A 110,344-nucleotide genomic window follows, 5' to 3' on the forward strand; every position below is an offset into this window, starting at 1 on the left:
TTTCCTAAAACTTTACAAAATGCTAATTAATCACAACTATGATGTATAGGCTAGCAAAGAAAAGGGGTTACACTTGAAGTGATAACTAAAGTCCATAAGATCATGAAAGATAAAGATGGGGTGACATTCTAGATTATTACAAAGTACACACCTTAAAAACCTGAAAAGAGGTAGGTTTTCAATAGGAAAAGGGGTATGTTATTTATACTACATAATTAATTTGGACTGAAAATATTATTATGTATTTAGGCCAGGGAATTCTTAACCTGAGATATATGGGATTTCACGGAATGGGTGAATACCTGAAGTAATGTGCAAAATTTTTGTTTTTGTTTTTAAAGAATCCACAGCTTTCCTCAGATGCTCAAAGTCTAGATCCTTAAAAAGGAAATAATTAGCATTTGGCAAATATAATTGTTGTACTTCCTCAGATCTTTCCTGATTCACTCGTGGTAAATTTGGTGTCCCTCCTACAGAGCATACCTCTACTGTGCCTCAGTAGCTGTCATGTGATTATTTACCTGCCTGTGTTCATTAAAGGCTGAGCTCTTCCAAAGTGAAAACCTTATGCATTTCTATAGCCTTATCTCTTAGCACAATACCTGATATATACCAGCTTCTGAACAATGTGTATTCAATCAATAAACAAACAGAAACAAAGATAGCTAATTGACAACTGAAGAATACATTGTAAAATATCTGAAAAGAACTGAACACCATTCTCCCCAAAGAATAAATGGTAAGCAAAATGACTTTCAAAATGTTACCATGCACCATAGCAAGTTTCTTGGGATATTTTAGAAAATGGATATTAAACAAATAGCTTCTTCAGATCAATCTGAAGCAGAGAAAGACCCCCAAGGAACACCAGGAAGTCAGAGTAGTGAGGGTTGGCCAGATCTGTTGGCTTTGTTCACTTAATTGGGAAAATTACCAAAAGTTACACAATGTCTCCAAGCCACTATAAAATGTAGCATTTATACATAATCCCTTTTCGTTCACAGGTCACTAAGTGTGCAATTGGGGGCACAGTATGGGAATGGTTTCAGCAAATGAGGTAGAACTGCTGACACTCCTCCTGGGCTGGAATCTGGTCTTCTTACTCATGGTATTCGATTAGTGTTTGTGGAATGAAATTAATAATATTACTTTAGCTGTTGGATTGATAGGGAAATATTTAAATATCTTATACTAATCCTTTAACAAATGAGGCTGCTGCAATAATTAAAATTTAGTGTTTCATAACCTGTTTTAAAAAACACAAAATTTTAACATCACTAAAAGACTTTTACGTGGATTTAATTTCACTTAGTACAAATAGTTCTATAAATGTTATTTAATTTTATATCAACATATTAACAGATTTATCCTAGTATAAACAGTGTTTATCTCCATTGTAGCCTTTTACAAGTTCACTGAAAGACCATTAGATGACTTGGAATGTGGGGCTCCACCAATCTGGGTTCCCAACCTGGAATCAATGTCCTTAGAGAACGGTGATCTTTTATTAATATTTTTGCACTGTCAAGCAACTATGGGTAATCTCCCAAATAAAATCTCAATTGATATTAGAAAACATTAAGAATTCTACCGTTTTGTACTGTGTTACTCTTATGAAGGATTAGGGAATCTACTGAGTTGATGTCATGGAAATAGTTCCATTTCTTCAAGGTGTTCCACTTTCTTTGTAATCTGATCTTATCAAGGAAGTCAGAAGCAACAGTCAGTGGAAATCAGTGAAGTTATATATGGAGAGCTATCTTCCAGCTGCCCACACTATTAATTACTTACGTATGGCAAGATAAACATGCTGTCTTCCCCATACTGCAGTTTTGTTTATTCAAGTAGGGCTAGAAATAGAGACAGTATTATTAAAATGATTTTTTAAATGTGAAATGTTCTACATAAAAAAAGTATTTCCAGGCCCTGAAACAACCATTGAATTTAATTTGGTATTAGTAAGTCCCAGGAATGTTCTTTATATTTTTACTAACTAGACATAGAATTGTTTGACGTTTCTAAACTTTATATCAGATTGTACATAACAAGATCATTTCTCTGTAGTCTCTGTTACTCAAAGGCGTGCCTCCTATCTCTATCACTAATTGGCTATGTACCTTCACATTAGGTATTTAACCTGTCTGGGTTGTGGTTTCCTTTAATAACATGAACAACATGATAATTCAAATGATATGAATAACAGGATAATTTCTAAAGTTCCTTTTTGCCATTTACAATTCCTATATGAAAATACAGAAATGGATCTGTAAGTATACATTTATATATTATGCTAATATGTTTAGCGGTATACTAAAATGAATTTTAAAGGCAGAAACATGCAAAGCTGAACATACAGTAATTTGGTACCAATAAATGCTACTTACATTTATATATAACCTTTCTTTCATGTAGGTGAGAACATTTTCACACCTATTCTTTACATTTATGAAAACAATGTTCTTGTTTTCAATGAATTAAGAATTGGCAGAATATGTACTAGTTAAGAGCTTGAGCTCTAGATTCAGATAAATCCAAATTCAAACCTTGACAGTGTTTACTGGCCGCATGAAATCTGGTCAAATAACTTGACCTCTCTAACATATATATATTCCTCTTCTTTAAAATACAGATTATTTAGTACCTATGTCAGAGGATTGTAATGGTGGGATAGTTTATTGCCATTTTAATCGACACTGCCAGAAAATAATTTACTTCCTCAAACCTGCAAATCCACAAAATTAATATTGGAACAAAGCCAGCCAATCTAATTCTATTAAACATACAAACCAAAAAAAAAAAAAGAAAAACCACACACACACACACACAAAAAGCCCCACCTTTCTACTAAGTTAAAGATATATCTGGTTTATATAACAAAATAATAACATTGTTAATATGTTTGATACTAGAAATCTATGACAGTCAAAAAAATGTCAGTATTAAAGTGACTAAAAGTTCCATTTGTTTTTATACCTGGCAGTTTCTTATTAGCAAAGTTTGAATATCACTTGCCTAATGAAATCTAATTTCAATTAGTGGCTTTTTAAAAGAAAAAAGATATTAATTGAATATCCCTTGCATAGCATTGTCTTAAAATGACATTTTTTTCCTTTTAAGAATAGGGGCTATGGTAGTATATATCAAAGATTAACATTTCTCTTTATATATGCTTTATATAAGCAAACATATAAGCAAATAATCTTTTCAAGATTAGAATATATCAAAATAATTTTTGTGTGCAGACATTACTGTTAATCAGAAATTCCCAGATTGCATTTATTTTGTTTTGCAGGGTTGTTTGTTCAATTACGTGTACTTTGTATCATTTTAAACTGTCATTTGTTTCTTCCCCCTGATAATGCTAGGAAACATTCCAATATATTATGTATTGTTGACAATAATTCCAAAATAGTCATTCTAAATTAAAAAGAAAAGGATATGATAAAGCACATACTGGTCATCTACTCATAGAAAAGGTATTATAATGTTTTCCTACATTCTACATAGAATAAAAATAGTAGGTAAAGATCCTACCCTTACTAATCATCACAACCAGGTTTTATTTTCAGCTTCCAATGTAAAAGACCATCATGTCTTAGATTAGATCTGGAAGGCAGCTTTATTTAAAAGAGGAAAAAAAAACTAAGCTTCTTAGCATATGAAGAAATATTAATCTCCATACTTCCTTCCTCACAGTAGTATTTCTGTCATTTTTGATGCTTCTGTGCTGCTCCCTCCCAGAAATAACCTGCATCTCCACCTTTCTAACCAATTATCTGTCCAAATCTGCCTCAGATGTCACTCTCCTATGGTGCCTTTTTTGATACCTAACTTGCTCCCAACAAAGCTAATTGCTCCTCTCTCTATGCTATCTTTCTACATCCTTCTTTGCACTTAAGATACTGTTGTAACTTTTTTTTTTTGGTCTGTACACATTTTTGTTTACCTTTTATTAGTTTTTTAAAAAAGATGTTTATTAAAATATAGTTATCATACAATTATATTAGTTTCAGATGTACATCATAGCTATTCAACAGTACCCACCTGGCACTATACAGTTATTACCACATTATTGATTATATTCCTTATGCTAAAAAAGTGATCATGGTAAGTACAGCAACCATCTGACACTGTACCACGCTATCACTATATTATTGACTTTTTCTATGCTGTATATTACATCGCCAAGATTTGTTTTATATCTGGAACTTTGAACCTCTTACTCTTCTTTATCTTTCCCCCCTTTTTAATTTTGCAATTAGAGTTGACACTCAGTATTATTTTATATTAGTTTCAGGTGTACAGCATAGTGGTTAGACATTTATATAATTTAGGAATTGATCCCCCTGACTAGGACTCACTTGTCACTATATATAGTTATTACCGTATTATTATATTCCCTATACTTTACATCCCCGAGACTGTTTTGTAACTACCAATTTGTACTTCTTAATCCCTTCACCTTTTTTTACCCTGCCCAAACCCCCTCCCATCTATCAACCCAATAGATCTAGTACCCATCTGATAGCATACATAGTTATTACAATATTATTGATTATATTCCTTATCTTACACCCTACATCCCCATGACTACTGTGTAACAACAATTTCGTATTTCTTAATCCCTTCCCCTTTTCACTTACCCCAACCCTCCTCCAATCTGGCAACCATCAAAATGTTCTCTGTATCATATCTATGAATTTGTTTCTGTTTTGTTCTTTGGATTCCACTTGTAAATGAAATCATGACATTTGTCTTTCGCTGTCTGACTTACTACACTAAGCATAATACGCTCTAGGTCCATCCATGGCAAGATTTCATTCTTTTTTATGGCTGAGTAATATTCTGTTGCATATATGTACCACCTCTTCTTTATTCATCCGTTCAGAGACACCCAGGTTGCCTTCATATTTTGGCTGTTGTAAATAATATTGCAATAAACATGGATGAGCATGTCCCCTTAAAGCAGCATTTTGGGTTTGTTCAGATAAATATCCAGAAGTGCGATTACTGGCTCCTTCTTTGCCTCTTGTTACAGTCTTTGTTTTAAAGTCTATTTTGTGTGGTCTAAGTATTGCTACTGCAGCTTCTTATTTGTTTCCATTTTCATGATATCGTAAAATATAAAGATAAAAATATATTTTTCCATCCCTTTCAGTCTGTTTATATCTTTCGATCTGAAATGAGTCTCTTGTAAGCAGCATATGTAAGGGTCTAGTTTTCTTATCCATTCAGCTCCCCTTCTTTTGACTGGAGCATTTACTCCATTTCCATTGAAAGTAATTGTTGATAGGTATGTCGGTATTGCCATTTTTTATTCATATATATACATGTGTGTACACACACACACACACACACACACACACACACACACATTTTTCGTTTTAAATAAGTCCCTGTAACATTTCTTGAAATACTGGTTTGATGGTGATGAACTCCTTTAGCTTTTCCTTGTCTGGGAAGCTCTTTATCTGTCCTTTGACTTTAAATAATAGCCTTGCTGGGTAGAGTAATCTTGGTTGTAGATCCTTGCTTTTCATCACGTTGAATACTTTGTGCCAGTCCCTTCTGGCCTGCAAAGTTCCTGTTGAGAAATCATCTGATAGTCTTATGGGAGCCCCCTTGTAGGTAACTAACTGCTTTTCTCTTGCTGGTTGTAAGATTCTCTGTGTCTTGGTGTGTACCTGTTTTGATTCATCTTGTTTGGGACTCACTGCGCTTTCTGGGCTTGTGTTCTATTTTCTTTGCCAGGTTAGGGAAGTTTTCTGTCGTCATTTCTTCAAATAGTTTTTCAATTCCTTGCTCTCTCTCTTCTCCTGCTACCCCTATAATGTGAATGTTGGTACATTTGAGGTTGTCCCAGAGGCCCCTTAACTCTCAATTTTGGGGGTTCTTTTTTCTTTTTGCTGTTTTGGTTGGGTGTTTTCTGTTACCTTATCTTCTAACTCACTGACTTGATCCTCTGCTTCATCTAATCTACTGTTGATTCCCTGTATTTTTCATTTCTGTTATTATATTCTTTATTTCTGACTGGTTCTTAATTATGTTTTCTATCTCCATTTTTGTTTCCTGTCTCTTTGTTGAAGTTCTCCCTGAGATCACTGAGCATCCTTATTATGACCAGTGTTTGGAACTCTGCATCTAGTAGATTACTTGTCTCCATTTTGTTTAGTTCTTTTCCTGGACCTTTGTTCTGTTGTTTTATTTGGGACATGTTTGTCTCCCCATTTTGGCTGACTCCCTGTGTTTGTCTCTATGTATTAGGCAGCGCTTCTATGTCTCCTGGTTTTAGTAGAGTGGCCTTATGTAGTAGGTGTGCTGTGGGGCTCAGTGGCACAATCTTCCTGGTCACTTGAGCTGTGCACTCCAGGTGTGTCCCTTGTGTGGGTTGTGTGCCCTCCTCTTGTAGTTGAACCTTGGTTGCTATTTGCACATCAGTGGGAGGGATTGACCCTCGGGCTAACTGGTTTTGAGGACTGGCTTTGAACAGTGGAGTTGTGGTGCAGGGGCTGACCCTACAGAGCAGGATCTGCCTCAGCAAGGCTCTGGTGCCTGCTCAATCTGCCCCCTGGGTGTGTCATCCTTGGAGGTAGCGGGGTGATGCTCCAGCTCATTTTGAAGCTGGCTGCTGGGGGCACCAGCCCCATGCCATCTGGGAGGGGACCTGCTGCAGGTCAAGCTCAGTCACAGCCCGTGCCCCACCTGGGGCCATCCAGCAGGAGCCACAAAGAAACCTGCAGAAGGCTGCCACCCATGCCATGCTTGGAAGTGCCTCGAGAGGCCAAGCTGCAATCCAAGGCTGGCTGTCACTAGTGCCAAGCTTAGGGCTACTCAGCCAAAGGTACAGGACATACTCAAGCCAGATGCTGCTTGTCTGGGTTCCGTGAACCTTTAGAGAGACCCTAGAAAAGTCTGCAGCATGAGCCAAGGCAGGTGGTTTGTATGAAAAGCCACTGGAAGTGATTGGGTGTGTCCAAAAGTTGAGTGGGATGGGGTCTCAAATCACCAGGGCATGGTGAAGAATTGCGTTGTTAGCCAGCTTGATGGAGACTCAGATATGGCGGCAGCCTGCATCTGCACGCTTGGAAGGGGAGGGCTCATCAAAGAAACAGTGGTCTCCACCAGCTCCTCTGTCAAGGAAAAAGCTGCCCCTCCAGCCCATCCTGATGCCAGATAACTCAGTTCCCCCTCGTATGTCCTTGCTGCATCTCCAGATGCTGCCCCAACGCTGGAGCTCAGAGCGAGTGATTCTGTCAGTAGGTAAGTCCATGCGCAGGCCCTTTAAGAGGAGTACCTGGGACTCCAGCTGCCGTGTCACTCAGTGCCAAGCTCTGCTGGTTTTATTGCCAGAATTGGGACTTCTCTCCGCAGCACTGGAACACTGGGCTGGGGAGGGGATGGGACCCCTTGCTCCCCTGAGGGGACCTCAGCAGCCGAGAAATCCCTCCCAATTTTTAATGGTCACAATTGGGTGTGAGCCCAGCTGTTCCACATCTCTGCCCCTTCTACCATCTCGAGGTGGCTTCTTCTGCACGTCTTTAGTTGTAGGGCTTCTGTTCAGCAAGATTTCAGGCGATTCTCAATGATGGTTATTTTGTAGTTTAGTTGTAATTGATGTGGTCCTGAGAAGCCTCTCTTGTAACTAATTTTTATTTTTTCCAAGTCAAGTTGTTGTCCTTTCAGTCTTAGTTGTGGAGGGCGCAGCTCAGCTCCAGTTCCAGTTGCTGTTGCTAGTTGCAGGGGGTGCAGCCCACCATCCCTTGCGGGATTCGAGTTGAACCGGCAACCATGTAGTTGAAAGCCCACTGGCCCATGTGGGAATCGAACCGGCAGCCTTTGGAGTTAGGAGCACGGAGCTCCAACAGCCTGAGCCACTGGGCTGGCCCTCTTGTAACTAATTTTTAAATCAGTGTCTCCCATGTGAGAGTGTGATCTTTTTGAAGGTAGTATCCATGTCTTATACATTTTTGTGTTTGTTTTTTTTCTGTTTCCTCCACCCGAGGAGATACTGGTACATGGTAGAAGTTCAGCCTTTTTCCTTGAACTGACTTATTCAGCGATTAGGTATACTTTGAGCCTAATATTAAAATTAGGTTTATTGTTAAACAATAAGGAAAGGAATTTCTTTCAACTTTTATGAGGTAAGAGCAAGTATCAGCATGTTTATGAACTGCATTGCTATGGCATAAATGACCCTGTACTGGTTAGCAGGTTCTGAACACAATGCACTGTCTGGTTCCTAACTTTTCCCAGTGCTAGGAAAGCAGCTCCATTCATTTCTCCAAAGGAGTCTCAGGATAAATAAATCCATGTAAAGCCCTGTCTCTGGTGTAACTAAAATGGAAGAAAATGGACCATTGAAAAAGACTCCTACTTTTGAAGAAAAGGCAGCGGCAGATGGAAGGTAGGAGAGTAATGTTTTAAGAAGACTGAGTCTGCTAGGCTTCTATTGGCGTCTATGTTCTTCCTGTTTGAGTTACACAAGAAGAGAAGTTTGGCAGAGATCAATCAGATAATTGTTCTCCAAGAGACTTGGTCACTAGTGTTAGTTACATCCATCCCAAGGGAGAATGCCTAAACCAGGAATGTATCCTGCCTTGGAACCAGGGCTGAGAATGCTACTTCCTTCTTTGTCCTTTGTCTAATAGGCCTCTTGACCTTTAACCATCTAATGTATGCATACTACATTTGAGAAGCCCAGGTTGGATGAGTTAAGAAAGATAAATAACTCATTCAGGGACCATCCAGAACAGAAATATCTCTGTCCTCTGAGAATTAGAAGATTTTCAGAACCTACAGATATGATGCAATTTACACCAGTGTGCACTAAATGAGAAAAACAGAGACTTTGGGTGTGAATTTTCTGATTACCTTTATTCCCTTTTGGGGCATTAAAATACATGCCCCAAATGATGAACTGGAGCTCTAGCTCTTGGTCTATGTAAGAATGAGGACCATATTATAGGGAAAGAAGGAGCCTATGTCCCCAAGGAGTGTGGAACAAAACCACTATATCAGCCCTGGACTGCCTCTGGACTGCCACACACACAAAAGAACTAAATTCCCACCTGCTTTACTCCACTGTTGATGTGGCTCTCAATTCCAGCCAAGAATAGCTCTTTTTCCTAGACCTCTGTGATAGGAATCTAATGTGAGATATATTGCATTAAAGTCTAATGATGAGACCAAACTGATTCCCCATATATTACTAAGAAGCTGAAGTGCTCTGCTTGAAGAATACCAATCCACTAAGATGGAAATCACATTTTAAGAGACATTTACTTCAAATGTGTGGATTGTTTGTATCTAATACTGACTGAAAAGTTTTGTCTAAAGAATGTATTCTTATCTACATACAAGGATAAGTGTGGTAGAGATTCCTGGTTACCATAAATCTGTATGAAGTTTCTAAAGGATTCTGACATATCTTTAATATGAAGTACTTCAGTTAAAATATTTCAACATTCTTAATAAATTGGCAATATCTACACGTTTTAATGTTCTGAGTATCTAGAAAGTCTTATTATAGTTAGGCATCACTTATTTTACCAAAATCAAACTGTATTTCTAATTTTTTTCTGTATTAAAATTTATTAGGTTTTTAAAAACAGCCAACTTTAAAAATGTTAAGTTTCTCCATCAGAAATAAATTTCTGGACAATTACTGTATTTTTAATATATGCTTTTATAGTATTTCAAAAGCAAATCTTAATTTAAAACAGTACCTTTAAAAAGAAATGAAAAACTCAATTTAATTTCAAGAGTTTGCATAAGGTAGAGAATGCAGGTCACATTTTATATTTTATAAACACAAACTGCTATATAATAAATACAAAATAAAGAAAAATGACAGTGATAACTATTATCAAGGTGATCTGCATTGATGTAATCTGAGGAATATACCAGTCACATTTATAGAAATAATCTCTGTAGTCAAATTCAGCATTCATTTTCATGCCCCAACATGGGAAGTGGTAGGTGAGTATCTATAGGAATACAATTTATTGTCTGCTCCTCCACTCAGAAGTAACTGCATAAAGGGAGAGGAAAAAAAAACAAAAAACACACACAAATAACAGTAAATACAGTTATTTCAGACAATAGCTAAACCTAAGTAAATAATGGTGATTCTGTTACAGAAAGAATTATGGATAAGCAGTCAACTTGCATTGTGAGTTAATGCTTAAATGGACGGATCACATCAATTTTCACTACTATATTACAATATAGTATATTAAAACTTAAAAAGTGGTTATTTGAATTTGGTTAAGGTGTAACATGCTATTGTACCGTCTATGAAGTATTTGCTAAGAAATGTAATAACATTAAAAAGTTTGAAAGGTAATATAGTTTTGCCTATTTAAGAAAATTAAGTTTTTGAAAGATAGTACATTAGTTATTTGTGGGTAAATGGCTATTACAAATCATTCAAGTAGTCCTAGGACCTATATTTGAAAAGAGTTCTTAGGCATTAAAAGCTTATATATATATATATATATAAACATAATTAAATTGTAATTCTTTAAACATTTTATAATCTAGATTTTTTATATAAGATTTTTCTAAATGGGAACTACTTTGATCCAATTAGTCTAAAGGAGCAACTTTATGGACTTAAAACATTTCATTAAAATACTTCTGAGAAAAAAGCTGCTTCAAAGTTTTCAAATTTTACTATTCCTAATATTAAAGGACAATTTGTTTTGAGATGTGAGATTTTATGAATATTAAGGGAAATTTAGAATATAAAATTATAAATATCAGGTATATTGAAACTATTAACTCTGCAAACACAAATACCAGATTTATTCTAATAATATATTTTCCTCTTCACCAGATAACTAATAAATCCTTACCCCTGTGTCTGTCCAGTCCACACTCAGAACTTTGTCTTCATGAGCAGCCAAATCATAGAGAGGAGCCTTACAACTGAAAGATGAAAATATTAACATGTTATATGCATTTCATAGTATTAAAACAAACATGAATAATCACTTACACTTTTCTGCAAACTTTAGTTTACCATCCTTGCCCCAATAACCACTTAATATTAAAATTCTGAATATTTACTTAACCACCTCTTCTGTATTCCTTATATCATTAGTAGGCAACAGAGATTTACCACAGCAAATATATTCGGGAAAAATGCTATTTATTTAGAAAACTTTGTAATTAGGCCCATTTTCACACTTTCATGACTACTTTATTTTTACCTCCAAATCATGGCTTTATATACCCTTTATCAATCTATATGCTGATAATTCCCAAGTTTATATGTTTAGCTTAAACTCCTCCCGTGAGTTTGTCATGTACATCCAGTTAGCTGATACCTGGATGTGTTATGGGCACTACAAATTTAAAACAACCAAAACAAAACCCTTGATTTGCTCTCATAAGCATCTTTTTTCTATTTCCCATCACAGTAATTGCTCAGGCAGAAAATATGGGTATTATCCTAGAATTCTATCTCCATATTTATGAGCCAATCCTGCCAAAGATCTCTCTTCAAAATATACCTAAAATTCAACCACTTATCGCTAATGTTACCCCCATAGTCCAAATCACTGTTCTTTTTCTCTTGAATTACAATAAAGGCCTCTCTGCTTTCATTCTTGTTAGCCTGCTCAAAAACTTCCAAAGCCTTCCTCATCACACTTAGAATGAAACCCAAATTCCTTATCAGCCTTACAAGGTCTTGCTCAGTAAAACCACTAACCTGCCCCATGGCCCACCCCTTTCTCTTCCTTGCTTACTCCACTGAATCAACATTGGCTTTCCTGCTATTTTGTCAATATGCCAAGATTTTCCCCATTGTATCCGCTTTCCCTCTGCTATGATCTGTGCATGGGTCTTCACATTGTTCAATTAACTACTAGAATATATCACTTTCAAAGAGAGGCCTTCCCCAAAGAAGTGTCCCTTTACTCTGCTTTACTCTCATCACAGCACTTACTGTTATCAGAAACTATATGCTAATTGTTATACAAAGGATCCAATGAAAATGTATGTACCTTCTAGATATTAATAAATCATGTAGTATAAGGATATTAGAAAACAGATTTAAGGTAAACAACAAATTTGGTTAATGCCACTCGTAAAAATATGTAAATAAATTGTGTATGCATTTTATTGGGGGCACTCTGCATATAGTATCATAGCACTAGCCCATGAGTAAGAAAGAAACCTTTATTATCCAGTTATCTTTAAAAATATGTATTTTTATTTAACTTTCTATTAACATATAACTTATAATTTGATCACAGTTCCATTTATTCAGAGACTACTGGCCTTCTACTTCTGTAGTTATATTTACATTAAGGTTAGGATAATTTTTCTAAACTATTTTTCCGTTTTATATAACAAGGTCAAAAAGATGGATTTTATAAACTTGTGACTTTTTTCTTTTTTTGGCAAATGATAAACTATCACAATTCAGTTCTTTCAGATTGTAAAAAGCAACATTATTAATATGAAAATTTCTTTGATCCTCACTTTTCTTTTTGATAATCAATATTTATTATTTCAGTATTCATTTCGTTTTCTCTGTATACAACAGGCAATTGACGTATTTCTAAATAGGATTTACCTCCTTGTATCCCACAGCTTGACAATGTTATCCAAAGAACCTGAAATCAGCTGCTGCTCGTGGGTAGGAGACCACTTTACTGCAGTGACCCAGCCTGTATGTGAGGTTAAGGACAGCGACACCAGAGAACCATCTGAAAAAAAGCAAAAAAGATAACAATTATTGAATTTTAGAAAAGGGAAGCTGGCAGAACAAATTAAAAAAAAAACTGTAGAAAATTATCTTTTTATACATAAGTCTAGTGAGAAGAAATTGATGTTATTTACACATATTTTTCCTCCAGTGGTTTACACACTCACCTTTAGTTCGGGGATCCCACAGTCTGATGTGCCTATCTGTGCTTCCAGATGCTAATCGTTTACAAAGCGGAGAATAGGATATACAGTTAAACACTTTATTTCCTGTCTGGAAAAAAACACAAAAAATAGAGGGAAGGACAGTAAACCATGGTGGGCTACAAGGAATCATCTCTAGACGTATATCATTTAAAAGCTCAAAGTTAATCAGAGAACCACTGACTTTGTAAGTCTTACCAAAGTTGACTTAAGACTGCCAGACTCAACATCCCATACTCTGATTGTGTGGTCCCAAGATGCACTGCAGATTTCTTCAGCATCTGACCAGAGAACTGAGGAAATTGCTTCCTTGTGGCCAGAGAGGGTCACTATGGGAGTCTAGAAATGAGACATCCAAAAGGGAAAGCATTTTCAGTTTAGAGTAATTGAAAGAGTAACAGTAATTATTACTTCTGAAGCTCATATGCTACATAGTTTGTCAGGTACTTTGGCTTTCATATCCTGCCTTATTTCTTCTTTACATCAAGACAGATATTTCTGTTTCTGTTTTTTAGATGAAGATAGTGAAGCTGAGAAAGATTACTTGCCCAAGGTCAAAGTTTATAACCCACAGATTTAAGTTTGAACCCAAATATTTCTCCAAAGTTTGTAGTTCTTCCACTATAGTCTGCTGCTTCCTCATCTGTTCTACTTTTCATTTTGAGGAGTATTGATATTACATTAACTCAATTCTTTCAGTTGCCAAATATGTTATATGTAGAAGTTAGTAGATAAAGCTCTGGGATCAGGTCTAGTTTTGAGTAAAGGGATTGCCATTTTCTACATGACTCTTACAGGTAAATTACTTTCAATAGGTCCACTGTATGTCCTTAGCATCCAACCTTTTAAATAATGTCTGTGGCTCATTTAATACTCCAAAATCTCTACTGTCTCTCTCAAATTAAAATCCCCAAACTAGGTATAGTGCCTGTCTTAAATATAAGGAACATGTGAGAAATGGAAATAATTCTGAAATGAGGTAATTTACTTTTGTAACTGTTACAGTTAGCCTCCTTAAATATTATTACCTCATCTACAATATGAAAGGGTTATACTATAATAGATAAGAGATCAGCAAAGTTTTTTGGTAAAGGTTCAGAAAGTAAATATTTTAGCTTTTCCAAGCCACATATAGTCTCTGTTGCATTATCTTCTTTGTTTTGAAAACCTTTTTAAAATGTAAAAATCATTCTTAGCATTCGGCAGCACAAAATAGGCCATAGCCAAACTGGCTATTGGGTTCTAGTTTGCCAACTCCTGGACCAAATGATTCCTAAGGGCTCTCCTTCCAGCTTTAAAATTTTCCTGAAAGAAGTAAAGGAATCTCATATAGAAGCCTATCCACAATTTATTATAGCAGTTTTATTAATGACTGTAAAACTGGAAATAACCCAAATATCCTTCAACTGATGAGTGATTAAATCAATTGTTGTATATCTATACAATAGAATACTACTCAACTTTAAAGGAATAAACCATTATAACCAATAACCTAAATGAATCTCTTCCACCATCCCTCAAAAAAACTGGGGGGAGGGTGAACCTCAAATACATTTTGCTGTGTGAAAAAAAAGCCAGATGCAAAAGTCTACATACTGTCTGATTCTACTTAGATGATATTCTGGAAAAAGAAAAATTATATGAATGAAGAACCGATCAGTGGTTGCAGGGGATAGAAGTAGAAGGGAAGGGATGACTATCAATGGGCAACACAAGTTTTAGGTGGTGACGAAGTGTTCTGTATCTTGATTATGTAGTAGTTATATTCTATGCATTTATCAAAATTCAAGCGATATACACCAAAAAGAGTGAATTTCCTACATGTAAATTTTTTAAAAAAGGTAGTAAAGTTACTGTTACTTTCGCATTGTTACTACAAACTCCAGTAGAGCAATACTGTTGAGAAAAAAGTGATTTTGAGAGAAAACCTTACTGCGTATTAATGTATGAGACAAATAACAAATTAACTGATTGGCAGCATTCCTCATATGAATACAAATCAAGTACTAGATAGAAATCCAGAAAGAGAATATTTTTGATATTTGTCTTTTATCATTTTGGTCTTAAAAATCCAACCTTTTCTATTATTTCTAATTGCAGCACAATTTTCACTTCAAATGGCACTTCAAAGGTTTCTAAAATAACCTATGGGAAAGTGAATATATTATGATTTCTCTCAAATAAAATCAACAATGGATGCAAGCTTATAAAAGTATATACCTAAAAACAGAAGTTATCAGCAAGGCACTCAGTGGGAGAAAATGCTTATAATAACATATATCCAGCAAAGATTTTGAAACCAGAATACATAAAGAATTCTTACAAATCAATGAGAAAAAGATAGGCAACTTTTGAAAAATGGGCTAAAAACATGAATAGGCACTTCATAATTTAGATATCAAAGGGCTGGGATTTAAATTCCACTGCACATAACCAGAAGTCTATAAATGATATACTTTGTAAAAGTAAGTAAATGTAAACATACATTATGTGGGAAAATAAAATCAGTTATGGTGTTAAACAATTGACCATATCAAGTACTGGTAAGCATGTGAAGTAACTCTCTCATGCTCTGTCAGGGGGAGTATAAACTGATACAACTATCTGGGAAAACTTTTTGGCAGTATCTAACATTCAAAAACCTGAACTTGTGCATGCCCTGTGACCCAGCAATTCTACACATGCAGAAATGACTGCATGTGTAGGTGCATCAAAAAACAAGTGTAAGAACTTACTTAGCAACTTTATTTATGGTGGTCAAAACTGGGAACAACTTAAATGTCCATCAAAAGAACAGATAAATTCTGGTATATTCATACAATGGAATACTATATATTAATGAGAAGAACCCTTACATGCAGCAGCATGAAAGGAATCTCATAGATACTACAAAGGTGAACCTAATCTAGGATGAGTAAGTCACAACTTACTTTGGAGGCTACTGATTGCATCTAGGAGGTTGGTAATTCTCAATGTTTTGATTTGGATAGTGATTACTTAGGTGTTTATAACACTACCGTGTTTCCCCGAAAGTACGACCTAGCCGGACCATCAGCTCTAATGCGTCTTTTGGAGCAAAAATTAATATGAGACCCGGTCTTATTTTACTATATAACATAAGACCTGGTCTTGGATATGATATAATACCGGGTATAATATAATATAATATAATATAATATAATATAATATAATATAATATAATACCAGGTCTTATATTAATTTTTGCTCCAAAAGACACATTAGACCTGATGGTCCAGCTAGGTCTTATTTTTGGGCAAACACGATAAAAATTCATTGAGCAGTACAATTATCTACATGTATGCCAAACTTCAATTAAAAGAAAGGTTAAAGAAAAGCTACTTTCTGTGTAAAACATTTTTATAATTCAGGAAATCTTCTCAGATATATTCTTTAAAGGCTGATCAGGGACATGCATCAATAAATTACCACTGGCACAATATCCAATTAGGAAGGTATTTACAACTTTAATTTGTCCTACCAGACTAAGTGATAAGGAAGCTGAGCTGCTGCCAGATCATTTCTCTTGTAATTCAGCAGTCCATGTTTAAATGTGTTAAGAAATTATAAATCACCACTTTCAGTTAGAACCAGTAAATGCTATTGTTTATTTTATTTTACATGAGTTTGATGAATCATTTATGATCACACTTTATCCTCATTTTCAATAATTGTTGTTAAGGTATCTTATTATTGGTAATTACAAGAAATAGTGTGCAAATGTGTGCTTGATTTATTGCACATTCATTACAGTTGTAGAAAATAAATGAAAAATGTTTTCTTGAACCTAACTCAGTATTGCCCTTATCATTAAGTATATGAATACAGGTCAGATCATATTATGACAAGTATCTTCCTAACTTAACAGAACAAGAATATAGCTGAAATTTTTCAGTTTGCTTTAATTAGATCTAGTAGCTAAATGATGGAATCAAAATCCCAATTAAACTCTTGATTTCTAGTTGTAGATATAAGTAGCATCCCTAGTGAGAATTCCATCCTCAATGTATGAAACAATATTATTAAACAGTCATGAGATGCTTCATTTTAGTGTAAGCTTTAACAACTGAAACATCTTACTTCAAAATACACTAGATCAAATATAACAGCTAAATAATCAACCCAGCAATCTGTAATCCTGATTCAATGCCACTATGTTCAATGTCTCAGATAAATGTAGCATAGTACAGCAGTATTTATAATAAAAATTTACAAATTTGCTGAAAGAAAACCTAATTATGGTTGAAGCAACAAGTCAAGACAAAAGGAAATTTAAATAGGAAAGGCTGTATTAAATCGCCGTGTATTTGTCAATACAGACCTAAGCCAAGTATAGTCAGTTCTCACAAATACTTACCCGTGTTAGTCCCAGTTGCTCTGTTTTCTGTTTCTTTCTTGGTCGATTTGTAGATTCCTCCATTTCCTCTTCTTCATCTGTAGGGACTGGATCAGATAATTAGATTTGATATTTTTAAAACTTATGGTAAATATTAATTGCAGATAGTCTCAAATTCGTACATTTCTGGGTCTATACTTTCTTTGTATTATCTCAACTGGCTAGGGAACATCTAGATATTCCTCCTTATTTTGGTTAACAGAAAATTATACATAAAAACAACACGTGGCTACCAATCTTCCGAAAGAAGAAAGCAAAAAGTAAAGTACATTAAAATCCTAGACTCTCACCAGTTTGACATCTTGCTATGTCTTTAAGATCACCATTATGAATATTCATTACTTTACCATAGCTATGAAAAATTGCCTCATAGATTGTAGTTCAACCAGATTGTATTTATATTATGAAGAAGGAAATGTCACACGTTAAAAGGACATATATTCCAGCCATGTTTATTCTTTTCTAATCACAAATTAGAAGTGTTTCATGGATAGTTAACTTTTGTTTGATTTTTTAAAAAAATATCTTTGTTACACATCTTTTGGCCAAGTAGTAAACCCAGATGGAAAATCAATGTTTTGTAACTATTTTATGAATGTTAAAAGTTTTTCCCAAACTAGACTATAAATGCCTTAAATCATACACATTTCTCATTTACCCAGAACTATCAAAAATTAAAACATTCCACAAAGGGAAAAATGTATAAACTAACCACCTTCTGTCTCAAAACTGTTTTAAGCATTTTTGGAAAAATCAACTAAAATGGATTATATATTTCCTGCCATCTTATGTATAATTACTTAAAACTCTTAAGCTTTTCCTGATCCCCCCAACTCTACTTTGTGAACGTGTTTAGGGTATTATACTGTAATACAGCAATTATCTCAGAAGTAACAGGTACTCTGATATGTTTACCTGTGCAATAAATAATTCTATATTATTTTTACAACTTAAATATCCGTGGGATTTTTTCCTCTTTTCTTCGTTCAGTGTCTTCTTACTACTATCAATGCACCTTCCTCTAGAAATCCTGCCTCCTCCTTCCTCCTCCTATAATTGTTCCTTCTAATCTATATTTTCAAAGTAAGAAGAATGGTAAAATTGCATTAAAAGTTTGTTTGTTTTAAAGTAAGCCAGCTTAACTAAGAAATTTCTCTAACAGTTTAAAGTGTATCCAAATTACTCAGAAGGTATTTTTGTTCATTTCCAGGTTCCTGAATAAGGGAACTCCGAGAACGAAGGCAGTTGTCCCATTGCACCATACATGTTGTTGACATAGCAGTTCAGTGACATTGTCCAATAAATAAGCGGACAGTAGGATAGAATTACATTTTGAAACACAAAAAAATATACTAATTTTTCTCTATACTATGCTCCTTTGTGTCCTAAAAAGCCCTCGTCCATTTTAATGGCAAAATATGGGTTAAAAGCATTCTTTCACTGAAATTCTTGAAATATCATTAATAAGTCAAAGTAAAAGAAATATGTGATTTACCTGTAGACCAGATCTTTAGCATCTTATCCCAGGAGCCACTGCAAAACTAAACAGATATATATGAAGGAAAAAAGAGTGCATACTATAATCCATCATATTATTTGCCTTGTTTTTTTCTATTTAATAACTTAAAACCTTAACTTTGCTCTGAAATTTTTACTACTATGGTACCATCTGCCTGTCTTCCTAGTCTTCTGAAAGTTGTACCCTCAATCTCATGGCAACTGAAGGAGCTGCCATTTTCACGTGGCCCTGTGCCCTGGCCATAGTTGCTTAAATCAGGGTGGACAACTGACCTACACTGTGCCAATAGGCCTCATTCTCCTTCAGGACCTTTTTTTGAACACTTGTGTTCCAGAGGGTTGAAGTTACTTTTTCCAGGGACAGATGGTACAGGATGTAAAACCTTAGAATATTGAAGGCCAGGTTTTATTGCCATGTGGAGAGCCAGTTTAAGGTAAGTGAGAATAAAGTCAACTAGGGTAGACAAGAAACGGAGAATGTGTGCTAGCCACATTCAAGCCTCCACTCCCCGGTTCCTAAGACCCAAATGCCTCATTACCCTGCTCATCATGTGGTTGTTTGCTCCTCACTTGGATCTCACAAACTTTAAACTGAAAAAAGTACAAGTCTTGTCTTATAGCCAAGACAGGGTACAGTTAATTCACTTAAGTTTGGACTCGGCAACAAGTCAACCTTTATGGCTTAATAATCATAAATCTTTAACTCTGAATGCATCACATGTCTTCTGTTATGTTAACTGGTGAAGAAATGATGAAGAAACACTCTTAAATCCAGAATCCGCCATTGTGGTTTAGGGACTTTTCAAATGGTAAGAGTTTATAATTTCTCAGAAGTTAATAGAGTTGCCCTCAGGTTTGTTTCCTTTTAACTTGTACCATTTTGTCATGATAAAGAGTACATCAGCAATAATAGTAAAACAGCCTATATTAACACTAACCTTAGTGTAAGCTAAGGCTTATTAGATGATCAACTAGACTTTTTTTTTCAACTAGACATTTTCAATTGATGACAGCACCATGAGTAGCTGAAAGATTAAAAATGTCAATCACTGTTATTTAAGAAGGTTACAGAAAGAAATTGCTGGATTACCTGATTTCTTAAAATTTCTGCAATTAATATGAAAGTTCTAAACCAGAGATACCAAGACTAAGGAAGTGAATCTCTGTCTTTTATTGTATGAGTATTTACTTTTTGATTTGAAATCACATTCTTTGGTCACCAATTCTTATAAAAGTAGGCAAATCACAATGAACATAATTAGAAAAAAATTTTTTGCATATAAGTTCAAAGTCTAATTCAACACAGTAGTAACTTACTTTAGTTCCTGTGCTATCAACAGCTATAGAATCCACACTTCCAGCATGACCTCTGCAGCAGTGTAGGGCTTTTACTTTGTTTCTCTCTACATTCCACTCCCATAACAGTATAGTCTGATCCATAGAGGCACTCAGTAGTAGGCAAGACAAATTATCTGAGGAAAGAAGAATAAGAAACAAATCAGTTCAAAAAACTTAAATACATTGTATTCTGAAACTGAAGAATTGAATTTGTTGTTGTTGAGAAAAATGTAAAAACATAAAAAAACAACTCATATAGCCAGCTTGGAAAGAAAGCTAACTTAAGGTATAAAGGGAAGATTCTTTAAAAATACTCTAAAACATAAGTTTAACATACTCAATGTTAACTTGAAAATGTATTATAATTTTAGTAAGGATTCACTTCTATTAACTTATGAATTTTTTTATATATTCGTAATCCTTTTCCTCTTGAACACTATATTTTTACAAGACCTCAAAATAACTGAGGCACGAGACATTTCCTACCCTGTCCACGTTCTGCCCTCAGACTGAAAATGGCTTATTTCCAGTTCTCTGTCCAGGATGATTCCTCTCAGTTTCAGCAGTCCTTACCTTTTTTCACCCAGGCCACATCTTTTACAACATCTGTATGTCCCACAATTGTCATTATTGACTTCCCTTCCAAGGACCAGATCCGAGAAGTCTTATCATAAGAACCAGTCAAGATCCTGAGGGGAAAAAAATCCAATGAAATACAAAAAGCAGCTTTTCCAAACTGAAATCAATTATGACAAAGTAAACCTTGAGGATTATACTTTTAAACTCTTCTTTAATATGAAGATTAAGATTTCAAAACACACTAGAGTAGATCAGAAGATGTTACATTTGGCTTTGCCTGACCTGCTAAAAATAAAAAATTACTGATGGACCCAATATTTCATTTTTATTATTGTTATAAACACTACAAGTCTTAGGAAAGCTAAGCAAATTGCTTGTAAAGCCTAACAGTCCTTTGTATTTAACCAATGAAAAACGATAAATAGAAAAAAACAGAAAAATCATTTACAGTAATATAAAAATAAAACCAGTAAAAGTAAAAGCAACTTTGTGTAATAACTTCAGGGAAACATTCTTTGGAAGTAAGCTCCCACTATATACCACTCCTGAAATATTTTTCTACAAGGCCAGTGAGCATTTGCTCAGAGCCATCCATATCTTGATTCTAGTCTGCCCTTTTTAGCCCTAAAATAGCATGATCTGCATATTCATGATAGTAGGCTAGGAGATCTATAGATGGCTATAAAAAGATTTTTTCCCCTCTATGAAACAAATTATATCCTTGGTCTTAAAAGCAACATACACAAATCAAACACCCTGACACTTGACTTGTTCAGAATACAAATGTCACTACATCTTGACACAGAAAACTGATTAATAGATATGTTTCTTCTCGACTACACTGAATGTAAAAATCTTTGGCATGGTCACTGATACAGATATCACAAATTACTTTTACAAAGAACAGAGAAATCAGAGAAGAATATTCTCACAGTGCACTTAAAAAGATTGATGGAGGTGGCATGAGAAAACAGATACAAGAACATCTGTCTGGCAATACCATTCTTCTGCCCCTTTGATTGAACTGATCCAGTCATCGTGGAATAAGCATTGCTCTGGCTGAGGTGCGGTGTACTTCTCCACGTATTCTAGTTCCACAACCTCTTCCTAGTTACAGAGAGAAACCAGAAATCAATCAGGTGGTGTAGTTTTAAAATGGTAACTTATGAAGATAAAGGACCCGTTTAATGTATCTCCTTCATGTACGTCCCCTTCATAACCCAGAAAATTTGGAGCCACACAAAAGGTGAAAAACTTTATCTGATCTACACAGAGTAACAGTAAGAAATATTAATGACTTTGGAAAACTTATACTAAAAGTGGGAATAAAAGAATATAAGAAACTTTGAATTATAAAATCATAAAGGCATATTGTTAAATGAGTATAGAGCTTTTGTTTGGGATGATGAAAAAATTACGGAAGTGGATAGTAGTGATGATTGCATAAGAGTCAGAATGTAGTTAATGCCACTGAATTGTACACTTAAAAATGGTTAAAATGACACATTTTATGTATATTTTACCATAGTCCTAAAAATTGCACCCAAAATTATAAAAGCAATTATAAATTATATTTTAAGTTATAAGAGAGATATTAAGGAAAGTTTCAAAAGTAGAAGGGGGGAAATCATTATAAATCACAATAACCTAACCCATAATTTTTTATTATGTGCATAATCATTTTGTACACCTTTATTAATAGGAAATATATATTTGCTTTTCCCTTTCTTGACAATTCTTCCACAAATATGAAGGTATCTTTCTGTATTCATTCATCTGCATTTGTTGAATAATACATATTCAGAAGAGGGGATTTCAAAATTGAACATACAGAAACTGAAATTCAAATTTTTAGGAAAAAATAAAAGTATCTTGGTTGCTGATTTAGATTTAGGCTGATTTTAAATGCAGTTTACCTACATTATCTGATAATACCTTCCGTAAAATACAGCAGGTAAGCATTTGAACTTACTGATGAGATGTTTTCCAGTTCCATGTGTTTGACCAAGGGCATTCGCAGAAACTGGCCCTTGATAAGGAAATCAAACTCCACATGTTTGTGGAACCCTAAAAAAAACCACATAATACGATCATTACTCTTAGGCCCTGAAGTGGTATTGGCAGAGGTATGAGACCCCAAAACCAAAGGTACTTACTATCCCCCAGTGTGGCCTCTGAGTTTCTCCAGAATCCATGGCGTAATCAGGCCATGTATTCCAGTATACTATGTGATTTTTAAGAACATAAATACTTTGTTCTGTTGGTATGTTTTTGTTAGTTGTTGGTAATTAATTTTTTTAAAAACCTTTTTTTTTTATGAAAAATTTCAAACATATACATAAGAAGAAATAATATAATGAATCCCCATTCCCATCACACACTGACAATTACCAACTCACGGACAATCATCTATACTCCTCCCTCTACTCCCCCACTAGTTTATTTTAAAGCAAACCTCAAATATGGTTATCATTTTGTAAATGCTTTAGTGTATATCTCTAAATATAAGGACTTAAAAAAAAGTCACATGTTAAAATATTTAATATTTGTTTGAATATCAAAAGCCAATGTTCATATTTCCTTAATTCATAAAATATTTTTAGTGACCTTTTTAGAATCAGCATCCAAAGTCCACACCTTATATTTGATTAATGTTTTATTTAATCTTTTTATTTAATCTTTTACAGTTCCTTTCTTTCCCTTGCCATTCACTTATTTGTTGAAGAAACTGAGTATCTGTCTCTTAATATTTCTTACATGCTCAGTTTGTTTGACTACATTTCCACGTGTCCTTTAATATGTTCCTCTACCACCTATATACCCTGTACACAAGACAGACCTAAACACTTGGTGTTTGCTTTTTGGCGGGAAGTGCAAGAATACTTACAATATTGTATATTTCCTATTGTATCACACCAGGAAGCATGTTATCTCATTGTGTCTCTTTATGCTATTAAGCTCCACCTCTGGGCTCAGATGATGTCAATCTGATCCCATCCATCATGTTCTCTATCAGCCTTTTACCTTATTAATGGTTTTAACAGCTATTGATAATCACTACTTAAACCTGTTATTTCTTTTGGAGTTACAATATGCTACAAATTCTTCATTCTTTCTGCATTTATTAGATATAATCCTCCTGAAAGAATTCCCTCATTGACTATTTGGATTGTTACTTTTAAAAAATCTGAATAATTTGCATCTTCAACTCAAGAGCAATGACTCAGTTATTCAGTTTATACAAAAAGATAAACCAATGTTCATCTACAAGTTTAGAAAATATGCAACTATTTGGGTGACAACAAAAACCATATACTAGTATTGCAAAAGTTCTAATTGCAAAAATAATTCGTATTCTAGTTCCAAAACTTTTTCAATAGGTAGAATATATGACATTTTTGAAATTTAGAAAAGTAACTATGCATCAGAATCTCTATACATCCACGATGGAAGTAAAGACAAAGACCAGTAAGAAATGCTATGTGAATAGCTCTGAATCAAGAACTACAGCTTGCTACCGTGTTTCCCTAAAAATAAGACCTAGCCAGACAATCAGCTCTAATGTGTCTTTTGAAGCAAAAATTAATATAAGACCCAGTCTTATTTTGCTATAATATAAGACCGGGTATTATATAAGACCCGGTCTTATATTAATTTTTGCTCCAAAAGACGCATTAGAGCTGATTGTCTGGCTAGGTCTTATTTTCGGGGAAACACACAGTAGCAATGGAAAGATTGCAGACCCTGTGCCACCGAAAACAGTTGTTCAAAAACATCATCTTATATTTAACAAAAAGTTATGGGATTATTTGAAGATGAAGGAGAAAATATAGGCATTAGTTTATAACTTTCACCTCCCCATTCCTCCAACTAAGGTCGAATCGAAAAAGCTTTGAAATATTAGAAACATTTGCTTAAAAATATGCTTGCCTCTAAATGTGTCTCCATTGACAAATTTTGTTTTTAAAGATCACACTTTGTTATTTTTAAATTTTTCATGTTTAAATCTATTTTATTTATGGTTTTACTTTTTAAAACATATTATATAAAATTTCAAATATATGCAAAAGTAGAGAATAAGCCTTTTAATAAACGTTCATATACCTGTCACCCAACTCCAATGATCAATTTATGGCTAATCTTGGTTAACCACTATTTTTGCATACATTGTTCTTATTAATTTTATGGGCTAATAATTTATATTCACACCTAGCACGTGTTTAACATTTAAATCTTTGTAAATGTCTTACTTGAAACTCTTGCATGTTAACAAATGTTTGTTTTATCCATTAATTTTATGAATTCTAAAAACGTAAAAAAATACCAGTATTAATATTGACATTTGTTATTACACAACATAAATACTCAAATACTGATACTGCCACTTGCTTCGTAGAAATATAGCAAGTGGGGCCCAGCATCAAGATGCTTGTTCTATGCCTACCCAACTCAGCCCTCTTTAGCACAATCACAATGTCTTGATTACCTCTATATCATAACTATTATACTAAAATCTTTATTTATAAATCTCAACCACCTTATCTCCATATTGTCTTAAAAACAGATTAAACTGAAATATTTTCTGACAACTTTTATTTCAAAGCCTTTTTCAAAGTATCATATAGCAGGGAAACCCTTATGATTAATAAAGCTTCCCATTATAAAATGCATTATAAAATAAGGCCAAAAAAAGAAACAAAATTAAAAGGTGATTTATTTTAGTGTAGTTAGTGGTATCGTTCCCTCTCCTAACTTTTCAGAACATATATACCCACCATTTTTGGCCTCCAGCAATTTATTGATGATGTTACTAAGGTCAGCAATTTCAGAGGCTGCAGGGATTGAGAAGGGAACATCATCTACCGCATATCTATAAAAAGGAAATGAAATGTCAATATCAAGTCTACAGATATTTTAACGAATGTGAATTTATTCATTCAACAAACATTTACTAAGTACTATCTAATACATGCCAGACATTTTGCTACATGGGGTTGACAAAAATGAATTAAGACGTGGTCTCTGTTCTCAAAAAAAGGTGAAAGTCTGGTAATCAAATAAAATGAAACTATATAAAAACAATGTCATAATATATAAATTGGGAAAGCAAAGAAGCCGTAAGTCATTTCAACCACAGAAAAGGATGAGAGAGCAGGGTCTGAAAGGATGCACAAAGAAGATCGTTCTTAAGCTACATGTAGAAATGTGAGTTTTTGCCAGGTGAAAGGGGCAGACAGGAAGAAGGGGTGCAGGAAAGCAGGGAGAGCAGCAAAACAGTAGCTAAGAGTTACTAAACTGCCTATTCCAGAAAGTGTGATTTTGCTCTAAATAGTGACCAAAGAAAAGATAGATAATAAATGTTGGGAAAATGTGGAGAAATTAAACCCTTATTCATTGCTGGTGGGAAATGTAAAATGGTGAGGTTGCTTTGGAAACACCTGGCAGTTCCTTGAAAAGTTAAACATGGAATTACCATTTGAACTGCACTCCTAAGTATATATCCAAGAGAAATGAAAATATATACACACAAAAACTTTTACATAAATGTTCACATCACCACTATTCATAATAGCCAAAAGGTTGAAACAACCTAAATGTCCATCAACTTGGATGGATGACCCCTGAAGCCAATCACAAAAGACCACATGTTATATAATCCCCCTTATATGAAATGTCCAGAACAGACAAATCTACAGAGACAGGAAGTAGATTAGTGTTTGCTTAGGGCTAATCTCATCAATTAGGGCTTAGGGCTTAGGGCTGAGGAATTGGAAGGACTGAAGGTAACAGTTAAAGGGTAATGAAACATGTTCTAAAATTGACTTGTAGTGATGGTTGCATAATTCTGCAAATATACTCAAAACCACGTTACATATTAAATTCTATTGTATGTGAATTACATCTCAAAGTTGTTACCAAAAACAAAAAATTCCCATAAGGCCTGAATTAAGGCTGTATTTGTGAGGAATAGAAAAGTTTCAAAAGGTGTTAAGGCAGAATCTACAGGGCTCATCAAGTCATGCTACAATAAGTCTCTGTGCCACAGTGGTGGTGGGGTTTCAATCTTGTCAAAATGTAGATCTTGTCTAAATAAACAGGTCTGGGGTGGAGTCTGAGATTCTGCTTTTCCTAAGAAACTCCTAAGTTATGCTGATGTTGAGTAGTAAGGCAATAATTATATATTTATCATGCCAAAAAAGCAGTTATTTAGATTCTCTAAAAGGTAAGAAAACCTAGAAATTAAATCTTTTCATGCTTCCTATCCCTTACCATTTTAGTCAGTAAAATGGGGTGGGGGAAGGTAGCAAAATTCACATGTACACAAATAAATATATTTGTAAATTATATACATATGTGTGAATAAAACTATTTTACCCCTTCATTTAATTGACCAGAATATATTTTTGGAGAATCTAAATATATATACACACACATATACGTGACATTATGTTATCTCTGGGGTTAAAATGCAGTGTTCTATTATTTCTTAAGACTTCATGTGAATCAACAATAATCTCAACAAAAATTTCAACTAGGAAAAATACAGTGGCCATGTTATTGCATCACCACATTTCTTGAGATGTATGTAGACTAAGTATATATACTCATATGCATTGATAACACAATTTATGTGCACTGTAAGCAACAACACAAGAGGAGTGAATATGACTTACCAGGTCAACTCATAAAGCTACAAATATACCACAAGACATAATTAGATTTCAAATGAATGCTACAGACCTGGAGACTATTGGTAAAAATGTTTACGTATGTACATATATACATACACACATATATACACACATACATATACATCTATATAAATACACAAATCTGTTAACAACTGATCTCACTCTTATCAAAAATCAGTTCTACCAAACCCCTCTTTAGAGCTCCCCTTTCTAGCCTAGTTTAGGAAAGCATCGTCTATCACCTACTTAAAAAAACCCAAAAGCTATTTTCAGAAATTGTGAAACACCACAAGCAGGCAGTCTGTAACGATTTTGTCCTTTGCTCATTGTTAAATTACATTAAGTGCTTCATTCAGGAAACAAACCTAAAGCCCTGGAGGCCCCTCTACACTCACAATTCAAATTATACTGAGCCTGAGAAGCTAGGCAGAAAGGAGGTGATATCGGAGGTCGGTCCCTAAGAAATCCTGAAGGTACCACTTCCACGTGAGCGGAAAACACGCTCAAACAAGGAGTCCAGCAGAAAAAAGAAAAGAAAAAAAAAGTGTGTGTGTGTGGGGGGGGAGGGGAACGTGAAAGTGAATACGGCAAAGACAACGAGGGATCCAGAAGGTCACACCGAAGGGGCCCTTGGAAAGGTTCCCAGGTAGGGGAGAGAAGGGGAGGGCGCGTACTTACTTCTTGTTGTCAGTGAAGAAGCGTGTCTGGAGCTGAGCCATGGCGGAGAGCACACGCAAGACTTGCCTACAGAAACGTACGGGGTAATGGTCAGACAACGGGTGCTCTGGTCCCTTAGGACTACAAAAAGAAGCAGCTCAAAATTAGACTGCACAGGAAAGCAGAACTGCAGTCCAAGACTTGGATTCCGCTTTCCCTCCTCAGGCCTCCTCACCAGAGAGAGACCACGAGGCTGTCCTTCTACCGAGACCCAGCCCACAAACATTAACTACCTATTCATAGATTTAGGAATCATCGATTAGGAAAGCATAATCTTAAAGACAGCATGTCCCTTTAATCGTTTTGGATTTCTTTTAATATACTTAGGCCTGTAAACGAGCATGAAGACACAGAAAGGCCCAATTCAAATCTATTCTCTTTTTGTTAATTCAAGATGCTGTCTTTAGACCTGATACTTCAAACACAGCTCCTAGACACTACAACCCCCAGAAAGCGCTTCTCAGACGCTGTGACCACTGGGAATTGTAGTCTTTTGCCACGCCGCCCTCAGGATATCTTCCTTTCATTAACCTTCTCGATTCCAGCCCTATATCTATCATATTTTCTGTCTTTACTAAAGCCGTTCCGGGATTATTTTCTCACGCATAGTCCCAATCAGAACTTCACTCTACCGAGATTTTTCGTGGCCTCTCGCTTCTAGCTTCACGTTGGAAATCCTGATAAGAAGGAATATATATAAATAAAAAAAAGGAAACCTACAACGGTGGCCGATAGTGGTCTTATCGCATGGTAACGTGCTGCGCGCTCTCAGTGGGGGTGCGCCTGCGCATTGTGCTCGTCTCCATGGCGGGGCCTCGGAGCCAAGACGAGGTTGAGTAGACTCGTTTTGAATTTTCTCCCCTCTGCTCCAGCACTTTGTGGACTACCCTCCTCGCCCTGTAGGGCTCTCAGCGGCGGCGGGACTGGGGGAGTCGGAGGTTTGGCAGAGCTGTCTGCGCTGACGGACCGGACGCTACTTCCCAACCCTCCCCTCCCTTTCTTTCTCCTGACTTCTCCCGTCACCTCCTGACCCGCCGGGTCCCGGAGCAACCGCCGGCCCCAGCTCCCGGTCGTAGTCAGTCCCTCGTGGCGCCTTTAGCGCCCTGCCTCGGGTCCTTTTCAGGATCCTGCTTGGCGAGGCCTACTACCCCTCTCCCGGGACTGGGCTCGCGGGCCCAGGGGAGGCAGCTGAAGAAGGTGGAGGTTAGGTGGCTTGAGGAGGGTTGCTGATCCGGAGGACGCGCCTCACGTCGCGGAGAAGGGTCGCGGAGAAGGATCCCGGGACCCTTTGCGCGAGTCCTTCGCGCTGCCCCGCGCCTCGCTTTTTAGGTTTTTTTCCCCCTCTCTTTATGAGCCCCTTTATATCTTTACGGTTAGAAGGGGGAAAGGCGTCCTCCCACACTTTCTCGCTGTTTTTTTTTTTTTTTTTTTAAATTCTTTTGGTCTTGAAATTACCCGAAGGCCTATGTCTTATTCACAATGCCCGAGAATTATTCTAATTGAATTTAGTTGTTTTTCTGAGGGAGGATGGATGGAGAGATACTATACAGTTCTCAAAGTCACTTATTAAGGCGTTCGACAGAAAATCTCCAAGAGGGGGTCTTCAAGAGACAACAGTTTAGAATCAGGCAGAACAGGATTGCAATTTTGTGGGCAGAGCGGTATGTGTGCAGGTGAAGACAACTAAAGCTTTCCTTTTTTATTTTTTACAAGTTGCTTAAAGATGGACCTCAGTTAAGTAGACACCCGATATTTTCATTCAACCATAGAACATGAGACATGATTAAACAATTGTAAACAAAAAACAATATTTTATTAGAGAACAATAACAAGGAAACCAGGTCTGTTTTGAGTTTGCTCACTTTGTTAAAATGCTGGCCCTGGAACCCAAATTCCTGGGTTCGAATGCTGCCTCAGCTCCTTATTAACCTTTCTGCCACACTTTGGTCATCTGTGAGAATTAAATGCGACATAGTAAATATTAATTACCATCATTGTCATTTAGATGTAAGTTAAACTAAGTTTGCCAATGTGTACAAATAAGGAAGAATAGCCTCATGGTTAGAGAAATAAAATTAGAAAACCTCTGTGCTGAAGCTCTAGGAAGGGACTGGGCTGGCAAATAAAATCGGTTATTTAACCATATGATTCATTGTAATGGTGAGAATTGCATTCGTTAAATAAATTAGACTTACCTGAAGCTTGAAGCAGTTTCTTAGTTGAAGTCTTCCTATGTATCCATATTTTATAAACTTAGTAGAAGGGGAAAGAAATTTGATAGTTTTAAACATTCTCCTTTAATCATAAGTGATTTTTGTTACAACAGGAAAATTGCCTCACTTAAATTTCATTGAACCTGAAATACTCAATTAAGTTCTTTTTGAGATAATATTTTATTATTGATCATATCTCATTGGTTAAAATATCTTTTAAAAATATAGTTAATCAGTAGATTAATACATTTTAAACTATCATTTATTTGAAATTTATGAAAATTAATACAGTACCTGGTAAGAGTCAATATAGGTTAATCTTAATTTAAATTGGAAAATATTAAGATACAGAACCTGAATGCTTAAGAAGATAAAACTTCAATTGGCAATGCAGAAATACTGAAATCACTAAAATACATTTTTCATTTGCCTGAGACCTTTTGCTAAGGGAAAATGAGTTAAGTGTTCCAAAATAACTAAACACCTAGGATGATGGCTTTGGTGTTTTTTCAGCAGTGACATATATTTGGTTTGTCTCCATGCCATACCTAGGATAGTTAGTGCTTTTATTTTGAATGTTTTGCTTAAGTTTGCTTAGAATATTAACTACAAGTTTTGGGTTCTTAATAATTTCCTGCATGGCTCATTTACTATGGTCTTCATGCAGACACACTATTATCTGGAGAACCACAGCTTGGAAAATACATTTCTCTTTATCATAGCGTTCCCCCCCCCCCCCCCATATATGATGGCATGATGTGGTATGGTATAAAAACTGCATGGGTTTTGGAATCCTAATTGTTGCTGGTTTTTTTGTTTTTCTGCTTAGTTTTGAATCTGAGCTCTAATGATCTTGACAGCTTTGGTTTTCTTATCTATAAGTGGAGATAATGTCTACCTCAGAGTCACTGAGGATTACAGGAAATAATTTGTAAAGTTCTCAAAGAGAAGAGGGAAAAAGAGGTGTATATAAACAATGTAAGAATTGGGTAGAAACCAAGATTACAGGAAAATTTATAGAGAGGACAAACCTTAGATAAACGAGACATTGTGAACACTAGTCTTAAATTTTTTTCACTGAAAAGTGAAAAGTTAAAAAAAACTATTGTTTATATTTGCGCACATTGAACATTTGAGGTTCATTTAACAGCTATAACATTCAAAACCCATCTTTAAAAAAATAAATTATTGTATAAAATATTTGTGAACTAGGAGTCTTGATTTAATTTTGACATCACTGATTTATATTAATTTTATATACATCATAAAAGGTACATTGTCATTTACTTACCCTAAAAGATGAGAGGAATTTTATTTTCTAAAGTACTTTTGAGCAATATTTTTTAATGTAGTTAATATCTGACACTGATATGATGTTGAATAGATTTCAAGATCTTTCAAATCTTGAGACACTAACCTAAGTACATAGAATTGAGAAACTCTAAAACTCAAGTGGCTTCATCCTTTAGTTGTCGTGTTTGGGGATTTATTCTCAGACTGTTGGTTTTAATGGATAAATTTTACTACATAAAATTCTGTAAGAATATGATTTCACTTATATCTGGAACCTGAGCTCTAATGATCTGAGAACCACAGCTTGGAAAATATATTTGAGAACAAAATAAATGAATTAAAACAGAAGCAGACTCGGGGGTACAGAGAACAAACTGATGGTTGCCAGAGGGGAGAGGGGGCTGGGGAGCTGGGTGGAAAAGATAAAGGGATTAAGAAATACAAATTGGTAATGAGAAAATAGTCAAGGGATGTAAAGTACAGCATAGAGAATATAGTCAATAATGTTGCAACAACTATGTATAGTGACAGGAAGAGTACTAGACTAATGGGATCACTGCATAAATTATAAATGTCTAATCACTATGCTGTACATCTGAAGCATAAAATAATATTGAATGTCAACTAATTGAAAAAAATTGAAAAACAAAAGTCTAAGAGAAAACAGTAATGAGATGTTAAGACAGATTTTTAGGAATTGCAGTTGACGATTGCCTCTAAAATTTAGAACAAATAGAAATGCTATTGAACAAAATCAAAACAGCAGTAGCCCAAATGTAGCCCATAGAGATGAGTGACTACAACCTGAATAGTCTCTTCCTCTCTGCCATGTATTCAATATGTATAAACAATAAAAAGCCATTTTTTTCCTGTAAATAAAAACATTGAACTTCTAATTTAACACTTTCTTCCTAATCTTTGCCTTTTGATATAAGGTAAAATCCACTTTTTAAATGTAATATGAAACGTTCTGGAAAGCAATTTGCCAGCAAAATTTAATGACTGTGTTGTGAAGTCCAATCATTAACTGTCTAGACTACATATTTAATACTTTCTCCTTTTTTTCTGTTTTCTTCATCCAATCCCAATACTACTTGCTTAAGAAATAAGCTTGTCAAATCAATTCCAGGATTTTATAAGGGGTGGCGGGGGGGGGGGGGCTTTTTTCTAAAGCTTCCATTGACTCCAAAGGGTGCCCTATTAGTAAATATTTTTATTGTGGAGAAAAATGTAATATGCTGCAGAGATCTTTGTTTCAGTAGTAGTTCTAGAATGTGAGAGTTGAACAAAACCTTAGTCCAAATGTCTAATTTTAGATAAGGAAACAGCTTAAGTCATCTTTCACTGGACAAAGGCAGTTAACCTGTAAAGTCAGTCCTAGTCTTACGTCCTTTTAATTGAGTCAAATGACTGTTCTATACCAGGCTGTTGATGGCTATTTTTTAATAAAACCTGCATAACAAAATGAAGTATTTTTCTTTATTTGTAGGAAGTTAAAATATACAGTGAATACCTTCTCATTACAGAAAAAAATGCTGCTATGAAGACACAGCTTTCACATAAATGAAGCTACAGCTATCATGATTTAGTGCCCCCAAAGGGAAGAACTTCAGTGGACAAGAGAGGGCATTTTGGGGGGTAATAAAATGCTTGAGGACTGGAATTTAATCTTGAACAACTGCCTGAAGGTAATTTTATTTTTAACTAATTGAAAGTAACAGCTCTAAAAGTTAACTATTGTCCATTACAAATTAAGGAAAAAGTCAGATTACACTTTGTATATAGGTAGTTTGTTGTATTTATGGCTACCTGTTAGAAAAGAACATTTTATACCTAGTTATTCAATATCTTCATTCTTAAAAACTTTACTTTGATAGAGTAGTAAAAGGGTAATGCAAATTGATAGAATTAGGAAAAGAGGGAGTAATACTTTCCACTGCATTCAAATTACTTTTTAAAAGGGTGTCTGTAACTTAAAAATGTACTTTTAATCTCCAACTCAGCAATGGGTTAGGTCAACAGAGATTGAAACCCATTTTGCATATGGAAACTACTTTTAAGTAGGTAGTATTTTCCCAGTGTACTCACAAAAAGCTTGTTTAACCCATAGTATAGTTGTACATACTGAAAGGAAATTTTTGTTTTGAGTTCCCAAAAGACATTAGGAAAATAAGTTATCTTTATTCCATTGGCAAAATCCCAGTCTGGGCAAAGTTCTGAAGTAGTTGGTTTGTGTTCGGCAATATTCCTCGTGTAATATCGTCCCCACCCCTTCACTAGTGCGCTTTCCTAGGGCTTTCATCCTGCCCGCCTTGTTCACGGCAGCGTCTGGCTCGTTTAGGCTGCTGATCCCTTTTAAGTGCTGTGAGCCTAAAATGTACTTGCTTTCTCACCTCTAAATTAAACTTTTCAGAGTAGCTGTTTTTAATTTATCTTAAAGGAAGAAAGCTATCCTTATATAAATTAATACAAATGTGTTAAGGACTGATATGCTCTCCAGTTATTGTTTTTTCTTTTTGAGAGAAAGTGCTTATTAACTGCAATGAAAATTTCATTGATGAAATTTCAGATAGGGTAAGAGAAAGTAAAATGAAAAAAAAATTAGGTCATTAGGGATAATTTGTAAGGAGATCTGGGCACCTTAGGAAGCTAGGCTAAATTTTTAGAATTCTTTCCTCTAAGCTATTTGCAGTTTTTACCTCTCCTTGTCAAGGTCCACTTTTGACTTTTTATAGAATGTTTTCTCAGTGGGCAACGCCTGCATAGTAGTTCAAGCTCTAGATTTCTCCTGAGGTCAGAGATCTTTAGATTGCAGGAGGACTTTGGTGTGTTAGGGACCGCCTCTAATTACGTTTCAACCAGAAAAAGTTAACAAAAATGAACAAAGAAACATCTTTTAGCATCTTTAATTTGTTAATCTGTTAAAAAAAAAAAAGATTTAAAGCTATGACTAATGAAAAAAGGAGGCAGCTTTGTTACCTTGAAAGAGTTCCTATTATAATAAAGAGTGAGCTTTGGGATCAGTAGATGTAAGTTTGAGTCCTTGCTCAGCTACTTAGGGTATTTGTAATCTTGGTAAGCTTGTTTAATGCCTGAGTCTTTTTTTAAATATGTAAACTGGAGAAAGTAACGGAATTACAGGGTTGTTGAAAGAATTAAGTAAAATAATAATGTAAAACACTTTTAGTGTAATACTTTACTATGGTAAGTGCTCAATAAATAACCTTATAACCTTGAGCCTCAGTTTCCTTTTCTGTAAAATGATGTTCATAGGTCCTACATCACAGAATAGTAGAGAGATTGTTAATTCTAGCTAATAATTATTAAGTATAAAAACATTCAATAAACATTAAATTATTTTATACCTATGACAAATTCATAACATTATTCTATCATAATAGCACTTATATTTAAAAAATCAAAATAAAGAGCTCTTGAAAATATATCTTAATGTCATTGTGTTTAGACAGTATTTCAGTATATTTATTTAAAAAAATTAAACTGTATTCTTGCAGCAATTATTTCAGTTTTATTAAGCCCCTCAATGGGACCTTATTTTCAGTTAAATCTAACTTGGTAAAAATTTTCTTTTTGAATAGAGTTATTTTTCTGCTCAGTGCACATTAGAAGTCAGTAAACAATAGTTAAGTGAAGTTTTTAAATCACTGTGATAATCAACTATTAGTAACATAAAATCTTAGAACTGGATAGGATCTTAGCGATCCCTCTCACTGATTCCTCATTTTAAAAAACTAGAAATTGAACTTCAGAGAAATAAACAGTTTGAATTTTTTCATCAAATCTGGACTGACCCCATGTTCTTTCTCTGTTTATGAGATGTGTGAATTTTTTTAAAATTATAATTTATTGGGGTGACAATTGTTAATAAAGATACATAAATTTCAGGTATACAATTCTGTAATACATCCTCTATAAATCACATTGTTGTTCACCACCCAGAGTCAGTTCTCCTTCCATCACCATATATTTGATCCCCTTTACCCTCGTCTACCACCTCCCTCCCCCTTTCCCTCTGGTAACCACTAAACTCGTCTGTGTCAATGAGTTTTTGTTTCTCATTTGCTTGTCTTGTTCTTTTGTTGTTTTTGGTTTATATACCACATATCAGTGAAATCATATGGTTCTCTGCTTTTTCTGTCTGACTTATTTCACTTAGCATTATAATCTCAAGATCCATCCATGTTGTCACAAATGGTCCTATTTCATCTTTTCTTACCGCCGAATAGTATTCCAGAGACGTGAATTTTTAAACTAAGCAGTAATATTGAAATAGAACCTATTAGTCATCTAAAAGTGTAAACATTTTTATAATTTTTCAATGAGAGTATAGAATAGTATATTTAGAAGCTTCATATTAGCCCAGATATTTTGATTAAGTCAGTATTTAACAAAATTTTACCCTTAAAAACCAAAGGGTTTATTTAGATAGGTGAAATTATTTATTTATTTATTTAGAAAGGTGAAATTTTGACCTTAGTTTGCATAATTATAGGTAGTAAAAAAATTTATTGAGCACTGACAGCACTAGGAACTTTGTCAAGCCCTTTACATACTTTATTTAATCTTTATAATAACCCTATGAGGTAGACGCAATATTAATCCCAATTTTCAGATGACAAAGCTAACGCTCAGAGTAGTGGTTAACTTGACAAGTAAGTACAAAGCTGAAATTCAAACCCATAACATATGACTATAGAATAGTCTCTTCAACTATTTTACACTGTTTTACTAACAAAGCTCTCTGTTTTTATTTTAAAAGTTAATGAAACAATAATATATTTTCCTGTGCACCCTAACTTCAACATTGTCCAGAGTATGGGAACTTGACCAAGAATTTCAAGTTAATTTTGGAGTTCATATTACTATGATTTGTTATTGGCTTTAGTTTGCAGTTACTCTGAATGCTTTTTTCTTTATCTAAAATACTTTTTTTTTTTAAAGTTTTAGATTTACAGGAAAATTGAGCAGGTCATACAAAGATTTCCATATTCCTTCCCTCACCTCTCACCCCTTCCCTAGCATAGCAGTGTTTTTTGTTATTAACATCTTGCATTAGTGTGGTACATTTCTTAAAACCAATATTGATACATTATTGTGAACAAAAGTCTATAGTTTACGTTAAGGTTCACTCTTTGTGTTATACAGTTTTATGGATTTTTGACAAATGTATAATGTCATGTATCCACCATCACAGTATTATATAAAATTGTTTCATCACCATAAAATCTCCTGTGCTTCACCTATTCATCCCTCTATAACCCCCACATCCCCAATCTCTGTCAATGACTGGTCTCCTTGCTATGTTTATAGGTTTGCCTTTTGAAGAATGTCATATACTTGGAATCATAAAATATGTAGCCTTTTCAGACTGGCTGCTTTGACCTAACACTATGCAGTTGGAACATAATGTGGATTCAATTCTAAAGCCAGAAAAAAAAGATTTTATTTTCTGTAAGGGTTTCTGTCTAGCCAGTTGATTTCCACCCCCTAGTTTATCTTTTTTTTTCTCTTTTTACCTTTTGACTCTCATTCACCTATTTCTCCCATTCCTCTTCTCCACTTCCGACCTGTGGCAACTACCAGTTTGTTCTCTGTGTCTATGAGCTTTTTGTTTGGTTTTAGATTCCACATATGAGCTAGATCATATGGTATTTGTCTTTCTCTGACTTATTTCACTTATCATATCCATTACCTATTGACATCTGTATATATCTTTGGAAAAATGACTGTTGGGATCTTCTGCCCATTTTTTAATTGGATTATTTTCTTTCTGTTTTGTTTTTTGGTTTGTTTTTTGACTATTGAGTTACATGAGTTTTTTATATTTTGGGTATTAGCCCTTATCAGATATATGATTTATAAATATCTTCTCCCATTCAGTAGGTTGCCTTTTCATTTTGTTGATGGTTCCCTTTGCTGTGCAAAAACTTTTTAGTTTGGTGTGGTCCCAATTGTTTATTTTTGCTTTCGTTGCTTGCTTTTAGTGTAAGAATTAAAAAAATCAGCACCAAGACTCTAACAAGGAGCTTACCTCCTGTGTTGTATTCTAGGAGTTTTACGGTTTCACGTCTCATGTTCAAGTCTTTAATCCATTTTAAGTTAATTTCTGTGTATAGTGTAAGATAGTGGTCAAATTTCATTCTTTCACATGTAGCTATCCTGTTTTCCCAGTACTATTTATTGAAGAGACTGTCCTTTCCCAATTGTATATTCTTGGCTTCTTTATCATAAATTAATTGACCATATATGCTTGGGTTTATGTCTGGGTGCTCTATTGTGTTCCACTGATCTTCGTTTCTGTTTTTATGGCAATACCATACTGGTTTAATTACTATCACTTTGTAATACAGTTTGAAATCAAGGAGTGTGATACCTCCAGCTTTGTTTTTTCTCAGGATTATTTTAGGTATTCAGGATCTTTTGTAGTTCCATACAACTTTCAGGATTATTCATTCTATTTCTGTGAAAAATGCCATTGGAATTTTGATAGGGATTGCATTGAATCTGTAGATTACTTTGGATAGTATGGACATTTTAACAATATTGATTCTATCAATCTGTAAGCACTAAATAGCTTTCCATTTATTGTGTGTTCTTCAGTTTCTTTCATTAATGTCTTGTAGTTTTCAACATACAGGTCTTTCACCTCCCTGGTTAAATTTATTTCTGGGTATTTTATTCTTTATAATGCAATTGAAAGTGGAATAGTTTCCTTAATTTTTCTTTCTGTTAGTTCATTATTAATGTATAGAAATGCAACAGATTTTTGTGTATTGATTTTGTATCCTGCAGCTTTACTGAATTCGTTCATTCTAGCATTTTTTTCATTTCTCCAATCTAGAATGTGTAGTTTTCAGTGCATAATCTTGCAAATCTTTTATCAAATTTATCCCTAAAGTATTCATATTTTTTGCCATTGTGCTATTTTAGGCAGTTGGTATCACACTTTGTTCATGCAAAATTCTAGCCTAAGCTTGGCCATGTTGGGTGTACTTAAAGTTAATGGCATCTTAGATTTGATGAGATGCAGTATTTTTTTATACATTGGTGGATTTTGTTTCCTGACCTTTTATTTAGGATTTTAGCATTTATGTTTATAATTTTTTAAAAATAGATTTTATTTTTTTATTCAGATATGGTTAGGCCAACAAATCAGGAGATGATTGCCATTGAAAAAATTATTTATTACAGTTTTCAAGAGGAGAAATGCATGTCACACAGGGCCACACAAGAGAAAATTGAGGTCAGTAGCAGACACAGAGAGACTGAGAATATCAAATCCTGGGTGTCATAACATCATATCATTTTATCTATAATATCATTCACACACCAAAAAACACACCAGAAATTTCTTAATATCAAACATCTAGTCCATATTCACATTTTCCTGAGTGTCCTACACACATTTCCATGATTGTCCTACACATACGTATTTTTTTCTTTTTGGTACTGTTTCACTGTTTTAAAAAAATTGAGTTGAACTTTATATAACTTAAAATTAATTATCTTTAAATGAATAAGTCAGTGGTGTTTTGTACATTCACAATGTTGTGCATGTACCACCTCTATCTAATTCAAAAATATTTTCATCTCCCCCAAATAAAACCTTGTACCCAATTGGCAGTTATTCCCTCTTCTTCCATTCCCCAAGCCCTTGGCTTTTACCAGTCTGCTTTCTGTCTGTATGGATTTACCCATTCTGGATATTTTATATAAATGGGACCATATAACATGTAATCATTTCCGTTTGGCTTCTATCAGTTAGCTTAATGCTTTCAAGGTTCATTTATGTGGTAGCATGTATCGGTATTTCATTCCTTTTTTGTAGCTGAATACTATTCCTTATGTGAGGATGCCACATTTTGTTTATCCATTCATAAGCTCGTGAACATTAGGGTTGTTTCCACTTGAGCTATTGTGAATAGTGCTGTTATGAACATTCATGTACAAGTTCATGTTTGAATACCTGTTTTCATTTGTTTTGGGTATATACCTGGAGTGGAATTGCTGTCATATGGTAATTCTATGTTAAACTTCTTAAAGAACTGCCAGCCTGATTTTCACAGCATCTCCACCATTTTATATACCCATCAGCAATGCACGAGGATTCTAATTTCTCCACATCCCCACAAACCATTGTTGTTGTTATTAATTTTTTTAAATCTAGCCTTCCTAGTGGATATGAACTGGTATCTCGTTGTTTTGAATTGCATTTTCCTAATGACTACTGACCTCAAGCAACTTTTTATGTGTTTATTGGCCATTTGTATGTCTTTGGAGAAATGTCTGTTCAACTCCTTTGCCCATTTTTTTAATTGGCTTGTCTTGTTATTGAGTTGTAGTTCTTTATACTTTCTAGACCCTTATCAGATATTTGATTTGCAAATATTTTTTCCCATTTGTGGGTTGTCTTTTCACTGTTATGGTGGTATCCTATGCATAAAAGATTTTTATTTTGATAATATCTAGTTTGTCGTTTTTTTTTTTTTTTCCTTGTGCTTGTCCTTTTGGTGTCATATCTAAAGAATCTTTGCCAAATCCAAGATCGTGAAGATTTATCCTTATGTTTTGTTCTAAGAATTTTATAGTTTAAGCTCTTACATTTAAGTCTTTGATCCATTTTTGGTTATTTTTTGTATATAGTGATGTAGAGGTCCACGTTCATTCTTTTGTATGTGAATAGTCAGTTGTCTCAGCACTATTTGTTGCAGGGACTATTCATTCCCCATTGAAAGCTTCAGCACACTTGTTGAAAATTATTTGACCATAGATATATGAGTTTATTTCTGGACTCTCAATTCTAGTTCATTGATCTACATATCTCTCCTTATGTCAATACAATATATATTTTTTAATTTTATTGGGGAATATTGGGGAACAGTGCATTTCTCCAGGGCCCATCCAAGTCGTTTCCAGTCGCCATTTTCAATCCTTAGTTGCAGGGGGCGCAGCCCACCATCCCATGTGGGAATTGAACTGGAAACCTTGTTATTGAGAGCTCACACTCTAACGAACTGAGCCATCCAGCCACCCCGAGTACAACATTCTTTTGAGTACTATAGTTTTGTAGTAAGTTTTGAAATTGGGAAGAAAGAGTCCATCAACATCATTCTTGTTTTTCAGGATTGTTTTGTCCATTCAGGTCCCTTGCAATTAATTCCGTGTGAATTTTAGGATTGGCTTTTCTATGAGTGAAAAAAAGGCCATTGGGATTTTTATAGGAATTGCATTGAATCTGTAGATTGCTTTGGGTAGTATTTCCATTTTAACAATTTTCATGTCTCCCAGTTACATGGGCACTGTATGTCTTCATATTTATTTAGGTCTTCTATAATTTTTTTCCAGCAATATTTTGTCATTTCAGTGTAAAGCTCTTGTACCGCCTTGGTTAAATTTTTTAGTAAGTATTATATTCTTGTTGATGCTATGCATATTGTAAATGGATTATTGATTTCATTCTTGGAATGTTCATTGCTGGTATATAGAAATATAACTAATATTGGCATGTTTATCTTGTATCCTGCAACTTTGTTGAATTTGTTTAATAGTTTTTAAACTATTTTTGTGGATTCTTCAGAATTTTCTACATGTAAGACTATGTCACCTGTGAATGGAGATAGTTGTACAATTGTTCTTAGTATTGTCTCATTATCCTTTAAATTTCTGTAAGGTTGGTGATAATGTCCACACTTTTATTTCTGATTTTAGTTATTTGCATCTTCTTTGTTTTTTTATTGTCAGTCTAGCTAAAAGTTAGTCAATATTGTTAGTCTTCAAAGAACCAACTTTTAGATTTGTTGATACTCTATTGTTTTTCTATTCCTGATTTTACTTATCTCCTCTAATCTTTATTATTTCCTTCCTTCTGCTAGATTTCAGTTTAGTTTGCTCTTCTTTTTCTATTCCTTAAGATATAAAATCAGTTTATTGTTTTGAGATTTTTTTTAAATAAAGGCATTATTGCTTTGAAATTCCCGCTTAGCACTGCTTTTCCTGAATCCCATAAGTTTTACTATATTGTGTTTATCTATCATCATCCTCTCTTGAGTTACATGTATTTTATTTAGTTCTACAGTATTTTTTCTATCTTTAAAACACAGTTACATGTATTTAAAATAAATACAAAATAGTTTAGTGGTTACCAGAGGGTAAGGGGGGAAGAGGGTAAACGGGGTCAAATATATGGATGGAAGGATAACTGACTTTGGGTGGTGAACACACAACGTGATATACAGATGATGTATTACAGGATTGTACACCTGAAACCTATGTAACTATACTAACAATTGTCATCCCAGTAAACTTTAATTTAAAAAAATACACATACACAAAATTGTTATAATGTTATTGTTTATGCAGGCAATGTTTAATTAGATTTTTCATAGAAATATTAATTTGCTTACCATTTTCCAAGCATCTCAGGAATTCCGTCTGGTATCAGTTTTGTTTTCTATATTTTTGGAAATTTCTTCCACGTAGGATCTGTTCATTGTAAACTTTGAGTTTTTAAAAAATCTTAAAGTGTCTTTCTCTCATGTTCTTTTGTGAAAAAATACAGAGGGTGCCAAAAAAATGTATACACATTTTAAGAAAAGAAAACTGTATTAAAATTGTAATACTCAATATATACCGAAAACAAAAGATGAATACAAGTCACATTTGACTTCTGCAATTACAAGAGGTGCTCAAAGTGGTTACCATCAGTGTCCAGACACTTCTGATTACGGCGAACTACTGCTTGAGCAACTTTGACCAAAGTGTCCATTTGTATATATTTGTTTGGCACCCCTGGTAGTTTTGAGCATATACAATTATATCTTGATAGTTATTTTCTTTTTTATTATTCCTATTATTTCTGCTGCCATTGTTGCTATAGAATAGTCTGCTGTATATCTAACGTCAATACTGTGTAACTGATCCTCTTATCTCTGGCTGCAGTTTGGATTTTCCTTTCTCTTTATAATTTTGTACTTTTACTACATTGGGTTTGGATTTCTTTTGATTTATCTTGGTATGTTTTGTACTTACTCCTTTATCTGTGGATCAGGTCTTCTGTTTTGAAAAATTATCAGCCATTTTCTCTTCAAATATTGTCTCTTATCCATTTTATATCTTTCTGAAACTCCAATTATAGATATGCGATAATTATAGATATGCTATAAACTTTTTCATTCTATTTTTCTAGTTTTAAGGCTCTTCATATTTTTTATTTTCTGTTTTTCCTATGATGCACTCTGGGTAATTTTTAAAATCTGCTTTCCAATTGGGTAATTCCTTCTTTTCCATCTAATCTTCTATTTAATTTATCCATTGACTTTTTAATTTCAGCAATTATATTTTTCATTTCTTACAGTTCTGTTTGGTTCTTTTTGAAGTTAAACTTTTTTTTTTTTTAATTGGGGAAAGGGAACAGGACTTTATTGGGGAACAGTGTGTACTTTCCAGGACTTTTTTCCAAGTCAAATTGTTATCCTTTCAATCTTAGTTGTGGAGGGTGCCATTCAGCTTCAAGTTGTTGTCCTTTCAGTCTTAATTGTGGAGGGCGCAGCTCAGCTCCAGGTCCAGTTGCCGTTGCTAGTTGCAGGGGGCACAGTCCACCATCCCTGTGGGAGTACCTTTTGGTTGAGAGGACACGCTCCAACCAACTGAGCCATCCGGGAGCTCAGCGGCAGCTCAGCTCAAGGTACCATGTTCAATTTTAGTTGCAGGGGTCGCTGCCCACCATCCCTTGCGGAAGTGGAGGAATTGAACTGGCAACCTTGTGGTTGAGAGCCCACTGGCCCATGTGGGAATTGAACCGGCAGCCTTCAGCGTTAGGAACATGAAGCTCTAACCGCCTGAGCCACCGGGCTGGCCCCCTCAAGTTAAACTTTTGATAGTCTGTTTTTGCCTGCTTATTCCTGTGATTCATTCTTTTGTTTCTTTAAACATTGAGTAATTATTTTACATTAAGTATTATATGGGTCCAATGTTTGAAATCTTTAGGGGGGTTCTAAATCTGCTGACTTTCTCTTACGGTAGTTTATTTCCTTTGTGTTTTTCGCACTCTTTGATTGTAAAGTTATATTTAATTTATCTTAATGTGAATTTTTCTTACTAGAAGTCAGGCTACACTATTGGTTTAAGACCTTTCAAGTTCCTAGTCTTATCTTGGGAGTTTTAAATTCTCTTTCCTACCAGCTGGTTGTCCAAGCCCCACTTTCCCAGCCACAAAACGTGTGTTAGCACTTGCCTTCGGGGAAATTTTCCTCTTTGCATGTGCTCATCACTTAGGATTTAATTTACAGCTTTTGGTTTTCTCTTTTCTGGTAGGAGGGGAGGGAGTGTGGAGAGTGGCCTCTGATTTTTACTTCTAGACACAAAATAAGATTCTGTTTTATATCAACTTTATATTTTTTGTTTTCTAGAAGAAAGCCTTCTATGGTACCTAATCTGCCACGTTGTCATTAGTGGATCTTTCTTTTTAATTACTTTATTTATTTTTTTAATTAAAATTTATTGGGGTGACAATTGTTAGTAAAGTTACATAGGTTTCAGGTGTACAATTCTGTAATGCATCATCTGTATATCATATTGTGTGTTCAACACCCAGAGTCAGTTCTCCTTCTATCACCATATATTTGATCCCTTTTACCCTCATCTACCACCCCCATCCTCCCCTTGTAACCACTAAACTATTATCTGTGTCTATGAGTTTTTGTTTCATCACTTGTTTGTCTTGTGCCTTTGTTGTTTTCAGTTTTATATATCACATATCAGTGAAATCATATGTCTGTCAACTTTTTCTGTCTTATTTCATTTTACATAATAATCTCAAGATCCATCCATGTTGTCACAAATGGCACTATTTCATTTTTTCTTATGGCAGAATTGTATTCTGTTGTGTATGTATACCACATCATCTATCCAATCATCTATCGAAGGACACTTTGGTTGTTTCCATGTCTTGGCCACCGTAAGTAAAGCAGTGGACTATGGAGAAAAAGGAACCCTCATACACTGTTGATGGGAATACAGATTGGTGCAGCCGCTATGGAAGGCAGTGTGGAGGTCCTCAAAAAGTTAAGAATAGAATTACCATATGACCCAGCAATCCCTTTTGATTTTTTAAACCCATTTTAAAAATTCATAAGTAATATATGTATAGTGTAAAAAATTCAAAACAGAACAGAAGGTTGTAAAGTAAAATTGCTCATTTACAGCCCAAGAAGTAACTATAGGTTTTTAGAATTTTTGTAATAAGTTAGATTAGAATACAAGTGATAGCTTAAAATCTTAAGGGAGAAGCAATTTTAAGACATTTTATAGTTATGTATTAAAAATAAGTGATTTTATAGCCTATCATAATTTGTATTTCAGTATAAGTAGTTATAATATTTTGGAAATACGAAGTGGCAAACCTTGTAGATTTTATGAAATGGTTAATTTTATAATTGTATGTTTGGATGCTATCATAGAAAAATAAGTTTTCAATGTATTCAAATATATGTACTACTAAATAAGTCTAAAGTACAAGGTATAAATTTAAAGTAGGGTTTTAGGTGATGGAGTTATTGTGTATGCTGGTGGTTACGTGGACACGAGTTAAAAACCATGAACCTGTACACACACACACACACACACACACACACACACACACACACACAAGTTCAGTTTAAAACATTAATTTAAAAAATAAAATTTTAAAGATTTTAAAAAAAGAATTTATGCTGTCTTTTGAAAAATAAAATTAAATGGGTGAATTCTTAAAAAGAATCTATGAAGTTTATTTTACATTATAGTTTTTTAATGGTATTCTTCACCAGTTTCATTTTGACCCTACTCCATAAAATGTTGTTCCTTTTAGATAATACAGACTCCCATAGTCTGTACTAGGCCAGCGTTTGTGAACCTTAGCAGCATTGACATCTTTGTTGTGGAGGCTGTCCTATACATTGTAAGATGTTTAGCAGTACCTCTAGCTTCTCCCATTAGATACCAGTAGCACTCCCCCCGCCCCCCGCCACCCTGTGTGACACCCTAAATGGCTCAAACATTTTGGAATACATACCGCTTCATTTTCAAAGCTTGTCAAGCCAATATTAAGTGGAATGATTGTATGTTATGGTAAGAGTTCTGTATACATAATCTCCATTTATACCAAGAGATCTTTTCTAAAATTATTTAATGCTGCAATAGGGCACACCCAACTCATAAAATTGAAAAGCTTTATTTGCATTAAATCTTTGTAAAATGAGAATTTTAGAAGTATTTGAAAGAGTATAACAGTACTTGTCATAAATAGCTATCTTAATAAACCAGTACATGAGTGTAATTAAGGACAGAAAAATGAAACCACGTAACACTGATCTTTGCTCTGCCTTGAATGCATTCTGGTGCCTTAGCAAGTGATTTAACAAAAACGTTTATTTTCTTATTTGTAAAATGGAAATGATTTAAGTTTTATAGGGTAACAGGGTAGGGGAGATGAGACATTTGTTTTAGACAAACATTCTGTAAAAATGTTAAGTGCTTTAGTTGATCACACATTTAACTCTTTCAGTTATTAAATAATAGAAGAAAATGGAATGGAATATGATGTCATCATGGAACAGTCTAATGATTCAATAATAGTCAATCATAATGATTCCGAAGACTCGAAAACAGATTCTCAGGTAATTTGAGGTAGGGATTCAACTGGGAACTTTTTCCCATTCTAGGGGAAAACAGCATGCCATTTCACAATGTCTATGCTCAAGGAATAGTGTTATATTTAATCAAGGATTTTAGCATTTTATTATCTGCAAGTCTGTGACATTTTATATATTCATAAAAATTTATACACAACAAAAAAATCTGTATGTTGAATTATATTTCGTTATTTCAGGTTGCATATCCGTGGATTATTTTATTTCAACTTTATTTAAAATAAAATATAATAAAAATCAATTTCATTTAAGAACTACTTTTTGTCTATATTAGTCTGTGTGAATTAACTGTTGCTAAATGTAAAGTGAATAATTAATTCAAAATGAATGTCTTTCCATTTTTATTATAAACATTCTACTTTTTAAAAAATTATTATATTTTACAAACACTGAAGTAATTTCTTTCTTTTTTTTTTTTTGGCAAAGCATCCAACCTGTATGGACTCCAGGGATCCTTCCTTTGGACAAAATGGTTCTGGTAGAGTTTTACCCATCACTACTGATGAAGCAGATAATTCACTCACATCACAGAATATACCAGGGCCCCTGACCCAAGCACAGACTCTTTCTGCAGAGGAATTCCACCTCATGGACCAAAATGGGCAGCCTGTTCAATATGAACTTCAGTCATTGGGGGATTCTAACGCACAAATGGTGAGTATATTTTATAAACAACCAGTTTTTGTGTTATTTGTAAATACATACACAGTGGTACCTCGATTTTCTACCGTAATCTGTTCTGGAAGACAGTTCAAGTTCTGAAATGTTCAAAAACCGAGGCACGGTTTCCCCATAGAAAGTAATGCAAAATGGATTAATCCGTTCCAGACCTTGAAAACCAACCCCTAAAACTGCAAATTTAGCATGAGTTTTACTATCTAATGGTACCATAGATCCATAAAATTTACGGTGTTTGTAAACTGAAATGTCCATCAATGGAGACGTTCGAAAACCGAGGTACCACCATATTTGTATTACTCTTACTAGATGACCTTAATTGCTTGACACTATTGACTTAGCATTGCTTTAAAAAATACTGTTTCCATGACATTCATTTTTTTTCCATTTTATACAAGAAGTTTATTCAAATAACAAGACGCTTGACTTGAAGGGAAAACTAGGATTTCTTTCTTTTTTTTTTAAACAATCATTAACTTTTTTCAACTTGCAATGTTATTTTTTTTAAAATAAATTTTATTGGGGACTATTGGGGAACAGTGTGTTTCTCCAGAGCCCATCAGCTCCAAGTCAAGTCCAGTCGCCGTTTTCAATCTTTAGTTGCAGGGGACACAGCCCACCATCCCATGCGGGAAGTGAACCTACATCTTTGTTGTTGAGAGCTCGCGCTCTAACCAACTGAGCCATCTGGCTGCACATCCGGAAGCTCAGTGGCAGCTTGTTGTCTTCAATCTAGTTGTTGAGGGCGCAGCTCACTGGCCCATGTGGGAATCTGACGGCAACCCTGTTCAGAGCTCGCGCTCCAACCGAGCCATCCAGCCGCCTTAGGATTTATTTCTTTTAGAGTAATTTATCTCTACTTAAAAACAGATTGCCCTACATGTAACAGCTGTGTATAATAAAGTTATAAAGTTGTCCTTGGTTTTACAGTGATAAATGAAAAACAAAATTCTTCAAACAAAGGTTTACAAGGATTTTTATGTGTTTTTTTTTTTGTTAAACAGTGAGAGCAAAATAACTTACTGGAATATAAAGATAAGAGCTGAATGAGCATGCCACTGATCGAGAAGGGGGATATTTTCACAGAAGCAGTATTTTTTCCCATCCCATCTTCATTTGATGTCAATCAAAACATCCCATTGGCCATATAGTTAAAAAAAATGCAAGCATCTGTGCATATACATTAGTTATTTTATATGCAGTAAAGGAATAGGGAAGGGGAAAATGAAAGAATAAACTATATTGTAGTAGTCAGGGTGTGGTGGAACCAAATTGTGGTTTTCTAATTGAGAATGTCTTCTTGGTCTGGAGGAACTGAGTTCTAGAATAAAGTAGCAGATATCCTTTTTAGTAGACACCTCCTGTCTGCTGCTGGAACACAAATTGTATCTTCATCCTCCATTTCCAACTGTGCAGGTGTGTGTGTGTGTGTGTGTTCCATTGATTGTATAACCTTCAAATTGGAATCTGAGCTGTTTCATTGACAAACGCTGTCATTCACAATAGGCTTTCATTAGTTTACTAAGAGGTGTATGCCTGTTAATCTTAAACTGCACCACAGAGCCATCCTGCCCTCCACCTTCAAGTTAATATGATCGTTGTTCTCAGTCTTGACTCTTTCCTTGGCTTTTTCTCTGCCATGGCGCTCACCGGAGTCTCCTCAGCTTCCGCTTCACAAGAGGTACCGGGTCCACACTGAATGAGCACACAAGTAGCACAAGGAGCGGCAGAAGCTCCATGACATGCATTTTTAAGTTATGTAAGAACTTTAGAAGATTTCCTTTCAGGGCTACAAACAGCACTTCAAACCAGCCATTATGTCTAGGCACACTGGTGCTTTGAGATCAGTTGGAAATGTAACATAATCTGTAACTAGTGCTAAAGTGCCTGAGTTAACATATACTTTACATTTACTTTTTTTATATACATTTCACTGAACTCAAGGTTATTGCTTTATTAACACCTCAGCCACTAATTTACATGTCACATGCTAGTGTGCTTTCTTGAAGAAAAAGCAGTGGAAGTACCAATGGTATATTGGAAATTAGACACACCTTTGCTGATCTTTGTAGGCAGATACATATATGTGTCATGTGAATCACAATGCACAAGGATGAAAATACTGCTTTAAACTGTGCCAAAAGTATGACCAAATTTGTAGTTTGAGTAGAAGAAAGGAAAGAAGGTTTTGAAGTAAACAAAGAAAATTACTGAGAAAAACCCATTGCTCTCTGATTAATAAGAACATACTTATATTAGTAATATTATGAAGACTAATGTATCTTTTGTAATATTATGTATCTAATGTAATATTATGTATCTAATGTAATATTATGAAGAATAATGTACCTGTATTTTCCAAATTTTCTACAATGAGTATTTATTAATTTCATTATAAAAATTATTTTTAAAGTCATATCTTCCATTATAAACTATACCACAAGTAAGCAACCATTTTACCAAAAATTAATCCTTGTTTGTGTTTCTACTCTAGAGCATTCTAGAGTTAATCCCTGACCTGTTAGTCCTTTATAATCCTGCTAAATTCTGGGGTTGAGAGTAACTTGGTTGAGAGGTGGCTAAATGTAGACAAGTCCTTTTTGTGTATGTTCAGGCTCATCAAATTTCTGGACCTACTTAAGGACTGAAATGCAAAGTAAGGGTAAGCTTCTGTCACCATACTGCATCACCAGCCGAAGTTAATATGTAACAAATAATCTAGATGTGAACCTACTACATTTTAGTATTTCATGTCCAAAGTGAAATACTTCTGTAATATCTCCTGTTATTTGACATTTATTCTGCTTTCTCTCAGAATATTTAGAAAGTCTGTGTGTTATGATAGAAATATCAAGGAGTCTAAATGTATAAAGGGTTAGCATTTTATACACAGTACCTTTTCTAAAAATCATGTTAAAGTTGTTTGTTTGACTTTTAAAAATATTGAGTTCTCTTTGTAATTGTATTAAACTTCTATACAAAGTGAGTATACAGGTGATTTTACATTTTTGGAGTAAGAGATAATACAGAGAGTTATTTAAAGGTATGAAATAGGAAACATGTGACATGTAACATGGAAATAAATGTAAGAAACAGAGTGTAAGAAAGTATTTTCTTCAAAGAACCAAAGAACAGAAAGTGGTGATATTCTGGGAAACTTAGTGGAACTTTTTGTTTTTTTTTGTTTAATACATTGTAATTTTTACAGGAGTTTTAAGTTCACAGTAGAATTTTGTAGAAGATACAGAGATTTCCCATATTCCCTGTTTTCCCCCAACTCAGATGTGTAATCTCACCTTTATTAATATCTCCCACCAAAGTGGAACTTTACCACTTACCAGTTGTGAGACTTTGGAAAAATTTTTTATGTGTCTCAGCATTTTTTTTCATCTCTAAAATGAGGGAAATAATAGTATCAACCATAGAGATAGGCATGTCTTTAATAATTTAATAATTCTGTTAAATTATTGTAGGCTTATGTTTTTAATTTCTTTTTTCATGTTTCTAAGATGATTGTTGCCAGCCCATCAGAAAATGGACAGGTGCTTCGTGTAATTCCATCTACCCAGACAGGAATGGCACAAGTGATTATACCTCAGGGACAGCTTGTGGATGTGAATAGTCCTCTAGGTGAGTAATAATGGGGTATAGGGGATTTTAGGATGTTGTAAAGAACAAATTATATTTAGGAAAATCACCTCATGAAAGTCGATGCTAAAATTGATCTCTTTGGGTAAGATTGTAAACTGAAGAATTAGAAAAAGTTTCGTAGCCCAAATAAATTTCAAGTTCATTTTTCAACTCCTGTCTAGGTTAGCTGTCTATTTCATTTTGGAATTCTGTGAAGCTGGTTGACTCTTGCTTCCTCCCAAATGACCAGTGAGCATAAAATAAATTCTTCTTAATTATTATAACAGTAATAATAGCAGCAACAATAACACGATAGTGCTAATAACTACTGGAGGAGAGTTTACATTTGTATTTTTATCAATATTTTTGTTAGCCATGTGACTTACTTTTTCTTAATGATTCTTTTCATCCTCTTTGCTCTTTTCCTCTTTTCTTTGTTCAGATTCAGAAAGAGACTCATAATCCCCATTTCTTCTTATTTTATTTTTTATTTACCTGTTTAATAATATCTCTATTAGCTTGCTTCCTTTTTCTTCCCTTGCGTTTTCATCTATTTGAATCTCTTTTCTAACATCATAGCTATACTGTTTTGTCATTCATTCATAGTTAATGATTTAGAATAGATATTTTTACTTTAGCGTTATAATTCTGTCTTTGTTAATAGTTATTAAAACTTAAGGAAAAAACATAGCTTGCACAAAACATTATAAACATGGTACAGAAACAAAAAATAGTCAGTTTTACATTTTCCTATTATACTGTGAAACTCTTAATAAACAATTACTTCTACCACTCTTACATCCTAACTGTTCAATGTAAGTTCCAAAAACTTAATTGCAGAATTCCAGTGGTCAGTATTATACTTGGAAAGTAAAAAAGATTATCAGAGAAATTCTCAATAAAGCATTGTAAGTTTTGTTATGTTTAGCTTCAGAGCATATTTTCCCTTTCCTATTTCAAATACATGAATTCTAGTTAGTTACATTCTCTTGGTCTTATTCAAGATACTGATGTTGCATTGTTCTTGTTATTGTTGTTAAGATGCCTCTGAGGAAAAACCCAGCGACAGAAACTTGCCAACTGTAAGAGTGGATGCTCTAGCAGACAATAACAGCAGTTACATTCTTCATCCTCAAGCATCCCTTACATTGCCCAAAAAGACAGTGACCAGGTGAGTCAATGGGAAGGAGAAGCTCATCTTTTGATATCACCATGGAAATATTTTTTAAATTATTACATCTAAAGGTTGCTAACTGTAGAAAAGAAATTCAGGGAACAGAATAGCTACCATCAAATATACGACTGTTTTAAATTATTTTAATGGTATCTTGGCAAGGAGGAGACTACTCTAGAAGCTATAAATGTCCAAAGTGCTGCTTTTCCTAGTGACATTTGCCTGTGATCTGTTGAAGCCAACTGAAAACATCTGACACTAATAGAGTTTTTAGAATAAAGAAATATTCATTCTAGTTTGTAAAATTTTTAATGGTTTCATCACATTTTTATGTATCTTATTCCTCTGTGGTAAAATGTTTAAAATGTTTTTTTGTTAACGTCTGTTTCAGCTTTTATTTTTGCTTTATAATAACGCTTTATAATAATTTAGGGGAATATAGGCATGGTAGGAGAACTGACTCTGGGTGGTGAACACACAATGTGATATATAGATGATGTATTACAGAATTGTACACCTGAAATCTATGTAACTTTACTAATAGTTGTCACCCCAATAAACTTTAATTTAAAAATATATAGAGATACATGCTTTTTGTATGTATATTATTTTAATTGTTCTATGAAAATATTTTTAAATTAACACAATATGACAGTTAGTCTTAGAATTTGACATATATGCTATTCTTAACAAATTACTTGGAGATGTTTTATTACCTCACTTTTTGATAAGTGAAAACAATTATATAATGAGAAGAGTATATAATAAACTTTTAGAGAGAGACATAAAATATTTGAATTTTTTGGAACTACAAGTACTTGTGAGAACAAACTTAGGCCTTTGCTTTAGCAGTTACTAAAATAGTAATGATTAAAGAAAATTTTAATTAATACACCCATCAGATCAATCACTCATTATTATTACAATTTCTTATTGATGACCTTAATTTGTTGTCTTTGACCCTGGCTAAGAGAATAGTGCAATTGAATGTTGTGAGTGTGTGTGTGTGTGTATCTGTATGTGTGTATATAATTTGTGATACATATTTATATATATTTCTGCCCTGTCCCAGAATGCTTGAAGAACCCTTTCTGGCTCCTCTCCAAACACTTTCTTCTAATACACCTATCTGGGCCTGCCGTCTTAGGAGCTGTGAGGTGAGTTAAAAAGATTCCTTACCTAGATTCATTTAATTGATTATAACTATAATTCATCCCAAAGTGTCCACTTTTGAGTACAGCTAATAGAGGCTGTATCCATAATATTTTGTTCAGGTTTATGCTAAATCTGATTTCATCTTATTCTTTTATTTGTTAGAGATTGTAAGTTCTGTTAAAGCAGAGATTATATAAATCCTTTTACACTTCACTATCTTTTCTTTTCTTGCAACTCTTTTCTTTTGCCTTCCATGAAACTTTGCCATCATGTTTCTCTGTGTTTTTTATTTTTTTTTATTTTATCTTTTGATGATTCCTTTTCTTTCTTTGCTTGCACTTATTTCTTTTCACATTCAGTGGAAATTCTTCAAGATTCACTGTTTGACCTTGTTTTATTTCTCTATAAGCACAGATGTACACATTTTTTACTATAATCTAAGCACATTCAAAAAGGGAAACCTAGTTGGCTACTAAATCTGTGTCTGTTAGATAAAAGTAAGTATGCTAATTTCCATAAAATAAAATAAAAACATTAACTATTTTTGGTACTTAGGTCACAGAGGATCAAAGAAGGATCTATATAGAAAGAATCTTGATACAATGAACAAATTCTTTGACATCATTTTTATACGAGATATCATCCCAGTTTTCATAGGATTTCAAATAGACTCATGGTATCCTATCAAAATCAATTTCAGTAAAGAAGCCCCGGGAACCAGTACTTTGTGGCTAGTTTTATACTGATCTGGTTGGATACACGGGTAGAATTTTAAATATCTGGAAGAATGGATATATAATAAGTTCTTCAAGCCACCTTCCCTAAATATTATTTCTCTAAAACAAGGTTTTGGTAAAGATAGTGTGGCAGTGAGTTTGGCATTCTCTAACAAATACCTGGATAATACTTATTTGATGAGGCTGGTGAATTCACATCAGACCCACTTGTTTTAATACATTGATTGGAGGGGAGAAGTGACATTCTCTTTTGAGAGCTGATGAGTCTTTCATCTTGGACAACCACATCGTTAAAAATTTTTTTATTAGTTTCAGGTGTACAAAACAATGTAATAGATATTTACACCCATCACAAAATGATAACCCCCTGTAGTCTAGTATCCCTCTGACATTGTATATACCGTGTCTCCCCGAAAATAAGACCTAGCCAGACAATCAGCTCTAATGCGTCTTTTGGAACAAAAATTAATATGAGACCCAGTCTCATATCATATCATATCATAAAGACCCGGTCTTATTTTACTATAAGACCGGGTTTTATATTAATTTTTACTCCAAAAGACGCATTAGAGCTGATTGTCTGGCTAGGTCTTATTTTCAGGGAAACACGGTAGCTGTTACAATAATATTGACTATATTCCCTGTGCTGTACTCCATACCCCATGACTATATGTAACGTCTGTGTGTGTGTGTGCGTGTGTGTGTGTGGTGTGTATTTAATTATAGCTGACATTCAATATTATTCAGCTTCTGGTGTACAGTACAGTGGTCAGTCATCTACACAGTCCATGAAGTGGTCTCCCTAACAAGACAGGTGCCCATCTGACACCCTACAAAATCTTTACAACATTATTGATTATATTCCCTAAACTGTCTTTCATATCCCCGTGGCAATATTGGGACTACCAATTTGTACTTTCTAATCCTTTTTCCTTCTCCCCCTACCCCACGCCCCTCCCATCTAGCAACCATCAGTTTTTTTTTTTCCTTATATCTTTGAGTCTATTTCCGTTTTGTTTGTTTGTTTATTCTGTTCTTTAGATTCCACATTTAAGTGAGATCATATGGTATTTGTCTTCCTCCATTTGACTTATTTCACTTAGTATAATATTCTCTAGGTCCATCCATCTTGTTGAAAATGATAAGATTTCATTCACACATCATTAAATTTTTTGTACAATGAAACATATTTGCTAATAATTTTGTTATTTAATTTTTACAACATGCAGAAAATTGGAGATTCATACCGTGGCTACTGTATAAGTGAGACTGAATTAGAAAGTGTCCTAACATTTCATAAGCAGCAAACACAGACTGTTTGGGGGACCCGCCAATCTCCTAGCCCAGCCAAGCCAGCTACACGTTTGATGTGGAAATCCCAGTATGTTCCATATGATGGAATCCCATTTGTCAATGCAGGTACTTTTTAAAAGAATTATTTTAAAAGGTTCAGCAATAGCCATGATCTATTGTGAAAATGTGTTTTTTCTAAGGCAGTACATTTACTTTTGGTAGATGACAACCGAATGCTAATTGATAAAAAAAGTATGTTAAACTAAAAAGAAAACTTACGGTAAATATAACCAATTATTTTATGTTATAAAATTGCATTTTAATATATTAAATGAATAATGCTTTCTTTAGATATTATGCCGCAAACAGAAAATAAAAATATTGAAATTTCAGGTAGACCTACTCAATACAAATTAAATAGTAAATTATTTTAAATATATCTCTTGGGGTGTTTTTTTTTTCATGCAATCCAGATATTCTCTCCTCTCTTGATTTGTCTTGTGGGACAAATTTGTGTACATTTTATATAGTTTACAACCCTGGACTTACTGTATAGAATTTGTATATAATTAGGAGTTATTATATAGAATTCTAATATTAGGGTTCTTAAGCATTGGGTGTATTATACACAGAAGTCTCAAACACTGGGATACTGTTTACTAAAGCAGCAGAGTTTCAAATAATTCCCAGAGATTCACCCTCAGACTAGTCGGATCCCACAGAACCTAGAAATAAGTGATTTATTTCAGGACTATGTGGATACTGATTCACCTGGAAGAGTTACAGCCTCATCCTAGACCTCTGAGGGTAAAAAGAAATACTTAAGAGGAAGATAAGATAAATATAACTGCTTCTGCCCAGTTTTATCAGTACTCTATAAAAGAAATGCAACAGTCTTCCTCTCCTTAGTTCTAATCCCCTTCTTAACTCTTCATAGGCAGTCGCTACATGAATTTGGTGTATATCTTGCCAGTCTATACTTTTATACTTTACCATACATGTTTGTATTTATAATAATATATTTTATTGTTTTTGATATTTAAAAATGTACGTAAATAGTAAACTATAAACATTGTTATGTAAATTTGTTCACTCACCCTTATGTTTTGAAATCTATCCTTGTTACTTGTAGATCCTACTTAACTCAATTTAATTATCATACAACATTCCAGCATATGACTAAACCACAATTATTTTTCTACTAACAATCATTTAGGTTGTTTCCAACTTTTAAATATTACGAAGAATGCAATAGTCAGGACTCCACAATAAACATTTTCTGTTGAAAAGGTGTAATTAGTTTTTCTGGAGTATATGCGTTAAAGTGGAATTGCTGAGTTGTGAAGTATGCCCATTTCATCTTTACAAGAGTCTCTCAAACTGCTCACTAAAGTGGTTGTACAGGCCCAAAATCTGTTCTCTAGAATTTTTTTGGATAGATGTATTTTAGAGTTCTGAATTTTTGGAATGTAATGTGGTAATATTACAAAATACTTCTAGCAATCATTCTATAGATAATAGCACTTGATCAAACACAGTAATACTTTTTGGGCAGTCATACTAGGAGAAATAAATAAAGACTATAAATAGCCTTATAAAGCTAAGGTCAGATTTTGCAGCCAAATGAGTTCCCCAAAATTTTGTTTTTTGAGCTGTTCAGATTCAGAAATGTACATAAGGGGTTGATGGCCTGTCCAATTTTTACTCCTTTCAGCGACATATAAAAATTTAACTTTCCCACAATCACTCTATAACTTAGCATTGTCAGACTTTTAAAAATCTTTGTATTATGAAATTTTCATATGTATATCAAAGTAGAGGTAATAATTATGAAATCCCCTGACTCCATGTATATATCATCCAGCTTCAACAACTGTCAGCATGTAGTCAGTCTTATCTATACTCCTACCCACTTCCTCATTCCCCACCACCAAGATGATTTTACAGCAAATTCCAGATATCATATCATTTTCATCTATAATTACTAAAATATATAATACATACTAAAGTATATATCTTAAATGATAAGGACTCTTTAAATACATATTGAGTATCCCTTTTATAAAATTAACAGCAATCTCTGTTACCCTTTTAAAATAATTAACAGCAATCTCTAAATGTCCAATATTCACATTCCTCCACTTATCTCATAATTCTTTTTCCCTAGGTTTGTTGAAATTTACATCCACACAGAGTTCACAGATTATATTTGGGTAATATACTTCTTAAATTTTTTTTTCATCTAAAAATTTCTCTCCTGTTTTCCCCAGGTAATTTGTTCTATAGAGTTTGCCATATTCTGGATTTTGCTGATTCCATCTCTGTGGTGTGTTTAACATGTTCTTTTATCTCCTATATTTCCTTTAAACTGTTAGATCTAGAGGTGTGACTAAATGAAGATTTAATCCGCGTAAAAATATTTTGTAAGAATACTTCATAGATTCTGTATAGTTCTTATTGCTACCTATGTATAGCACCTTTTTGTGATATTAAGATTGATCAGTGGATTCAGTTGTTTTAGAATATTGTCAATTTTTTTTAATTTTTGCCAATCTGAAGTGTGAGATAGTATTTTTTTTTAATTTTTATTAAATTTATTGGGGTGACATTGGTAAGTAAAATTATATAGGTTTCAAGTATACAATTCTGTAATACATCACCTATATATTACATTGTATGTTCACTACCCCAAGTCAGTTCTTCTTCCAGCACCGTATATTTGACCCCTTTTACCCTTTTCTACTACCTCTCCTCCCCCCTTACCCTCTCGTAGCCACTAAACTGTTGTCTTTGTCTATGAGTTTTTGTTTGTTTGTCTTGTTCATTTGTTGCTTTCAGTTTTATATCCCACATATGAGTGAAATCGTATGGTTCTTGACTTTTTCTGTCTGATAGGATTTTACTATTGTTTTAATTTACATTTTCTCATTTACTAGTGAAATTCAACATCTTTTTATTTGTTAATTTAATATCTTTTTCTTTCTTTCTGAATTGCCTGTTCATAACCTTTACGCATTTTTCTATTAGATTGTGTTTTTTTTTTAATTATTTATGGTTCTTTTATTCTGCATGTTAATTTTTCGTTATATGTAGTATAAAATACTGTTTCTCAAACTGTTATTTTCATTTTACCTTTATTTATGATGTCTTTTAAGTAGAAGTTTTACATTTTTATGTTAGCTTTACCAACATTTTAATTTATGATTGGTGTTTTTGTAGGGTTTTTTTGAGAATTTTTGTAAGTGTTTATTTGAGCCAAAGTGATGATAATTGCTGGGCAGCAAGATCTCAAATGCTTTTATTGGTGTTTTTTTGTTTTTTAATTTTATTGGGGAATATTGGGGGACAGTGTGTTTTTCCAGAACCCATCAGCTCCAAGTAGTTGTCCTTCAATCTAATTGTAGAGGGCGCAGCTCAGCTCCAAGTCCAGTTGCCATTTTCAATCTTTAGTTGCAGGGGCGCAGCCCACCATCCCATGTGGGAATTGAATCGGTAACCTTGTTGTTGAGAGCTCGCGCTCTAACCAACTGAGCCATCAGGCCGCCCCTCCGGAAGCTCAGTGGCAGCTCATTGTCTTCAATCTAGTTGTGGAGGGTGCAGCTCACTGGCCCATGTGGGAATTGAACCGGTAATCCTATTGTTCAGAGCTGGCACTCTAACCAACTGAGCCATCAGCCACCCTGGGTGTTTTTGGTTTTATGTTTAAAAAGTTTGCTGTACCCTTGATAGAGTAGGATATCCAACTTAAAATCTTAAACTGTATAGCTTTCACATCTACTTATTTGCGTTATCTATTGTTATGTAGCAAATTACCCCAAACTTGGTGGCTGAAAACCACAAACATTTATTATCTCCGTGTCTGTGGGTCAGGAATCCAAGAGCAGCTTAGCAAGGTGGTTCTGCCTCATGTTGTCTTACAAGACTGCAGTTAAGGTGTTGGCTGGAGCTGCAGTCATCTCATGGCTTGACTACGGCTGGATCTGCTTCCAAGCTCACTCATGTGGCTGTTGGCAGGCCTTATTCCTTGCCGCATGGGCCTTTACGCAGAGCTGCCTTACCACATGATAGCTGATTTCTCCCAGAGTGAGTAATCCAAGCAGAGGAAGAGAGTACTTGAGACGGAAGTCATAGTCTTTTTATAACCTAATATCAAAAATAATGTCTTGTCAGTTCTGCCATATTCATTAGAAGTAAGTTAGTAAATGTGGCCCATATTTATTAGAAGTAAGTTAATAAGTCTAGCCCATGCTTTAGGGGAGGGAATTACACAAGGACATGAGTACTAGGAGGCAGGGATAATTGGGGGCCATCTTAGTGACAGGTTATCATATTACACTACCAGCCCAAATAGAAAAAAGGAAATAAATTATTTTAAAAGGAAATAATGTTTATTAACAGATGTAGCATTTGCTAATTTCTGTTTATAAAATGTTAAATTTTATTAAAATCATATTTATGTAAATATCAGTTGACATTCAGTATATGTGGTATTTGCTAATTTTCTTAACATAGTGTGCTATATTAGGTAAATATTACAATAAACTTTCAAATTTATTTGTTTGTACATCTTAGTAAGACTTACTGATGTTTTCTTTAAAGTTGTATAATAGAAAGTATAGATTTTGACATTGCCACCACCAAGTTATTTTTTAATCTAGTATCCAGAACAGATGGATACTTGAATTAATATCAATAGTTGGTTTTGGCCCACAGGGAGTAGAGCGGTGGTAATGGAGTGTCAGTATGGTCCAAGGAGAAAAGGTTTCCAGTTAAAAAAAATCAGTGAGCAGGAAAGCAGTTCTTGTCAGCTCTACAAAGCCACTTGTCCAGCCCGGTAAGCTTTATTTTCCTTTATTTGTTTCTTACTAAGTACTTATTTTTGAATAGCTAATATGCACACTTTTATTAAGTTTAAACAGTGCCAAAAAAGATACAGTGAAATGTAAGTTTCCTCGTATCCTGACTTCCTATTTTCCTCTCCAACACAACAACTCTTACCAGTTTCTTGAGTAATCTTCCGAAGATATTTTGTGTATAACAAATATAAGACCCAGTATTTATTATATTATATAATATAATAAATATAAGACCCAGTATATATTATATTATATTATATTATATTATATTATATTATATTATATTATATTATATTATATCCGGTTTTATATTATAGTAAAATAAGACCAGATCTTATATTAATTTTTGCTCCAAAAGACACATTAGAGCTGATGGTCCAGCTAGGTCTTATTTTCAGGGAAACAAGGTGTGTACATTCTCCTTTACCCTCATAAATGATGAAGATTTCAGTAAAGCTTACTAATATTCTTTTAAAGTTAGGTAGTAGTGTACGTTTTTCCTGCTATGAATTCACATTGATTTATTTTCATTATGAATACCTATTGTGGTTATTTACTGTATACCTATTATTGCTTTATGCTAGTGTGAATATGACATATACTATGCTTTGCTTTTTTTCATTCCCGATATATCTCAAACCTGCCCACATATCTGTACATAAAAGCACTGGTTTTTTCCTTTTTTTAAAAAAAAATATTTAGCTTTAGAATTGAGATATAATTGATATATATTAGTTTCATGGATCCTTCCTTTTAATAGCCATGTAATATTCCATTTATGGATGAATTAACATTTACTTAATTAGTGCTGGACATGTAGGCTCTGTAAGATATTCTTTATTATTATTTACAAAGCTGCAGTTAACAACATTGTACCTATTTATACATTTGTGTTGGTGTATCAGTAGCATAAATTCCTTGAAATGAAATTGCTAGGGCAAAAGTTATATTTTTTTTAAATGTTATATTCTTTTCAAAGTTACTTTTTTAGAGAGGTTTTACTAATTATATTCATACCAGAAATGTATGAAACCAATATAGTAAGTTTTAGATCGAATAAGACTACAGAATAGTTATTGCTTTGGGAGAATGAAAAATGTGAATAAAATAAAAGATTGTTGTAATGTCCTTTACTAATATTCTGTGCCCAGCAACTATACTGGGTGCCATGGGAAACAAGGAGACTAGAAGAGGTATAATATTTTACTTAATCGTGGGGAACATAAAATATCGATGGTATAGATCAGTAAACAAAAAAATATTAGAGGACATAGTAGTATAATATATAGTATACTGTAATTATTTAGATATTTTTACTGAAGTCATGATTATTGTTAATTTGCTAAGTACTATGCACTGAGAATATGGTATATCTTTCACAAAATCCTCTGAATGCTTTCTCGATTAATTGAATTTTCTGTAAACTTTAATATTTCAGGTAAACTTCTGGTTTAATTAGGTTTTCTTGAGATTACAATATAATGAAGCAAATTCTTTTTTTCTTATAAAAAGGATTTACATTAAAAAGGTACAAAAGTTTCCTGAATATAGAGTTCCTACAGATCCCAAAATTGACAGGAAAATAATCCGAATGGAGCAAGAGAAAGCCTTTAACATGCTAAAGAAGAACTTGGTAGATGCTGGTGGTATTCTTAGGTATGAGATTTATATGGTTCTTTTATTTTACAAATTAATTAGCTCCATTTGCAAGAATTCCTTCTGTAAGAGAAATTATGTTTTCCAATTACTCCATTAAGAAATGGTTTTTATAAGAGAGGTGTCTCACTAGTAGTTCCTTAGATATTCAAATAACTTGCCACTGTATAAGTCATTGAGCTTATCTGCCAAATGTTGTAGATAAATCTGACCAAAGAGTTCTATATATCGCAGGGAAGGGTTTTTCCAAAATGACAAATACATATTTAGCAACATATTTCTCTATATATTTAGTACTTTGTTTCAAACACTTACTAAGAACCAAATTTGCAGTCGCCTATATATTTTTTAACCCATCTTTGGTAACTATGGCAGTCAGAAATGAATTTTAAGCCCTACATAAAATTCCATTTTGTAACTTTTATAGTAAGGTCTTAAATAAGAACTATTAGCTTTCTTTCTTATTTTCTTTTATGTGTCACTCTAGGTGAAGAATTTGCAATTGTATAATGGGGTTAAGGGTGTGGAATATGGTTTCTGTGTGATTTTAAAGAAACTTTCAGATACATGAAAAAGGAATAGAGTCAGTAATTAGATCCTTTAGTTTGGAGAGCATTGCATTTTAAGTAGACTACATTTTGTGCAATATCAGTCATTGCAAGCAAAAATACCAATTAAGACAATGTCCTACCAGATCAGTTCATTTTCTTAGCATCTGTTCTTTGCACTGTACTACTGTACAAGAGGTCTGTACTCATCTTTCAGTTGATTGTCTTGCTCATTGGGGCTACAGGAGCTGGAGCACTGTAGAGGCAGTATGGCAAGCTCCTGTCACAGAAGAGTCTCCCTCATAGCTCCATCTGGATAGACTCTGAATAATATCCACTCTTTGGTTTGAAAGACATTTTAAATTTTATTTATATTTAATTTATTTGTAAAATTTTTATTTATATTTATTTAATATGATATAATCATATATAATTTTTTCTTAAGAGATTATTCCTTCTCTTGATGAGTATTAACATAAGTAATTGTGATTCTTGCCTCTGTCTAGTAATGTAATTTTAACTATTTTCTCTCATCAGGTGGTATGTACAGTTGCCTACACAGCAAGCTCATCAGTATCACGAACTAGAGACTCCTTCCCTCCCTTTATCACCTTCTCCTTTTCCTGTGTCCTCTCTTGAAGAAGAGGAAACTGCCATTAGAGATGAGGATTGTACTTTACCCTCACGTTTACATCCTCAAGTAGCACATAAGATTCAAGAATTAGTATCACAGGGAATAGAACAAGTGTATGCAGTGAGGAAACAGCTAAGGTACAGAAGGAAATTGTTCTTTTATGTTTCTCATTTTTGTTTGTTGGTTTAAATAATATGCTTAACATTATAGACATTTTCCAGGATATGTGCTATCAGAGTAGATAAGGAATATAGTTTATTAAAATAATATTATTTATGATCACATCCCAGCAGATGCTTGGCAAACCATGAGTAATGATTTGAATTACTCATTTGAGATATTCCATATTCAGATTTGGCAAATTGGACTATTTCTAAATGATAGATGAATTGAATTATATAATAAGTACCTTTACATTAAAAAAATCTTTGTAGAACCAAAGATTTTAAAACTTAGGCCAAGGTACTTATTCTAAGCAATTAAATTTTATCACCTCAAAAGAATATGGATAGTTCTTTGTCTAATGATTTTATATGTAATACTCGGGTCTAATTTTATTGATACTCAGGATATAATAATTATTATCATGTGGCACTTATCATGTGTGTGCCAGGTATTGTGCTAAGCACTATATATGCACAATTGCATTTATTCTTATGACTCTATAAAGTCGGTATATTTATCCCCATTCTGCAGATGAGACCATGGATACTCAGGGTGGTTAAATAATAGGTGGAGGCAGAACTGAAATCTAGGTCTCACGCTATAGCTCGTGCTCTTCGCCAGATTTCTAGTACTTAACTGACCTTGTTTGTACTGGTTTTATGTAGTCTGATCTGAGTAGGGTTTCCAGGAGGGAATTCCTGCCTGTTCTGAAGAATTTTATCGCTTTCCCGTTCCTGAATCCGGAGAAAAGTTGGTCAGGAAATTGGGAGAATTGGCTCCTTGAACCCAGTAATACACACAATGGGAAATAAATGTACTACTCACAATGTATCTCTTAGACATTTTTCCTATTTATCGCTAGGGTTTCTACGCAGGAATTCCTGCCCATTCTTGGGAATTTTTTTTGCTTTTCCATTCCCGAATCCTGAGAAAAGTTGGTTGGGAAATTGGAAAAACCGGTTCCTTGAACCCAGGTGGTTGGTAGTATCAGCTGTCACTTTGTGGAAACGATTCATCGTGGAGAACAGAAAACAGTTTATATCTCAGGATTTCGGAACGGGTAAGCAAAAAAAATTCCTGAGAACGGGCGGGAATTCCTGCCTGGAAATCCTAGATTTGAGCAACAAATGAGTATTTCCTAGGATTATTTTTTAATTAATACATTACTTTTTTATTTAGTAGCTTTCTTACACATTTTATATTTATTTCCATCAAACATTGTTAGAACAGAACCAAAATTTGGTAAAGCCAGCTACTATTTACGAAACCTGAATCTTAAAAACAGATGTATAATACAGCTCTGTGATATGCTCTCTCTCTATATATAGAGCATGTCATATATATACATAGAGCATATCATATATATATCATATAGAGCATATGATGTATATATATATATATAAAACTTTATCATTTCTTGTATGTATCTATTTTTATACAATTAGGTGGCAATGCCTAGTCTTCTCTTTTGTCTACTTGTAAAATGCAAGCAGATTGTATTTCATATGATATTAATTGATGCCTTTTGGAAGAAATATAATATCATATTTATGCAGATAACATGGGTGTAGGCCCAAGCTCTCTTACTTACTAGGTAGGTGTATAAATTTGGGCAAATTATTTAACTTTTGCAGCCCTCAGTTCCCTTATTTCTAATGTGGGAATGCTAATTGTTCCTACCTCATAGGTTTATATTAAGGGTTAAAGGAGATACTTGATGTGAAGTGTTCAGTACAGTGCCTGACATAATAAACATTCAGAAGCTTACTTAAATTGAAAATAGTGATTCTTTAAATTCATAAAAATGTTAAAACTTACTCTAAGATATACAGGTATTTAACCAATGTAAATATTACATTTCTTTAATCTGCATGAATTCTATGATTTAATGTATGGAAAAAATTAAAACTGGAAAAATGCAAACTACTTATAAAGCTGTAAACCGTGTTTTACTGAAGTTTATGCTAAAAGAGAACCTTTCTCTCATTTGATATAAAGTATATTGCTAGATTGTTTATGTTTTATTACATTTTACATTCTCCACAGAAAATTTGTAGAAAGGGAACTGTTCAAACCTGATGAGGTACCTGAAAGACATAATTTATCCTTTTTTCCAACTGTAAATGATATAAAAAATCACATCCATGAAGTACAGAAATCCTTGAGAAATGGAGATAATGTATGTAATTCGGAGATTATTCCAGCAACGGTATGATTAAAACTCTAATTCCTTTTTTTATTACATAATCTTTCTCAGCTTCTGTCACTGTTTGGCCTAATAGGGATGGTTGCTATTAAGTTAGGCCATAACTGTAATATAAGAAAAATAGTATCTTTTTCATAAGACATAAACACTATGAACTCTCAGATGATGATTGGACAATTTTTTTAATTACTCTTACAAGAAGAAAAACCACTGAATTTCCAACTCTGACTATAATAGCAATAGAAATATATGTTTAAAAATCAACATAGTTTATTTCTGTAAAAAGTATATCTTACTCATTTAACAGACATTTATTGATTACATGCTGTGTATATATTCCCTTCTTTTTTAAATAGATGGGTAAATTTAAATAGAATCATTCAGACTTTAATACAAAAAGTGATGATATTAGTTTTATATCCCACCTATGGATGTCATTGTTACCTCATTCTGTGACACTGTGGTTTCCCCCTGAATATTGGTCATTTCTATGAAAATTTTTCCTACTCTGAAGAGATTAAATAATATAACTACCCAGGAAATACTAATTATAATGCAAGCAGTGATTATGGTATTCAAATCTCAGTAACAATATTCTTTGTTCTCTACATTTTTATTGCCCAAATGCTGTAACTGAATAGATTTAGATTTTTTTTGTGTTGTTTTTAACTAGAGCTACTATTCTTTGCTCTCCAGAACTCTTAATTATTCACTATCCAGAATTCAGGAACAAAAATACATTTGGTTAGCAATGATCCTTGCTACCTACACTTGCTATCCAAATTCTTGCTATCTGAACGTGGGAAGCTAATGCATTTGGATGGTGAAGTATACTTGTGCTTTGAGAATATAAACAAGTGAAGAGAGTAATTACAAGATAAAGCACACGTATACTATGACCAAATACAATATGACAGTTATATTGATGTTTTAAAATAGTTTTTCAATATAAATGCAGTATTATTTTTACTGAAATAAATATTCCCTTTTAAGCTTCAATGGACTACGGATAGTGGGAATATTCTCAGAGAGACTGTGACAGTTACATTTGCAGAAGGTAGGTTATCTTAAATACCTTTAAAATATAAAATCAAATAGTGTCAAACTGGAGGATATTTAAGATATTATCTCATCTAAGCAAATTTTATGGATAAGCAAACTATGGCCCAAAGAGGCAAGAACAATTATGTTAGGATTTATCAAAATAATTCCAGCTATTTAAATTTCTTCCTATAATCAGCTTTTATGCTTCTCTATGATTGAAATTTTTAGTCTGATTACTAGCACAGTTTACTATAAAGTTAGGCTAATTCCAATGGTAATAACCGTTAGATACTCTGATCAGGAAACTATTGTCCTTTTTTTGTATGGTTTGCTTTTTCACATATGTTCTTACTCCTATGTTCTCTCAATAGTCCAAGCTTATTTCAGCCCTTTTGTTCTCTCTTCTGAAAATGTTTTTTCTCCTCTTCTGCGTGGCATTATCTACTCAATACTCAAATAGCAATCTCTTTGGCTTTAAGTGCTCTCTTAACTAAACCCCTTTTATAAAGTTAGATATTCATTCTTTTGTGTTGACCTCTGCATTTAGCATGGTATCCTTTTGTTTACACATCTGTATCTTTCATTATAATTTGAGCTCCTCAGGGGCAAGGATTGTATTTTATTCAAATTAAAATACCTGATTCATAGCATAATGCCTGCTAAAAAGTTAACACCTAAATAAATGCTTTAGAATAAATTTATGAATAACTATATACGGTATAATTACTTCCTTTTTAATTGAAATTTACTAGGGTGACAATGGTTAGTAAAATTACATAGGTTTTAAATGTACAATCATCTGTATATCAGTGTGTGTTCACCACCCAGAGTCAGTTTTCCCATCACCATGTATTTGACCCCGTTTACCCTCATCTACCATCTCCCTCTCTCCTTACCCTCTGGTAACACAATTACTTTTTTATTTTTCAACTTATTAACCTTTGAGTCACTTTGCCCTACAGAATAACTTTTAAATTCTTTAACATTATTCATTTTTTCTGTACATATTTCACTCACTGTGATAAATGCTGGGCATAAAAAAAGAACAAGTTAAAGTTTCTTGCTTCATTGAATTTAAAGTTTAGCTAGAGAAAAAGGCAAATATGTGTATGTTTTAATTAATTACTGTTATGAAAAGTGCCATGATAATGTCTGTGGGAGTAGTGATAGAGACATATAACTTAGTCCAGGGAGTAGGGAAGTGGCACTTGAGAAAGTGACTTTTAAACTAAGAACTGAAGAATGAATAGGAATTTGCCAATCAAAGGAATAGCATGTTTGAAGGCTAAGCAAGAAAGAGCTTGTCATGTTCAAAGAACTTCAAGTCTGGTTTTAAGCATAGATAATGCTTGGAGATAAGACTGGATAAGCAAAACAGGTTTAGGAGGCCCTTACAGTTTTCCATTTAAAAGGTGTTAGTAGTTTAGACTACACTTGATAGTATTTATATTAGAATTGGGCAGATTTAATAGTTATTTTCAAAATAGAAGTCAAAGGCCTTTGTTATCGTTGAATAGGTGTGGGAGGTTAAAGAGTGGGAATTATCTGGGATGATTCCTGAGTTTCTTCCATGGCAACTTACTGATAGTAGCATTTACTGAGCTCAGCCACACTGGCATAAGGATAGGATATTGGTGGCTGCAGGGGAGAGAAAAAAGTTCATGAGATCAGGTTTGGAAAGCTTGCTATTGAAGCCCTTTCAATAGAGTGGATTGGGAGGCAGCCATTGGGGTGGTTGAAGAGTGAATGGAAGATGAATGAAAGAGTAGAGACAATGTGGGCCACTTTCCAGGAAGTTTGCTATGAAGGGGACTATCAGGTTTGCTATGGGGTTGAGGGAAGTGTTTTTTTTTTAAGACAGAAGAGATGTGAAGAGATACATAAAGATAAAGGTACTTGATAGCTTTGGTGATGGGAAGTTGAGGAAATTTCTGATAGCTTCTCTTTTCTCTTTAAGTAAGAGTGCTAAGGATGAGAGCAGATCTCAGGAAGGGTGGCCAAGATTTTAGGAAAATGTAGATTAGATATCCCTAACACAAAGTGAGAGAAAATTTGTAAGGTTGTCAGATATAGGTAAGGTTCTGTTGAAGTTGATGATCATGAATTGGTATTAGTGGTAGCAGTGAGTTTCTTACTCAGTGGTATTTGGCTTCACATGTATAAGCAGTGGAAGCCATTTTCATCCAGGATGAGGTTTTTACACAGTGGGTTATGACCAAAGGACAGAGAGGCAGGGGAGGTTAGGATATTTGCAAGAGTGTGACTAAAATTATAAGCCAGGATCCTAAGATGGATGGGGAGAGAATTTTATTATGGAAGAGATTGATGGAGCTGAAGAAAACAGGAATCATGTGAGCTGGAGGTTGAAGAACAATTGTAGTGGAGTAGCTAAGCAAAATCCCTGGGAGAATAAGAGGTTGTGTTCCGAGAATGGGATGTTTGAATTCGAGATGTAGCTGTAGACCAGTCCAGGTATGACCATAATAGTGGGTGACTGCTGCAAAGTGAAGCAGAAGGACAGTTAGAAATGAAGAAGCCAAGAAATGTGAGAGTGCTATTTAATCGTCTTAGCAGTCCTTAGAGGAAGATTCTCTTACTATTCTCATTTCACGCATGAAACTGAAGTTTAGAAACTGAGTTAAATAGTATATTGAAGGTTACAGAGAAAAGCCAGTGCTTAAATCTATCCTTGTCTTACACCAGTGTAATTTTAAAAGTTACTCAATTACAGTATGAAAGCAATAGATAGTTGTTCACAATTGATTTTTGATTGACTTAAAGAGATGAATATATTTGGGTTAACATAAGAATTACATGAGAAAGAATCAAATTCCCTAAGGACAATTTGAAATTTGAGATATTAAGAAAACAGAGAGATTTTTACTCTTATTCTTTTAGTCCAAAATGAGTTATTGAAAGAAATTTAGTACAGTTATTCTGAGTACCTGCTTTATATCAGGCATTGTCCTAGGCACTAGGGCTACCAAAGATGAATTAAATTTGGTCTTTGTAATTGAGAGGCTCAATAGTTTACCCACATCTAGAGAAGTTTAGGTGTAACCCAGCATCATAGCATGGAAAAATGGACTCAGAGTTACAGATGTAGAATCTTTCAAGGAAAAAAAGACCATTTCTTACATTCCATCCTTGATATACTGCATTAAAATTAACAGGAATATATATATATATATATACACATATACATATATACACACACACACATATATATATATATATATATTTTTTTTTTTAATTCTCTTAGATTCTGATTATATACCAGGTTCTGCAAATAGTGGACTAGATAACTTCTTAAAGACCTTTTTCAAACTTTTGACCTTATTTTCTATTCCAATTCTGAGAGTAAGGGTTGTAATAAAGTATAGTATCCTAGAAGCCATAAAAATTATTTTGTTTTAATAGTTTCCTTTTTATATAATTTAGGAAATTCACCAGGAGAGTCATCTACCACCAAAGTGGATACAAATCAGACGAGGGGTTCTTTGTCTCCAGAACCAGCCCATGTATTTTCCTCACTTTCCTTATTTCCCCCCAAAATATTCACACAATTACAGGTAAATAAATATCCAGGAAAGTAGCCAAATTTGAGGGCCTTTTCTTTCTTCTCCAATCTCCCCTCTTCTTCTCTCAGGGACTTTACAGAATTATTATAGAATTATAATAATGGTCAAAAATGTTTTCGTTATTAATTTCCTGACTGTTTTGCATTTTGATTTAAGAGGATAATTTAAACAATATGTTTTGAAAAAGTTTGAGTTAACTATGCATGCAATAAAATTTAGTTGTACTACTTTTCCTTTAGGGCTCGTTTCTGTCCTCTCTTGATATTTGTCAATAACTACTCATATTTTATTCCAACTTTGTGTCAAAACAGTAATAGATCCTGTGAGAAAATCATACATAGTAAATTCAAACATTTTGATGTAACTCTTTTTGGTTTAAAAGGGTTTGCAGTTGCAACCAAGATTTACTTCTGATGGATCACCGACTCTGATATCAGTAAATAACCACCCCTCATCCAGTCCTTCAAGACTTCTAGATTCAATAGGAAGTGCTGTAATGAATAATAATTCTCTACTGCTTGGTCAAAGTCATAGCCTTCAAACCGATACATGCCTAACCCAGAACAACAGTATTGCCTCTACCGTGGGTAACCTTCCAGGACCAGATCAAAACCTGGTTGCAATGGATCAGCTGGTGGATGTCGGAGATGTTGAAGAAACAGAGAATCTGGAAGGGAGTGTTGATCAGATTCTGTTGGGAGATGTGGAGACCATTCCAGTACAGATTATAGACAGCCACCCAGCTCTTGGTAAGTTAAAATCAATTCATGATTTTATTTTTTTTAACTTTTATGGACTAACATCATCACTATTACACTACAGAAAAAAAAAACACCTATCGTTTCTATTTAGTGGGTTTATAATATATAAATAAATCAAGTAAAGCTACAAGAAAAAAGGAACAATTTCATGAGCAAAGTTTTTTAAACTTAAAATGTTTTTTCTCCATTGAAATTATTCATTCTTTAAGTACCTAGTTTTAGAGAAACTAGGGAAAATCTGTGGTGGTATAAGATCAGGAATGTAATTTTAGAATGCACGAAAAATATTAGAGAAACTTTAAAAGGAAAACTACTTAGTATAAAGGTTATTATGGAAAAATTGATACACACAAATAGAAAAATGGAATGAAATGGAAAGATATAAAGGTCAAAAGAAAGATTTCAAGTTATAGACTTAAATGTTGAATTCTGTGGAAATTGGAAGGAAACTAGTAAGATTTGGGGACTTGGATTTTATCCATGACCTTTTTCCTCATCACTTTGTAAAGAGCTCAGTCAACATAGTAATAAACTCTGTTAACTCCTACTTGACCTATGTCACTCCTGACAGATTATTCTGAATTGGACACTTTTGTGGGAAAAGACTTTCAGTTTCTTTGAAGAGCAAAAATCTTCATAGAAATTATCCTTAGAACATATATTTCTTCTCTGTCCTTAAAGATAATTCTTTTGGGTAAGGAAAAGTGTGAGATAGTTCCTTTCAGAAAAGAATCATTGTCTTTTAAATTTATTACTATTAAGAAATTTTATCCAGAGTGGTGTGGCAGTTTTCACTACTGAAGAACTTGAGTAGAAGAGAGGGAAAAGGATTATACATTAATTAATCCTCACAATTCCATGAAATAGCTGGTGCTGTCCCCATTCTACAGATGGGGAAAGCAAGGCTCAGGGAAGTTCAGTAATTGCCTTAAAATCACATCTAATAAGTGACCAAGTGGGACTTTAACTAAGATCTTCTACCTCCAAAGCTTCTTTTCCATTTTAACAAGATTCCTCCCTCTGTATTGTGCTAAAGTATTTCTGAGATCTCTAATTTAGATTGCTTTAAAGGAGACCCTCTTTGAATTTGAACTTGCATAATTTATCAAGTTAGCTCATGATCTGAGGGACTACTTCACCTGAATATTTATTCTCACGGTCATTCAAATCCATCTTCTGCTTGTTTTCTCTATGGTATGGGCTACACTCCAACACATCCATATGTGACAAGCATCAGGTATGTTCGACACACTTTTCTGAACCTTAACCTAGGTTCTCTATAGAAACTAAAAAACTGATATTCCTGAGAAAGAGAGAGAAAGATTTTATCTTAGGTTTCCCACCTGCCAGTTCACCATAGTGCTGCTGATATGCTAGATTTAGATTAATTTAGATTAATTTGGTCATAAGTACTTTGAAGTCAGAATGGTAAGTGCATTCTGAAATATTTCAGAGAAGCAAACACAGCTTGTGCAGCTAAGTCAGCGCTATCACTTAAGACGTGCCTTTTTTTTTTTTTTAAAGTACTTATATAGTGAAGTTTCTTCAGGGAGGGAACATTTTCCTTGTTATATGACCACATATGGAAACCATATGGAAATGGTAACCTGTCTGTGAATTTGTGATGCATGTGCCTGCTGTTTGCAAAACAAATCATTTTCTTGTTTTTTTATATTCATAGAATTAGAATATTTTATTATCAGTATTTCCCCAAAGCATTATTTTTCATTAATAATTGTGATAAAAAGATTTACTAATTCTCCTGTTACTATTTTATGTCACTGACTACTTTTAATCATCTAGTAAATCAACAAGAACCGTAACTTAAAACAAATCATTTTCAAATAATGGGAGGCTTCCTGACCTTTATTTACAAATATTTTTAAAGACAGTTAAGTTTAAATATGAAATGTTCCTCATAATTTTATCAAATTATGGGCTGATATTTTTGGACAAAGTATCTTTACAGGAGAATAACTATAGTTTCCTTGGTCTCTTCTTTTTTTCATTACTATAAGCATACTGAAGGAATTTAATATGAATGACTGTTAAGATATCAGAAGGACTGAGTTCTCAAATATACCAACTGCTTTTCTAAATTACTTGGTTCTTTTTTCCAAACTACTGTTTTATGCGTTGCTTCTAAATTTATATAATTCTAAAGATTCCAGTGTTATGAATTATATTAACTTTTAGGGTTTTTCTTTTATGTTTGGTTTTAAAGTTGAAGAAAATCCAGAAGGTACCATTTCTGTGAACCAAGTTAAGCAAGAACCCAAAGAACCAGCATTGTCAATGGAAGCCAAAAAAATTTTGGACTGTAAGAATTTATCTGCTACATAAATTATTGAAGCTTTTCAGAATTGAACAACTCCGGTAACTTCTAATGTCATAGAAAAGAAGGTGAATATTGTCGAAGCGCAGCATTATAAATGGACTGAAGACTGGGTTGATGAACAGCTTTGATTTAAAATTGATATAGATGTTGCTAATTCCATATTTTTACCTCTTATTTTTACTCTTATTTTGTATAATTCTTGTGCTTTTTTGAGTATCTGATAAGGTCATTATTTCAGAAGATCATCTGAACTTACTACGGTGGTATAGTCTGAACACAAATGGTTATCTAACTCATCTGCTGAAAATACCCAATTTTGGCTCTTGAAAGATGAAAAAAGAACAACAACAAAAATAGTGTGTGAATGTGTGTGTGTGTGTGTGTGTGTGTGTGTGTAAGACGACTTTTTTAAGTTCTGAAAGAACTTATTCCCTCTTTAAAGATGTAAAGAAATTTTTTAAATTGGCAGGCAGTTGAGAGAATATTTGTAGTCTGTCTCATTTGGAAAGGTAAAACAATAGATTTAACATCATAGCACAAAGCCCAGCATTTACATCTGTGGAAACTATTTGTGTTTTAGTTTCTTCCATTCTAATTTTTATACTTATGACTGGGAATCAATAGCATACTAATGGTCATCTAGTAGAAATTTAAGGGTCTTGGTAAGTACTGAGAATTTTAACTTGAAAGATAAGCAACAGAAATAAATGTATATTGCATGTATTTATACAGTATTGTAGTTAAAGCACTACTTATGGGTAGAAAAATATAGAAATTGAGAGAATTCAGAAAGAATAGTAGACTTTCCTGATGTTTACAGGTAATTTGGGGAACTTTTTGATGTCAGCAGAAGCTTTTTTTCCTATTTTGTGTTGAAAATTCAGCTGTGGTTAGAGAAGAATTTGAGTTGTATTTATTTTTTTATGCCAGAGTTCTTACTGAATTGATGGTATTAGAATTTATAGTACTTCAAGGTAAGTATTTATAGTTTAAAATTTAGTTCATATTTAAAACTTTAAAACTGATGTGTTATATTTGCTTGTTGAGTAAGTATATTTACTTCAAACACTGAAAAAGTGCTAATCAGTATATTCATTACAAGTTTCTGTTTTCTGGAAGGTTGGTAAACTAGAAATGTCAATTATAACTGTCAAGAAATCAACCTAAAGGCTTTTTTTTCCGCCAGAGACCGTCTGTGGATATATTTAAAAGTAATAAGGATTTCAAATGGATGTTAATGTTTAATATTCAAAGCATGTGAAATATAATATGAAATTTAATGATAATATTTTACATGAATATGAGTCTTTTTAGCTTTTCTAAGTCCAGTCTCCCATTCTTAATACACTTTAATATTTTCAGGTACACAACATGTATAAGTATAAAGCACTATTATATTAGAAGTGGGTGGAATTTTAAAGTTCTTTGCCCTTTAGACTTATACCCTCTTTATTATAAAATTTATTATTTATACCCCTATTTAATGCAAAGTTAACATTCACTTACATGTATGATTTTTTCATAAGACTTGATTTTCTTTTTCCTAAGAAATGAAAATATTTGATGTGGGCATTTATAGAATTAGGCTGCCAAATCTATTATGTTATGCTAAGTTAAACACAACTGTTAGTTACCTCAAACTCAGATTTCTCTTAGACTGTGTGTACTTATAGGGAATAAGACCAAATTAATTTAGTTTAGTGTTGCATTGTAGGTAACATTCTTTTCACTTGTTATTTCCAGTTTTTATGGAAACTTTTTCAATATTTTAAATAATCTTCACCTTTCATTAATGACAATAGTTTATTATGAAATATTTCACCAATTGAACTTTATTTCTTAGGAGACATTCTTTTCTTTTTTGATGTTGAGTTGCTAAGGAGAAATGCTTGTTAAGATACAAACTTTAGTTACTGATGAGGATGAGAGATGTCCAAGGATTCAGACTTTGGCATTTCATCAGGAGCAAAACATAGTTTAAAATATTTCTCTCACTTCATACTATGTGAATGTCTCTTCTGATACTGTTTTTTTTAAAATCATGTTTCAGTGCATCCTCCCCACAAACAAAAAAACAAAAGAAAAAAAAGCATGAAGGAAGGTTTAAATCCCTAATTGTATACTCTTTTGGTTTTTAGGTAGAAACTGGAACTATCAATATTTCATGTAAGTATTTCAATAAATAGCTCTTTAAAAATGGTTTCTAAATTAGTTTTTAAAAATTCATTTGTTCTCTAAATGCATGTTTAGTCACAAAATGTCAGTATTGTATTTTAAAGGTGCTTGGCATCGCTTTTTAAAAAGTACATCGACATATTTTAAATAACCAGTTTTTTTTTAAATGAACAGGGTAATAAATACAAGTACATAAATTTTTCGGTATCTATATTTGGCATTCTCCTAACAGCTCTACAGCAAAGTCTAACATATGCTCTTTTGTGTCATGTATTACGTGTACTATCTGTAGTAGTAAGTTCGACATTTAGAATAAGCAGTTAGAAATTCATAATTACAGCTGAGCTTGTTTCTTCGTTGTAGTTTTTATGTCCCAAATCTCCAAGTATATATGAACTTTATATATACTACAATGAATTACAGATAAACACAGCCATGGTGGGCTTTTCTCTCAATATTATTTATTTCTATAAGCAGTTAACATACTTAAAGCTTTTATTTCTTATACAAGCTAAATGTTTTCTAAAAGTCACAAAAGTGATAGAAAACAAAGTTTTGGAAACTGGCCCCACATTAAAGTTTCTCATTTGGGGGCCCACCAGCTTGTGTTTCATCTTTATCTTCTATCAAAATGCATACTTAATTATGTGAGCATGAGATAGATGCCATTTAATTTGTACCAGGTTTTTTTTAAAGTTTAAAATAATGTGTGTGTGTATATATATGTATATATTGTAATTTAATGTATACTGTCCTTGTTATAATGTAATTTTTTAATAAAAAATACTGTGCTTTTGTTTCTTAAACTGGTTAGTTTTTTATACTTTTTTTTCCCCCTGGGTCTGGTGGTAGTTTTGTTCGTCTTGAAAACGCTGAATAAATACTTCAATACCTGAGAATTTTGGATAGAGATTTATGTTCAATTTGGAACCTGAAGGTTTTTAAGCATAATATGTGCATTTAGTACTCTCAGCTCAGCAAACCATCAATTTTAAAATAATATGTGAAATAAGGTATACGTAATTCTTTTCTGCCCATGTTTTGCTACTGTCTTCAAGTACAGCTTTATATTTTTGGAGTAATGACAAGAAGTACGCATTTAAAAAGGAGGGATCATTAGTTTTTTTCCCCCTCTGCTATTTCGCTTTATTCCACTCTGCCTATTTTTCAGGACCATAGAAAATCTTTTTCTTTCTAGAAGGCGAACTGGATTGATTCTTTCCATCAACTGATTTAGGCTTTAGACATCTTAAATGGTGTATTGTTTTGGTATCTAAAGATTTGTAATTCTACTTAATTTAGTCATAATGGCAAAGTCTTAGTATACTTTTGCCACATACACGCTAGCTATGAATTCTGTTGTTAAATAATGCAAATATTTGTTGCTGAGTGAATTCTTTAAACTTCAGGAATAAAATCAGAATTTTTAAAAAATCTCACATTTTAATGGATCCTAAATTGATTCATGGAAAAAAATAAATTGTGTGGTTAATATGGAAAAAAACCTTTGAGAATGTGAAATGGGTATAAGAGTGCAGGGGAGATGTTGTTTAAGGTTACAAACTTGCAACTGAAGTCCTGAGGATCTAATGTACAGCATAGTGATTATAGTAAAAAGTATTGTATTATAAACTTACAAGTTGCTCAGAGACTAGATCTTAATTGTTCTCTCCACAAAAAAGAAATAATAATTATGCAATGTGATAGAGGTGTTAGCTAATGCTATGATGGTACTCATCTTGCAATATATAAATTATCAAGTCAACATATTGGATACCTTAAACTTAAACAATGTTATATGTTAATTATATCTCAATAAAAAATGATTTCTAAAACTTTCAGAAGACAGTGGGAGTCTGATACCAGCAGTCTTTATTTTAGATTACTGAGGTATAATTGACATACATAAACTGCACATATTTAAAGTGTACAATTTGATAACTTTTGATACACGTATACATATATGAAACCATCACCACAGTTAAGATAATGAATATATCCACCACCCCCTAAGATTCTTAGAGTTCCTTTGTGATCCATTCCCACTTCTCCCTTTCTTCGTCCCTCCTACCTCACCCCACCATTCCCAAATATACTGATCTGCTTTCTGTCACTAGAGATCAATTTCTTTGTCTAGTTTTATAAAAATGAAGTCATATAGTATGAACTTTTTAATCTGACAGTTGTCACTCAGTATATTTGAGATTTATCTATGTCACAGGATAAGTAGTTCATTCCTTTTTACTGCTGAGTAGTATCCCATTTTGTGAATATACCAAAATTTGTTTATTTGTTCACCTATTGATGAACATCAAGGTTATTTATAGTTCTTGGCTATTACAAAGAAAGCTGCTATGAAGATTTATGTAAAAGTTTTTGTATAGACATATGCTGTCATTTCTCTTGGGTAAATATCTAGGAGCGGAATAGTTGGGTCATATGGTAGGTATACATACAACTTTTAAAGAAATTCTCAGCTGATTTTCCAAAGTGGTTGTACCATTTTATATTCTTCTCAGCAGGGTATGAGGATTGCAGGTGCTCTATAGCATAGCCAACACTTGGTATGGACAAGCTTTTAAATTTTAGGCATTATAATAGGTGTGTAGTAGTATTTCATTGTGGTTTTAATTTCCATTTCTCTAATTACCAAAATTGTTGAGCATTTTTTCATGTGTTTTTTGCCATCAGTATATCTTATTTTTATTTTTGAAAGATTCTTATTAAAAATATAGCTAACATACAATATTATATTAGTTTCAGGGGTACACCATAGTTATTCAACATTTATATACTTAAATAAGTGATCACCATGGTAAGTCCAGCAACCGTCTGACACCATACCACTCTATCACAATATTATTGACTATATTCTCCATGCTGTACATTACATCCCCATGACTTACTTGTTCTATACCTGGGAATTTGGACTTCTTATTCCCCTTCACCTTTCCCCCTTTTTTAAATTTTCAGTTACAGTTGACATTCAGTATTATTCTATGTTAATTTCAGCAGAGTGGTTAGACACTTCTCCTAGTATAATTTAAGAATTGACCCGATTAGTCAAGTACCCACCCGGCATTATAAATAGTTATTGTCATATTGTTGACTATATTCCCTGTGATTTGCTTTACATCCCCATGACTATTTTGTAACTACCACTTTGTTCTTATTAATCTCTTCACCTTTTTCACCCTGTCCCCCAAGCCTCGTCCATCTATTACCCCAACAAAGCTGGTACCCATCTGACACCATACATAGATAATATGATATTGACTATATTCCTAATGCTATACCCTATGTCTCCATAACTACTTTGTAGCAAACAATTTGCACTTTTTAATCCCTTTTTTTCACCCACACCTCCAACCCCCATCTCATCTGGTAACCATCAAAGTGTTTTCTGTATCTATGAGTTTCTGTTTTGTTTGTTTATTTTGTTCTTTAGATTCCACATAAAAGTGAAATCACATTGCACATTCCTTTCTTGTCTGACACTGCACTTAGCACAATACCCTCCAGGTCCATCCATGCTGCTGCAGATGGCAAGAACCCATTCCCTTCCATGGCTGAGCAATATTCCATTGTACATATGTACTATCTCCTCTTTATCCATTCTTTCATTCAGGCCAGGCTGCCTCCACATCTTGGCCATTGTAAACAATTCCGCAATGAACATATGGATGCACAGATAACCTCGAAGTAGTTTTTTGGGTTTCTTTGGGAAAATACCCTGAAGTGGGATTATTGGGTCCTTCTTTGTCTCTTGTTATAGCCTTTGAACTGGGGTCTGTTTTGTCTGGTTTAAGTATTGCTACCCCAGTTTTTTTTGTTTTTATCATTTCCATTTTCATGAAATACCTTTTTCCATCCCTTTACTTGCCATATGTGTGTGTCTTTCAATCTGAAGTGAGCTCTTGTAGGCACCATATATAAGGGTTTTGTTTTCTTATCTATTCAGCCCTCTTATGTCTTTTGAGTGGAGCATTTAATCCATTTACATTGAAAGTAATTTTTCATACATGTGTAGCTATTATCATTTGATTATCATTTTGATATTTTTTTCTTCTAAAGTCCTTTTAACATTTCTTGTGATACTGGTTTGATGGTGATGAACTCTTTAGCTTTTTCTTGTCTGGGAAGCTCTTCTATTTGTCCTTTGATTTTAAATGATAGCCATGCTGGGTAGAATACCCTTGGTTGTAGGTCCTGACTTTTAATCATGTTGAATATTTTGTGCCAATCCCTTCTGGCCTGCAAAGTTTCTCCTGAGAAATCAGCTGATAATCTTATGGAATCTCTCTTATAACTTCTAGTTGCCTTTCTCTTGCTGCTTTTAGGATTCTCTCTTTATCTTTAACCTTTGCCATTCTAATTATAATGTGTCTTGGTGTAGGCCTGTTTGGGTTCTTCTTGTTTGGGACTCTCTGTACTTCCTGGACTTGTATGTCTATTTCCCTTGCCAGGTTAGGGAAGTTTTCAATCATTATTTCTTCAAATACGTTCCCAATCCCTTGCTTTCTCTCTTCTTCTTCTGGTACCCCTATGATGTGAATGTTGTTATGCTTGATGTTGCCCCAGAAGTCTTTCAAACTATCCTGATTTTTTTGGATTCTTTTTTGCTGTTCTAATAGGGTGTTTTCTGCTACATTGTCTTCCAAAATCGCTGATTCGATCCTCTACTTTATCAAATCTGCTGGTTATTTTCTAGTGCATTCTTCATTTCAGTTATTGTATTCTTCACTTCTGACTTCTTTTTTTATGGTTTCTGTGAGCTTTTTTTTTATGCTTGCTATCTCTTTGTTGAAGTTCTCACTAAGTTCCTTAAGCATCCTTATAACCACTGTTTTTAACTCTGGTAAGTTGCTTGCCTCCATTTGGTTTAGTTCTTTTTCTGGAGTTTTTTTCTGGGATGTATTTCTTTGTTTTCTCATTTTGGCTGCCTCCCTGTGTTTCTTTCTATGTATTATGTACATCTGCTGTCTCCCAGTCTTGGACAGGTGGCCTTATGTAGTAGGAGCCCTGTGTGGCCCTGGCACAGTTTCCCTGGTCACCTGCTCTAGTGCTCCAGAAGTGTCCCTTGTGTGGGTTGTGTGTGCCCTCATGTTAGAGTTGAGCCTTGATTGCTATTGGCATGTCAGTGGGTGGAATTGACCCTCAGGCTGATTGGCTGTTCGGTTTGGTCATTCACAAATGACCTGCTGTATGGGGGGCTCACCCCACTAAGTGGGATTCATCCCAGCAGGTTCTGGTGCCTGTTGAGACCACCCTTTGGGTGTGCCACTTGTGGAGCTAATTGGGCAGTTTTCTGCTGTGCTCTGAAGCCAACCTCCAAGTGGTTGATTGTGGGGCCTCTTGGGAGGGGTTCTGCTGCAGGCCCAGGCAACAACTACCTGTGACTGGTCAGGGATTATCTGGTACGAGCTGCAAAGTGATCCATGGTTGTCTCTACCTGTGCTAAACCTAGAGGCATGTGGGAGAGGGCATGCTGCAAACTGATGATGTCTGCCACCAGTACTGGGCCTGGGATAGCTCCACAAAATTCCAGGACACCCCAAGGCCTGCTGCCACCTGCCGGCTCTCTTAAGGTTCAGCCACTGATAAAACCTTATGTGGTACACAAGTTGGGTGAGGCAGGGTCTCAGGAAGTCTCTAGAGTGGGAAGAGTCACCAGTTTAATGTAGATTCTGGTTTGGTGCCAGTGCTGAGCCTGGAGCAACTCAGCAAAAGTTTTAGAGCACTCCAAAGCCAGTCGCCACCTGCCTGGGGTCTGTGGACTCAGATGTTTTTCCAAGAAAGAGTGCAATGTGGGTGGGGCTGCCTTCTCACAGAGAAAGTGCCTCTGGTTTTGGAGAGTTGGGAGGGGACAGGTTCCCACTGAGTCAGCAGGTTGGAGCAGGGGAGCTCACCAGACCAATCTCATTCATATTTGGCCTGTCAGGGAGGGCTCAAAACAGGAAAGATGGTGCCTGCCTGCGGCCTGCACAGCAGAAGGTCCCCCCTCACAGGGAAAATGGTGACTGTCCTCCAGCCCTCACCACACACCTCAGTCTTCCCCCCATATGCTTCTGACGCCCTGAGTCACAGTACCTGTGCTGGAGCCTAAGATGAGTGCCTGTGAATGAATGAGACTGTGTGTGGACCCCTTAAGAGGATGTCCGGGTGTCTCGCCACCTTCCATCCCACCTGGATGGTTGGAATCCCCACTGTCTTTCACAGCCAGATACTGTGTGGGCTCCTCTTCCTGGCACCAGTGCTCTGGGCTGGGGAACCTGGTGTGGGGCTCGGGTCCCTGACTCTCTAGGGGGGGAACCTCCACTGCTGAGATATTCCTCCTGATTTTAAACCACCACATGGAGTTTTGGGGCCAGCCTGTTTCGTGTCTCCACTCCTCCTACCAGTTTTAGCACTGCCCCTTTTTTAAGTCCTTAGTTGTAAAACTTCTGTTCAGCTAGACTTCATATGATTCTCTAGGTTGATTGTTCTATAATTTAGTTGTAATTTTAATGTGTTCATGGAAGGAAGCAGGCACAGTGTTTATCTACTTCACCATCTTAGATCTCCTCCTGTATATTTTCTTTGGTAAAGTGTCTGTTTGAATCTTTCACCCACTTTTAAATTGAATTGTTTTCTTGTTAGAGAGGTTTACAAAGTACATTGTAGATACAAGTCCATTTTTAGAAATGCGATTTACAAATATGTTCACCTGATCTGTAGCTTATCTTTTCACCTTGTTAATTCCGCCCTCTGAATTTTGCAAAGGGCAGAAGTTCCTAATTGTGATAACGTCCAATTTATCTTTTTTTGTTGTTTATGAATGATACTTTTGTGTTATATCTTTGCCTAAGAGATCTTTGCCTAACCCAAGTTTAGATTTTCTCCTGTGGTTTCTTCTAAGTTTTATAACTTTATGTTTACATTAAGGTCCCTAATCCATTTGACTTAATTTTTATATACATAGTACAAGTTATAAATTGACTTTTTCTTTGCATATGATAGCCAATTGTTCCAGCACTGTTTTTTAAAAAGACTATACTCTCCATTCAATCGAATTAATGCACTTTGATGAAAAATCCTTTAATATATGGGCTAATATCTAGACTCTGTTATCTTCCATTAATCTCAACTGGAGCAATTTTGCATCCAGGGGACATTTGGCCAAGTCTGGAGACAGTTTTAGTTGTCACAACTAAGAAGATACTGCTGGTTTCTGGTAGGTTGAGATGCTGCTCAACATCATACATGCATAAGACAGCTCCAAAACAAAGAATTATCTGGCCGAAAATGTCAATAGTACTGAGATTGAAAAACTCTTGGCTATCTTTATGTCAATACTATACTGTCTTGATTATTGTAGTTTCATAGTAAGTCTTGAAGTCGGGTCGTATAAATCCTTGAACCTTACTCTTTTTTTTTTTTCAACTGTATTTTGACTATTGTAAGTCCTTTGTTTTTCTATGTGAATTTTAGAATCACCTTGTCAATTTCTTTAAAAAAAGCCCGATGGGGTATCGCCTGTGATTATGTAGAATATATTGATCAATTAGAAGGTAATAGAAATCTTAATATTGATTCTGTAATTTTTCTCTGCATTGTTTTATACTTTTCGTTGTACACGTCTCATACTTTTGTCAAATTTATCACTAAGAACTTATAAATGGCATTTTTAAAAAATTTCAACTCATGATATTTTTTTTAGTATATAGAAATACAATTGATTTTTTTTATGGATTTTATATCTTGTAACTGTATTAAACTCACTAGTTCTAATAGCTTCTTGAGAGATTCTATCATATTATCTTTATAGACAGTCATATTATTTTGTATCTTTCTTTCCAATCTGATACCTTTTATTTCTTTTTCTCAACTATTACACTGGCTAGAACCTAAAGTACAATTTGATTAGAAGTGTTTACAGTGAACATCTTTGCCTTGTTTCTGATCTTAGGGAAAAAGTATTTAGTCTTATTATTAAGTATGATGTTAACAATAATTTTTATGTATGTTTTATCTAATTGAGCAAGATTTCTTTTGTTCTTAGTTTGCTGACAGTTTTTATTAGGAATGGATATTTGATATTGACAAGTGCTTTTTTATATATATTGAAAGTATTATTTCACGTTTCCATTTTCTCTCAATATGGTGAGAAACTTTGATTCAATTTCAAAGAGTTAAACAGCCTTGTATCCTTGCATTCCTGAAATAAATCATATTTGTTCATTAGGATGTATTCTCCTGTTTTTATATATTGTTGGGTTTCAGTTGCATTTAATGTTATTATGGATATGGTTGGGTTTAAGTCTTCCATCTTTCTATTTGTTTCTTATTCTGTTCCATCTATACCTTTTTCCTTTTTTCCTCCATCTTTTGGTGCAATTGAGCTTTTCTATGATTTAATTTTACCTCCATTATTGATTTATTAGCTGTAGCTCTTATTTTAATAATTGCTTTAGTGTTTATACTGTACATCTTTAACTATCACAGTCTATGTTCAATTACTATTTCACCATTTCACAAGCAGTATAGGAATCTTAAAATAGTATACTTCATTTTTCCCTTTTCTCACCTTTGTGCTATTGTTGTCATATATTTAAATAATAAAAATTATTTACCTACATAGTTGTTATTGTCAATGTTCTTCATTCCTTTGTGTCAATCCATATTTCTATCTGGTGTCATTTTTCCTTTTGCGTTTTTTATACATTCCTTTACATGGACCTTTCTTTTACTTTTTTTGTAGTATGTGTCTGTGGATTATGAATTCTTTCAGGTTTATCATATCTGAGAAAGTCTTTATTTTGCCTTCATTTTTGTTTCCTTTTTTCCTTCTTTTTCTTTTAGCTCCTGTCCATACAACCCAGGCATCACCTTTCCTTATGTCTAATCAGTTGCCAGGGCCGGTCCTACCTCCTTTATATTTTCCACAACAATTTTGCCTTCATTTTTGAATGATATTTTCCCTTGATAAAGAATTCCAAGTTAACAGCTTTTTCCTTTATTTTAAAAATGTCGTTCCACTACCTTTTTATCTTGAATTATTTCTAATGAGCAATCTGCTATCATTCTTATCTTTTTTTCTTAGCATATCTGTATTTTTATCCCTGGCTGATTTTAATATAGTCATGCACCACATAACATTTCTGTAAACAACAGACTGTATACATGATGGTGGTCCCATAAGATCATAATGGAGCTTAAAAATTCCTATCATGTAGTGATATAGCCGTGGTAATGTAGCACAATGCATAACTTATGTGTTTGTAGTGATGCTGTTGTAAACAAACCTACTACACTGCCAGTCATGTAAAAGTATATAGCACATACAGTTAGAGTATTTGGCTATGCTATCTAGGTTTGTGTAAATATACTCTATGATGACAAATCGCCTAATGATGCATTTCTTACAATGTGTTCCCTCTCACTAAGTGGTGCATGACTGTATTTCCTGTTTATTACTGGTTTTCATCAATTTGCTTATGTTATGCCTTGATATGGTTTTCTTCATATTTCTCGTATTTGTGGATTTTTGAGCTTCTTGGGTCGATAAGTTTGAGTTTTAATCAAATTTGGAAATTTTTTGACCATTTTTTTCCTCAAAAATTTTATTGTCTTCCTCCTTAACTCCCTATCAGGAATTCCAATTTAATATATGTTGGGTTTTTTGAAGTTATCTCATATCTCACTAATACAAGATATCTTACTCTTCATTTTTTTCAATCTTTTTTTCTGTTTCTGTTCATTATGTGTAGTTATATTGCTCTATCTTCAAATTCACTGATCTTTTCTTCTGTAATGTCTAATCTGTTGTTAATGCCAAGTTAACTTGGTGTTATTGATAATCCAATGTGTTTTTAACACAGACATCGTAGTTTTCATACTTAGACGTTTAATTTGGGAAATTTTTTTGTCTTCCATGTGTCTACTTGACACCTTGAATCTTCCCTCTAGCTTCTTGAACATATGGAATACAACTATGAAATTATTTTAATGTTTTTGTCTACTAATTCTATCATTTTTTGAGGCAATTTCCATTGATTGATTTTTCTACTCATTATTTTTATATATTTTCCTGATTCTGTGAATTCCTGGTAACTTTTGATTAGATGTCAGACTTAACTTTTACCATGTTGGATGCTGGATATTTTTGTATACCTATAAATATTCTGGAGTTTTGTTCTAGGGTACAGTTAAGTTTCTTGAAAACAGTATGCTCCTATAATGTCTTAACCTTCAATCATTCTTAATTAAAACAAGGCAGCCATTAATGTAATGTTAATTTTTTCCCCGCTGTTAAAGCAAAACATTTCTTCTTACTCTACACTGTGCTTTTGAATTAATGGGTTTTTCCACCTGACTGGTGAGAGTAGGCACTCTTCTGATCCCTTGTAAGCCTTGGAGGTTATTCCCTCAAATCCTTTCAGGTTGTTTTTTCCCTAACCTCAAGTAGTTTCCTTACACTCATGCCCTAATCAGTAAGTACAGTAAATCCTCACTTTATGTCGCCAATAAGTTCTGTGACTTTCAAGTGAAACATCATGTAATGAAAACAGTTTTACCATAGGCTAATTGATATAAACAAGACTTAAGTTTCTTTGGCATCTCATCAATATTACAATGAATTGATGTTGAACAAAATGATGTTTTTTGAGGACCTACTGTACTCTGTTGAAGGCTAGAGAGTGACCTGCAGATTTTTGGAGTTTTCTATTTGTGTAGCTCGCTCTTCTCTAGCATTTCATCCTAAAAACTCTGGCTGCTTTGACCTTCCTGAATTCCAAGTTCCATCCCCTCTACTCAGAGAGACTCTGCCTGGGTGCCCCTTTCATGTGCCATAGCCTGGAAACCCTCTTCAGGTGGTAATCCAGGATAACATAGGCCTTATCTCATTTATTTTACGTCTTTCAGGAATCACTGTACTCTGTTGCATGATCTCTAATGTTCTGAGAATTACTGTTTCATATATTTTGTCCATTTTATAATTGTTTCAGGCAGGAGGGTAAATCTAGTCACTTTTAGTCCATCATCACTAGATGTGGAAGTTTTGACATAATGTCACATTTAGGTTTCTGCAGGAGCAGTAGAGTCAGAAGATGAAATAAGAGGTTGTAAGAGAAGTGCAAGGATAGATTATGAAATAGAATAGGGTACAACCAATCTAGGTGAGACCAGAATGTATATCATTGTGGGACTTAGTGTATAAGAGTGGCCCAGAGTAATTCCCAAGAAATGCCTGATTGTATAGGGACCACCTTTAATGGTATAATTTCCTGTCTCTACTGTCTTAGCTACACCAAGCATAATGACTGAGCCCTTTGTGTATCATCACTGACAGAGTTAGGCTCACTGCAGGATACCAAGATGAATGACTTAAAAGTTTGCCGTAAAGGAATTTAGTGCCTATACATGAGGTATGTAACTTTATACAGGATAGAAAATAATAAATTTGATTATAGGAATATAGATAATATTATACAAGAATTCAGAGGAAGAAGACATTACATACTTCCAAAGAACAGAACTGACATTATAACTTAGTACTTCATATTGTTTAGTTAAACCACTTGGCATTTTGCCTGGCATAAAGTAAATGGTTTCTTATTATTGTAGGTTGGTTAAGAGCATGTGCCCTGAAATCAGACAGCTAGGATTTGAATCCACTTCCTGTTTATTAGCTATGTAACTTTGGACAGAATACTTAGACTTAGTTCTTCACATTTTTTTTTTACATCTGAGGGAATAGTAGTAGTGGCTTCCTCACTGAATTGTGATGAGGATTTAATGAGGTAATCCGTATTAATATCTTAGAATCAGAATCCTGCCACTCAATATGTGCTAATTTTTATAATTAATTTTATTAATAATGAAATTTAAAATCCTGAAAGGTAAGCATTATCCTTAATCTCAATATGGTGTGTCTGTAGGGAGCACCTTTGGCTGCTTGCCACAGAGACATGATTGTAGTGGCTTAAGGAAATAGTTGTTTTTTTTAAATGACATCAAGTCCAAAGCCAATCTGAACAGGGCTGGTATTGTGGTTCCAAGTTGCCACCAGGAACTCAGACTCATTAATCTTTTCATGTAGCCATCACATTTGGCTTTCATCTACATAGTTGTTACTCTTATATCCATGATGGTTGTCCTATCTCCAGCATTGATCAGAGTTCAGATAGGAAGAAAGGAATGGTCAAAGAAAGACCTGTGCTAGGTGAGTGAGCCAAAGGTCTTTCTCAGAAAACCCATCAACAACTTCCGTGTTTCCCCGAAAATAAGACCTAGCCAGGCCATCAGCTCTAATGCGTGTTGGAGCAAAAATTAATATAAAATGCAGTATTATATCATATATCATATCATATCATATCATATCATATCATATCATATTACATTACATAGACCTTATTTTAATATTATATTAATATTATATTAAAATAAGACTGGGTCTTATATTAATTTTTGCTCCAAAAGACGCATTAGAGCTGATGGTCCGGGTAGATCTTATTTTTGGGGAAACGTTCCACTTTTATCTCATTGGTTAGAACTATTGTATAACTATCTTAGTTACAAGGAATGCTAGGAAGTATAGTTCTTTTTAACATATGAGCACATTACCACCCCAAGAAAAATTGTGTTTTGGTAATAGAGAAAAACAGAATTCCTTGAATATTGTATAGGCCACTAATGGTGTCTCCCACAAATGAGAAAACCGAAATTCAACAACTTGCCTGAGGTTGTCACACAACTATTAAGTGATAAAACTCATTTGGGAACCAAGGTCTGTCCAGTATCATTCTACATTCCTTCTGCTACACAGTCCAAAAAAGCAAGGGTCTTTTTATGATAGGATCCTTCGGTTGAATCTTTCATGACAGAATGTGGACATGGGATTAAAAGGAAGGTGTATAGAATTCAAGGAGCAAGTAGGAAGGATTATGTGGCACTTTGGGGGATACGGGTAAGTTCATTTTGGGGAGAACTTCAGGATACAATGAAGGAAAGAAGCTGGGAAAAGATTGGAAAGAGAAAACTGGTTAAATGGTAGAAATTCTAGAAGGCCAGGCTAAGAATTTTACATTTTACTTAGCATGTGTTAGATTAATGTCTTATTTAAATGATCTATTAAAGGAACCCATTGAATCCAAAAGCTTTTGTAAAATCTGGGTGAAAAATTAAGGTTTACAGATTTCTAAAGATAGTTACGGTTACCAAAGTGGTGCTAGAGTAATTTATTGATTGCCATAATAAAATTTTCTAAATAAAGACCATGACTCTTGCATCTATAATTACTTTTAGAAACTCTTGGGTTTTTTACATTTCTATTCTATAAGGATACTCTAAAATCTTAAAGATGGGTATTCTTTCATTCAACAAAACGGACATGTTTCCTGCCCTTTTGGATCTTATATTCCAGTAGAGGGAGATAGACAATAAATAATAAATATAATACATTAATGTATGTGTTTATACATAAGTATATTTTATTATTTGTGCATCTATGAATTATTATATGCATATTATGTACTTACATCTTAGGTTGATAAGTGCTATGGAACAAAAATGGAGTAGAGAAAGAGGGAAATACTGGGTTCAGTGTAGAGAGAGTTGCAATTTTATATAGGGCAATCAGAGTAGGCCTCACTGTGAAGGTATATGTTAGTAAATTCTTGAAAGGAATAAGTTAGTCAAGCAGATACCATGCAGAGTAGTGCAATAAGAGGGAACTGCAAGATTAGGAATTTCTTGCTGTGCCTGAAGGTCAGCAAGAAGGCTAATGTGGCTGGAATAGAGTGAGCAAGTGAGAAAGTACTGGAAAATGAAGTCAAAGTGGCAATAGGGAGTCAGATCACATAGGGTCTTATAATCCATTATGAAGACTAGCTTTTCCTCTGAGTGGGGTTGGGAAGCCATTGCTGAGTTTTGAGCAGAGGAATGACAACATGATATGATTTACCCTTTAAAAGGATCACTTTGACCATTGTATTCACAATAAACTTTATAGTTAATCTGTCTCTACCTAGGGGCAGGGTAGTTTTTTGTTTATTAATATATCACAGTAGATGCTTAGAAAACATTTTTGAATGAATGACCATTTACATTTAAGGTTTGAGAGTGTCCTTAAAGAAAATAAATGGAAAACAACCTAAAGAGAGATGGGAAAGTTAAGGGGAGAGAATTGCTGAAGAAATGTCTTTGAATAGGAGAAAGGGGATGAGATCTAGTGCTCAGGCAAAGGGTTTGACTTTAGTTAGATAGGAGCATGGATACCTTATCTATGGATAGATGACAAAACAGACTACATGGGTATGGGGGCTAGTAGGTGGGCACAAGTGAGAGTCTGTAGAAATTCTCTTCTGATTTCTTTAGTTTTCTCAGTGAAATAAGAAGCAAGGCCCCTAGATAAGTGTGAAGATAGGTATATGGGGGAAAATATGTTGGGGCATTGAAGAGAAAAGCTAGTAGGAGAGTAATTAAACTAGGGAAGTATAATAATGTTAACGGGCCTGCTTGATTAAGGGGTCATTTGAGGTTTATGTTCATAAATTGAAATTCAGATTAATCAGCATGTTTGTGTGTTTTATGCCAGTTGCAATCAACAGTGACTGAGTATTCATGGAGAACCAGACATTTACCTGCTGGCTGTAAGAAAGATTAACAAAACCTAATCCTGTCTCTATGGGAACTCACAGTGTGGTGTCAATTATACAATTAACCAGTTGTAAAATGGTATAAGTGCTATCAATTGAAACAAAGGAAGAACATTTTATATTAAAGAAGTTTGAGGCTGGTGAACAATTCAGGTTGTGGAGGGAGCAGCAGATTGGTGTCAGAAGGCAGAGGACTGTGAAATAATAATAATCACTTCTAAACTCTCACATCCCTGTGTCCAGTCAAAAACTGTTATGTAAAAGCTGTGCTAATCTCAATCGGATCCTCTGCTTTGAAAGTCATCTTAAACCACATCTCCAAAATTCATTGATATTGCACCTCTGACTTCCCGTGAGTCACTGCAAAGGCTCTCAAGATAGTGTTCTCCCTACTGCAGTAAGCAAAAAACTCAGTTTTGCTTTACCAACAGGTTATTTTGGAGGTATTTTAAAGGAACCAGTGTCTGATGATCTTGAGGGTCCTATCAAAATCTGGTCAACATGGAAACAGCATGCTTTTCTGAGGCCCTTTAAACCGCCGGCACTGGGTCTCTCCAATGGAGATGGTGAGGTAAGTTCAGATTGGGTTTGAGCTCTCATATTTTTACTTTTTCATCAAACACTCCCAATGCTAAGTTTAGTTCGAGAGTATCTAGGAATAAGAAACTCTTTTTAAAAATCTATTGATTGATCAGGTTTGAAAAACTTTTATTTTCGGTAGAAATCTACATTATCACGGACAGAGCGTTTGTCCTCATTTCTTCATTGTGCATCTGTAAGAGGAAGTTCACAGGGAGGAAGATGGGTGTGATCTTACATGTTTAGAAGGTTTCTTTCCGGACTGGCATCCTTTGGGAAAACTATCTCAGATCATTTATGAAAAATCTTACCAAAACTTTTGTCCATGAAACTCTAGATTTCTTTGGGTGGGGTGGGGTCCCCAAGATACAGAGTACACAGATTTGACTGACTATTGCTAGATTCATAGGTTTATCTTTAGTCTAGTTCTGTAGCTACTCTGGGCTGGATTCCTGCATCTTATATGTTTATAGTATTATCAAAATGTGTCTTCTTAACTTGCTAAATGATATAAGCATTATTTGGAATTATAATAGTTATTTTGGGGAACTTTTGATATGAACAAAATTGTTCCTTTTGGGAGGCACTTTGAAGCAAAAAGGGAGCAATATCCCAAACATACAGTTGTCTCCATTTTAAAGAAGAGGAAGCTTCCAAAATATATTCAAGGGATAATGAAATTGCATCCTTAAAAGACTCCTTGGCAAAGGCAAGAGAAATTTGTGAAAAATTTAAAACTGTATCTTTTAGATCCCTTTAAATCACAATTTAAAGATAATGTCCTTTATTCTATTTCATTTTCTCATCCTATATTCCTTCATTTTCCTCTGTACTGTCTCTCCTGCTGACTTTTTCTCCTTCCCTCCAAAACACCTCAAAAGTTGTAGCTGTAAAAGAGAAAGATCACTTTGTTTAGTATTAGAGACAGCCCTCTCATTTCCATGCTTCGAGTATTAATAAATGCTGGCTTTTTAATCATACAAATCAAATTGTCAAAGGGCCTGAGTTAATGTTTAAACCATCTGTAATAATAACTAACTCTCTCTTCCTCTCCCTTTCCTACTCTCCCTTTCTCTCCCACGCTTGTGTGCATGTATGTCAAAATAGGTTTTCCTGCATCTAAACTTTCCCTTCTCCTTAATTAAGGAAAAATAATTAGTCTCTTACGATGATAATTTTGTGTTTGACTGAAGCTGGTTTCCTCTCTCATGTTTTCTTTCTATTTCTCTTCTCCTTTTCCCTTCCTAGGGAAACATTAAAGATTAATTGATGAAAACATTGTTCTGTCATTGTGTGCTCAATCTAGGAATATCTAATGAAGAATTCCTGAAACAGAAAGAAAAGTCATTAAATTGTTTTGTGGATTTTTTTAAATTGCTTTTTAAGAGGTATTTCTGGTTAAACCTACAGGAAAAGAAGAAAAGGCCTTGGTTCCAAGATGAAGGGCTTTGAAACAGGATTTAAAGAGTTTTTATAATTACATTTATGAATACAAAGTTTACATATTATATAGAAAATGTTCATAAGATATTCCTGATAAATAGATGAATCAATGGACAAATTAGAATGAGTTAATCATATTGGTTTAAAGGATTGAAAAACAATTATCTTCTTCCTGACTTTACTGTATGAAATTAATGCCTACACAATATTCTAGTTTGTACAAGAAGATTGAACATCTCATAATTTAAACTATCTACATTTCTTGCACTGGTTTTATGGTATGAACAAATTATCATTATCTTTATTTCTACAAATTGTTCAAGATTAGAAATACTTAGAATCATGATTAACTAAATAAAATTATAATGATGCATATCTTAAAAATGTTTATGATCTTACAATATTTCTATAATATCAAAATTCTTAAGAACTTTATATTTAGCTAAAATTGTAATTCCTAGATACTTAGCTAATTTAAGACTAAAGACAAATGTTCAACTGAGTTAATTGATACATAATCTTTGAATACTTGGACAAAATCTGCAAGAAAAGGAGAGAGAAAACATTGGTCACTAAACAGTTTTATTTTACTGTTATTGCTATATATTTAAAAATAGATATAGATTTACAGGATGTGAAAGTGCCTTTGCATTTTGTTATATAAATAGCTTCCTTAAAATTTATAAAGATAGGACAGGCATGCTCATTTAAAAAACAGGTAAACAATTCCTGGTTTTCTGTCTTCTAGTTTTGTCCAGGGGAAAACAAAGTTGGTCACCTAGGTTAGGTTAAATGGAACAATTAAGACTGCCCAGTATAATTACACAGAGAAATGAATATGTAGTCAAAATAATTTATATTTTTTGTTCCTTAAATAAATTGTTGCCCTTAAGATGGTAAATTCATAGAGTACTGAAATTGCTTTCTAAAAGCAGATGTGCACCATTAACTCAGAGACAATATTCTGAAAGGATGGGTGTCATCCTTGAAGATGTAGTATATGCTTTAAATAAGAGATCGCTTATGGAGCTGCCTTCCCAACAGGAAAAATACATGGGCCTAGAAACCAAGGGGTAGAAGCAGGAGAGGCTCCATTTACCATCATTTCCAATGACACACTGGGAGATACTGTGCTTCCCATTTCTTTAATTCCGTGCTTGGCAGGGTTGGAGATCCTGGTGCTCAAAGGGAGCATACTCTTGGCAGGGGGGACACAAAGTGTTTTCTGAACCACAAGATATAGCTGCTGTCAGTGCATTTCCAAGTCCTTTTATCCAGGCATCAGCAGGTAACAAGAGGCATCAGCCTGCTGGCAGGGGTGATTGAGCCTGATCAGCAGGAGAAAATAGGGCAGGCAGACTACATGTGGAACCCAGATGACCCATTTGGCACTTTTGGTACTCCCATGCCCCACTGTAACAGAATGGACAAATGCAGGAATGTCAGCATAAGAACAATATGATTACTCAGACCCTTCACAAGTTAAGATTTGAGTCATACCGCCAGCAAGACCTGATGAGGCGATAGCTGTGGGTGAGGGAAATTAGAATAGCTACTGGAAGAGAGAGAGCATGAGTACCAGTTGTAACTCCAAAGATCAACTGTAGTGTCAGAGGTTCTTTCTGAGTTTTCCCTCAGGAAGATAGGCCCACAAGAACCGTGAAAGACTTGCATCCTGAACCTATGGGAAGAGATAAATCTGTTCAGTGTAAAGGGTGGGCCATGGCAGCTTTGAAAATGACCCACTCAGAGCTCTTGCTGCAGATGAAGTAATTGGCGTATTGCCACAACTGATATGTTTGAATCTACCATGGTGCTTGTGCAGAAGCTATGCTTCTCACAGGCTGCTCTGAGCCAATGGCTGAGCATGGCAAAGGTACTAAGGCCCGATTCTGTGAGAAGGAGGGTTCTTTGATGGGTAACTTTGGCTCGAACTTTTCCCATCAACTTTGCAGACTTTACCCAATATCAATCAGGTCCTTGCATTAAAAACTCAAATTAGGCCCTCAAAACCTTATAAACATCTCACCTTTGCCCTTCCCCCTTAGAGACACTGCTAAGATTTATCGAGGTAGTATTCTTCCTTATGACAGTAAGGAGAAAACTTAGTTTTTGCTTTGTTAATGGCTTATTTTGGTGATATTTTCAAGGAGATAGCATTCAACATATGAAAAGGAGCTGTCATTCAAAGAGCTTCATAGGTAGAAGGAACAGTAAATGCAAAGGCCTTGAGGTGGAAAAATGGTTGAAGGGTACAAAAATGTTAGTGTGGCATAAGCTTAGAAAAGATGGTGTGAGATAGGTCAGAGACGTACAGAAGGCCTAGGAGTCCATGGTAATCATAGGGTCAATTTCATTCTAAGTACAACAAAAACCATTAGAGGATTTTTAGTGGAGAAGTGATATACCTTCGTTTTTGTGTTGCAGGAGAATGTATTGTAGAGGGACGTGAATGAAAATAGGGAGAGCAATTAGGAGGTTATGGCAATTGCACAGGTGAGAGCTTAGGTGATTTGGAACTAGAGTGATAGTAATACAGGAGGAAAGAAAAACACTAATTCAGGATACATTTTGGAGATAGAATCCTCAGGAGTTGCTGATGGGTTGGTTGTTAGCCAGCGGGTGCAGTAATGATGTATGAAGGAAGGGGAGGAATGAAGAATGACACCAGGGTTTTAGCTTGAGTAACTGTGAATGGTAGTAAATTTTACTGAGTTGGGAAAGACTGATGAGAGGAATTGATTTGGATGAGAAAAGCAAGAACTGTCTTTTGGACCTGGTTACTTTGACTTCCAAATGGAAATTTTAAGTGGGCACTTAGAGATACGAGTTGAGACCAGGATTGGAGATAAACATTTCTATGATTTATCAACATAGGGATGGTATTTAAAACTAGAAAACAGATGTAATGGCTGTATGCAATGTCAGAGGAGTAGTAGATGGGGGAGGTGGGTTATCACTGTGTGGGAGATATAAATGATAAATAGTTCTAACTATTACATTGCTTTGTACACCTGAAACTAATAAAAAAAAGGGAAAAAAAGTCATCTCAAACCTTGACATAACAATAAACACTAATAAAATTAAAAAATAAATAAAATAAAACTAGAAAACAGAGAAATCACCTGAGAATGAAATGTTGGTAAAGAAGAGAAAAATGCTCAGAATCTAGCCCAAGAGCCCTCCAACCTTTAGGTTAACTAGAGCAGGAAAAAATGGCTAAAATGTTGAAAGGAACACCAAGAATGCTTTGGACTGGTCAATGGAGTCCACTTTGGAATCTGTGAGGGAATATAGGGACAGGAAATGTCTCAGACTAGTTGCTAATTGAAGCAATCTTTTCAGTCCCTTAGTCAACAAATAGCATATTCAGTGTGTTATAAACAGGGGTCTCCGAGACATAATATAAGGTAACCCCTGTCTAAATGCCCTTTACCATGTTTCCTCGAAAATAAGACCTAGCGGGACAATCAGCTCTAATACATCTTTTGGAGCAAAAATTAATATAAGACCCAGTATTATATTATATCACATCACATCACATCACATCACATCACATCACATCACAAAGACCTGGTCTTATATTATGGTCTTATATTAATTTTTGCTCCAAAAGATGCATTAGAGCTGATTGTCTAGCTAGGTCTTATTTTCGGGGAAACACGGTAACATACTGTATTTACATAAAGCACACTCCTGCAAGTAAGGGGCATCAGATTTCTAGACTAGATTATAAAAATATTTTGGAGAAGTCTATCTTCTCTTTTCTAGTCTTCTTTTTTTTTTTTTAACTACCTGAAGTTATTGATTTTTTGTTATCTTTTTATGCATTCAATTTTGATTAAATGATTTTTTTCACTTATTTTGCTTTTTCCTAAAATATTATTAGGTGGCACTATAAGTCCTGGCTTTAAAAAGATGATTAGAATTACATACGAATATGTAAATATATTAACTGTCTTAAGAATATCTTTCCTTCTCTTTTCAGGTTTGGTTAACATTTGAAAATACATTGTAATGTTTTGACATCAGACTTATATTAATAAAAAAGTAAGGGTATATTTAGACTTTCAAGAAGAATTTAGCCAGAGGATATAGGCAAGAACAAAACAAAACAAAAACATCTAGCTCGTTGTAGCTATAAAACAATGTGTGGCTTTTAGAGTAATAGACTTTTATATCAGTTGCATAATCGTGATTTTTTATTCATGAGATCTTTTTATTTCCATGGAAACACTGAGGTCATTTTAATTTTTAATTACACTAGAGTTTACAGTTCCATAGATTTTAACTTTGCCGTAGTAAGCACAGAAACTAGAGCTTTACCCATTTTCACTTTAAAAAATATAAAGGAAGAAAAAGATGGTTTAAATTGATCATGAATTTCATTTAGTTACAAACTGTAGCTATCCATTGATTATTTCTAATTTCACCTAAATTTGCTTTGCAAGTTTATGTCCAATTAATTCTTCTATTTTTGTCTATACCCTTTGGCTAAAAATATTTTTACAGGAAGTAAACTATATAATACTGTAGAAAACTCAGCAATGGATGCTGGTAGGATAAGTAGTTATGTGAAATAATAGGAGCAGAGAACTAGTTCTGCCACTTACTTAGCTGAGTAATATTGGGTGAATTGCTTCATTTTTCTGGCCCTCAATTTCTTCATCTGCAACCTAAGGGAGTGAGGATGAATGATAGAATATAATGGTTCTCTGAAATATCTTAGCCCTATGGAGCCTATGAGTTGTGAAAACTATCCATATGGGCCCCAGTGCTGCTAATACTTCTTATGACATGGGTATCTGTCACTAGGGACTGAATGCAAACGAGTAATAGCAATCTATTAAATAGAACAATTTTTTTTCACTAAATGGGTCTGATGCAGATTTTATAGCTAGGAAATTTTTTATTTCTTTTGTCTTTCTGTATCATTAAATTTCTTGATATACAAGTTTTGCAGGTTCTGTTCCTATTTGGTTATGGTAATTTTCAGAAAGCAGAGAGCAAAGGGAAAGGAACATTATTTGAATATCTACTATATATTATAAATTATGTTTTTACATAATTATCTTTCAATCTTTATAGCAGTCCTATAAGCAGCAATTACTGTTCTCATTTTGTAAATGAGAAATTGAGACTCAAAGAGGAAAATTCTGTCAAGTGCAGTTAACATTTGAAGATTCAATTTAAAGTATCTCTTTCAACTTTTCATGTGAATTGAGTTTTACCTCTTTCCTTTCATATTTGCTAGTTGTCTTTATCAGTCGTTCCTTACCTGTTGGCTGAGACCCCCGAGAGGTTGTAGATTAATTAGAGGGATGTGAGACTCTAACATTGTTGCTAAACAAATAAATAATAGGACTTGCATATTTATATGTGATTATTTGTCCAACTACATTAATAAAAATATGCATTAATTAAAAAATATAACTAATATCACGTTTGCTTTATTTTACTCAAAGAGTGTCTAAACCAAAGAAATGTTTTGGTATGTAGAAGGAACAGTTTGGAAAACCAAAGAAATGTTTTGGTATGTAGAAGGAACAGTTTGGAAAACCATTGATCTTAAAATTAGCTCTGGGAGATTTTTTACTTTTGGTGCTTGGTTTTCGGTTTCTCTTTTTTCTGACTATGGTTAGTCAACTACCAGGAGGAGTCCCTGGCCTCCATTTGAACAATTGTACAATAGCAGATTGTTAATAAAATTAATTCTAATTATAAAATTCTAATCCAGCCCTCCTCAATTTTATTAATGCTCTTGAATTAATCCATCATACTTGCATAAAGCATCAAACTAAAGTAGAAGGAAGAGATTTATACTTTATTAGTGGTATCAATAAATAATAGTGGATTGTAACATTTTTTGATCTAGAACAGACCTTGGAAATCTGATCCAATGTTTCAAAAAATAAAAACAACCAGATGAGTGAATTGGGCTCAGAGGGGATAAAAAATTTTCCCAGAATCATACAGTTACTGTCAGATTTAGAGCTATAACCCAGATGTACTTTAAAAAGTTCAGTGCTTTATCCAGTAAATTAAAATATTTTTATTGTATTGTGTTAGGTTTCTATCAGGAAATCAAAGATTAAACAGACAAGTGATTGTCTGAAACATAGTTTTAAAATGCTACTGAGTAAATTTAATTTAAAAACTAATAAAAATTGTTAAAATAATAAGCTCCCATTGACGAACCTTGAAAAAGATAGAAAAATAATTATATTGAAAACCTTGTAATTTGTCTTCTTTAAATATAATTTGGATCATATACAGTTATATGTCTGCTTTTTAAAAACTGAACACTACATTGTATTTTTCCATTGCTTTAAAGGTTCTTCAAAATTGTTATTTTTGTTGATGCACAATAGTGCTTTTTACATCTGTTTATCCGTTCCCCATATTGTTGCACATTTAGATATTTGCAATATATTAGTGCCAAACATTCTTTGTTTAAAAATCGTTTTCTTTGCATCTTTAACTACTGTATATTTTGGTGTAGGTTTCTAAATATGGGATTACTGTTTAAAGGCCTTAAGCATTTTCATGTTCTTGATATTATCAGATTTCCTTCTGTAATTTATTATTGTTTTATTCTACCTCACAGCAATTTTTGATTGTGCAGCTATATGATCATGTACTCATAAGATTTAAATCAATAATTTAAAAACTTTTCCAATTTGAAATAGCTCATTTTTGTTAAAATTAACATTTTTTGCTATGAAGTGTTTTTTAATATATTATTTTGTTCTTGTGTGAAATACCAGTTTTTTCACTAGCCCATTTTTATATTGCAATCTACTTAAAAAAATTTTCTGTTGGCCTTGAGTGTTTTAACATTTCTATGGATTTTTGTCTTTTTATTACTTGAGTAACATAAATATTCTAGTTTTAAAAGATCCAAACAATATAGAAATATTAATAGTAAATGGCTCCCTCCCCACGTCCATTCCTTATAGAACCACTGTCCAGTAGCATTTTAGAGTGCATTATTCCTATCCTTTCTCTATTAATATGTATATATATCCATATTCTTTAAATATATATATAAATATACATAGATATGTATATGTATACATACAAATGGATCATATACCTATTATTCAATGCCTTAATTTCTTCACTTAATAAATAGTATGTCAAGAACTTACCTTTTCTCCCAAAAATGTAAAAAGCTCCTCCCGCCATTATATACACCACATGATCATTATAGAAAATTTGATCAAGATATGAAAGATGTTTTAAAAACAATAAAACTCACCTGAAATCAGTCTGGAGATAACTACCAGTAATATTTTTGCAACCATTGTTACGTGCATCTCTTAATATATTTTATATAATTGATGTTTACTCTGACACCTACTGGTATACTGCAGTTCAGTTCTGGCACTAACCACCCAGAGTTAGCACAGTCCAGACCATACAAATTAAAGAGCTTGGTTTAATTTGTATGCCCAACAAGATGGCCCCCATTTCAGACACCAGTCAAGAGTGGGGTCCCCAGGCCACCTGTACTTCAGGCTGCCTACAAATCTGGGATGATCCTATGAATCCTTCAGGTTTGATAATTTGCTGAAATGACTCAGAACTCAAGAAGGCATTATACTTAACAGTTTTATAAGAAATGATACAGCCAAATAAGAGACATATAAGGCGAGGTGTAGAAGGGTCTTGAAAGCAAAGTTCTGTGCCTTTTCCCAATGGAATTAGGGCACCTTCCTTGCCCATCATATCAATGTGTTCACCAACCAGGAAGCAACACTGAGCTTCGTGTCCAGAGCTTTGCTTAGGGTTTCATCACATAGATATGATTGATTACATCATTGGCCTCCTTGAACTCATCGTCTGGCCCCTATCTCTTACCTGGAGATCAAGAGGTTGGGTTTATATCATGTGGCTCAAAGCTTCAACTTCCTCATCGTGTGGGTGGTCTTCCTGGCATGACCAGTCCTGATCCTGACTATATCTAAGGGCCCACCAAGAGTCACCTCATTTGCATACACTGAGGTGTGATCCCTTTGGCTCCCGAATAGCAAAGACACTCCTTTTACTTGAGAAATTCTAGGAATTTAGATTCACTCCCAAGAATCATAGACAAAAGGTAAGTCAAATTCTCTATTATCCAGTAGTGTCATGTATTGTTTGTTTTTTATTGTGGATACCTATTTTAGTCTTGGATTTCTTACCATGTCTATATACTAGGTCTATCTTATTTTTTTCTCAGGACTTTGTGTGAAACACAATGTGTTTTATCTATTAAATGTATTAACTCTGTCTATAAATAGTTCTTTTTCCTGTTTATAATTTACCTTTTAATTTGATGACTTCTATACTTAGTCCTTCTCCTTCAACTAGACAGAAGATAAATATTTATCTAAAATTTCTTACAGCTTGTCATTTTTTTTCATATTTTGAAATTATTTTGGTGCAGAGGATAAGTAAAGCTTGAATGAAGTATTTTTTCTTTTCCTTTTTTAAAATAGATTTTTCACTTCCCTGTGACTATTCTGTAATCACCAATTTATACTTCTTAATCTCTTCACCTTTTTCACCCGGTTCCCCAACCCCCTCCCATCTGGCAACTGCCAGTCTCTTCTCAGTATCTATGAGTCTGTCTCTACCTTGTTTGTTTATTTTGTTCTTCAGATTCCATATATAAGTGAAATCACATGGTATTTGTCCTTCTCCATCTGACCCATCTCACCTAGAATAATCCTCTAGGTCCATACATGTTGTTGCAAATGCTAAAGATTTTATTCTTTATGGCCAAGTAATAATCCATTGCATATATGCACCACATCTTCTGTACCCATTGGTCCACTGATGGGCACCTAGGCTGCTTCCACATCCTAGCCATTGCAAACAACACTGCAGTGAACATAAGGGTGCGTATATCCCTTTGAATCAATGCCTTGAACTTCTTTGGATAAACACCCAGAAATGGAATTGCTCGGTCATAAGGCAGTTCCATTTTTAATTTTTTGAGTAACCTCCATAACTGTTCTCTACATAGTTTTTTTTTCCCTTCAAGTAACCAATTCTCCCAACACAATGAAATGAATTTTTCATTTCTTAGATTCACCTTTGCAAGGAATGGGTGTGTTATAAGGAATGGGGAAATTGAAAGGCATTGTTATCCTCATTTTTTAGATAAAGATACAGAAGTTCAAAGAGATTAAATAATTTTTTAGAGGTCACCTGGAAAGGGCAGAATTGTCTATCTGACTCCAAATCCTAAAAAAAGGGCATTTAATAGACAGCTGATATTGAAATTACATGTAAGTACCAAATGACTCAAGGAATACCTAAGATTACATAATAATTAGTTCTGATATGAAAATTGAAAATTAAGTGGAACATAGAAGAAAATCTATTCACGACACTGGAAAATGACATTACCGTGTTTCCCCCCAAAAAAATACCTAGCCGGACAATCAGCTCTAATGCATCTTTTGGAGCAAAAATTAAAAATGTGTAAGACCCAGTCTTATTCTACTGTAATATAAGACTGGTATATAAAATATAATATAATATAATATAATATAATATAATATAATATAATATAATACCAGCTCTTATATTAATTTTTGCTCCAAAAGATGTATTAGAGCTGATTGTCCGGCTAGGTATTATTTTCAGGGAAACATGGTAAGTATAAATTTGGATACCCAAACGCAAGATAAATTTCCCTTGTGTCGATCAACTTACATTAAATTAATACTCTATTTAGTTACTGAATCATACACAAATGACTAAAAATTTTCATCAAATTTAGGGGGTACGCTTATGATGATCCAACTTGTAAATTCTGTGGTGTACAGGAAATTCACATTAGGAAGTCCAAAGGGGCATATAGAAGAGATGATCAGCCATCTTTCTTCAGAGCAGCTCAAATTTAGAGACCCCTTTATAAGATGGACTATTCAGAGACACATAATATGCATTGACAGAAGACTGAACGTAGTGATTTTAAATAGGAATCCAAAATTGAAGATTACAGATGTTGATTTGTGATTATGTAGCTTAGGTAACTTAGGTAACTTTATGTATTGTACCCTAGGGCGAGCAGCACGGATTCATTTGTTTAATGATTATAATCATGGGTAATGAATTTTAGGAGGACGCCAGCTAGTTGCTAAACAGATTTCAGTGGAAGTGTCCCTGTTTGTTTCTCTTCTCAATTCTCAATGTTAGGGCACTTTGAGAAACATTTATACTTAAAACACTAGAATATTAACCTGAAAAAGAAGCGAAAAAATAATTCAAATCACAGCAGATGAATCAAGTAGTTAAAATTTTATAGATCTAAAACGAGAATTTTGTGAAATGTATCTGTATTCACTATATGTGTATAATATATTTACTACTAAATGTGTTACTGTGTGCGTTATAAAAATTTGGACTGTGATTTTCTACATTAATCTTTCCTTTAGATGCTATTGTATTTGATTACTGTCTTATAGTAGTAGTGATAATAATAGTAACCATGAAAATACCTTGCAAAGTGTTGTATAGCTTATAGACAAACCCATTATACATACAATATTTCATTTGATCTCTCTATTTCCCTCATGAGATAGGTAGGAGTTGTTATTCATTTTATTTCTAAGTATTTTCACACATTGCTTAATTTTTCTTCATAAAATTTCTGTGATAGAACCAAGTGTAAGTATTATTTTCCAATTTTATGGCTCAGAACACTAAATTGTAGGGAATAAGTGACATGTTTATTACATATAAAGTCATTTGGAACTGAAAGTATATAGACGTAATCATTTGGAAGTAGTCTTCTGATACTTAACTGAATAATATTAAAATTTGAGATTAGATAAGCCACAACCATTAAATCTTAGAATTCTTAAGTTTCCTTACTTTCCTTAGCTTTGCAAGAATTATGCTTGTAATGCAGGACTGAAAGAAAGTCATTATTTTAAAGAAAAATGAACAGAACACCTGAATCACTTGTTATGAAAGTGGGATCAGATTCACTTAGGAAGAATTGTGTGGACACTACAAAGATATAAAATTAAGCGCACAGTAAATGATGTGTTTAATCACCTATTTTTTCAAAAATGTACATGGAATTTAGAATACAATCCTTAGTGTTTCAAAAAGTCATTTAAAAGAAAGTTACATAATGACTTGCTACCTAGTAGCATGCACTTTCTTTTTAAATTGCCTTCCCTATACTTCCCCAGGCTATGCAGCATTTGGACTGTCAACAATGGTGGAAGGTAAAGGTGTTGGTCATTTAACACATATTTACTTAACTTAGTTACAAATATGATTATAGATAACATTTATAGAGTGCCATATGTTTTTTATTTATCAGTTAATCCTCACAACTGGCCTGGGTATTATTTCAATTTTAAGAAGAAAAACTCAGAAAGATTAAATACTTGCCCATGATCTTATAGCTAGGAAACCAAGAATCAAAGATCTAAACCCAAGATTTTGTTACTCCAAAGTCTGTGTTATAACCAGATTTAACTTTAAATAATCTGTGAACTATTAAAATTGACCATAAGAAAAGTATGCTTCCTGCCAACCAAGAGAAATCCCATCTGTAAATTAAAAGGTGATCATTCAGATAAGGTACTTTCGGATATGCATTAGTATATTAATGTGGGAACTACACTTTTTCCAAAGTAGTATTAACACTTTAATTTTATTTTCAACCTCCTTGATCTTTGAAATACTTGCAACAAATATTTAAATAAAAAGATGTCATAAATATGTAATAAAGAGAGGGACAATCTTTAAAGAACGTTGGTCCTGAGCCACTATCTTAGGTTTTATACCAAATAGTTCAGAAGATATTTAAATTGGAAAGTAAGCATTACATTCTGTAGTTCATACACATTTAGAGCTCTTTGGATTTCAGCTCTCTAGTTTGACAAGAGTTTATATTATGAATGGATGTTGAATTTTGTTAAATACTACATCTAGCGAAATGATCATCTGGTTTTTCTCCTTTATTCTGTTAAATTGGTGAAATATATAGATTGATGTTCAAATATATACAGATCTGTAAAGGTAGTACATATATTTTGGTACACACACAGTTTCTCCAGTCTATATCAAAATAGTGCTTGGTTGGGTCATTAGAAATTCATATCTTTAGCTTTACTAGATAGTGCAAAATTGATTTCCAAACTGATTATACCAATGTATACTTTCACTAACAACGCATGATAATTCCAGTTGTTTCATATCTTAACCATACTTTTTTTTTTTTTTTTTAAAGATTTTATTGGGGAAGGGGAACAGGACTTTATTGGGGGAACAGTGTGTACTTCCAGGCCTTTTTTCCAAGTCAAGTTGTTGTCCTTTCAATCTTAGTTGTGGAGAGTGCCGTTCAGCTTCAAGTTGTTGTCCTTTCAGTCTTAGTTGTGGAGGGCGCAGCTCAGCTCCAGGTCCAGTTGCCGTTTTCTAATTGCAGGGGGCACAGCCCACCATCCCTTGTGGGAGTCAAACTGGCAACCTTGTGGTTGAGAGGACGCACTCCAACCAACTGAGTCATCCGGAAGCTCAGTGGCAGCTCAGCTCAAGGTGCCATGTTCAATCTTAGTTGCAGGGGGTGCTGCCCACCACCCCTTGTGGGACTCGAGGAATTGAACTGGCAACCTTGTGGTAGAGAGCCTGTGATCCAACCAACTGAGCCATCCGGGAGGCAGCTCAGCTCAAGGTGCCGTGTTCAATCTTAGTTGCAGGGGGCGGAGCCCACCATCCCTTGCGGGACTTGAGGAATTGAGCTGGCAACCTTGTGGTTGAGAGCCCATTGGCCCATGTGGGAATCAACAGCCTTAGGAGTTAGAAGCATGGAGCGCTAACCGCCTGAGCCACCGGGCTGGCCCTTAACCATACTTTTTATTGTCAGACTTCTAATTTTTGCAAAGCTGATAAGTATATAGTGGGTTTTAATTTCGTTTTAATTTGCATTTCCTTAATTGCAACTGAATTTGAGTACCTGTTCAATATTTGTTCACTGTTAGTACTTCCCTTACTGTGAATGACCAATTCAAATGTTTTGCCCATTTAAAAAATTATGTAGTTTACATTACTTATGTTGGAATTCTTCATATATTCCAAATAAGTCTTTTATCAAAATATGTGTTGCAAATATATTTTCCCATTCCAGGGAAAATATTCTTTTCACTCTGTCTCTATGGTGCTTTTAAGGAACAGGCTTTCTTAATCCTAATGTAGTTAAAATTATCCATTTTTTCCCTTATGGCTACTGCTTTTTGTTTCTTGTTTAAGAAATCACTGTGAGAAAGCCTGAACTAGCCCATGCAGATAGACTAAATGGAAAAGTTACAGGTTGGTGTTATGTTGACAGCTGAAGTCCCAAGCCAATAGCCAACATCAAATACCATAAATGAGGATGTTTCTAGATTATTTTAGCCTTCAGCCATGGAGTCACTCCCAGCCTTGAATCTTTCAACTGAGATCCTAGACACCGTGGGGCAGAGATAAGCCATCCTTTCTTTGCTCTGCCCAATTTCCTGGTCCACAGAAAGTGTGAGCACAATAAAATGGCTGTTTTGCACCACTAAATTTTGAGGTGATTTGTTATACAGGAATTGTGGAATAAGAAGACTATAGGAACCTTTTAAAAGAATGTTATGATAGATGCAACTTAATAGTGTTTAGTCTCTGGAGATATTGATGTTATACAGAGAATCAAACAAACCAAGTTCAATCATCCTGATAATGGTGGGAGTAGGGTAGTGTGGCAAACTGCAAATTGTCCCCCACCCCAACACTCACACAGAATCCATTTTCCATAGTACTAACTAGGCATATGGAAACCTGGTGAGAAATAATATTTTCTAGTATCCTTTTCAGCTGGATGTAGCCTTTGACTAAAGTCTTGCCCATGGACTATGAGAAGTGAAATGTAACTTCCATGTCACTTGCTTGAAAGGAAATGGTCTCACATATCAACCTTTTCTCCCTTCCTGTGACCTGGTTGACAGGATCAATTTCCTAGGGGTTTGAAGAACAATGAAAAAGGGAGAACTGTATTCCTTGAATCTCAATGTCCTCAGGGTTGGAAGAACAATGAAAAGGGGAGAACTGTGTTCCTTGAATCTCATTGAGGAACTGAGTTGCCCTATCACCTGGACAGCTTACCTACTTTTAAATTGTTCTGAGAGAAAGATTTAAAATTCCTGTCATATTTAATCCACGGTATTTTACGGTATCTGTGTGACATTAGTTTACTTCACCCCTTAATTTATACAGGTAGTTAAGAACAGGAATGGAGAGACCAAAAGATAATAGGATTCCTAGGGGCACAGCCTAGGAAGTGGGAAAGGTTGGCGATTACCAAGACATCACTTTAAAGCAAAAGCTGTAAAGGGTGGATAAGGAACCGAAAAGGGAAGGGAAGTTGCTATTTTCATTATCCATATGCTGACTAGGGGTCAGTTACTGGTCACTCAGGTATCTGGAATTTATAATCGCTTCCATAACCTCTATTATTGTTAATAGCTATTACAACTGACTGATTAGAAATAAAATTTATAATGCATAAAGTATTACACAAAATGTCTAATTTGGCTTTTAGAATTTCTTGCCATTTTACCATAACCTAGTCAAGTGGAATAACTGCTTTTCTTTCTCTCTCTTTTGTGGTAAACTATACATAAAGTAAAATTTACCATTTTAACAATTTTTAAGTGTATAGTTCATTGCCATCCAGTACATTCACATTGTTGTGCAACCATCATCACTATCCAGCTCCAGAACTTCTTCATCTCAAACTGAAACTCTATAACCATTAAATAATAACTTACTATTCTACACCATCCCTAAGAGGTTCTCTTTTTCGTAATACAAATTAAAACATCAGAAAACTTTGGGACAGTGGGTAACTGCGAACGATAAGAAGATATAATTAGGAAAATTAGGAAACTAGGCTTTTGTGATGACATTTATATTTGTAAAATTATTCCACTAAGGTATATCCTTTACAGAGACTGCTTGATTTCTCATTTGGAAACTTAAAAACTAAATTGAAAAAAAATTCTGTCTTTAATTTTCTATTCTCTCTCTTCCTTTTTACTGAAACAAGCTTTTGTTTCATTCATACTTATTTCTTTAGGGCACTATTTTCCATCTGTTTATTCACAACTGGAAACCATAATCTTCTTAATCTACTAATAAATTTAATCATGATGAATCAATCATGTGACAAACAAAAGCTAGTGATCCTTTTGGCAAGAAATAAATATGAGAATGGTATGGTCACTAAACAAAGATCTTTCCCCATATATTAAATCTATTATAATAGAAAAGGAAAAGTGAAATAGTATGTAACTTTTTTCAGAAATGTCTTTGAAAAACTGTGAAGCACTTCCTGTTTTAATCGTTGTGTTGACTGCCTTTATTATGTGTCAAACTGTCAATATAACTAGGACCTTCTTGATCTCAGATCTGTTTTTTTAAGTGTTACTTATTTGATTAGTATTACAATTTTGGTGTAATTTGAAAAAGTAAAGCTCTGTGGGTTTACAATTACAGTCATTTACCCCTGAAACTCTAGATCTCATAACCTTAATTCCAAATAAGCTGATAATTATTAACCTACTTTATTACTCAAACAGAAGAAGTAAAAGGAGCCAATAAATCAAATGAATATTCAGGTCAAAACAATTATTCACAAAACTGAAAACAGTGGGTTACTAGTTACTAGGAATGCTAGTAGATTAATGTCAGGAATATCTCACGTTCTTTGATTTTTTACTGTGACAAACATTGGAAAAAAACATTAAGATTATGGTGGTACAGCAGACACAGGCGTAGAGATTGCACAAAGGTTTGTTTTTTTTCTTTTTAATTCTTATAGTATTTTATTGCTGTAAGAAAGAAATACTCCTTGATACATAACAAGTGAAGAAATCTCAGATATTAAGTCACATTTGAATTATAGCAATTGAGTTTCAGGAAGGCTGCTTTCTTAGAACAAGAAATCTCCCCCAGTCTTAAAATTTTCTTTTCTTCACATTTAAGTAAAAGGAAATAAGAATTTAAAGAGAAAGTGCTCAGTTTTAAATAAAAATTTCCTGTAATTTCCTTTTTCTTCTTCTTCTTGATTAAAGAATTTTTCTCTACTGTAGACTGTGCAAGTCTTAACTTTCAATTAACTTTCTAGCCATCATAGAAAGTTCTTTATACATGAAAGCAAAGTGGTTTTATTTCATGTTTCAACTGAATTTTAATTACTGTATTCTTTGTGTATGGGGGTGGTATATGATTACATGTTGCCTTGGGAAAGATATCACAAGGCCTAGAAAAAATATTGTTTTAATCTTGTCATGTGCCTACTTAAAAACTCTAATTTTATACAGAATGAAATCGAAATCATTGAGCCAGCAATCAGGACCCCCTCTGAGCTATTTGTAACCCATATCTTCCCAACCTCATCTCCTTCCTTCTTTCACCCCAGCTGAACTGCTTATGGTCTCCTTAAATTCTGTTATTTATTCTAAAGGAGAACACATAACGTAATCTACGTTACTAAAAAGTCTGTAAATTGGTGGCTAAAGAATTTTGGTGTCACCCATATTCCAATCAATGTTATCATACTCGAGTGTTTCACATTAGCATGTCTGACACCGTAGCTTAGACAACTGTGTTTTACCTCTTGAAAAGGGATGGACAGGACTTCCAATTTCTGGTTCAGTAGGTAAGGATCTTAAAAGTCATCACTCTATTCTAACAAGTAAAATGGTGAAAAAACTGAAAAATCAACAATTTTTCTTAGCTCCATCAGAGACATGAGATCACAGGGCAAGATTTTTGCCCCCAAAATTGAGAGACAGGTAAATACAGAGACTCAGCCTACCAGAGCAGAAACCCTGAGCAGAATCCTCCATGGGAACCTGTACCAGGGTAGGAAAACCCAAAATGTAATTGGCGAATTGCTGGAGCCTCAGAGTGGACAAGTCTGAGATTTAAAAACTGCAGGGACTCTGGAGGGTCCCAGGCATGGGGGCGTGGGGGTGATGGCACACTTTTGTGAGTTTTACTTTTAGGAGCTAGATCAGGTTCTCACAGTAAATATCAGAAAAATCCTCTCATGCTTCCAGCAAGGGGAGAGGAAAAGGAATTATTTTTCGATAACCACAGCAATTCGTTCTTTTTAACAAGGCCTGCAATTAAGAGAAACTATTTTACCAGTACCTAAACTATTGGGGTTTTATCAGAGCCTAACTGATCTGAGGGAAGGAAACTACCCAACTCCAGCCCACTAGAGCCATCCTGTCCTTGGGGGGGACGGGGGACTGTGAAGCACTTGTGGTATTACAGTTCCGAGGCACAGGCTTACTAAAAGACTGAGACCTAATGATAGTACTATAGAAAGCTTCCCCTGCCCTAGCACATCACCACCATATTACTAACGGCCTATTTGTATGCTTTCACCCAGTACTTCATGTCTGGCTATCAAAAATTTACAGGGCATCAGAGGAAAGAGCTTTCCAGGTAGAGGGACAGTTTATGTGAAATCCCCGAGACAGGTGTGTGCTTTGTGAATGTGAGAAGCAAAGAAACCATGTGTCTGGAGTGAAATAAGAAAAACCAGAATAATAAATTAGAGAGGGAAGTGTGGGAGGAAAACACAGATCAATGCTGGCCATTTTAAGTGGGATAGGAAGCCATCGGAGGGGTTTTAGCAGAGGAGTGACATCTTATTTCTATGGTCACTCTGCTGTGTTGAAAATAATCCATGGGTGAGCGGAGTACATAGGCAGGGGCAGGGAGAAAAATTGGAAGTCTTTATAATAATCTAGAAAAGATTTAATGGTAACTTACATCAGGGTGGTAGTGGTGGTGGTGGTGTAGAAAAATGATTATAGATTCCGGATATATTTTGAAGATGCATATTACTGAGAGGAAGTAGATTGAATGTGAGGTATATATGTTAGATGGTAAGGATACTCCCCAGGTTCTTGGACTGACCAGCTGGACAGCTGCAAGAATGGAACTACTCTTTACTAAAACGGGGGATTTGTTAGCAAGAGGAATTGCTTGCCCTCCGGAAGTTTTCACATATTATTTCATATGCCTGCTAGACAACCAAGGAGAGATGTTGAAAAGGCTTAATTTGCAAGCAAATACTCTAAATTATTCTCAACTCTGTTATCTTGGAGTGTAAGTAGCTATTAATAGTAGAGGAATGGGCATGGCTCTGTTCCAACAAACTTTACAGCACTGGAACTTGAATTTTACCTAATTTTCACTATCATGATGTACCCTTTTGATTTTTGTCAAGTAAGTTGTCCGCAAAACATAAAATATTTACTCTCTTGCTCTTTAAGGTTTGCCAACTGCTGATGTATATGAAACAAAATGGGACATTAGTTGATAATTTTGGAAGATCAGTGATGGCGTGTGAGGTTTCATTATATTAGTTTACTTTTGTATATGTTTGACATTTTTCACAATAAAATTTTAAAATGCTTAGGTACCAAAATTGATTAATCTTATGAGTCTTCTCCCCTTAAAAAAAAACCCCAAACCCTGAATGTTGTCTCTATCTTGTAACTGTAGCCAGCCCTTTTCCCTTTCTTCCTTTTCCTGAAAGAGCAAAACCGGTTTGAAGGCTTTAGTAGTGGTAAAATAAGCCCTTTGGACTTCACTTTCCGCGA

General features: G+C 34.2%; 2 protein-coding genes and 1 pseudogene across 14 annotated transcripts; 1 reads left to right on the forward strand and 2 right to left on the reverse strand.

The window, feature by feature from the left end:
• Positions 1-9,667: 9,667 nt before the first annotated feature.
• On the reverse strand, positions 9,668-29,025 carry WDR12 (WD repeat domain 12). 4 transcript variants are annotated; one of them, XM_074340462.1, is made up of 14 exons: positions 28,900-29,025; positions 28,141-28,206; positions 25,546-25,640; positions 22,743-22,837; positions 21,771-21,877; positions 20,765-20,880; positions 20,171-20,325; positions 18,831-18,876; positions 17,297-17,382; positions 13,120-13,260; positions 12,886-12,991; positions 12,587-12,719; positions 10,857-10,929; positions 9,668-10,030 (listed from the first exon to the last, which is right to left on the reverse strand). In XM_074340462.1, exons 2-14 carry the CDS (start codon positions 28,179-28,181, stop codon positions 9,953-9,955), a joined length of 1,272 nt encoding a protein of 423 aa, XP_074196563.1. In that variant the 5' UTR covers positions 28,182-28,206; positions 28,900-29,025; the 3' UTR covers positions 9,668-9,952. The 4 variants fall into 4 exon arrangements, with proteins under 4 accessions (XP_074196563.1, XP_074196570.1, XP_074196559.1 ...); XM_074340469.1 differs by having other exon boundaries at positions 28,896-28,914; XM_074340458.1 differs by lacking the exon at positions 28,900-29,025 and adding an exon at positions 28,812-28,889.
• On the forward strand, positions 28,903-90,202 carry CARF (calcium responsive transcription factor). 10 transcript variants are annotated; one of them, XR_002136979.2, is made up of 18 exons: positions 28,903-29,010; positions 33,212-33,373; positions 46,249-46,360; positions 46,820-47,047; positions 50,581-50,701; positions 51,743-51,872; positions 52,948-53,032; positions 54,997-55,186; positions 59,774-59,894; positions 61,429-61,572; positions 62,658-62,891; positions 64,966-65,128; positions 66,119-66,182; positions 69,611-69,741; positions 70,133-70,499; positions 72,736-72,914; positions 74,988-75,015; positions 90,095-90,202. XR_002136979.2 is itself a non-coding variant. In XM_019726856.2 (16 exons), the coding sequence occupies exons 3-16, from the start codon at positions 46,274-46,276 to the stop codon at positions 72,852-72,854; spliced, it is 2,184 nt and encodes a 727-aa protein (XP_019582415.2). In that variant the 5' UTR covers positions 28,903-29,010; positions 33,212-33,373; positions 46,249-46,273; the 3' UTR covers positions 72,855-75,821. The 10 variants fall into 10 exon arrangements, 8 of the variants coding, with proteins under 8 accessions (XP_019582415.2, XP_019582416.2, XP_074196529.1 ...); XR_012498804.1 differs by lacking the exon at positions 90,095-90,202 and having other exon boundaries at positions 72,736-73,823; positions 74,988-75,821; XM_019726856.2 differs by lacking the exon at positions 90,095-90,202 and having other exon boundaries at positions 72,736-75,821.
• LOC109445082 (small ubiquitin-related modifier 2) lies at positions 48,419-49,751 on the reverse strand (annotated as a pseudogene).
• Positions 90,203-110,344: the final 20,142 nt, after the last annotated feature.

The sequence above is a fragment of the Rhinolophus sinicus genome, linkage group LG01 (assembly GCF_036562045.2).
Source record: "Rhinolophus sinicus isolate RSC01 linkage group LG01, ASM3656204v1, whole genome shotgun sequence".
NCBI classification, from domain to species: Eukaryota; Metazoa; Chordata; class Mammalia; order Chiroptera; family Rhinolophidae; genus Rhinolophus; species Rhinolophus sinicus.

Coding starts and splice junctions, on each gene's coding strand:
- CARF (XM_019726856.2), top strand. CDS start 46,274: ATGGAATATGATGTCATCATGGAACAGTCTAATGATTCAATAATAGTC. Junction 62,892..64,965: donor GCAGTGAGGAAACAGCTAAG/GTACAGAAGGAA, acceptor CATTCTCCACAG/AAAATTTGTAGAAAGGGAAC. Junction 69,742..70,132: donor AAATATTCACACAATTACAG/GTAAATAAATAT, acceptor TTGGTTTAAAAG/GGTTTGCAGTTGCAACCAAG.
- WDR12 (XM_074340453.1), bottom strand. CDS start 28,435: ATGATTCCTAAATCTATGAATAG. Junction 20,326..20,764: donor TGTGGCCTGGGTGAAAAAAG/GTAAGGACTGCT, acceptor TTCTTTCCTCAG/ATAATTTGTCTTGCCTACTA. Junction 17,383..18,830: donor GCTAAAGATCTGGTCTACAG/GTAAATCACATA, acceptor TATCTGATCCAG/TCCCTACAGATGAAGAAGAG.